Source organism: Prinia subflava, chromosome Z, assembly GCF_021018805.1.
Source record: "Prinia subflava isolate CZ2003 ecotype Zambia chromosome Z, Cam_Psub_1.2, whole genome shotgun sequence".
NCBI classification, from domain to species: Eukaryota; Metazoa; Chordata; class Aves; order Passeriformes; family Cisticolidae; genus Prinia; species Prinia subflava.
In genome coordinates, this window is record NC_086283.1 from 25,913,282 (window position 1) to 26,034,849 (window position 121,568).

The window sequence follows — 121,568 nt, forward strand, 5'->3', positions numbered from 1 at the left end:
GCTGCAAGGACCTGCTTTGTGGCTGATAAATTTATAATTACTTTGCTTTAGGAAATACTGCTTTGTCTCTTAGGCAAAGCACTTTGTATGGGGGGGCGGGGGGGAGCGGGAAAAGGACAGTGGCAGGTCTGGCCAGTGGTGCTGGGTGGTGAGGGGGACTGGAAGGGACAGGAACACCTGGGCAGGGTGGTCCTTTGCAAACCTGGGTTTCAGCAGGAGGAATCTAACACTGAGAGCTGACCTGGTCTGAGGTGAGAATGGGGGAAAGCTCACCCAGGACACCTACAACAGGCAGCACAGAACGATTTTGCCAGAGGTGAACCCCAGATTTGCTTCTCAAACTGTCACAGCAGGCAGAGGCTCAGGACTCAGTGTCACAGTATATCCTGCCATGGCTCTGCCTTCTCCCTTCCCCACTGCACTCCTGTCCCAGCTCCTGCCACTCCTTCTTCCCCTTGTCCAAGTACAAGGGACTATTCCAAGACCATCTCTGTCCTGGGCTGCAAAGATCAATCACCTGTACTTCATTCCAGACTTGACCTAGTTCTGTAGCTGAGAGACATCTGCCAGTGACTTGGTACTGGGATCATCCCATCCTGCCCAGCTGCCCCACAGAGACCCATGAGGAGAGCTTGGGACTTCCTCAGCCTTTCTGGGCTGCTATGGAGCCCTCGTGGCCTTTTCCAGCCAGTAGGACAGGACTCTTCACCAAGTGAAGGGTCACACAGTGTAGTATCAGCTAGGAGAGCTGGAAAATTCCCTCCTTGCAAAAGCCTCCTTCAGTTTGCAGGGTAAGGTCCCATGATGGGGTAGGCTGTCCCCATATCCCTAACAGCTCTAAGCATTTGGAGCAGTTTCTGAGTGTGGGCTCTTACTGCCTCCAGTAGAAGTTCGTTTGAAATTCAAAGGGATTTCCCCAATGCAGCACTAAGCATCAGTGTGGAGTTCATCCGAGCAGTCCCCTCTCCTCTGGCAGTCTGAAGAAATGTTTCCAAAACATCTGCTGGTAGCGCATTTATTTGATGGGGAGAGTGGGCAGAAGAATGCCTCCTCTTCCCCCTCTTTGTTGGTCACTTGCTCCTTGCGGGTATCCTGGCAGGGTACAGCCCCCACACCTCCTGTCCCACGTCCCTGCTGGTGACTTGTGCTGGGGCTGCTGCTTCTTGGCTCCAAAATCTGCTGCTTTCATCAGCCCTATGCCCTGTGTACCCTGCACCTCAGGCCATTGCAGGAGCTGGCTCAGGAAGGGCTCCAGCCTGGGGTATGGGACCTGTACCCAAAACTGCTTTGGCCATACAGGCTGTGGGCATTTTCTGGCAGCAGCACTCTAATGCAGGAGTGCGGCCACAATAGCCCCACCGGGGCCTTATTCAGAGCCCATCAGGGCAGTCAGTGAGATTGGGACGGCTTACAACTCTGGCTCTGCCCAGGCTCCCCAAGGGACATGTGGCTTTGGAGTCAGTATTCTCCTCCCATTCTCATTGTTGTGCAGTATTTGTGTGTCTGAGCAGAGTTTAATTTATCACCCTCAGTTCAAAGGAGTTTCCAAGCAATGCTTTTGCCACGCTCTCAGCCACATCCTGGCTCGCCCAGGGCAACCTACGGCTTGCAGATATCTTATCTGTGGGTCCTGGCTCCAACAGGTGCCTGTGGCCGGCAGGTTTCCATCACCCTGAGCGCAGACACACAGGGGCGATCCTGCAGTGCAGCTGCTGTGGATCCACGCCTGGAGCAGGCACAGCAGCCTCGGGGAGCCGTGGCAAGTTCAGGAGAGCATGGCTCTGACCCAGCCCGGAGCGGCTGAACCCCGCACCAGCATTTGCATTCAAATACGGGGGTGTGATGAACCCATCCAGATCACAGCACCGCCCTTCTCCCCGGCGGTGCCTGGCCTAGTCCTGCCCCGAGCTGAAAGCAAGGTCAGCACCTTCTCCCACCAGCCTGCTTTTGGAGACCTGCCCGGATTCAAGGGGAATGAAGGACAGCTTCCGTGTCTCAAGTGACTCTTGCCCAGGCACAGGTACAGAGAGATTTGTGTTCCTGGGTTCTGGACAAACAAGTTTTCACCTCTTAGGCAAAACACAAACTCTTGCAACCTGGGGAGATGCTTTTCCCTGGAACTCAGTGAAATCAAAAAAGTAACAACACAGGAATTTCTTCAAAGACTGAACGCTTGCTCACATGCCAAGAAAAACAACTGGTTGATCTCTTAAAATACTGCTGCTTTCTATCATCTGTGGCAGCACAGAGAATGTGCATGTGAACTCAGAGATGTTGCAGATGTGTGGGAACGGTCCCAGCATTCCAAGATCACAGGTTTTCTTTGGTCATGTTCACGCAGGTGGAAAAAGATGAGTTTCTGTGAATGCCAGCACAAGGAGACAGTACCCAGTGTGACCTGAGTGACGTACATGTCATGGAAAAATGGATGCTGGGTTCTAAGTGATCTTAAGTTGGAACAGCCAAAACTGCCTCTCTTTAACTCAAGAGCGATGATGGGAAAATGGAAATTTGAAACATTTCCAGATATTAAGTGCTTTTGCATTTATTTTTGGCCAATGAGAAGTTCAGCTTGCCTGTGGGGGTTGTGTTCTGCAACTCTTCCAGGAAAAAAAGCATGAGGAGAAGGTCTGGGATCCTGACAGAGAGAAGGACGAGCCTAAGGCAGACATGGGGAGCAAAACCTGGGCAGACCTGGCTGGGGAGATGAAGATATTCTTGTGGAACCCGGAGGAGAGGACATGCTTGGGGAGAACAGCCAAGAGCTGGGGTAGGTCCTTGCTCAAGACCCATTTTTGGGGATTGCTGCCTTTTCTGCTTCACAACGGATTCACTTGCCTGTGAAAGTCCTTGATAGCTTGGACTGACCACTCCTGCCCATTTCTTTAGTGTTAATGTTTCTAACTGGTACAATAACTACTAGTGAGGAAGACAAGCAGAAAACCATATAAAAATTACCCTTGGTCTGGTGGTTAATGCTGACGGAGAATGTGAAAGCAAAGATTTCAGGCTGCCCAGACCGAGTCCCAGAAAGAAGATTAGAGCCTGAGCAAGCACAGGAGCTGCAGATCAGTCTGCTGCAGCTGTGCACCCTGCTGTCACCAGCACTCCTGCCCCTGCCTGTCTAAGTCAGGGACCCGTGGGACAGTGGCTTTGGGGTCACCAGGTTGGTGGGGAAAGAGTGCTTGGGCTGTGGGGAAGGTGCTTTGTGGAGGGTGCACACCATGGGGCAGAGCAGCCCTCCCTGCCTGAATGAGCCCTGGCTCTTGACAGGGAAGGGAAGGGCTGGTCAGCACTGTCACCCCACGTCTTCCCAGGTAATAACAGGGTGCCCACAGCAGGACCCACAGTGCTGTCAGAGCTGGTGGACTGGGATGTGCCAGCTCTGTTGGTTCTGAGCTTTATCCACATCCATATGGCCTTCAAAAATTATTGCTGAGTCTGGAGGTGCCCCGGGTGGCTAAGAGCAGCCTGTGGGGTGAGCACTGCTGTGGGCTTGGTCCAAAACCAAGGTGCCACAAGCACACACAGTGCCACCCACCTTTGCAGCTCTGTTCTGCCGGCACACAGCCCCCTTGGCAGAGTGAAAATCCCAGCCTGACCCAGAGCCACCTGCACGTCCATCAGCGTAAGGCTGTGAACTACCAGAGGCTTCTGCTTGGTGTTTGCAGTCCTTGGCTGGCACTGGCAATGCACCACAAGCCCCACAGCCCTCCCATGCCCCTGCCAAGAGCTCTGGGTCTCCTGCAAAGCCTGTGGTGACAGCTGGGAGAAACAGAAGTTGCCTACCAGCACCAGCAGAGGAGTCTGAAAACCTGCAAGTATGAGTCTTGGACAGACTCTGATGTTCATGTTTGTGCTCCTGTGCCCTTTGCTGGCTTCAAAGGCAGACCAGTTTTCCTGCTTCTTTGCTGGATGGGAAGGCATAGACCAAAGTGTGGGAGCAATAGGGTGACAGTCCTTAGCAATGTGGGTTTGGTTTTCTGGAGGCTCTTCCAGGTCCTGATAAGATCCTTTTGAGAGGATTTGCTCAGTCTAATGTGGATGTGACCCTGGCAGGCTACTGCTGGCAGTACTAGCAGCACTGGGGTGAGTGCAGCACCCTTCTGTCCTCCCTGGGATCACTGTGCTCTGCTCTATGACCCTGCTGCCCATGAACATACGTGCCCTTGGTGCACACACAAGAGCTCATATGTCTCTACACAGGGCAGGAGAAGCTACTACAAAAATCAAAATTTATTTTTAAGTGAGAGAATCTGGAGGTGAGTGGAGCTGACCTTTTCCACTCTCTTCTCATGGGTGGAGAGGAGGGGATTTTTCCAGCCTAGGGCTGCTCCACTGTGCTGTCTTTGAAGGTGTCCCCTGGGATGGGGGCTTCAGGGGACTCGCACTCACCAAATACAGGGAGGCAACTGGCCACAAGGTTATCACTGGAGGCCACAGCCCCTGGGAAAGGCTGCACCCCCTCTCTGCTGGTGACACACTCCCTGCTGCACTGCAGGAAGCATAAAAATGGGAGCAGTAGTGGGAAGAGGTCCCAACAAGCATCAGTTTGGTGCTCCAGCAGCAGCTCCAGCGCTGCCAGGCTGGTGCAGAGGCACCACCCAGCATTACTGGGCTGTACATTGTCCCTTCTGTGCCACCAGCACTAGTGATGGTCCCATCTGCCCTGGCTTAGCCCTCAGCAGGACACAGCTCCACAGTGGTTCCCAGCACGGTGGCCCTGGCAGAAGCACGGCAGGAGCGCACATCTGTGTTCCCAGGGCTCCCTCCAAGCTGCCGGAACGTTTCTCCTGGGAAATATTTGGGTTAGGGCTTCACTTTGCTTTCTGAGCTGCTGGGTTTTATTCATAGGCTGTGGCCTCTTGAGACATCATCAGCCATCAGCCTGGTCCAGAGGAAAAACAAACCCATTCCCTGAATGTCTGGGCTATGAAACAGTCAGGGGTGCTGCAGCCCTGAGTGATGCTGCTTGTCCATCCCAGCATCAGGGTCCCTCCCATGCATGGACAGGAATCAGGGCAGGAGCATCACCCCACGGCCCCACCAGGAGTTTGGCTGGAGCCACTGGGTACTTTTGCATGTTACCATGCCAGGAGGGGGTGGGAAGGGCAAGAGGGAATGTTGGATCCATCTGTCGGAGAGAGCCGAGGCAGGTGGACACACAGATCTCATCCTGACCCAGCTCTGGGAAGGGCCATGCAGCAAAAGGGATACAAAACCAAACAGCAGCTACCCTGGCCCCGGAGCAGCTGACAGTCCAGCACCCAGAAACACCAGAGTGTGTGTGCAGGGCTGGGGGTGCAAGCTCCCACCTCCACCATGGCCTCAGAGCTGCAGAGGACGCTGTGCTGAGCACGTCTGTGCATCCCTGTGGGACACATCCCCCGGGATGTGCTCTGGTTGCCTTAACAGTGACGTGCCTGTGTCTTTTGCAGGCTTGATCTTACTGTTTTACTTCATTTTCTACACGTGCCTGGCGGGAATGTTTGCCTTTTGCCTGTATGTGATGCTACTCACGCTGAGCCCCTACACGCCCAGGTTCCGGGACAGAGTGTCTCCGCCAGGTACGTACCCCAGCCAGCCTGGCCTTGGGCACCTCTGCCCAACAGTGTCCTACCAAAATGGCATGGCTAGGACCTCAGGCAAAGCCCTGCTGGAGCTGTGCACTCCCACAGTCACCCAGCCCTCCCTAACACAGGGGGTTTTCATCTCAAGGCACTGGTAGAGCTGCAGGTTCTCTGCAGAGGATCAGACATCTTAAAAAGCCCCATGAGAAGCATTCACCCTGAGGATACTAATTGTTATTCTAATTGCACTGTTTATTGTTATCATAATTCTCAAGGCAAAAACCAAGTTTAGGTATTTCATAGGTGATGCTGATGCATTTCAGCTGCTGGCCATTTATACCTCATGCCTTCAAAATAAAATGCAGCTCCAGAGTATCTTTTACGTATTATTATTTTGGGGAGTTCTGGCAAGAGACTGTTCAGAAAATCCTTTCCCTATGTCAGACACAGCACTTTCCCTGTGTTTTTGTGTTGGTGGGGAACAGAAGGACCCCTTGCCCTGCTCCTTGTCTGGAACTGCCCCACACAGCTGGGAACACAGGGGACCTGCTGCCACTCTGTGCCACCCCAAGCCCATCACTAACCCACAACACTACTGAGGCTGTCTATATCTCCCATGTTTCCTGGGATATTTTGATGTGTATGGGGTGAAATGAAGGTGAGAAGTCAGTAGGTGGAGGAGAGAGTGGATTTCTGAGCTGGTGCTGCCTCTCTCATGCCTGTGCCCAGCCCAAGCCCAGTCGCAATGCACCAGCCCCTGCAACACACAGCCCAAGCCCGTGGCTGGTCCACCTATGCTTGCTTGTCTGTCTCCTTCAGGGGTGATGATCAGACCGTACTTGAATGGGTTCACCATCGCCTTCAACGTCTCCCAGCCCAACACGTGGCAGCCCTACGTGGACAGCATGCACCACTTCCTAGCAGGTGAGCTCCTTGTCACCCTGGGAGTCACGGTGAGGTTGTTTTTATCCATGGATACATGCATGTGGTGCAGGGGTCTCCTCCTGGGCACCTCACAAGCCACATCTGGAAAGGGAGGTTCACAAGGATATGGGAGCTTCTGTGGGAGGGAGTTTTGTCTTTCCAGGTGTGAATTCCTAACTCCCTTGATATGTGGGTGTTCTCTCAGAGTTTGGGTCTGTGCAGGTCTCAGCGGATTTTAACAAGTCTCTTGGTCCCCAACAGCTTATGATGACAAAGTTCAGGAGGAGAAGAATATTGAGTGTGTCCCAGGACAGTACTTCATCCAAGGGGGAAATGACAATGAGGAGAAGAAGGCCTGCCAGTTCAAGCGCTCACTGCTGCAGAACTGCTCTGGCATTGAGGACCCAACATTTGGCTACTCGAAAGGCCAGCCCTGCATCCTGCTGAAGATGAACCGGGTACAGAGAAAGCTGCCTGTTTCAATTTCTTCCTTTGGGGCATCCCAGTGTGATGAAGACCACACAGGGACTTAAACTCCTTCACTTCTCAGGCCCAGGGAAAAGGAAACTAGAATTCCCAAACCTGGTGGACATATCTGCTAGAAAACATAAAAAAGACCCACTATAAAACTTGCTCCATTTGACTTGCTGAGGCCTTAGTGCTTGGAGGGTCTTCTGCCAGGCCCTTCTTTGTGAGAAACTGAGCTTTAGGGGAACTACCCCAGATGCCAGATACTTTAAAATGAGAGTTTTCCTAGAATTTAATTTAATTCAATTGAAGCCTAATAGCATGGTGGTTCAATGCTCACTGCTGGGAAAATAAGCAGGGGGAGATTTGAACTGTGTAGGGAAGAGGCTGTGTTACTCCAGGGGTTCTGGACCTTCTCTGTGTTCTCTGCTTTGCCCCTGCTCTCAGGCAGCAATCTGGCACTCAGCCATGGGCAGGTTGCACAGTGTGGGGTGGCAGACCCTGCTGCAGGGACACACAGCTCCTGTCTTGAGCGATGTGTCTGGCACCCAGAAAGGTTTAAGCCCTGCAGAAGGGAGGCAGCACGTGCTTGGCACTGCATTTCATACAAGCACAGATGTTTTCTTGCTTTTGCAGATCATAGGCTACCGCCCTGGTGCTGGGGTCCCTGTGAGTGTGGACTGCAAGGTGCAGGTACTGCTTTCCTCTGTGCTCAGCAGTGTGGTGGGTACAAGGCCAGATGTCTCTTCCTGATGGACTTCAGCACAATTTGTCCTCATTTTAGCCCCCAAAACCCACAAGACCCAGTGCTCTCCATGTGTCTGGGCACAACTAGAGGCCAGTCTGCTGAAAGAGGTCACCTGCAGTCTCCTGCTTCCCATGTTGCTCCTGCAACCTCATGAGCACCACCATACTCAGCCCCTGGGGCAGCCTGTGTGCCTGGGTGCCAGGTCCCACCTAGAGCCTGGAGCTCCCTGGGAAGATGTAGGAACTGCTGATATCCATCTCCAGCTGCCCTGCAGCATCCTCAGTCCTGGGACCACCCTGCAAACCAACAGGAATGGGGTAAAGGAAGGGCTCCCACTGCCCAGGCAGCTGCTGGATCACACATTTAGAAAGCAAAGGTACAGCAGGGAATCAACAGGCAGCAAACTGTTACCCTGCCCTTGCCTCCATAGCTCCACTCTTCCCTGGCTAGAAGCAGCACAGTTACTGGGTTCACAGCAGACACAGCACAGCTGAGCTCAGCCGGGTGCTGGCAAGGGACATTTGCTCTGAGACAAGCTCTGAAGAGAGCTGTATTTTGTGTCCCATGTCCCGTGTGTGTGCATGTGCCTCTGTTTTTTTTCTGATCACAGAAAGGCAATGAGAGTCACCTCAGGTCAGTGGACTTCTACCCTGGGAACGGGACATTTGACCTCATGTATTATCCCTACTATGGCAAGTTCACCCATGTGAGTAAGAGTGTGGCATCTCTGTTATGCTTCCCTGGGAATGGGAGGGCAGGAGCTGCTGCACAGGGTCCAGATGTGCTTTGAGGCTATTTTGGGCAGATGTGGGTAGGACAAAGTCCACGGGCACTGGGATTACAGTGCTCTGTTTCTGTGTCTGACAAACTGTGTGTGTGCGCAAGTAACTGTGTGTGAATGTAACTGTGTGTAAGTATGTGTAACTCTGTGTGTGTGTGAGTGTGTAAGTGTGTGTGAGAGTGGGTGTGGTTTTTAGGACAGCAGAAATTATTTGAAGATCCCATGGTCTGGTGTTGTCCTGGGCAATGATCCCAAGAGGCAATGTGTAGTGATCCCATCTTGCTAAGGCACAGGCAAAAAGGCTCAGCATGCTGAGGGGTCCTGATGGACATCAGGCAGACACTCTCAGATGCCTGGAACCATGAACCATTTACAAATTATTTTATTGAACATAAAAGCCCTGCCTGCTTTTCTGCTCCCTCAAAAATTACACTTAAATCTCCCTTCTTTCCAGGTCAACTACACCTCCCCACTGGTGGCTATGCACTTTACAGATGTGCAGAAGAATCACTTGGTGCCCATTCAGTGCCGTCTGAATGGGAAAGGAATTATCAATGACCTGAACACTGACCGCTTCCTGGGCCGAATCATCTTCACACTCAATATTGGGAAGTAGCTCCTACCCACACCAGGCACTTAGATTAAGTCAATCAGAGGCTTTTTCCTTTGCAAAGCATCAAGCCAGCATTTTCTTTTCTGCTAGGAGAAACGGGCACATGGAGATTATTGTTAATTTATTTTTATTCAGAGTTAGGAAACCAATGAGATATAATGGAGCGTGGATCCACATTTTTCATCCTCTGATGTAAATCATTATTAGCAAAAATTAAAAGTTTTCCCCTGGGGAGAGAACCTGCAAAAGATTCCACTTCTAATTGAAAAAAACTTCTGGTATACAATTGCTATTGTCATAAGGTCTTTTATGAGTGATCCCTGTGGAATCCATATTTTCTGGCTTTAAATTTTATTTTTAGTGTAGTTTTATGTGCATTTCTCAGGCAAAAGCTAGAAAGGAGGTAGTTTTATCAGCACTATTCTTGTTAAAATAATAAACAGCAAAAGTTCTGGATTATGCCTGCAATAACAGTTGGAAGGTGAAAATGGCAGCTCTCAAAATACTTTCTAGGATCTCCAGCCCCAGAAGCATCTTAACTGCAGCATTTTACACAGCTTGTTCAGCACACCCAAGGTGCTGAGCGAGGGCCACAGAAAATCATTTGCCCTTGAATCCTTCCAGCTGTTCCTTTCTAAAATGGGAAGATTAATGCATTTCTCCATCTCTCTTCCCCACTCCAGAACTTCTCTCTGCCTCAGGAATCTCACCCAGTCTCTTGGACAGGGATGAGTGAGAGGAGCTCTTCTCTCCTGTCACGGCTCACAGGTTGGCAGTGCCTCCTGAAGTGCCCAAAGCTTTCAGACCTGTCCTTCCCCGTTCCAGAGAGGTCACAGCTATAATGCTGCAGCAAAATGCAGGGAAATGCTCAGTCCTTTCATGGCTAAGGGGTCAGAGTTGGGGTGAGTGAAGGCACCAGTTTATCACCCCCAAAGGGTGATGAAACACAGAGTGTGCTGCCCTGAGCAGCCCAAGCCTCCCTGGGACGTGACAGAGACCAGCTGCACTCTGCTTGTTGGGAGCTGTGAGAACACAGCAGGACAGGACACCTTGGGGATAATGTACTACTTGGAAAGCACACTTACTAAAATTACTGACTGAACAGGGGCATTATGGTATGTTTGTCCTACATCCATAGCCAAGGAACTTTATCTGCTGTCATTTCCTGATCTGTATCAGTCTCTATGAAGTGATTTTTTGTATTTAAAATAAAGTGACTACAGTAAAATTAACTCTATGGTGGCATTCCTGAAACATCAATGTTAAGAGATGCAGTTTTTGCTGCCAGTTAGGGACCGAATTTCCAAGCAGCATGTAACATCCTGGAATTCTGAGTACTTTACAAACTTCCCCGGACCAAAGAGTTCAGGAGCCCAGTACTCACTCTTCACCAATCATCACAACCAACCATCTGGTAAAAATTATTTATTAAGAACTGTTAAATACCTGAACCAGAGGTAGTTTAGGAACTAATTCTGATCAGTCATTATCCGGAGGGCAGAGATAGACCCAGGGCAACATATTCATTCTGCCTGCACAAATTATCTGCAAGGGCATCTTCTGACCAACAGCAACTGGCTTCTGCCAAGGAGGATGCTGTTGGGGAAGTAGCTCTTATTTTGACATCAGAACTAAGTTAAACCCACAAGCATTTCCCATTTGCCAACTGCTTTATCTCTTTAAAAGCATTTGAATTTGTGGGGTCTTGAAAGGAAACCAAACTCATGTTTCATGCTATCAAATTAACAGCCTTCACACTAGCAACAAGATAAAACTTTACTATCTACTCCCTACTGGAAAGATTCTGTTGGAAGAGCAGGTCCTTTAGCAGATGTTGGACCCATGCTTTGACCAAATCAACACAAAAATAATTGATTTGGATGTAAATCATTGAATAGCTTAGAAGTAAAAGCTTCTGTTTCCCCACAGATAGTGAGATCCAAGCACATTGACAATCCCACTGGAAAAGCTCTCAGAAATGGCATTCGTGTCTACTTAGACAGAAACAAAGCTTTATAAACATGATAATTAACTTTATTTTCCATATACATATTCTGCTGTCAGCATATTTGTACAGTCATTTTAAGATCTGGAAAATTGTACACACCACTCCTCATGCTGCAACAACCTTAAAGTGCTGGATCAATTTTTTGACTTCTGTTGAAGCTCAAAATAATACTTTCTATGTATATACAAAGTATGTGTATGTGTTTGCATCTAGGAAATGACCACATTTCACTAAGATAGCCTAGCAAAAGTGATATTAAAACCTTCCGTATGCAATCTCAGCATGAAAGCATAGCTGTCATCCATCTGCTGGCAGCAGAGAAGCACCACACTGACTAAGTGGGTGTACTCATAAAATGCCACCTAAAATAATTCCATTTAACACTGGCAGGGAAATCAAGTATTGCAAGAGCAAAGGTACAATACAAGAGACCAAGACAACCAAACCTAAAGCACACAGTCCACCTCAGCAGCATTTAATTACATTCCTAAAAAAAAAAAAAAAAATAAGACAACTTGGTCCAAGAGCCCATTCGTACTACGGAATCACTTTTGTCAGAATCAGGCAGAGTGTACCTTTGATCACTGTGAGGACAAGAACAATTGAATGTACAAGTATTTCTCAAACATTAAAACTAAGTCTTTGGAAAACTCCCTTCCTTAATACACAGCTATTGAGAGTTGCCTGAACACCAGTGTTGACTGTCACCTTTGTGTATGTGAATTACTGAAGGTGCTTTCCCCACAACAAGAATACAGGGTCAATGCACAAAGCGATTAAATATTGAAGCAGCTTTAGTAAACACTTGCTGCAGAGGACAGAACTTTGTGTACCCTTTTTGCAGGGTTTATTGGCTGCAAAAGGCTTTTGCCAAGATGGACAAAAAAGGTTTAAAGAGCAAGAGGCTTCTTTCATTCCATCAACATGACCCTGATGGGAGTGAAGCAGAACACTACCACAAACTACTAAATTTGATTTTGGTGCAGTTTAGATATGGAACATAGAATTGCAAAGGTATGGCACCAACAACAAAGCATCGTCAAACAGGTAAGATGTCTTATTCCTTTGGAAGTCACTTTCTTCACTATACATATATTCATTTCTGCTTTATAATCAGCATTCCTTATGCTAGAAATTTTGTGCTCTTACACGGAGACAGCAATAACGAGGAGGTTAAAAGCAGATTAATTCTATCAAACCGGAAAGGTTTTGTATCTCCACTTGCATTCAGAGATCACAGCTTTTCAGTGATGCCCTGTTAACCTATGAAAGCTGTGCAAGGCAACTGCAGGAATCTCTGAGCAATCTGTGTTCTTAGTTAGCCTGAGTGCTCTCAAAATACTTTTGAGCCTCACATGGACAAACGCTGTGTAATTTACGTTCAGAATCAAAGCTGAGAGGAACTGCAGCCAGTGAAATTCCAGCCTCTCACCCTCATTTCACAATTGAGCTCAGAACAAAAGGAAAAATGCAGTTCAACAGGAGACATTTCCTTCAGGAGACTGTTGCCTTTTCGGAGTAGCCAAAGTTCTCCAGACCTGAGCCTTATCTCAGCAAATCAGACACCATGGTAGTGCAAAGCTATTCCACTTACATTAGCAGTCAGCTTCTCTATATGATGTTAAACAAATCAATTTACTAGAAGAAACAGATGTTTTTCTCATACTATGCCAAGGCATTAGTGAGATCAGGTACTACTTTTACACTCAGAAGGAACAGCAAATTCAGGCTGATTCACAAGAACTTGATATGTCAAGTTCCCAACAGAAATCTGTTGAGAGCTGGGTATTTATTTCCCCACTGCATGTACTGTCCCTTTTGACACAACATTCACACTTTTAATTATAGTTTTATCTGTAGCATTAACCAAGACAAGCTGTAGGCATCTAGAAATTTTCTTGTATAAAAGGATTAAACAACACATAGTTTTGTAGATGTCTTCTTTACTAAAAATAATCACATTTCCCACAGGGACACTCCAACTCTGCTCAATTCTCTAGTCTTCAGAACACTTACATTCTCCAGAGTCATACAGTAGCTTCTACAACTCATCTTGAGGCTCATGGCATGTTATTCTGTCATAAAATGATTGTTATTCTGTCATGAAGTGATTTTAACTTTTTAAAATAAAGAAATCTTGAATTAATTTGTTTTCCTCTTTTTCCCTAAGGAGCAGGTCAGGAAGTGTGGGAAAGGCAAAAGAACAGGGGAAGTGGGCAAGAGAGGTGGAATTAAGAGATTATACAGACTGATAGCCAGTACGACTTTTTCTTCTTCCAATGATGTAAGATACAAAGACAAGAATGATAAGGAATCCCAGTGCCATGCCCACTGCGATGGGAATAAGAAAGTTCAGGTCAGAATCAGCAATGCATTCTTCAGCTGCAGAAAGAAGAAAAACAAAAAACAAAAGCAAGGGAGAATAAATTAGTAAGGGAAATCAAGCCTTAGAGACCAAAGAAAGCAAGGAGAAAACAGGCATTTTTGAGAAAATATACATTGTATTAGATACAATAACACATGTCAAGTAAAATCAATGTTGAGTAAAGAATTGATGGAAAGATTGATTTTTTTAAACCCATTTACTACACACATCCTTTATATTGGTAATATACTTCCTCTGATTTGTACATTTAAGTTGCACATTTAATTTCAGCTTCCTCTAGCAAGCAGAGGATAGATTAGAAAAGTTAGGAGAAACCAGCAGTCTGAGCATGCATTAGCTGATCACACCTCAGAGTTAGCGGCAATAGAGCACAAAACCCCCACACTGGTGTTTTACTGCCTTGTCCAAGGGTCTTCCCAGCCCTCGAGCCACCAGTACTCCTCTGGGTTCTAGACATGAAGACATAAGGGACAATCCAAGCAACAAAGCAGAAACTTCCTAAGACCTACAAGAGACAGCCAAGATAAATGCACCTCCAAGCACTGCATGGAAAACACTGACAGACTCTGTTAGGGTGGGTAACTTTATTGTAATTGCTAATAACCCATGCAAAACGGTTATTAGCTTCAGCTGAGAACTACACAGACCTGAGATCCACATCAGAGGGAAAAAAGAGAAGAGACATCTATAACGCTACAGTGGTTTTCAATATACAGGTTGTAAAACGTGCAAGGAGCTCGTTGCTGGTAAAAACACTCATCAGTGATTAGCAAACCATGCTGGGAACTGGTTTCAAATTTGGGGGCAGGGCTTGGCATCACAATCTGTTTGTAAGGAGAGCAGAACTGCACCTGCCTGTGCCAGGAGAGGTTTGGTAAGGCAGGAGGCCGTGCCTGGGTTCTCCAGCACTGGAACAGTGCCTGACTTACATGTGTTTCATAAAGCAGCACTCCTTGTAAAACTGTTTTGAGATTTTAATTAGGATAGAGCATCATACAGAGTCAATGCTTCCTCAAAAGTTGGCTGCTGTTTTCCATCGAATCAACATTAATTATGGGGAAAGTATTGTCTTGCTTTAGCTTATTACTGCTCAGCACACCCTTGCCATGGCCCCTTCTCGAAATACCATACAAAGTGAAGAGCAAGGACAACACGTGGAGGCTCAACAGCCAAGAACACTGAACTCAGAGAATCTGAAGGCACCTACTGCCAAGACAAGTAACACTTGGAAAGAAAAAAAACAAAAGGAAAGGAACTATGCACCTTATACAGCTATTTCAAAATATTCTGAGAAAATATTTCAACATCTTCAAGAAAGAAAGACATGCATCTGATGTTTAGTCATCTTTGTTCACTAAATACCAACACAGACAATTTGCTAGATGCAGGGTAATGGGTCACTAAACACTAACGATGAATGGATTTGCTAAGGATGAAAGTTCCCAGCAGGCAGTGACAGAAATTCCCTCTTCTTCAAAGGAAGGAGACGGCTGCAGTTCACATCACACTATGGCACCGTTATAGGGAATTCCCAGGGTGAAAAAGGGGTTAAGGTTTCATACCAGAATATTCCATCCTTGCTGGCACACATCTATCCAGGTATGGCTACTGTACAGTGGTTAGAAGCTTCAGAGGTATCTTCAAGTGCAGAATTGGCAGCTACAGCCCAACACACAGCAGGGCCAGCAGGAATACCTTTTTCGACTGATGTGGCTGAATGTGTCTCCATTCAAGAAAGTCAGAAATTTTTGGCCCAAAACTTTTTTAGCCCAGTATAAAAGCTGCCTTCTCTTTTTTAATTCCAATAATGAGATTCAACTAATAGCCCCAAAGTTTGTGTTTTATTAACATATGCTAAGGAATAGAGAACACTGTGGTAAATAAAGATTTAAAAACCGGCCAAAATAAGGAACAAATGAACAAATAAAATGCTCTTCCAAAACCCAAATCCCATCATTCACTGGATAGAAATGCTTCTTTTGAGGACTATTAACATAACATTTTTAACTTCAAATACCAGAAATGTTGACATTTTAGAATAAAATATTTAGTAAACTGGGTATAAGGTACTAAACCAGCCACACTCTATAATAGGTTATGCACATTAATATTCCACATCCCCAGGTGTTGAATACATCCACAATTTAAATGCTGTTTCCATAGACCAGAACAAAACCAGCTACGTAACAGAATCTCAGATACAGACTGATTAGAGTTCACCTTACTCATTGAGTTTATTTTTGCTAAAAAAAGACAATACAAGACGTCTGTTTTCAAACCAGTTAAAAAATGTGAACAAGTTTCCTTAAGAAATAGAACAATCTTTATTTTTTAGAGCACAGGTTAAACAGATTGACAGTTCCCTATGGAGCAATACATACAGGAAAACTAGTGGTTTTATAACAACAGGAAGTCAGGTGAAACTGATGTATTTTGAACCAGTTACCTGCACATCAGTCCAGGAGTACTTAACTCTGAGCCAATATACTTACCAGTTTTTGCAAAGGCATTTCTAGTGTTGATTTTAGGAAGCAGTTTGAATGAATCTTCTATATTATCACTTGGAAACTGTCTACAAATTTGCAAGGTCAGAAGAACAGTGTGATGATTACTCCTTAATGGAAATGCACGTTTAACTGGTGCCACTGAACATCACTCACAAAACAAAAAGCACTAAAAAATCTCTATGAACTTCTGCATTTGAGGATATATTAATGGAAGTAATTAGATCCATTTTTAAAAATTAAAATGGTAAGTCTTGAAGCTTGTTTCATGATTAAACTTATAACAGTTCCCCACTTTCATTAAAATGCATTTCAGTAACTGATGCAAAATTCAACCTGTAGACTACAAGCTATAGTAAGCATTATCCACCCATACATGCTTCCTTGGCTAGTGTCAAGACTAAACTGTCTTGACAAAAAGAAACCAACCCAAACCATTACTGAAAGAAGTATTTTTTTATGATTTGTATACAAACATGCCACAGACATCTCTACAACCCTAGAGAACACTAATAAAACACTAGAGCAGCTTTGATGCAGGCTAAACTCATTCTAAAGGGGGAGACAATGTTATGTTCATTAAATAACTAGTTTAGGCAGCTCGTGTTATGACATATGCAAAAAAGCCACAATTATCTAGAAGTCTAAAAGACTTCTTTTTTTTCCATGCAGTAAGAATATGTATTACAGCACAAGGAGCCCAGAGAAGAGTTGTGCATCAAGGGTTAGTCTCTACAGAGCTGCAGTTGAAGAACAGTCCAGTTGCACTGCACTTTTTAAACTTAGTTATTCTTTCCATACAGCAAGGAAAAACAGGTGTTGTGTGTCCATCTCAGACTGGTTTGGCTTTTGCATTCTTAACATTAATAAAAGCTACACTGCAAACAATCCAACACAAAGTACGTTAAACATTCAGAGTGCCAATGGCGGGCAGTTATAATGTGAACTTTGACTGGCAGAGAACCATTCAAGATGAAGATTTCAAAACAGCTCAAGCTGCAACAACAGATACTGGCTCATTAAATGAAAGCATCTTTAAACAATGGTCATTCAAAGCAACAAGACAGACCAGTTCTGTGCAGAGTATGGTATGAAGTTAAGTGCACTTTAAAGTTCTGGAATATTTAGAAAGGTTATTCCCTTTAAACTGATGCCAGCAAAAAAAAGATTGCATTAATTTAGCAGAAGTCTGCCTTAGGTGAGTATTTTATATGACTGCCAAGGTGTAATAAAGAATTCAGTGCCTAACAGGTTCTTTTTTGAAAGCATCTGGAAGAAGCACTGAAGTCTCCCCATATATTCACCATTTGGCAAATTACTCATTTTGTTTGTACAGGCATGGCATAGGAATGATTCCTGAAATTACACCAAAGCAGGAGTAAATTACTCAAATCCTAACAAAGGCAAGTAAGTTACTGCTGCCACTTCAAGAGATCGCTTAATCACCAGCCTAAAATTCGATCCCATGGAAAACGAAGTTGGCTATTGGGCATTAGACAATCCTTGTTAAATACTATACAAGTCAACATAGTGACTAATGCTGCCAGCTTAACCCACAATTATGACAACTAAGGAACGCAGAGGAGAGAAGCAAGTACAAATTCTATGCTATTCTGGGAGATGCCCAATGCATATCAGTTCACAACATGTTCTTGTTTCAGGCTAGTATTTGTAAAAAGCAGAAATAAATCCTAATGCTTTAGGATTTTTGCAAGATAAAATCCTTCGCCTAATAATTCATCCAGCATTTGACATCTTCAAAACAGCTACGAAACCCACATCGTCTTCTTAGGGCAGGAAAACAAGGGTAGTTCTGCTTCATCTGAGATAAACACTCTCCCTTTGTTTTTCAACTCCAGTTAGCTGTGGCTAGTAATAACTCCTAAGTTTTGTGTCTTGTTTGGATTTCAGAACTTGCACTTGCTTTATTTAGAGTGAAATCATAACAGGAATCACACTTAGATTCACAAAGTTTGATATCCAGCATAGCTTTTTCTTCTGCCAATTATGTAAGCAACCACTATAATGGCAATCAAGACAGCAAGTGCAGCACCAACTACAATTGGGATTAGAATGCTGTCATCATCCAGCGAACACTCCTGGGCTGTAGGTGAGAAAAAGGTTGCAATAAGGAACAAATAAAGACAGAATACTTGCCAAGTGTGGTATAAAAATCTGTTTTCCTTAATAACAAGGTGTTAAAAAATCAAGCATTATTTAAACTAATAGAGAAAGAACTGCAGAGGTTTCATTGATACATTTAGCATATTTAAGCATTATAATTAATCTAAGCATTGATAACCTACAGCAAGTTAAGGGTGTATGAGTTTTCCCGTGTACAAGATCCACAGTAGGCAAGGGAGCAGCCACTCTTCTACATTCAAGAAGATTCAGGCTTATCTATTTCATACTTAAGGCAAGTCTGGTTGGTGCCTTCACTCATTAAGGATAAAAAGTGACCTGGATTTGGTATCAAGAATCTATCCAGATCGAAGACACGTTACACAGATAAAATAACTATAAGAAAGCTAGCTGCAACTTTAACTACAGAGTGAAATGGGTCCCTAAGTCTTTAGAAAGACTGTTTACCCTACACATACCAAGAGTTATCTTACTTCTGTCTAAAACCAGAACTTTTCAATCTATGTCTACAGATAAGTCTAGTCCAATAAGACTGTGCTGCAAATATTAGCATTAAGCACAAAGTAAGTTTGCACTAAATATTAAGAGGTAATTTAAGACATTTCAGTTTTCTCCAGACAAGATCAAGATAATGCAGCAAACAAACATTTCAGAATCTCTCTTTAGTTCTGGATATTCAAAACTGCCTCTGAAGGAAGCTCTGACAGTTCATTCTTCCCTAACACTCCTGTTCCTCAGACTGACAGGTAAAAAGAAACAAAACACCTAAGAGTGTCCCCAAAGTCCACTTCTTCAAAATTTATGTCCAATTTCCTTACATACCTGAGCTACAAAAAGCTGTCAAGATGTTGTCAGGTAACTTCTAACATATTCTGCACAACAATGCTTAAGTCACCCTTCAGTGTCTCTAGTTCATTCAAGTTTTGTGAAGGAGAACTGCACATTTTTTAAGTAAGAACAAAGTTTTGCTTGAACCTGAATGTCAGTCTCAGAGCTTCTCTTCATTCCACGTATATCTAAACATATATAAAAAATTGGAACAAGAGCTTCCAAGATAAAGTGCTCGTACCTAATGCTGGTGCTTTTTCCTTTTTAGCAAGTAAGCATTTTGCAAGCATCACTAAAAACAAAAACGTAACTCTTACCTGTAGCAAACTTATTTGCCTCCACAAGGAATGGTTGAATCCATAGATTAAAAGTATGTACTTGAACATCTTCATTAATCTGAAGGGTTTGCTCTTTTCGGCACATGTAAGAGCTACCAAGGAAAGTATCCCAGTTGCTGAAATTGCTGTTATCTGCGCTTGAAATGACTAAAAAAAGAAAGAAAAAAAAGCAAGAGAATTTGCATGTTCACTTAAAATGCAAGACAGTCGCTAATACAAGAGGACTGAGTAGCCAAATCTAAAGGAGTCAACACTTCAACGCTGACTAGTCTGAAAAACAAAGCAGTGCAAAAGGATTGATCTGCTTAACCAGAAATTGGAGACTAAAGTCATTACAGTAGTCTGCTGTAACCTTTCTTTCATCTGTACGTGACATCAGGCCTTCCTGGTACCTCCACCTGTCCCAGTGCTGCAGAGTTAGATATGTTTTAGCTTTAATGCTCTTCCATTGCTGTAGCTACGACAAGCAATTAAAGAAAAAAAAAAAGAGATAATATATGTTTGTTGGGAAAAAGTACACTTTAGTTTTTGAAGGACTGGCCTTATTTAGTGAGAGTTAAGTACAAGTGGTTGGCAGATACAGCACCACCTTCAACCAAAGAAGACAACAACTGTTTTAGGAAAAAAGGCTTAAAAGTTGATGCAATTATATTTCACACCACAAAAGATTACATTACTGAAAAAAGTTACAAAGAAGCCCTCTTAATTTACAGTGACTCCATCAGCAGAAGTTTCAGAAATCACAGAGTGGTCCCATGCTGCTGTTTAAAGTAACTCTTACAGCCATTTCTACTTACTATTTTTTTCAGACCAACTTCTAGCCATAAAGTAGGAGCTAACAGTAAGCATGAACAACACTGAAAAAAGCCAGAAGTATTTGATGCAGACATTGAATAAAATTTTGCACTTGTTTAAGGCAGATACTGTTTCTTACCAGAACCATTCTGACGGTTGAGCAGCGTAACATTCACCTCCCTCAGATAAAATTTTTGTACATTTGCACTTGTATTTTTCTGTTCAAGAAGCAAGAAACAAGTGTCAGTGTGCAGTTCTGCATTTGTAACTTCTAACAACACGTGCTTTACAAAAGCCAACACATTTTCCAGTCCTACATTTTCTGCAACTTTAACCCAGTTCTCCATTTGTCTTGAGGCTCTCAGTGGGCCAGTTCCACTTCCCATAACAGGACAACCTACCACCAGCAAGCAACAGGAGGATTTTACTCTAAGTGATCACCATGCGCACCGTTGAATGAAAAATTAGTTTTAAATGAAAGAAGTTACTTACAACAGCAAATGTGAAACCAATCAGTGTGCTATTTCCATCATTCAATTTCAGAGTGGCTGTCGTGTTACCACAGGCACCATCTGCGACAGTTGTCTTTGGATTGATGTTGATCAGAAGAGGCTGAAATACAGACAAAGCACATCAAAGACATTCAGCTGCCTTTGGAATGCATTGTCTCAGTCAGGAACAGTCTTGGGTTAGAAGAGCTTGTCATAAATATGACAGCAGGAAGAGTTGAGCTTGGCTGCTATGGAACCAAGGCTGTTTGAGTTAAATGTACATGCTGGCACTACTGAAACAAACAAAATGCTTGAGAAATGTTACTTTGTTCCTTAAGACAACAGGCTACCCTCTGAGGCAAAAGACAATATCTGCAGGGAACAACAGCCATAACAGCTAAAAAGTTCCAGCCTTTTAATCACGTTAGAAATATTCCCAATAACAAATTCTGTTGACTCCAGGTAAGGTTTTTGAAGACAGGTCTTATGCAACAAAACTACTCCAATGTCAAAGAGGTGCTACATACAATACTTAGAAGCAGTTCTGGACAGCCAGCAGTGCTTAAAGCAAACACCCTGCATTCAGATTTCACCAAATAACTACAGCAACTTTTACTCTTCAAAAGAAAAAAGAAGCACCTTGTCCTGGGAAACATTCAGCTGCAGCCCCACAGTTGCCAGGAAACAAGTTTTATTTCCAGTTTTAAGAGAATAGTTCCCTGTGTCTGGATTCTCCACAGGTTTGGGAGCAGTTGTTGGAGCAGGAGACAAAGTAGTGGTAGATGCAGTAGTTACATTGCCAGTAGTAGGTGGAACAGTAGGTGCAGAAGTAGGTGTATCAGCAGAACATCTAGACTCTGAAAAGACATTTTCATCACCATTTAATAGCTGACAATTTATTGAAGTCTTATTACTCAGACTAAGTAAAGCTGCTGTTTATTCTCAGAAATCCTGTAACACTCAGTTGTAAATCCTCACTCCGTACCACTTGCCTCTGACACATGGAAGCAAAACACACAAAGACAGTTAAGCTGTTATAACAGTGTGACATGTATTTGCCATAGTAAGTGATCCTATCCAGCTATGTGCAGCAGGATGATGCGCTTGTCTCTTTTCCCAGTTGAGATGAGACAAAAGGCTCTGGACTATTCAAATGCAACAGCAGAGGCCACCACTGGAAGTGGAAGGCAGTCAGCTAAAAACCCTCAAACCCAAATGATTTACTCAACAACAGTAATTCTGAAGTGCTTATTCTTAATACCCCAATTACTGGAATACACGCTTGAGAAGAATCCCACCTTGGCACGTAAACAATCGACATTACAGCACTACTAAATCTGTTCTTCTAATCCATTTTTCCAAGAACAAGGGAAGAAATACTAGTGGATATTTACATGAATATTATTAAACACAGCATATCTTAGAATTGGTGGATTTTTTTATTATGGGACTTTGCTCCCTGCACTAAGGCGCAACACAAAGAACCTCTTTCACAAACTGAAACGCTCACCTTTTTTACTGAGTGTGCCATTCTGTACAAAAGCCTGCATAGTAACATTCCAGAAAATCTGTGTTGTATTTTCTGCTTCAATAAGGTAGGAATTATGACACACGAAGACAGTATTCAGTTGAACTGGATGCAAAGGATCCTTCACAAGAACAGTAACTGGTCCTACAAAGAAGTAAAAACATTTTAATGCCTTATGAACTACAGGAACTTACAGGTAGCATTACGTTTTGTATAATTTCATAAGACAAAGAGATAACTAAGTTTAACAATCTTACGCTCTCTTGAATGTTTTCCAATGTGTCTTGACCTGAAGTGCCAGGTACTGCAGGAGTAACCAAGCTTACAGAACTAGACAAGCCATTAGAAAGGTGAACCCTTTTACTTAAGTTTTTAAGGAGAAAAAATTCTGTTATTAGTAGGCATTAGTACACAGAGAGCCTAATACTGTATTGCTTGGCAAGGCAGAAGGTCAAGCAGTGCACACTGAAATTAATCTTCCGTGTGCCTGCAGTCTATCATCATGCCAGTGATCAAAGCTGTTTATCCTTCTCCTTCCCTTCCACTTACAGGAATTACACATTCAGAGAAGCCATTTGGCCTGCACTGTTACCCAGCAGGCAGGTACAAGGAACAGCAGTCGACAGCACGTAGTACAGAACTCATTACACTCATTACTAACTCCTGTATTCCTCCTCAGTTGGAAAAAGCCAATCCAGGTCAGGCACACAAGGTCTTACACTTCTGGCTGAGACTGCTTTGCAAGTCAGATTCTGCTAAAAAGAACATTACCTTTCCTTTTAGCATCAGGAAATACAGCCGTGTCATTGGTGTTGTAGGTCAGCGTGATGAAGTCTCCCTGGTAAGTTTCATTGGTTTTTGTGATGTTAATGCTCCAAGAATGACCTTCTCCAAACTGCACTGCCACAAGGGCAGCTTGTGTGTCATTGCCACAGACGCTTCCATTGTGTGTCACACTTGATGACAAATTCAGGGTTGTGGTATTCTAGGAGGAAAGGGTAATTTTAAAGGCATTCACTTGCAGCTCTTCCCCATGACAACACTATAAACTTGCTGGAGTTAGCTGAAACTTTGCACAAGATAAGTAAGATTATTTTAAGTTGCTCTGGAAAATTATGATAAAGGCTTCCTGACACCTCCCTGAGAAAGGAGCCATATCAGATTCAAGTACAAAAGTACAACTCTAACTTGGCTGTAAATCTTGATCATGGTGAGCTGCAACTACATTTACTGCTTGGGCTAAGAACACAACTACAGTGATATTCGTTAGACTTGGTGAGTTTCATGTACATCATTTAAGAAAGAGCAACAGGCTACTTTAAGTCATTTGTATGACCAAGAACTTATTCTTTATTTTATAAGGACTACATAGGAATATTCCTCTCAATTGACCTAGTGAAAAAAAGAAGTAAGAAATCAAACAACCTAGGTAAAAGAGCTTAAACTTTTATCCAGGTCAAAATTGAACTCTCAGCAAGTGTTACTCCCAAATACTTACATAATCACCATTGTTTAATTCATATGTTATCAAGAACCTCATCATCCAATCTGCATACAGGCATGTTGCATTGGAAGCATCCTTTATATCTACTTCGACTGCATAGGACTGGAAAAAACCTGTAAGATATGATTATTAGCGATTAAGACATTGTTTTAACTTAATTTTCTAGAACCACTTAAGAGGACAGCTCATCATAAAGCAGTAAATTATGTCAGGACCATATTCAATTTACCACACTGAAAGAATACCTAGATTTCTAAAAAGGATCACTGATAGGAAGCACACCACAAAACCATCAAAGCTGGCAGAAATTGAGAGACTGTTTTATAGTCTGTTCACCTGACATAAACTAATAATCTCAAAGCGTTGACTGTTCAACACTGAACACTTTTAAGACTTGGCTGGACAGGGTGTTGGGCCATCTTGTCTAGACCGCGCCTTTGCCAAGAAAGGCTGGACCGGCTGATCCTTGAGGTCCCTTCCAACCCACAATTCTGAATCTCCGAAATACACATCAGCTTTCTGGTGACACACTGGATAAACCAAAGAGCACGAACACAGCACTTGAACGACGTGCTGCTTGACACGGGCGCTAAATCCCCTTTGCGTTTTACGATAACTTTTCCCCGCCGCTGTATTCCCGGCCCGGTGAATCCCGGCACAGCCGCTGCCGTGCCCGCGGCCCCACGCCGCGGAGCGCTGACAGAACGGCCTGCCCGGGCGCCTGCCCGGGCCGCGCGGGCGCTCCCGGCTGCCGGGCCACGGCCCTCGGCGGAAGCACCCGAGGTGCTCCCGGCCTCCCCCGGCACGGCGCCTCGGCCCCGCCGCTGTCCCCTCCCCTCCCGTGAGGGGCAGAGCGGGGGGGGCGGCAGCGGCGGCGCCTCCGCCCGGGGCCGCCCCCTGAAGGCGCCGCGGGGCCGAGGCGGCCCCGGCCCCCCCCCATCCCCGGGCCCCCCGGTGCCCGCGCGCCGCGTCACGTGCGTGACGGGGCGAGGGCGGGGAGCGGCGCGAGCCCGCCGGAACACCCGACACCCACTCCCCTCCCCCGGGCCCCGGCGCTGCCCCGCTCACCGGAGACGCCGAGCAGCAGCAGCGGCACGAGGAGGCGGCGGCAGGAGGAGGCGGCGGAGGGACGAGCGCCCATGGCGGCGGTGGTGCTGCTGCTGCCGCTGCCGGCGGCGGGGACAGCGGGGCACAGCGAGTGGCTGCGGCGAGCGGGCGCGACAGAAAGCTCGCCAGCGGTCATGTGAGGGGCGGGGCGGGGCCGCCCGCGCGCCGCCAATCGCCGCTCAGCGCCGCCGCTCGATTCCGTGGATCGCCGACGGGTCGCTCGTACCGCGCTGCCTCGGGCGGGCGGGTCTGGTCTGCTCCCGTCCCCGTCCGGCGGCGGCGACAGCAGCGGCGACAGCAGCGGCCGCCGGACAGGGGCTGTGCCGCCCTGGCTTGTGCAGGGACAGGGCAGCGGAGGCTTGTTCTGGCCCTCGGCAGTGTTTGCCGTTTGCACTGGGGCTCCTCTAGTCTGGGAAGTGGTAGCTTACAAGAGATGCCCATTCGGAGAAATTTAATATAAAGCCTTTCACTGAGAAAAAAAAAAAGAAAAAAAAAATATTGCCCACGTTTGCAACAAATACAAAGGGTTAGTGGGCTCTGAGTGCACGTCTCCTGACATGGCTGTCGGTTTCCCTGAGCCAGCTGTCGGTGCTGTCCATTCGTCCATCCATCCATCCATCCTCTCACGCGGACGGTCCCGGGCTCCCCGGGGCTCGGTGCCTCCTGTGACTGGGCAGAAACTCCTTCCAGGCACGGCCCCTGCGGCGGGGAGGGTACCGGCACCAGCACCCGGGGAGTTAATATGTCTTTTGCTGGTGCTGACAGACAGAAAGAGGGGCAGAAAACGATGGGAGAAGACAGGAGTTTGGTGCAAATGAGGGAGAAAAGAGCCTGCGGTGTGAAGCGGGGAGAAGACTGCTGGACAAAAGCCTTGGTGGATTTGGGTCTGAAAGGTGTTACGAAATATTATGAATACTGGATTGCACCCCGACACTATTGATTAGGGGGAAAAAAACCCCAAACCCCACACCCAAACAAAACAAGTCCGAAAGGCTGGCTTGGCAGAAAACGGGGAAATGGCAGAAGACATTGAGGCTGGGAGACAGCAAGGAAGATGGCCTGAGGAGACAGGAGCTCTGTGCTCAGCAAGGAAGGGCCTTCTGGAGTGGCACGTTCCTGTTTCTGGTGCTGTCGATGAACTGAGGATTTTGAATGATCGGGCTCTAAGAGACATCCCCAGCCACTGGGGAAGAAAATGAAGTGTGAAGAAAACAATGAAACACATTGACCTGATAATGGAACAGTTGGAGTGTGGATGGCGTTGATAGGAAAGCAGTTATGCAGTCTTGAGGAAGTGGAAATAATGCAATTTGCTATCAAAGCGCAGTTAATTTCTCCCAGTTGTGTCTTTGCAATCCTTTACTTTCCCACAGAGTGTCACAAAACCAAAGCTGGCATGTCAGGGCCACCACGGAAACCAGGGCATGAACAAATGAGGGTCCCACACACAAGGGCTTTTGTGTCAGACAAATTCACTGCTTCTTTGCATTTCTTTCTGTACTTAATAACTTAACACCTGGAGCCCACTCACCAGGCATGTTACATACCTGCACATGCACTTGTCTAAGCATGGTTGCGTGTGATTCTCAAATTCACATAATTTCAAAACACTTAGAGTAAATTTATATTTATCCTTTGGGCTTAATTACCAAAAAATTATTTGAAGAAATAAACTTTAATAGCTGACTTGCTGTGGGCTGTAGGGAAATGTCAGTAACAGCAGCACAGATGAAACCGCAAATTCTGAAAGCAGCAAGTCTTTCTCAGCTGCACCACAAAGAATGGGGCATTTCAGAGGCTAGGGAGAGTCCAGCCCTGGGGATTTTGTATTTCCTCAGGCTCATTCCTTTAGTACAAAGTTCTGTTTTCAAAAAGTGATCTCACAAGGAGTTAGGAGCAATGAAATAAGGAGGATTTGACCAACAGGAGACAGACATTGAGTTAGGTTTTAATTAATTGGAAGAGGAGAAAATGATTGGTCTGTTCAGGTAGTTCATACGGTGGAATTGCACCTTTTGTATCTGCTGGAATATTTATTTCAGGACTTATGTATATATATTGATATGTTCTAACACTCCCTTCTTCTGCGTGAAGAATTCTGAATATTTGGGTCTCTTGCTTGCACATAGGAAATGGGCTCTGAACCAAGTGGATATTCTGCAGACATAACGGGAAGGCTGATTAACTTGTTTCCTTTATACCAATTTAGCGAGGCTTGAAATGAAATCTAATGGCAGCAATCATAACAAGCTTTTCTGTTTAATAACACAAGAAAAATAGCAACCGGTGTGAGATTAAAAGAACAGTACAGTTTATTTAATTTAGCAGAATGGAAAAAGTCTTGCTTTGCACCAGAAATATCATCATTAATACCAGAAAACAGATTATTTCTCTGTTTGCATCTGGCTACTTCACCCTCCCTGTACTCCACTCCACCCCTGCCCTCCATCCCTGCCATGTAACAGCCTGCCACAGGCATGTGGTGGTGTGATGTCATTTTACACGATCTTGGCGGTCTGAGCTGGTGGTTTATTGTCATTGTCACACAGTCACAGAGAGACTGATGCACCTGCAGGTGCAGGAAGCAATGGGACAACCACAAAGTCTTCCCAAGGGGATTCCGCCCTTGCATGGAATCCTTGGGGAGATCAAAGGATCAATTTCCACCTCCAAGGAGATGGTGCAAACACCTCACGTTCATGTACAGGAAGAGGTTTGTCTAACAAAGCTCGCGTGCTCCAGCCATCTGGATGCGATAAAAGGTTGTTAAAAGCAATGTACTCTTGCGTTTTCACAATGATATTCTCCTCTTGCCCAGCCAACTGACAGAAGCTTGATTTTGGCACTGTTCTCCCTAAATGGAGAATTTTTTTTGGCAGTTCCCAAGGCCTATCTCCTCTTTGTAGCTCTGACGGGAGAAAAATGAAGCTTTGTTCCTCTCATGTTTAACAAATTCTTCAGCTGTCCTTAGAAAAAAGTTTAGTAGTTAGCATCAGATATTGTCTGATTCCTCTTTAATTCCATAAGTTATTATATTCAGTGCTTGTAGGATTCAACCTCTAACAAATATCCACTGCATATTATTTATCATAAGTAATTTCTTTATTGATTGTGGCAGTCTTAAAAATAAAATTTATGTGATAGTTGAATTTCAGTAACATAAGCCCAAACTCACATTCTCAGCTGTTTTCCTTTAATGAGAGAAGAGTGAATGATTGTTACCATAATGGAGAGAAAATGCCTTACTCTCTTGCTTAGTAGAGAGAAATGATTTTGCAGCTGGCGTGATTTTGGGAGCCATTGATGGATGGCAAGCTGATCCTGGTTTTCTAAGACATTCACATTCCTTATGTTTATTGCTGGATGTAAGAAGGAGGACTGTAATGTTTCTGTACAGCATTACAGTTTTACTGCCTCTTATTCTGCCTGACATCAGTTGTTCTAAGAAGGTATTGACATATACTGAGAGCACATATGCAAAGCCTTATAATTTCTTTATAAAGCTTTAGTTCATTAAGAAATATAATTTCATGCCTAATTTAATTTGCATCATATGCTTAATCCATCGTGAATCCCTTAGCAGGTTCAGCAGTTTAGATACTATATCTGTAATCAAACTTTTCTTAGTCCTAAGACTTGCCAAAATTGATGGATGTGTGTGGTCAGAAACAGTGTCCACTGTTTAATGACACAGTGAGTAACTTAATGTTTCTGATTCCTAGTGCAAAAGAGTAGAAGTTGTGATAAGAAGAAGAAAGAGATAACCCCTGGGACATGCAGTAATCATGACTTTATTCCAATGTATTTTTATTTATTCTTGTAGATATCTCTAAACAAAAGGGCAATTCCTGTATTTTTTTCCAGGGAGAAGATTATGGCAGAACCAATTATTCCTTCCCAGGAAGCAGAGAAAGGATTTTGTTCTATTTCACGTGGAATGGGTGGAAAGAGGAATGTATTAATGCTGACCAGAGAGGTCCCAGATTCACTTGGCAGGGGGGGGGGGGGGGATGAACCACAGGGATCTTCTTGGGACAGTGCCAATAACTGGGAGTTATAGCTTTTCACGAATTTTCCTTCTCACACAGCCCCAGATTGTAGCCTCTGGACTCAGGATTTGGGGTCCAGACACCGCAATGGAGACCACGGCCTGTGCAGGGTGACATCTGCAGTGCCTCAGCTCGAGTGTGAGCCTGCTCGGTGGCAGGGCAGGGACGGCTCCCGGCAGCTCCGCGCGGATAGCTCCGAAAAAACACTTCTTATCTAATCCCTGCGCAGGTCCCGAGCAGACGGCAGCGTTTCGGAGCTGCCGGGATTCTGGCGGAGGTGGTGGTAGGAAACCAAACCAATAAACGCCGCTGCGAGAAACTGCTGAGTCAAGACTGGGGAAATCACGTGAAAAGCCAAAAAAAGAAAGCTTAGTGGGGAGGTGAAGGGATCAGAGAGCAGGTTGCAGCAGAGAGCTGCGAAACTTCCTGTGAAACCGCTGGAGTCGCGACGCAGCTGGAAAAACACATTCCCAGCGCAGGCTGGGAGCAGAGCACAGGCGTTTCGTCACGGGCCTTACACAAACACAGCTCGCACACAGCTTGGGTTAATCGTGTGCTGGAGGCTCAGGGGTGAAGGCAAGGCAGGAGCTGGGCCTTGGCACGCTGCTGGGGCAGCAGCTGCCCCTTTGCTGTCCCACTGCTGCGCCTCGGTGCTGCGGGGTGCCAGCGGTGTTGGGATGCCCTGTGGTGCTCAAAAGCATTTCCAGCTGCTGCTGGATGTGATGTGGGCTGCAGCACTCAGCAGCTGGATTAACATGTGGCAGCAGATGAGATTTATGCATTTTATGAGTCAGACCAATCTGCTTCTAGATGTAGCTCTGTTGAATGTGAAAAAGAAAGAACCTGTTTGACTGACAACATGTTCTTTGGGCTTGTTACAGCAAAGTAGAGCTGTAGAGAGTCAATACTCTCACTTTTGTGGTTTGATCGACATACGGTGCTAACTTGCTGGAGATACACCTCTCAGCTTTAGCGCAGAAATGACTGTGTGAAAATGGCTCTGCACAGGAGGCTCCTCCCACTTCCAGCTCTTATGAAAGATGCGTTGGTTATAACATTTTCTGAGAGATTTCAGCAGGAAGTTTCATCTAAAATACAAGGCGGGGAAGGAAACTGGATATTTTCATAACTGGATATTTTAACGGCAGGACTTCAGTGTTACAGGATCCCTTGTCACCTAGAACAACTTTACATGCCTTTTACAGAGAACATAATGATATTTGTACTTAGTCTAGTTTCCAGCTCTGACAGAGATCAGAAAGCAGGTCTGGCAAACGCCAGCCTGTTCATTGCATTGTCCTGAAACAGAGCTCTTTGGGGGAATGCTCTCTCTCCAGTTTGAGATTGTTTGCTTTGTGCTTTTGGAGCTAGGATTTGAAGCAGCAACAGCTGCTGTAGGAATAAAAAGGGAGAAACTGAAAGGATACACACAGAGTGCCAGTTCTGCAAGAGACAGAATCACAGCCCTGTGGTTGTAGAACCAGTTCTGACCTACTTCCCAGCCACATACTACAAACAAGCTCTACCTGTGCAGTGACAAGGTTTCAGCTCACCTCTGCAGAGGCTTGTAATTTTTGTTCCCATCTCATGCTTGAAAGCTGCACCTTCTCCCCTGAATGCACATGGCAGAACTTTGTCTGTGCAGTGCCCTGCCCAGCCTTCACTGAAAATTAATGGAGCAGTTTTGCCTTTGGCCTCACACTAGCACCAGCTGAAAGACTTTGTGGACGTAATTAAGTGCCTGCTTTTGACAAAGGTATCTGGTTTTGGCCATGATAATGAATTTTTTTCAGCTATACCTCGAGCTTCAGAGACTACACAGTGGTAAAACAGAACAGGCACTGTGATAATTTCATGGGAAGATCAGTGCAGAAGGGGAAAATAAAGCTATGTATTAAGTGAACATATTGCTAATAGTCCAGCACTGATATTTCACACTGAATTTAAACCACTTACTGCTCTAAATAGTACCAAGCAATCTATTCCATACCATTTCAGATGCAATTTACTTGCATGCTAGCCCCTCTCTGCAAAGTCATGGTGACTAAGCCTTGCAAAGAAGCATAGGAGACCTTGAGTCCTGCAAAGGCTGGGGCAGTGACCCGCTGCATTCTTTAATTGCATAGCACATCTAAATGTTTGATCTACAGGAAAGCAGTTACTGCAACTTCCTTGTTACTGCAAATATCATGAGATGGAACAGAATCTGTAGGCTTTATTGAAAAGACAAAAGTTCATAACAAGTTATGATTACTCAGGCATTTTAACACAGAAGTGACATCCCTGTTTTCCTTCAGCTCCAAAATACAGGTGTTGCAAGCAGACAAACAACTGATTGTTTTAAGGAGTAAGATAAAGAAATGTCAACAGTTATCAAGAAAATTAGGTTACTTGTATTCTCCTGTCTGAATAATCTCCTTTGGCTGCAAGAGCTGACTGAACTTTTAATCTAACAAATGTAACGATGCTGGTAAAAAAAGAACTCTCGGAATTCAACAGATACAAGCTGAAGGGACATGATAAGGATCAAGGAGACCATTCCAAGAGAAAAAGCTACATAAGAAGGTGGCCAGCCCAGCACCAGTGGAACCCAGCAAGAAATCAGGACTCCACCGACCAGAATTTTGTTTGACTTGGATTGGGTGATGAGTGTCGGGGTATAACTGAGAGGTCTGAATTGGGGTAGGGGTCCCTCTCCAAAGCCACCAGTTCGAGCTGTAACCAAAGAATTAACAGAACACTGATTGGAAACATTCACCTGGGCTTGGCATTCTTAGTGGGGTCCTAGGGTCAGACACAGCTACTGTGGCTGGTCTGTGTAAATCTTGAGCAACTGATAAAAATTCAGTATTTCCTGTATGTGAACTACTTTTCCTCAGCTTAAGAGCTTTATTTACAGTGCTGCAATGTCCTACTGATTTTATAAAATTAACTTTCAAAGTTACTTTTGTTTAATTTATATCCTAATGCTTATTTTCTATAAGCAGCAGCAAGACAACTGTGAATCATTTGAAAGGTGACCTTGTACCAGGAAACAATTACTTAACCAGGAGAAAAACCTGCTCCTTTGTAGGCTAACCAACGTCCATTGTTTCTCTTCCCAGTTAACTCCATGTATTACAAGATATCCTTTGCACAAAGTCCAATGTCTCTCAACCACTCCAGTAAGGTTTGAGGTGTTCATTGTTTAAAGGCCACAGTATGTCCATAGGCCCTGGCCTCTTTAAGGAGGAACAAAAAATGCAAATTCAAAGCTACCATCTTAAATTAGTCATCAGTTTTTCTCAGGAGAAAGTACACAGTACAGTGGCATATCCACTTCACATAGGAAAAGGAATGAAAGAACTTACTGGTATTTTTTTTCCAGAGTAGACAGATAATCAGTCTCCAAACAGTAATCTGTTTCTGTACTTTTTCTTTCTTTCTTTTTTTTTTTTTTTTTGTAAAGAATGTAGGAAATATTCTCTTTAAGGAGAAGTGTTGGTGGAAAAACCACACCATGCATTTAGATGCCTCCAAGCTGTGTAAGACAGGAATGAAAGCACCTGAGCAGGATTAGTGGCAGATGCTTCCCAGGCCTGTCTAAGCCCATCTGCCCCAGGACTGTTGTGTGTGGTTCCAGCAGGGCAGTGTCAGCCCCACTGCAGCCCATGCCAGCCTTCCACAGAACAGCTCACAGGATCAGCTCCTGCTCTGCTACAGCTATCCCAGCTTCCAGAACTCAAAAAGGAAATGCAAAACACTCCATTCCCCCCTCCACCAAGTCCTCAGTGCTCCTCAACTGGGAAGGGCCAGGCTGGACACAGTCCTTCTGCTCAGATTTAACCGACCTGTTCAGGGTGAAGAAAAAAAATCAAGAAACAGCCAATTGGCCATTCTTAATACGAGAAGCAAATTCCCTACACAGCTCTGTTCTTCATACTTCAATAGTCACTCCAGAGTCATTAAAATAGTGATAAAGTGGGAGACAAACAATATTCACACAGCAGGGGAAGTGCCTCCTTCAGGAGCAACAAGCCACCACATCTGGTATTTTTGTATTTCTGCCACTTGTACAAATTCTAATCCCATTTCAGAGTCTATGAGGATGCTTAATTCCTTCCCCTTCTATGGTTCCATAGAAAACTTAGCAAAAAACCCCAAATAATAAAAATTCAGGAATGGAAGCCACTTAGAAAACTCAAGGGATTTTAATGACTGAATGAATAAGGAACTACTTATTATATTTAAGTAGCAAACAAGTATTTTGCTATCAAAGCACAAGCTAAAGAATTTAAAGAAGCCATAAACATTAGTAAGCCCAACATACAGAACTTGGAGTAAGAAGGCATTTTACACACAAGAGTTTATCAACACAAAACTGTTTAATATTTATTAAATGACACAAAATACCTAGATAACAGACTCACTCTCTGAAAGGACATGTATTTACATTATTTACCAACTTAAGAAAGACTCTCTGTACCCATATCAGACTTATGAAACATAAAAAAGGTTTTGCTGCTTTTTGCATCGAAGGATGCAATGGTGATACATGCCCTGTTTGCAAGTCTGCATAAACTATAAGTTTTTGATGCTGTGAAAAAGCACACTTTCATATTCTGGTAGCTGAGGGAAGAGGCTTCTGAAAAGTAACAGGGTTAGTTTCCCACCCCCCCACCACTCCAGACACACTCTCAAGACTGTTATACAAAAAGTATATTACATTTTTGAATGCTGCTGTACTCTTACAATTTTAGTGTAACATTTCAAAGAAAATATTCTTCCTACTACATGAGAGCACTAAAAAAAAGTGGTATTAAAACATTTCTTAGATGTACTTTTTTTTTGTTTTAAAAGAAAGCATAAGGGAAAATGATATGTTTAGGAAAAAATGAAAGGCTGACAAAAAAAAGAAAAAAAAAGAAGCAGAGATCAAAATATGAAGAATAGCTAAAAGCAACTTAACAATTTGCTAGGGTTTTTTTTTTTTAAATTAACTATTTACTTTGGCACCTTTGTGTAAACTATAGAACAAAACGTTTACAACACATTTGCAATTACAGCATTTAAACAAAATGGTCACTTTTGAAACCAGCCAAGACAAAAAAATAGTCCATTTATGGGTATAAAGATTAAAAAACCTAAAATATATATTTCTAAGAATAAACTGCAATTTCTTATGAACAAGGTGCTATAAACTGCATGCAAGAGTCAAGATTAAAAATGTGTGGCCAAAAAGACAAGCTGTGTTCTAGCCAGATGAACTGTGGTCCAAGCCCATTTCATTTTTTTCTTAGAGAGATATATATGGCTCAATAAGCAGGCACATGATCCCAGCAAGAATTCGCGGAGTTGTATGATGACAAATCTTGGCTGCAGCTTTGTCATTAACCAGGAATGAGCAAGACCTTAGCAGAGGAGATGAAAAAGTTCTTGGGGAAAACCCATGAAGCTACAAGGAGAAGCCTTCTCCCCTCCCCTCCCCTCGCTCATCCCCTCCTGGTTAAGCCAGGGTTCTCAAAGTCCATTCTTTGGGTTGCTTTAACTGGATTGCGCTTAGGGTCTGCCTCAGATTGTGAGTTCTGATGAGATTTGAGGACATTTTCTGTATAATATTTTCTGCATTAAAATTGCTGAAATAGGATAAAAATGAAATAAACCTACAGTCCTTTGCGGTTTGTTTGACTGAATGTGACACTTGTGTAAGGAGGAAGGGTTTTACCACAACAGGTGTTCACACATGTAGTGGTGTCAATTTATATACTACAACAGACTGAATGGAACCAGCTCAACACATCAGCCCCTGTCTCCCAAAGAGTCTCATGCTTCTTCTCCAACTCTCTTTAAAAGGAATCTCTTATTGGCTGAAGACACAAAACACATACAAGAGAAGGAACACTGAATGTGAAACACAGAAGGGGTTTTTTTATGGTGGGGGACATTCTTTCCTCTCCAGTGGATCTCTATTTGAACTAATACTTGAAGATTTGCAGGAGTCTTCGAGGTTCTTACCATATAACTCCACTGTCAGTATTTGTCTCACAGAGGCAGGGGTGGCGCTGGATGTCTACCAGTGGTTATGCTGCAATAACCACTGTGTCAAGGGCAAGGCAGATGTTCTGCAGATCACAAAGAGCTGTATGTCGGCTAGTTGAGGGTGACTGCAAATAGTTTAGTAGGAAAAACCCCACATTTGTTTCATCTGTAAGCTGAGGACTGCATACAAAAGAGCCTGAGAGAAAGCATGGCTGGAGAATATATGGAATTAAACTAGATTAAAAAAACCACTAAGGATGGGATGTGTCAGATAGAAAACACACACACACTCTCACACATGCGCACCCCTGAATGTGGGATCACAGTGATAGAAGTTATAGGTCATAGAGAGCTAAGTTACACTGCCATTAAACAAAAGTAACATCTTGCTTTCAAGAGATATCTGGTATTCTTCAGGACTATCAGTGCCTGAAAGAGGATGAGGTTTTTCATTGTGCTCTGCAACACAGTTGATCATAGGTCTAAAGCCTGGCTGGGTAAGGAAGAACTGGTATGTGGAGGAGTTCCTTTTCTGCTGACACCTTTTTTTTTTTCATATATTCCTGGCACATGCTGCTATAAGCAATAAAAAGTGTATTTTGTTGAAACAAAGCTCTACATTCAAGTGACTTACTCTCCCATGTCTTATAAAGATGCAAAGAATGCTCTCTGGTCATCTAAGAAAATATATTTTAGATGCCTTGTAGCAATACTTAACTTACTATATGAGAGGTAGGCTTCTGGGTTCTAGGAGGCCTGCTAGGCTCTAGGGCTGAGTTCTTAAAGCTTTAAGTTAAAGCAATCCAAAGCAGGGCAGTCATAGAAGAGCTGCCCTGTCTAAACCTTGAGGTCAGTTCAAGTTTAGAATGTTGCAAAGCAAAACAAGTATTAAAATCCATTTGCAATTTTTGTTCTTACAGCTTTACCACAGTAACAGTGTGGCTTTTCATCTGTTAAAAGATTCTCTTTATTCTAGAGTATTGCTGCCAAGAGGTGAAGGCCTCCTACCCATAACTAGTAAAAACTGTCACTTCTTCCCTTATGGCTGTTTTATGCTTAAAAGTCCCAAAGGTGAACATCAATTCTCACAGGCAAGCCATATAAATCTAATCTGAACTTGTTTTGTTGTAGCAGTTATTTAAGAATGGTGTTTGTATATACAGAATATATGCCCACACTGCAAACTTTATACATCGTTTTATATTGGCACCATTTTGTCTTAACTGCAACCAAGAATATTTTCCATTAGGTCAGCAATAAGCATAGCTTGGCTTACTCCCCATTTTACCTCCTTAAGAGAAAAAAATCCAAGTGTGGGCATCAACCAAACCAATGGTATGTATAGCTGAAATGCACTCTGTACAGTAAATGAAAAGTTTGCATGCAGTTTAAGCATTTTAAAGGCTATTTTCTTATATTAAACTCTTCTGTTTCCATTTAAAAATGTGAAAGATACCTGTCATATATCAAGGGACTTCTCTTCAGACCCAGAGACAAATGGAATCAGAAAGACCAGGTACTTTCTTTCAGCTTTCTGCACATCTTACTAAATAACATGCAAAGAGTTCAACAGCATTCTTCTTAAAATGTAAATAGTACTCTTTAAATGGGCATGTTAACCACTGAAAGAAGTCCACTCTACTATACTTTCCCATTACACTGCTTTAATTCAATCATCGGTAGTATAAAAAGTCAATTAACGGGATCAACAGGCTAGTTTATCCACTGGCAACTGTGTAGGACACCAAGTGTGCAGTAAAACAAAGGCCAACATATGTTTATGCAATATAGTTGTACTGATTCGGGTTTTCTTTATCTCTTTCCATGTAGTCCCTGTCAATCAAGGATTCTATTCTCTTCTTAAGGTCAGCAGGCTGTAAAATAAAGCATATGTCAGCATTATTACTTTGCAGTCAATGCTTCTTAGTTCTTTTTTTCCACTTGAGCCAAATATCTGGATTGTTCGAGATGGCTGAGGAAACAGAAATCCCAGTTTAAAAAAAAATCCTTTAAAGTATCAGAGCTTCTAAAGTCTGCAGTGTGTAACTGACAGAAGAGAAAGTTACAAAGTTAGCTCATCACCTGCAGCTAAACAGATTTTTACAGAAAGGAAAGATATGTGCTGCTGTTTGAACTGAACTCTAAAGAAGTGCAGTTTGTGCACCATTTGGTACTTTGTGTACCAAAGTGTTTCTATTTCTGACTTTTAGCCAGTAAAAGATGATACAAGTTTCATTTCCTCTTAAAGCAAATGAGTTTTGCAATAGTTTGGGTGCCCCATGATTTTGTTGGGTGAGGAACTTTATAAAAATGTGCCACGATGACAAGTGAGGGAGATTATTTAAATAATCTGCTATAATCTTACGAAGCCCAACTGCAGTTTACACAATACTGACAGACGTGCAGGCACTCAAGACGGTAATACAGTGGAATGAAATAGCAGGATTTCTTATTTTACATTTCCATTGATAGAAAGCACCACATATTTGAATTCCAACAATACCTCACTGTCTGTTTGAAAACACATTTCCATTTGTAAACAATAAGCCAGTCATTTTATATTGCAACTGTGGGCTTCTGCAGCTTTGAGACATTCACCAATATTTTATTATTATATATGTATATATACATTAGCCAGTATAATCCATCTAGGAAAAACACTGTACTTCAAAAGTATCCACCAAGTTAAGGTTGTAATACAGAATTGGTTTTGAGATCTGAAGCATTTTCTCCTTTGCCCAAGAATGCCTTGAAAGAACACGGCAAACAGTGGAACAGCAGCATACAAAGAGAGCCAGCTGCTCCCTTACTGCTAACAAACTCCAGGGCTGAAATCCTTTGGAAATACGTTTTAGGAACAAGTGGCACTTTAAAGATTCCTGAAAGGGAGTATTTGCCCTTTCCAATACTAAAAAGATGCATACTTTAGACAGAAACACTAGGAAAGAGGGGGGCAGGCCAGGAAAGATAAAAACTACTAATAAGATTTTAGAAGTAGAAAGAACAGTACACCACCTTGACTGGGAATTTCAGCTGGTTGTAGACCTCTGACACGAGCAGGTTATGACTCAGTGTCTTGCGCATCTTCATGATCCGCACAATGGCGGCGTCGATCTGGTACTGCCGGTCCTGGAACACTCTCTCTGTAGTGCTTGCCTGTTCCTCCACCTGAAGGACCCATTTAGAAAAGTTTTAATGAGAATACTAGCACTGTCAAAACAATTCTTTCTGTCTCCAAGACAATTCTCAGTGTAAGACAGTTGTCAAATATCTGACACAAAGCCTTTACAAATATGAAGACTGATTGTCTATTGAAGTACACATGTGTACAAAGAATTAAAACCTTTGCACAGATTTTATATTGGATGGCTGTCAGAGAAACAAGTCCACAGTGAATTTGCCATGTTCACAAACAGTCAGTAAAGCCGCATGGAATGATAAAGGACAAAAAGAGCATTTCATAATTGGAAGGTCTCTTAACCTTACTTAGAGACATCCAGCATCACTGGTGTCTTAGTACAGAGGCACACATTTAAATCACCACTGTTCGGTACGTGCTGTCATCTGAACTTCATGTGTAACTCTGACAGAGATAGCAGTATGTGCATGACAACAGGAGGAAAGAAGTTTATAAAGGGCAGGCAACAAGGTTCTTAACCCAAAGATCTAAACCCCAGAGGACTAAAAAAAAATATATACCGTTTCTTTCATCTGAATTTGGTTGATTTTTATCCTGAAGAGCTTATGTCTGAAATCATCATTACATGTGAATTTATCACCATCTTCGACATCTTTGCCTTTGGGGCTTTTAGTCAGTACTCTGGCTTTGCCACAAGCCAGAGATTGAAGTGTCCTTCTCAGCTCTCCATCCTCTAAAGCAGAAACAAGTTGTTTAGGTTTTTTTAGTAAGAACGCTTGGAAGTACTCAGTTGTTTTCAATACCAACCTATCCCAGTGGCTTGCTTTATCTCCTCTAAACTGAACTCCTCTCCTTCATTAAACATGAGCAGCACCAGTGTCTGGAACAAGGAGACCTGAAGTTCTTTTTTTCCCTGTCACAAGGGAAATAAACAGACATCACCAGGCTGTTTTTTCTGGGCGGTGGTGGGAAAGGAATGAGGGAAACGTGAGAAACAAGTAACTCTTGCATGTTAGTTATTTCACTAAGTGTTATTTTATTCACTTGAGAATATGGAAGAATAGACGTTACTAGTCACTTGTTTATATTATGAATGCAGCACAAGCTTGAGGCCACAAGCCTGGACTATTCCACTCAGTGACAAAACTCACCCAAGATATGCATCAGATGAGTCCAGACAAGTCTCAAAGCACTGAGTGCTTAAAATTACAATCTGGAAAACCTTTAAGTCAAAATCTAACACAAACATTAATTTAAGGAACACAGTATAAGGAACCATAGAATCTCTGAAACAATCAAGTTTCACAATACCTATTTTAACATTAAATTTTTCTGAAAATGAAAGTGGTAAGGATTCCTAATTCATGAGAAAATTTTGTGTCAATGAAGAAATGCTGAAGGGGAATAACCCTTTTAAAACAGTTGTATTCTTGTACAATCCAGAATTTTTCTTTATTTCAGTAGTGAGAAGCATATTGTGAAGATACTTAGTGTTACCAGATGAAATAAGGCCATTGAAGGAACATGGCCCCCTTCTTTTTTTCCTCCCCATTATAAAAATGAGGGCCACTTTTAATCTGGAACTAAAGTCAATGGATATTTTCCCCAACAGGCTTTTCTTTCCCCACCAACACAGAAATTGAGTGTATGTTTTTAGACATCAACACATCTGTTTCAGAAACTACCAACTCTGGAAAAGATAGCAGGAGGTTAAAAGTAATTTTAAGAAAGGGGAAAAACAGTGTTAAGTTTTCCCCATATATCCCTGAGGTACAGCCTTGGAATCAACAGAAGAACAGGAGTAATAGAAACAATAGACTCACCTCTTTGAATTCTGCTTTTAGTACACAGTGTCCTAGTGTTGACTGCCACTGAAGTTTCCTACCACTGTGTTTTCCTAAATAAAAGGTCTTGAAAATCTCCTGCAGTTTTACCATCTAAAGAAAGAAAAATCCCAAAACACTAAAACACAATTTCTACTTTAAAAGCATCCTTCCCTCCTCCACAACCAATTAAGCCTTAGATCAAGGCTTAGAACGATAAAGGGAATTGAAGGAAAACAAATTTCATTTTAAAAGGATAGGTCTGCATTTCCTTCTCCATGCATATTGAAAACCAAGTGTCAGTGGATCCCAAGATACATTTCTGACAGGCCAATACTTGTATAACCCATGATGTTCATTACCTCTGGGGGCAGGTGGACCTCCATAGGCACATAGGTTGGCCAATAACCCATAGTCAGAATATTCACTGTTAGCTCAATGTTGCCAGGGACATTCTGATTTTGCATATACTGCAAAGAGAAACAAAATAAATTGAAACAAATCTATGTTTATTACACATATTTCAGTAGAACTGCAGTTAGAACAGGCATTGCAAGACCAGAGAAGACAAGTACGCACATGATGTGTTTGTTGTATAAACTGCAAGTCACACAACAAGAAAATTAAGATAAGAACAAGCACTTTTCTAAAGTTCAAAAGGCACTTCCACACAGGACGCAAACAACAAATGTAGTGTTTTAGCAGGCTGAGGTGAAGATCTATCTAATTAAGTGTGAATGGAGGAAAGAATATTAAAAATTGTTTGTAATCAAAACACTACAAAATCACCAGAACTAAATGTGCAAAAACTTCAAAGCCAGGCATCAGAATACAGTGGTGTTAAAATGTTTTGTAGGTTTACAATTCTCTTATTGCCATGAGTGATGATTTGTTTGTTTGAAGAAGCTTGTCTCAGTTTTTTTTTTTTTGCTGTGTTGCTCAGGAAAAACCTTTAATAAATTCAGTAAATTCAGTAAAATTTTCAAAAGTACAGACAGGACAGACAGCAGGCTTTCCTTCAGTACCTGTTTGAATTGTATCATTATGTCTTTTGAAAGCTCCATATCTTTAAACATTCCTTCAAGTTTGCTGGTGAAAGCAGCTCCACATTCTATAAAAGAGAAAAGGTAAATATTAGAAATTAATCTGTTTATTTTCAACACCTCAGAGTCGTTATTCTAAGTGTCAGAGTGTACTTTTAAGCAAGATGACTGTTTCCAGCATATTTTCTTACATAAAGACCTGGATTCTAATTAAGGCACAGAATAAGGTTACAAACAAGAAAGAGGAAAATGTTTTAATGTGGTAGCTATTTTGCAACCCAGTTGTTCTTCCACATGGACCTGACTGTTCATCCTTTGACTACGGTGGCGACCCATCACTCAGATGACAATTCTAATCTCTATTAGCTGCCCTTCAAACTGTCTCCTGATGGAAGAACAAGATCAAGCTCAAAATCTTACCCTTACTACCCAAAGGCTCCATCCAATGAAACAATGAAGACCACACTAGAGAACAATTAGATGGTGAATAATGATTTCAAGTCATCTTTAAGTTCTCTGAGCACATCACTGATTTGCTCAGCAGGGAACCTCAACTCTATCCCACAGGCCAAGATATACCGTGCCCTTTAGGTTCCTGGGTTTTGACTTTTCCTGTTATAATTACAAAACTGAAAGCAAATGAATCTCCTCAAAACCCACCAGTCATTCAGGACCTGCACAGAGGCTTCTGCCCTCATGGAAAGGGGAAATACCAACAGTGCTTCTGTGAAGGCCTGTTAAAACAATTACTTTTACAAGAAAGCTGATGGATAGAAATGATAGGTAGAAATGACAGGTAGAAAGATAAGATTAGATAGACAGATTAGGTATTTACCGTGTTTGAGTTTGGAAAGCATAGATTTTTCAGCATCTACTGATGCACTCTTCCCAACTAATAGTCTCTTTGCTAGATCTTTTTTATAGAAGGCCTCAAAGACATCTTTTCCTGTAAGAGATGAGATTTGAAAGTGATCACAAAGCACTGCTGGTTTTAAACAAACATCACCTACAAGAGACCAAATTCAAAGCTCAGAAAAGCAAAAAGGGTCTTCATATGAAGCTTTCCATAGGTTTTTGCAATTTGATAGACAAAGTAGTTAAACAGCACTACACCAACAAACCACATCCACAGAGAAAAACCACCCGAAATTGTAACAAGACCGCAAAAATCATTTTGAAGTACCTTTATGTTACTTTAAACAACTGTATCCCCACAAAAAAAATCCCCCAATACTTACCATATATGAATCTAAATATGATCATAATTTTATCCAGCATTTTTTCAAGTTCTTCATCAGTAGCCTCCTTGTTGCCTGCACGAAGCTTTGAATCTACATATTTAGCTAAAAGAGTGTTGAAGAACAGAGTTTAGCACATGCTTAATATCACAGTGAAACAACAATCTCTAAATCTAATATTATGAAACATTGAAAATGTAAAGGATCCTGGAATCACTTTCTATCAGCCTCATGACATCTACCCTGATATATTTTCATAGAGGCTATGCAGTTATAAAAAAATTATAGCCTAGTATCGTTTTTCAGATAAGCAATGACTGCATCTTAACTTTATTATCATACACAATGTTAAAACATTTTGCCTTTGAAAAAAAATCTTGCTTTATGTTATGATCTCGAAGTAAAGTCATTGCTGTTGCAGACTGACATGGCTGTAATAGAAGCAAAAAGATCAGAAGAAAAATATGTAAATCAGTTATTTAAATGTGTTGATTATACTGCTGAATTGCTTTAGCATATCATTATGTTTTAATTTCCAGTTTCAATCAAAGTAGATTGTTTAATTTCAAATGGGCTGATAAGCACATTACAGTTAGGGAACTAATGCAAGGAAAGGAGGGGAGAAGGTACCACTCCACAAGCCTAACAGCATAACCAGTCACAAAGCAGGGGTTATTCACTGTGGGGAAACGATTCAAAAGTGCAGAGTACCAGGCACATAATGCACATATCTGTAAATAATGTTCTTTGCAAACCAGAGACTGTCCCCACAGGATGAGAGGTTCAGTGCATCCTCAGCTCTCTTCCCTTTCTCATATTAAACCCCTAACAGCTCTGTGCTGCTGGCACAGTTATGTAAGATTCTAGATTAGAAAAAATCTAATTATTAGCAGTACTCTCAGATCTGGACACCAGCCAATTGCTGGAATGCCCAAATTCTGATGTTCTGCACTTTTCTATAGCCTAGCCAGTGAAATGATGAACAGCTTGCTTTTAATGTTTGATGCTACCCTCCCAAACAATTCCCTTGCACCAGGTGGTATGGCAGATCCCCAGTCTGATGTGCACTGAGCATGTATTAACACGCAATTCCAGCATATCCCATCTGTAAGTGCATCAGCAACTCAGCACCCAAATTCTCACATGAAAGAAATTGAAGAAAAATACCTATGAGTTCAGCTGGCTTATTTGGTCTTTTGTTAATGAATGTTTCAAAGGCTTCTTTCATGGCATTTACAAACTTCTCATTCTTGAGAAAGCAAACATCAATAATATGGTCAACTTTGTCTTTAAAATCAAGAAGTTCTTGGACCATGGTTTTGTCTTTTTCAGGATTAATTACTATGGTGCTACCAAATGCCTGCAAAATAAAACACATCTTTCAATGAGTCTGAATAAATAATTTAAATTACAAATTACTAACTTCTAAAATCTTAAGTTAGCTTTGTAATGTGCTGTTTCTGGTACTCGTATTAGCTCCAGTAACACCGAAAGTATTACTTTATGATGTATTACTGTATTACGAAGTATCTACTATATAATCATCCCTAGGCCTTGCATATTGGTTCAAAAACAACAAATGAAAAAGTGAATGGATTCAGAACTTCTGTCTAAAGAAATAAAATTTTGCATGACAAAATCAACACACCCATTTTGATCATCTATATCCTCAGGTCTTACACAGCTAATGCTCCCACTAAATTCAGTTTTATTTAATAGTACTCCTCTGCCATTCCAAAGCCTTCCTTCACGACAACCATATTTTCTGTGACATTTTCCCTGAGAAATAAAATGAATCATCCTAAGTGATATTCAAGTGCTTTTTGAACTTCAACTGGTTGGTAACTTAAACTACCACTCATTCTCACATGAAATTTTATTAGGAAGAAGACAAACATTCTGCCATTACCAAAATAACTACTGATGAAATACCACAAACAAGATTATAAAATCCCAATTTATTTGGAATTCAGTAACTCAACTGAATGTTCAATGTTTTCTTCAATACAGCTAGAACAGTCACTGTACCTTTCCCGGGATGTTTCAAAAGCTGTCTATTAAATACACATTTATAAGCAAATACCTTCAATTTTTAGAAAAATACAATAGTTTACAGGGATTACTCAAGTACTTATGTATACTAGGAACAATACCTTTATGTATTCAATCCAGTGCTGCAAGAGAACCTGTACTCCACCTCTCACACGACTGAATAACTGATACAGAAGAGACAGGTCTTGAATTCGGTTTTCATCAAGAAGGTGATTTAGACCTGCAAATGCGGAAATTTCAATAGAAATTAAAACCACAGAAAGCCCAGCTTATAACTACAATGAGGCCTCTTCAAAACGAGTATTTTTTAATCAAACCATTAGATAAAAACGATTTATCAAACCAATGGTTTGATAAACCCTTTTATCAAACACCATTAGGTGTTTGTTGGGTTTGTACTTTATTTTAAAGTACCTATTTTAACAATGAAACACAGTATCTGGCTGAAACTTTAAAAACCTTATTATTGCAAATGATTTTATTGCACTTAGGCTACATGTACTTCACACAACAACCTTATCACAAGATCTTCGCTTACTTTTGCTTTACTATTCCCTAAAGATTTGAAAAGTTTACACTGCACTGATCTGTAAGAAAAGTTCCTTGGCAAAACAGCTCTGAGTCTCAACTCCAGCTGTAAAATAAATTTTAGAGATGCTTGAAGGCAAGCAGATTCAAGAAATATTTTCACCATTCACTTCTTAACTTTCCGGAGAAGCCCTGATGCTCTACACCAAGGTTCTGAGAAAGCAGATGGGTAAAGGTGAATACTCCCCTCAATGAAGAATTGGTTACAGATGTGCAGGAAGATGCCCACATACCTGTTTCATTAAGGATCTGGCTACTAAAGACTTGATTGTTTTATTATTCAACTCTTGCTGCACCCTTCACTTCTATTTCCAGATTATCTCTGAGATCAACAGAGGGTCACTTTACTCCACAGAGACTATTGTAGAACTGAGGCAATGTATTCCATAGCTCAAATTATACTACATTTTTAAAATAAGTTGTTTTTTGTCAGCAGCAAGTATTCAGTATCTCTCTTTTCTGTTACATCAGCTATAATTCAAAGTGTACTCCTTTCTTTACCTCCAAGTCTTCAAAATGCCACTTAACGCACTGAACTTGAGTCTTCTGTGCCAATTTTCCTTTTGCTTTGCTTTGTATCAGAAGACAGCTTAGTGTCCCCTTATCTCCAACAAGGAGAACAGTCAGTGCTGTTTTGAGAATTGAGGAGCAAAGGGAGCTAAAGAATGGTGTAGCTTGTCCTCCCCCAGCACCTGAATCCATAGTTTTCTTTCAGCACAGGAACTGAAAGCCCCGAAGCAGTAATTAGAAACATTTCTATAAAGAAGAAAGATTACCTTTCTGAAGAATGGCTGTTAAATGTTCACCTAGAAGTTGCTTTTCTACAGTAGCAATTAGTGGCTTCCTGCAGAAGAAATGTTTAGAATTACTTTTCCTTCTTCCATAACTGACAGTTTTAAATCCTTCTTTTGAGATTATGTTCATTACATTGTCATTGGGAGTGCTCTAATTATCTGTGGCCAAACACCTAAAATGATTATACACATATTTATCCTTTTTCTCCCCAGTAAACAATCTTTTTTTCTGTTTGCTGACTGATGATTTTAATTTATACAATAAGCCCATTGTACATGACCTGTAGGCAGCTGGACAATGATTCCATCAGTGAAGAAGTTGGGGAGAATTCCTCAAATAATATGCCTAACACTGTGTTTGGAAGGCCATTCAGTCTTGGGAGATAAACCACGGGAAAACAAAAACAGAGCTTAAGTCAAGAGGTATCGAAACAATACAGGGAATCAGCCACTAATACTGGCATGGAACAAGGAAGCCACTAAACAAGCTAAATGCTTTTAATGCTAAAAGGAAGAAAATCAAAAAGTGTGAAAATAGCAATAAAACACTGCTCTCTCAGAAAGGTCTTGGTATCAGTGACCTACATTTTCTCCCAGATACAACTGCTGTAAGCTTTATGTTAGAAGACCTCCCCCTGACTGTGTTGGAGGAAATCCTGCCACTAAGTAGAAAAGATTGAAGAATGACATTATTCAATAATTTCCCACTCTCCATATGCAAATATTTTTTGCAAATATTCAGATGCTTTAGCTTTAGAATTTTCTATGCTGAGTCTTATCTTTTTTAGGTAGGAGAACAGTTGACTAATTACATTGCAGCAGGAAAGAGACATCTGGGCTGGGAGTGGCAGCCTATTTTTCTTCAAGCAAATACTTAACAACATTTATGCCAAAATAACAGTGACTTAGAAGAAAAGGCTACTAGCTGTGTGAGCCAAGACAGTGTTTCATTGTAAACATGGAACTGTGGGAAGTAAAAAGCATTTGATGGTCAGTCAGCAACAGAAATAAACTGCAGCTGCTTAAATGGCCATCAGCAGAGGAGGAGCCAAAGAGCTCATACCACCAGGCAAAGAGAGATTGCACTTACTGTGTGCTCTGGTCTAAGTAAGTGATTATTCTGTCTGCTTCTTCTTCCAAGCGCTTATTGACATGGTGAAGATATTCTGGAACCTGAAAATGCCAGAGTAGTTTTTCGTGTTTAAAAAACAAACAACAAGAAGGGAAGAAGATGGATAGTACTGGTCTGACAGAACTAGCAGCTCCAGTTTTAAGTAAAAATCATTAGCACTGTGACTGAAGGCAACTGCATGTGCATTTCCTTTTTCAGAATACCATAAAACAAAGGTCACATTACTGCCTTGTACACTGTCTAAGGCAGAAGAGTGTTTCTACTCCCTGGCACATGCTTTGACACTAGGCACAACAAACATTGTTAAACATGCAAAATACCTCTCGTTCCTGCATAAGCCTCTGTCCCTCTGCGGCATACAGGCGATTAGTCTCTTCCAAGAATCTATGTTCGAAAGAGTCCTGATAAATCTGGGGAAACAACATGACAGCAATTCAGGGTAAAGCTTACTGAGCACTAAGTAAGAATTCGAGTTGTTTAGTGGTTTAAAGGTGCAAGTTTACTCACCTGCAAGTCAGAAAGCATGCTCAGAAGGCTGCGCAGCAAACTCCTGTCAATAGCCTCACCATTTCTTTCCCTCTCGATCAGCAGAAGAATGCCATCAATAGTTTTATTCTGAACCTTCTGATCACTAATTATATGAGTTCTGAACAATTCTAGTCCCATATCCCTAAACAGAAAGCAAAGACTACTCAATAAATTGTTTAAGAATAAATCCCAGATATCTCTTATTAAAACATGATCTAGATCTAATAAAGATGCCAAAACCAGCATTCTTCCAATTCCTCATACCTCTGCCTCCAAATCACTCAAGATAAACAAATACACAAGCACTAAAATAAACCATAACACTAAACTAACATGAAGCTACACATTTTAAACATCAATGCAGATATTTTTTCCTAAACAACCATGTAACTTTTGCAGTATCTTTATTTTTCAGTTAGTTGACAGGATGTTGGAACACCAGCCTTCACAAGAAAAGAAAAATATCATCCTGGATTCCAATTCCATGGTTATGGTGATGGACAATATTCCTTTTTTGTCTATCACTTACTAATCTTTAATTCTTAGGCACAGCTTAGAAGAACTCAGTGATGTGACAGACAAGGATCTCTGCAATGACCGTCCCAGTTAAAACCTTTCATGAATTTGAAACCATGGGTATGGTCACTCTTAAGAAAAGTCAGGACCCTCCATCAGTCTCTTCCAAAGTAATTCAGGTCCCAAAGAACAATAGGGCACATACTAATTATTAATAATACAAGGAGCAGAAGCTGAAGTCCAAAAAAGCGTATTTTGCTTTTAAGTAACCCTTTCCTTCAAGAATTACAGAACTTGAAATACTGTGCCTGCTAAGGCTGTTACTAGGCACTCTAAACTCTTGTACTTCAGTTGTTGACCAGACCCCTTCCTTTAACTGTGCAGACTGGAGGCTGATAGCTACTTCACTGAAATTTGGGATCATAGCTATTCCAGAACAAGCCTATAATTTATGGCAAATAAATTAAAAATCTTCCTTTGAAACAAGCGCTTGTACATTCACCATGTAATTTACAGGTCACTAGGAGGTTATATTAAAAGAATCCATCTTAAAATCAGCAAGATATATGCAACAGGTAAAATACACCTCCAAGAAATTTTATTTCTGCACCCCCCCAAAAATTTAATTCTTTGTGCCCTTACCAAATGGATGGCAACATTGAATTCTGAAGTACGTAAGTTCGATCCAAGAACAGAAAGATACTTCTAATCATAATCTGTCACGGGAAGGAATAAAAAAGACACAATCATTTCAGTCTTAAAACTGAAGAGCAACACAAATTGTGCTCTACAACAACAAGAAATCCCACCCATCGGTTTCAGGCAGTGCTTTCTTGGACACTGCTGATTTATTTAACATCTTCTGCCAATCCCTGCAAGGTGATCAATGTGACACTTTGCATATTTCTGTGTAATAGAACAACTCCTTTAAAAATAGGTATGAACAGAAAGGTTTGCTTAAAACTGACAATGAGGAGTTAGGCGTGTGTGTGCTCAAGATCAGACCCATATGCCAAGAAACACACTATAGTAAAGTATTTTCAAGACTTGATTTCTAACAAATTAGATACAGCTGTATATCACAAAGAAACCTTACATAAATTTAAGACATTTCAGAAGCTTGAAAAGGAACAAAGTTAAGCAAAACAGGCTGACAAAGCAAATGGTTTTCCTTAAAAAGATAAACTTACCATTTGTCTGCAGTGATCTTGCCAACATTTGTCTATTTTCTTTAGAAAAAGGACACTATCCAATGAATCCATGAAGAAATCATTAAGAAAATCATGATTAATAGATGGTGTAAGCAATGAAATGAACTAACTTTATTATTTTTCAGAGACACTTAATAGACAGCATAACAAAATCACCTACTCTCAGAAAGAACCAGTTAATTTCTTACAACAATTTTTTAATGAGGGTCTTTTTGTTAGTAATGAGAAATCAAAATTATCTGAACAAATTTAAAAAAATATCTAAATAGTTTTGAATATTTTGTTTAATCCCCCATCCCTGGAGAATGGAACATACATATCCCTATACCTCAAAAACCAACAATACCCAATACATGTAAAAGCTCACTACTACACTCTAATTTCAGCTCATGCTAAGAATTAACCTTAAGAAATAAATTCTATCCTTCCAATTTATCTTTTATTCTGCTCACTGTGTAGTTCTGGCACTAATTAGCATCCACTTAACAAGACGTCAACCTGATGCAACTCCAAACTTCTGAAAATAAAACATTTTGATCCTCAGAAGCTGAAATGCTGCCAGACCACTATTACTTTTCAAAAAAACCACCCAACAGCTACTTGTTGGAAGACTTTTCACTTTATCTAAGCTTGGCAAGTTCAATATAAAAAGCCTGACATGATACAGCCAATAAAGGCTTCTCTTAGGCCTTGCTGCAAATCCAACACAAGCTTCTGTGAGATGTCAAAGTGCTTCACAAATACCAGTGAAACTTTCTCAGAAACTTTTCAATAGTTACAGAAATAAAGGAACAAGTAGTGTTCTCCTAGGTCCCACAAAAAATAAAAGCAAAACCAATTACACAAAACCTAGTAATTCAGATTACCACAGCCTAATGTCATGAACTAGTCAAAGAAATCCATTGCAATATACTTGCAGGTAAAACAATTTTGGCTTATAACAGCTAAGAAAAGGATATTCTCTGAATTGGTGAATTTGTGCTTTAATGTGGTCTTCACAGATCTGCCTCAATTGTTTGTACAAATTTGCAGAGATCTTGTAGGAGCAGAGATTTTCAACAGCCTGAAGTAAAGAGAAAGAGAAACAAAACAACTTGCTATATTCTTACATGTGATTTTACAAGAGAGTAGGACATCCCTCCCAGACAAGAATTCTGCTTCTCACAGTTTTTAAAACAGTTAACTGCTGCGTGCAAAACAGCAGAGACAAACACGGCACTGCAATGGTAACAGGAGATAAAGGCAGGCTGTGCCCTGAACAGCTCATGGACTACTGATTTAGCTGGAGCGTCAGTCTCTCACAAGGAACTGCAGGACTGGCATCTCTACAACCAAGGATGGCACTTTAATATCTTCCAATAGCTTGCTGGGCATCACACCTCAAAGCAGTCACTTAAGGTATTAATTTTATTACACTGCTGTGCTCTGTAAGTCACACTGATATTAGTGGAAAAGCACTGCCAGATTAATTTCCTTCTGCAGTCCTTTCCTTGATTAAGCTTCCCTCATCCCCCAAAGTACCTATATATACATATGTTATCTGTCTTATCTATCCATTCACCAACTCTGTGCCTGAGCAAGTTTAATTATAATCCTGAATATTAGTAGCATGACTACATTTACAGTGACAATCTCAGATTTCTAAATCTCATCAAGTATTAGAAGAATTATCACTGTGCTCACAGTAAGAAGTAAAAAGAAGTTTAATGGGGCCATGTCTTGGAGACTGATCAAGCAAACAATCATCCTTAAGTCCATTAGTGTATCTCAAGACTTCTAAAATTCATACCCGTTGTCTACAATTTGAAAGCAACTAGACAACTTTAACTCTTTACAAGCTGGTGAAAGACACAGTAAGAGATTATTCTGTAAAACACCTGTGGAAGCTAGAAAAGAAGCATATTTGATTTTCAATTAATGGTTTATACTATTATTTACTTATTGGAAAAGACTTCAGTTGCTAGTACGACCAGCTACTTGGGGAAAAAAAAAAGGACTGGAAGGTAAAGTTTGCTCCCCAACACCTGCAACCAACCATGGAAGGATTGCTCAGCAGTGCACAGAGCAGATCTATGTCATTACACTGAAATTCCCCCAGAATATTTCCCAACAGTCCAAATGGACACAGACAGTGAGCAGTGACCACTAAAAGCATAGCATAAATAATCAAAACAGCTAAACAAGAGTTCTTTGGTTCATCTCAGGATATCAACAGGAATCATTCTGAGTGCACTACATCTAATACTGGCTCCAGCACACAGAGGAGTTCAAAAAACCCAAACCAAACCCAAACCAAACCTCCATGAAAACCAAAACCCCACAACAAAACCATCCCATACAACAATAACAACCCCCCCAAACCTGCATGAGCTAAAGTGTCAGAAGTAAACAGGCATAGCAAGACAGCGAATGTGCCAGTTAACCAAAACAAGTCTGAATGAAGACTGTAAGGAAAGCCAAAATTATTACCCAAGTATACATATCTTAACATTTGGAAATAGCAACAGGTTTAACTCTCAGCCTCAACACTTAAGAAGCACCAAACAAACAGAATAAAGTGACAGGAAAATGCATTCCATAGTTCACTGCTCAGAGCAGGTTATGGGCACTGCTCAGCTGTACTCTGCTATTGTACAAACAGGTTCAGGTAGCAAACCAGGATATAACCTGATACTTGATTCGGCAGAACAAGGGGATGGAAAACACTGAGCTTGAACAGCTTAATTAAAACCTCAGCAAGTGTAATCTTCCTAGGTTTCTTAATTTCTTCCACTTTGGAGAAACCATCTGAGAGCTGGGAAGGTGAATGTTTTGTACGGAACCTGCCTGTCACCTGCAGAATCACCATTACTCTGGCTTCAAACCATCAACTCAGGACACCACCAGCTTCTTTCCTGGACTTCTGGTCACCTCATCCCAACACCGTTAAAACTGCTGCCTATCAAACAAGTACTCTTTAACCATGCTGCTCTAAATGCCTAAAATAATTAGATTCTGCACTGTATATGGACAAATCCATACAATTAACTTTTAGTGAAATACACATGTATTAATATACACCTAATTTTATGGAATGTTCATATAAAGCTGAGCTTTTACATTTGTCTATCAGAAATTCCAAAGTGTTAAACATGTCTGCTAGGATTGTTTGAACATAAAGTACAAAACTTCTGCACCTTCGTTGATGACATGCACAGAAATGCTTTAATTTTTACGAGATTAACCCCCTGATTATTAATTTGAGATTAACTGCAATATTATAGTTTGCTTAATAACTAGTGCTAGACAATACTGATTGTATCTCAAATGTATCAACATTGACACATGTAAAAACTTTTGGGCCTCTAGTTCACAAAATTATCTTGTTCTGAATTAGTGGAAGAAATGTTTCTGGTCAGGGAATCCGTGCCCTAATGACAGTCAGGAAATCTGTAAAAGAACCCTATCTCCTTTGTGTCACATATATGTTGGATGTGGTTTTCTGTTTGGTGGGAGGTTTTTTTGTGTGGTTCTTTTTTTCTTTTTAACTGCAGCATCCACGCCTGGGTTTGTGTTGTAAGGAAAAAGAACTGAACATAACTGTGATCAGAGAAAATCAGAACTTTCCTGAAGTACTTAACTCTGATTGATTTAAAAAATAGCTATGTATCAGGTACCAAAGATCTAGACCTCTACTTTCAGGCACTAATGTAAGGAAAATTATTCTATGAAAGAACCATTAAATTCTGTAGCACTTCAGCTGCTCAAGAATGGGAATCATTTTGTTTGCTGAGGAGGAACAAAGCAAGTAATAAGCTTGGGTTCTGCAAAGAAATTTTTGCTCAGTGGGATTTTTCCAGAACAGACAAGAGTTAAACCAAATGCAAGAAGTTTAGCTCATTAAAAAAATAATTATCTTCTTTGGAGGTTTGCAGCAGAACTTTTGCAGACTCTTTTGTAATTCCCCTCTATGTTGGATAATGGTGTCTGCCAAGGCATATTTGAGATCAGATCCTTTTACCAAGCAGCTGTTCAGAAATGACATTAGTTTAGTTAGCATCTAAAAACACTAGTGATTCCTATTACTATTTTTAAATCAAGTCATTTATTTTTAGATTTATATTAAAAAGTCATACTTGATTGCACTCTATTTCACTGAGAAGTATCTAAGTAATACCAATGTTGAATCACTGAGATTTAAAACAAAAAAGCTAATTTTTTGTTTTCTGACCACAAGTGACATTCAATTAAACTTGTGGTAAGACTGAGCAGAAATTTATGCAACACTCTTCAACAGAAGCAAGTATTTCAACAGAACTCTGTATTTTTTAACAATTTTGGATAGCCTTCAAGCACTTAATTAACAGCTATTTGCACCGTTATTCAGTCTAGAGTAGGTAATTCACAGTATCACCCGTAGTAGTTTGCTATCACTTCCACCAATTTTGCAAAAATAACAATACTATCAATTATTCTGACAAACTGTTAAAAAGGCAGTATTTTTAATTAATTAGCTGAACATTACAAAGGACTATAGTGATCTTAAGAATGCCGAGGACTGAGGAACAGCAATTAATTCTTCCTTAAATCTGTCCCCAAGCCTTGTACAAACAGGATTTTTTCCCCCATATTCAAATGCAGCTTTTGTTGACAAGGATAGGGCAGGCGGAGACATTAAAAAGAGATGATAAGAAGGAACAAATTAAATAACTAACCAGGTAATAAAGGCCTTAAAAGTAGAATAAAAAGTTCAAGGGCTTCTTAGTACCCAGCTAAAGCAGCACAGTTGCTATGCTGCTAAAACCGCAAGTGACGTTAGTAGGGAAAAGGTAAGCAGGGGAAATCTCCCCAACACATTCAGCTGAGAAAGCAGAAGTGGAGCTTATAAAAAAATCACTAGGAAATGTAGTTCAATCTGATCACTTCCTAAAGTATTTACGAAAACACAACCGGAGCTGTTGATGGCAATACAGTTTGATTCTCAGTTGTTAGAATAGAAAGAAAGCTGCAATGCCCAAAAATCACAATCAAACCAAAATAACACAATTCACGAAGGAAAAATGGAGTTCTATTTACCTACTAGAAGTCAACAGAAAATTTCAGTTTTTAAGTGATTTGTGATACTTGGTCGTGGACAGATACCTTCTTCAGAAAACAAACAATATTTAAATCACGTTATTCTTCAACACCAATATTTGAGGATTTCGTATTTCTCCTTTAGCAGATAAACACTACAACCCCCTAAAAAGAAAAGGGAATACAGCTCCTCACCTTAGTTAATTCTCTCAACTGCCACAAGGGAAACCATACCTTGGGTTTTGTTGTGACAAGTTTATAAAAAAAATTAGTTCAATGCTAGGTCTTGTGAAATTTTTGAAATTAAAAAACTATTTGGTGACAAGCTTTTCAATGACAAAAGTGGCCAGCAAGCAAAATGCCATATTCTTACCACCATATCACGTGTTTTAAGCAAAGAAATCTGAAAACAAAACAAAAAAGCCCTAACCTGTTGCTTTTACTTAATGCACTTACCTGATAGAGCTCTTCTAAATTGTACTTAATTGAAGTACTGTTCTGGATAGCTTCTACAGCTTCTTTCAGTTTTTGCCAGGTTTCATCTGTGTAGTTTTCAGGCAATTTGGGTTTATCTTTAAAAGAAATTACATAAAGTTTGAGAATGTATTTAGATAAAGCAGAACATTCTACAGAAACGAAAAGTATGTAGCTTTGAGGGGAAAGAGCTATGGGCTGACAGCCCAGCTTTTAATTTATACTTACATGAAAAGAAAGGATTTGTTTAAAAGCAGTATCTTATACACATCTGAAAGAGTAACATACTGAAGAAATTCAGCATTACTCTTCACATCCACACCACAGCACCTGTAGCCCAAACAGTACCTGTGGTTTACAAAAATCACAATCCTGTGCCTAAGCACCTCAAGAAGGGCTAAAACCAGCATCTAGACCTTCGTTACACTCTCATTACCAGGACAGCAGAGCCACAAGAAAAGGACATAAAATGCAAAAATGATGCATTAGAAGATACACAGCTGTGTGTATCTTAGTTTTTAATTTACTACTCATTAGTTCTACTCTGTATGAAGAGTTGGAAAGAACTCTTCAAGAAACACTCATGGAAACACTGTAATTATTGTACAAGCTTTATGGTCCCAAGGAAAACCTTCCAATTTTAAAGGAATCCTTTTATGTCTCTCGGGTTTGGCCAGTGGATATTTTTTAGTTAAGCCTCTTTTAATGTTCGAACAGCTGCAATTCTGACACTCTCCATCATTTCTTCTGGCTCTTTTCTAGATATGTCCCTGCTCTGCAGCACCTTCAGCAAGACTAAAGCATTTTCAACACGCTAAGATATTCCCCAAGTCACATCCTCAGAATATAAGAACTATTTTAAAATTTTATATTCTTGTAACTACCCAAAGTGACCATTTTTGTTCTATTAAGCACATTCCCAAATGGAGAAGACAGAAGAAGAAAATCTGAAGAGGAAGATGACACACACACATTCATGCTACCAACAGGTGAAGCTGGCCCGGAGTTTATACTCTATTAAAATTGACTTTTACACACCTAAAAGTAAAAAAAAATTTTAGAACTTTATGATTTCCTTAGAAACAACTGTCAGAGAGAAGTAATTATTTTGTTCTTCCAAGCATTTCCCTACAATATTGGCAATATCCCAACATTAGCTGCATCATCCAGATCTAGAGACAACTGACTGTGGACTTGCCTATTTTCACTAGCAACTCCTGAGTATGCTGCTCAGCAATCAACTGATCTTGAGAAGCCATTTAAGTTGTAAAGGATGCTATTGCTATCACACTGAGATAAAGACAAAAACCTTGAGATTATTATTCAGTTTAGCATCCAAGAGTAAATAAAAAGCAAGGTTGTCAAAATACTGAGGTGTCCTTTTTAAGCAAGTGCTTCAAATACCAATTAATAAGCAGTGATGATCACAGCACCATGCAATCCATGACATTTAACAGGTATTTTAAATTTCAGAAGTTAATTTCCCTTAAAGATAACAGTGCACAAGCAACTGAAGAGCAGCCTATAATGCATTATAGGCTTATATTTTAAAATAATCAGTCAAATTAAATGATGATGCTGTGATGGACAGAGAACATTTGTGAGAATTGGAACCTTAAAGCGAAGAGTTACAGTATGATCATGAATTCTTGCAAAATATTACAGTGGGTCAAATAATCCTAATCCTTACCTAATGCGATATGTCTACAGAAGACTTGTGTCAATTGTGTATTTAGAAATTTATTTTAATTTCTGTAATATCTTTTACCCCTCCACAAACCCAAACACATGAGGAGAAGGAAACAACTGAAGAAAACAATGTAGTGGACTATTTTGGAAGACAGCAAGAGGCAGAAAACAAAAAAAAGCCCGTGATATTCTCATCTTTATAGGGAAAAATGGCAGTGTTTTAGCTAAACTTTCTGTCTAGCTATTTGTATTTTTGTTTACTAGAAAATGAAGCAGCATCACATCAGAAAAGCTTAATTTCTCTACTTCATCTTAGTCTCTAATAACACTACTCAAGAATCTCAAACACACGTTTGGAGAGAATTTATAAAATAATGTAAACTTGGTAAGTAAGAGTAAATCAAGACAGAGAAAATATACTACAATTAAAAATTACAGCAAGGACATCACAGGGAAATAGCTCTGCAAAAATCTGAACTACCTACTTTAAAGGGAAGTGGGGAAACCAGAAAGGAAATCCACCATAATAGCCCGATAATCACCTTAGCTTCAACATTTAAAACTAAGCACAGGCAGATTATCCTATAAACAGACAACACAGATATAGACAAGACATGCAGATTCAAGGCCAATTTAAAAAAAAAACCACACATTCTATGCAAAGACTTATCATAAACTGGGCTAAAATATACACTAAGCTCTGAATGAGGATTACTAGAAAAGAGGTATCAAATGTCAGAAGTTTAAACTTTTAACATTTGATATTCACACACTTTGCTGTAAAACCTAAGTGTGTAAACACCTAATGTACAAATTAAGACCTTCTCAAGAGAAAGAGTGCAGGGAGTCTGAACAATAATTCCAAGCAGCAAAGTGTAGCTCAGGATGTGTACATGACCAGGCAAGCACACATCAGAAATCATTATTCCCCTTTACATAAGTATAGAAATGTTCACCACAGAAAAGCAATTCCCACAAAACCTGGAGCTATTTGAAAGGAACCGGTTTTCAGGCTGAAAACAAAACACAAAGCCGAGTGTCGGCTCCCCACAGGTTGCGACAAACTATGGCCTGTTACCTTTAAAGTTCTTGATCACTAATTTCTTGGCAGAGCCAGGTTTACTGTTGGCGAAACTGGAAACAGTAGAGGAGGCAGCTTTGGTCAGGCCATTTGCATGGTGCCCCACAGCCACTGACGAAATTAAAAGGCTTTTATTTTTAAGCTGTTGCTGGTGCTGCTGCTGAGAAGAGGCAGCAGGAGAGGAGGAGGAAGAAGACTCTTCAGCCATCTTCACATCGAGTCCAATAAAATCCACGGAGTCCTCAAAACGCAGCTTCTTCTGGAGGTGATGGTTGGAGGAAGCAACCCCTGAGGAGGAGCACGAGGAAGTGGTGATGACAGAGGAAGATGACGAGGAGGTGTTTTTGGAAGGAGAAGAGGTGCAGGAGGAAATGGAATCAAATTCTTCTTTTTCAGAATTGCTGTTGCTGCTGTTATTTAACTTTCTCTTCTTGCAGGAGGAGCTGCTGCTAGTGTTACCATCAGTTGCAGGTCTGACCTCCTGGGCTGCAGCTGGGGGGTTGGGGGAAGAGAAACCTGTGGGAAACATGAACACACAGAAGTGAACAGGCTGAGGGGCATCAAATCTTTGTGGTGTGACAAAGAGAGGGAGAGTTTTAGAGTCAGTCTCTGCTGCCTCTCGGTGGGGGGGGTCTTTCAACTCCTCCTTCTCATCAGCGGAGTCCTTCTGGATTCCTTCTCCTTCGCTTCCTCCTTTATCCGTGAAAACACTTTATCTCCTCTTCTCCTTTTCTTTATTACTTTGGTTCTTCTCGTAGTTTGTCTCTGCCTCTCTGCTTTTTTACTCCTTTCCCAGCGGAGCGTTTCCGTTCCTGCCTCTCGCGGTACACCAGTTCCTTTCAATTCTCCTCTCCAGCAGCAGAATTCCCCACGGCTGCCCGCTTCCCTGGCTTCTCCTTGCGCTCCCCTCCTGCTCCGGCCGCCTCGTCTGCGCCGAGCAGCAGCGGGGAGGGCTGAGCGCGGCTCTCTCTCACCTCGGCTCCAGCCCCTCGCCCCGCACGCCTCCCGCTCTGCCCCGCGGCCGCTCCGCTCGGGCCCCGCTCCCCCCTCTCCGCCTGTGCCCGCGCTCCCTGAGGGGGGACGGCCCGGCCGGGTTGTTATTGTCACTGCACGGCAGAGGGAGCGCAAAAATGGCGGCGCATCCGCCCGCCGTGCATGACGGGGCGCGGCGCACGGAAGCGCGGCCGGGAAGCGCTGGGACCGCCCCGGCACCGCCCCGGGACCCGCCCCCGGCCTCACCAGAGCCCTCGGCCCCCCCGGAACTGATCGTGGCTGGGTGTCCCCCGCGCCGGCGTGGGGCCGCCCCCTGGGGCCCCGCCCCGCCTCCCCCGGCCCGTCCCCGCGCAGGCTCGCCGCACTCCGTGCGGCTCACGGCGGGGTTCGCGGGGAGCTCGGTCCCCCGGAGCCTGCGGCCTAGCCCGAGGCCTGTTGGCTTGGTTTGGAAATGATTTTTCTTACCCTTATTTCTAAACAGTCATTTAGCGTCAGCTTTTTGATTTTATTTTAATATATACGGACTTGCACTGAGCTACAGTCTGTGGTTTGCTTTCGTTCTGTTTATTTGTTTTATAACTTTTGGAAGCAAGAACAGAAGTTGTAGGCCTCTCCTCTGATGTTGGTGGATCTGTTACCAAAGGGACTGTAAAGTCTCCAGGAACGTTGTTAGGATTCAAATAGTGTTGAGAAATGGCTGTAGAAAAAGTAACAAAACAAGTGATGAGGTTTTGTTCCAGGAGATTCTCCACGGACTTCAGCTGAGAGCGCACGTCTGCCTGCCTGACAGCGGAGCTCCTCAGGGGAAGTCTAGTGGCACTTGTATGTTGGACAGGAAAAGATGGGCTAACTTGTCTTGACAAAAACTGGTACATAGAGATAGGAGTGTAATGGTACTGGGGCTCTTCTGGAGAATGTTTTATGACTAGTCACTGTCAGACAACTCCTGAGGCCCGGAACATCATGCTTGTGGTGTGTAGAAAAGTACTTTTTCCAGTTAAAAAAACCCAACAAAACAGCAAAGCAAAGCTTCAGTCTGGTTTTGACTGGCTTTAGAATGGGTTGTTCCCAAGGCTACTACATTACATTCCAAGTCAATGTAATAAATAAACAGGTTTGCTGAGTAAATAAAACTTACGTGAGTATGCTGTAAAGTTTTTCTCTGTTCCCCACTAACTGTCATGTTCACTTAAGCCAAATTACATAAGAGATGTAGAGATGTAAGAGATGCTGAATTTCTACACATTCTTGGTTCATTGAAAGGATTTGGTTTATGAAAAAGACATGAGTAAGAGCCCCTTTTCTGTCTGTGCAATCACTGAGGGGCAGATCAGGCAGTGACTTTGTCCTATCAGTTAGAATATTCAGCTTTTGGATATGAGAAAGCAGGTAGAGACACAATAAAGTTCTGGGGATCCAGGAAGAAGCCAGGTGTGATGGATGTTCCTCTTTTTCTATCAAAACATATGGGGGGGGAAGTGTTTGTGAAATCCTAAGTCTTTTCTATTTAGCATGTGATCCTGAGGGGAGGTTTCTGTCAGGGCAGTTGCTGGATGTTCCACTTGCTTTATCAGTCTTGTCCAGGTACTATGCTTTTAAAATTTTGGTACTTAGAAGTGACCTTGCAACCAGAGCAAATGTCTCCAGCTTTTTGGTGTTGAGGCTGAACAGTAACAATGAGAGCTGTGTCAACGAAGTCCAGCCTAGGTCCTTGGAGCCTTTTTCAAAAATCCTCTGTACAAGCATGGTTACATTGGCTGAGCAGTTACCTGGCCCTGAACACTGCAGCTACCCCAGCAAAAAAACATTTGGAAGAGAGGATGGAGAAGTTGAGACCAGACTCAAGGTTAGCTCAGCCCTGAAGGGAACCAGTGGTCTAACTGCTTTAAGGTAGTAGAAATACAGAGGTAAGACCTTCCTCTAGACAAAGGCAATGTTTGAAAGTTTGAGCCTGATCTTGCTGTTTTAGGCAGGCATGAAACCAGTGGCTAAGGTGATTCAGTGAGATGTGCTTTCTCAAGAAGTGTAGAAATTTACCTTGTGTTTCTATCATCTAAGGTGGAATATGATGACTTTGTCATTACAGTTTTTAAAAATGTGGTTGTTTGCGTGTCGAGGTATTATTTGGTGAAAGTTTTTTTGAGGATTACCAGAATGTATGGAATAGTTTGTCCGTGTGATAAACTCCCATTCTCACTTTCTGTTCCTGGAGATGAGCAGTGTCGCTGTGTTTCAGTTAAAATCTAATTCTGTATTATAACTCAGTATTTTTAGTGATGCGACAAAGTAGGTGAAGGTGGCATTCGTGAGTGACATGCTCGACTATTTATGTATTGCCATAGTTCATTCCTATCCTTTAAAAAAGTTATTAGTGTTTTTGTTCCCGAGTATTGTACTCAGGAACAAACTTGTGCTGTACTTGGCTGCACTGCACTGTTTGAATTATACCATGTATAAAGCTTGATTTTACTTTGGCTGATGTAACTTTTAAGTTTTAGGTTTTAATTACTTGTAGTATCAAAAGTGATTGTTTTGTATGGAGAAAAGAACTTGCTTGTTAGCATAATGGAAATCTGGTCTTTTGTGTCCTCTCCTCCCTTCCCTTTATGCCAGTGGTAGCATTTCCATGACTCTAAAAAGAAACTGGGTGATCACCTGAATGTCTGTTTATATAGCAGCCACCTGCCTAAAGAACAAACACAGGTCTGCTTCTCTTAGAGTGAAAAAGCAGCATGGTAAATTCTGTCTGTCTACAGTTTTCTATTCACAATTGCTGCAGCCATCACCAAAGCAAAACTAATTTGATTCTAATAAATACTATGGATGGTCCTCTCCACCAGAATCCAACTCTGCCTGGCAGTCGAGATCTTCTCTGCAAGCCAGGATTCTGCTCCCTCCCCACCTTGAAGACGTGGCACTGTCACCTGGGATTGATTCCCTGGCCGGCTCCAGTATCTGCTGTTTGAGAAGAATTCAAGTTTTTTCCCCCCAGAATGCTGTTGGCAGGATTTTGTGTCCTGCTGTGAAGCTGGCGTAAGGATAACTTCTGCTCTGGTAATTTGAAAATGGCTGGTACTTCTTCCAGTTAAACGTATTTTGTGTTTAAGTGATGCCAGTAGCTATTAGCGCTTTGCTCTTCTTATTTTAGCGAAAAGCGACATATTACCTGGGAAAACAGCGCCGTGCCTGTGAGTAGCAAGCACACGGTTGTTGTTAAAGCCTACCAACGCCGCTGTACGCACGGGGCAGAAGCTGCCGAAGATGCCGGCACAGGCACCGCCCCGGCGCTGGCGGTGCTGCCGGCTGGCCCCGCCCGTTCCGCGGGGATGGAGCGGCGCTTCCGGCGGGCGCCGAGGGAGGGACGGCTCGGCTGGAGCCGCGTGTGAGCAGCGCCGAGGCTGTGGGTGCCCGCCCGCCCGCCGGCCCCGGCCTGCCCGCCCGGCGGCCCCCGCCCGCAGGATGTTCAAGAAGTGAGTGTGGCCGGGCTGGGGGCGTGGGAGGCGCGGGCGAGGCAAAGGGGCCCGGCGGCGCCCCCTCAGCCCCGGGCCGGGCGCTGCGCTGGGGGAGCGGCCCCGCGGCCTCCTCGGGCAGCGCCGCCCGCAGCCCTCGGCTTTGCCTTCGGCACCCGCTCGTTACATGGAGCTGAATCATTAACTTGTTCCAGCTCCGGGCGGTAGAAAGCGCCGCTCGTGTTTCCGTGGTGGACGTGAAGGATTCTCATCGGGACAGGGCTGTGGGTATTTGTGTTACCAGCAGAGTACTCTTGGAGTCGAATAAAATAGCAATATATGCCAAGGTTTATCTGTGAGATTAAACACGTGTTTTGCGGCCGTACAAAAAGTTTAGAGATGAAGACAAGCTACTGAGGGGGGATCCCCTGCTCTCCCCCAGCCCAGTGTTCCCAGGGGACAGATTTAAGCCTCATGAAATACTGCGTTTGAAAGCTGGACAGTCAGTCTGCTATTACAGTGAATTTACTGCTATTTTACAGTGAATTTATAAACATTTCTGAAGACAGATGCTGAAAAATGCATCTTTTGTGCAGTAAATTGTGCATTTCTAAAATACTTTCACTCACCTGACAGATTTGATGAAAAGGAAAATGTATCAAACTGTATCCAGCTGAAGACTTCAGTTATTAAAGGCATCAAGAATCAGCTGATAGACCAATTTCCTGTTATTGAACCATGGCTAAACCAAATCATGCCAAAGAAAGATCCAGTCAAAATAGTAAGATGGTAAGTATATTTTCTCTAAAACTTTGCTTTTAAGGTGCTAGGATTGCTTCCTTTGTACGTTTACTTTGTACAGTAGATAAACCTAGAGCTTTTGATAGGCATCCATTGTCTCTTAAAAGCCAGTAGTCCATGTTATGGCCAAACTAGAAAGTTGGCATGTGCTTATTGTGCTTTAAAGCCAGATGCTAGTAGGATGCTTGAGGAACTTAAAAATGCTGCCTGGTAGTTAATGTGCAGTGTATTCAGAGTCTCTGCAAGGATCAGCCTGTTGTTGAAGGGAAGCATTTATGGACATGGAAGCTCAAAATTGTTTGGATTCCTGTCAGTAACATTTTGTACCGTTTTTGGGCTTCCATGTATTATCTTGGTTATTTTCTCTTTTTCTAAATAGAGGGTAGTACATTTTTGCTGAGTTCTTCTTATTCACTCTTTGTATTGCATTCAAAAAGCAACGCCCAAAGAAATGCAGTTTGTGTATTTCGTCAGTAGGTTTCTTTTTTCTCAGAGGGTTGAGAAGTGAACAGGAGACCACTGCTGAAGAACAAGTCATGCAAAAGTATAATATTTTTAGTTTTAAATGTTGCTAATTGACTGTTTTTATTCTCAGGTGTTAAGATAGACCAGACTCCATAAAGTAAAATATTGTATTTTATTGTTCTTGGAATTCTTTTTTTTTAATCTTGCAGTCATGAACATATAGAAATCCTCACTGTGAACGGAGAGTTGCTGTTCTTCAGGCAAAGAGAAGGGGTTTTTTACCCGACGCTAAGGTTGCTTCACAAATGTAAGTTTCCTGAGGGTGGTTGTGCTGGGAAGAGAAAGGTGACAGTGTGATTCCACAGGACATCTGTAGAACCACATTAAAAAGAGCTTCCATTCCATATATTCCATGCATATGCACATTCCGGCATAGATCTTAAAAATATGTTACAATTTCTTAACTGGAATTTTAAAATCTTCCATTTCACATGTCTATGTGAATTGCTTCCATGCTATATGTTAAGCAATCTGAACTTTGGTAAGTAAGAGTTAAATTGTGCAAAGGTCTGTAAAAAAAATCTTGAGAGGCTTCCCTAGGACAGGAATATAGATTTGCTATTGTTGGTCCCTTTCTTCTTTCAAGTCTTGTTGTTATGCAAATACTTGTAAGTTCTTACTAGAAAAATATTCTTTGTGAGTCTAATGATGTAGTGTATAGCTGTCTCCTGTAGGAACTTATGCTGCATGCTTTCTACTTTTCACAATTTACTCTTGCAATTTTTGTCTTGCCGTTCTACTTGGTTGTGTTACTCTGTTTTGGATCGCAAAAAAACACACACTCAGATCTCAGTGTTGGAAATACTTCAAGAGGGTGCCTGCACTTGCAGGATGGCTTGGAGAACTGACAGCTTTCATGAATTTTGTCCATGTTTGCCTTTTTTGTTCTGTTAAAATGTTAAACTGTTTTCTTTCACGTTGGAGTAATTTGTAAGAGTACGTGGAGTTTGGAGGATTTAAGACGCCTTCATTTTAAGATCTCTTAGGATGGGCACTTGGGTGGTTGTTTTTCCTAGGGGAAAATTGTTGCTCAGTGTGTGGGTCTGTGAGTGTGGAGGAGCCATAGCCTGAACTGCTGGATTACTGTTTGGTTCTTAGATAAAAGATGTGGTCTGGGAGGGCAGTTCCTGTGTCCTTCTGGGTCAGTATTTGTGTCTTTCTGGGGTGGTGCCGCCCAGCAGGAGCTCTGGGAATTGTTTCTCAAACTTGCTACTCTTGCAGGACACTCTATATCTAATTGTCCCATTTAGACTGACTTGATAATGAGCTCTTCATGTTGTCATGGTGCTGTATTAATTGCAATGCTGTATCTTTCCCCTCCTAGACCCATTTATTCTCCCGCATCAGCAGGTTGACAAAGGTGCCATTAAATTTGTCCTGAGTGGAGCTAATATAATGTGCCCTGGCCTGACGTCTCCTGGAGCAAAGCTTTACCCTGCTGCTGTTGACACTGTCGTTGTATCCTTCTTAACTATGAATTATTGCTCACTCTGAGATGAGTTAAATTTTTGTTCTTATGTTCTCAGTCGATCATTATTTTCTTACTTAGGATTTTAATTGGATTTCATGAAATAAGTAGTAATCAGAAAGGAGCTGCAGAGGTTTAGCTATTGCTTGGCAAGTTTAAAATTGTTCATATTTTTTCACTTACTGTATGTTCCAAACCACATAACTATTCCTGCTGTACTGTTTGGTGGGCTGCTGTTCCATTAATCTCATTGGTAAGTGGAGCTCCTTAGTGATTTTATACAGAACAGTAGAAGTAGATGAGGTGCAGTGTAATTTGCCCCTCCCTCCTTAGTCAGTCCTGTGTTCCCTTCAGAAGAATTCTTTCCTATTCCTAGGGAATTAGGAAAGATGTTTAGAGTCAGCTTTATTGCAGTCAGGATTTGCTCTATGTGTCTGATGAAGTCAGAATATATGAGGAAAGTGTGCTAATTCACTTACTATGTTACTGAGAAAAGAACCCTGAACAAATACAGCATTTATAACACCAAGCTGTGCTGCTTTTGTTGTTAGTTAGATGTGATAAGAGAAGATCAGTAGTTAACATCATGTGTTGCTAAACTCCAAAAAGGACACGTGATTTCAGTACTTGTGGTTTTTAAATTGGTGTCTCAGTTCTTCTGTGCCTTGGAATCTAAAATGGCCCCACAAACATGAGCTGTTTGTTCTCCAGACAGGCAGAGACTGTCATCTCTGTGTTGGGCACAAAGGAAGAAATGTAGCACTGGGAGATTTTTTTCTGTAATTGCTATTCCAAGTTCATAAATACATGCTTTGTTCTACACACTGATTCAATTGTTAAATTCAGTACATTGTTTTGCTTATCTTTAAGAGCTGGAGTTCTAGAATTACTAAAACGTTGAAAGTTCAACATGGGCTTTTGAAAGTGTTTTTGGAAGTAATTTCTTCATATTGCTTTTACTTTTCTGAGATAGTTTAAAAACTGTTTTCCTTAGCAATAACTTGTAGGCAATAATGGCAGAGGGAAAACAACACGCATTATGTGTGGGAGTAATGAAGATGTCAGCTGAGGACATGTAAGTGTTTTATAACATGTAAGCTGAAATATCACCTGTCCCATGTTATTATTCTTAAGTTAGTTTGGATTATAAGCACCATTGTCAAGGTTACTGCATTGCTGTTGCAGCATGTGTTGTTCAAGCACAGCATTTATAAGATTTAATTTTGTTGACCGGTATTCACGGAAAGAAAAGGAAGAAAGAATGTCTTCTCTCCTTATTGGGAATCAAAATAGTTCTTTTCATGTGAATATGGATTTTAAGACACAAAACATCAGTACTTCTACTGAATGTTAGTATTTCTTAGTGCTCTGATCATACTTTCTCAAAGACCTTGTTGAACCAAAACATACTTTTATCAAGTATTTGCTACCTGGGCTAGGGAAGAGATGTAAATTGGATTTGACAGTATTGAAAACATTGAAGACATTTTTGTCTGCAGGGACAGCAGAGACTCAAGTCCTACTGGAGCTTGGTTGCCTGTCTAGGCTTGTTTTTCTCTGTGGCCTGCTCTTTTTCTTGAGGGTGTACCCACATGCAACAGTCCTGCTTGCTGTGCTGACTCATTTAGCTGAGCCTCTTGTGAAATTTAGAGGTCTGCTCAGGGGATAAACTGAAAACTATTTGAGAAGGAAAAGAGATAGAGAAAATGGAAATGCATGTTAGTTGTTCTTGGCTTTCAGATAGTGCTAAATTATAAGTAATTTTAAGGTCTACTTTGTCATTTTAAGGTCTATTAACATGTTGCAGGATGTGAGGTACACCCAGCAGGTTTGGTCTGTGTTGGTTTCCAGACCCATCTGTCACCTGTGGCAGTGAGGAAGCTTTTTTGGTGAAAACAAGTCACTCTTTTTTGTGTGGTTAATTCTCAGCAGAAGCCTGTCCTAAGCGGTAATAGTAGCACGAGGCAGAGAGCTGGTAATGTCTTAGAGGACAGGGATAGAGTGGGACTGCAGAAACCTGGATTTGGACCTGCTGTAGCTGTTAAGGAATTGTGTTCTTCAGGATTCTTTGTGGTGCTTCAAAAGACTCCAAGAGTAAGTGGAAAGAAAAGCTACTTGTGCCCCAGTCCTAAGAGTGCAGTGATTCACTGTGATAATTGCAAACCAACTTCAAATTGCAAACTAACTTCAAATCCACCAGCCTTGCAGCTGAATATCCTGTTCCTTTAAGAAACAACATGAACTGGAGAGGAAAATGAAATGATACTCTTCTCTGTAGCCTGTTAGCTGCTTTTTTATGTGACATCGTTCCACATTTTTCTGGTTTATACAGTGGGATTTTAATCTCTTGGTATGATTACTACATATAATGTGTTAATATTGTGTTAGCAGCATTTTCCTTCTGATTACTTTTGGACAGCTTGTGTAAGTAATAGAACACTTGGTGTAAATAGAGTAAATTATATTCTCCAAGGAAATGAAACTTGTTCTCACTCCCAGAAAGAGATTTGCCTTTTTTATTGTGGCAAAACTAGTTGTGGTTTTTTTTTTTTAATCTGGAAAAATAAACACATTCAACGCAGACGCAAACCAGCAATTTTTAATAGATGATGTGACTCAAAAGATGTAATACTATAGAGGATAGCATGTCTGTAACAAGCTGCAAGTCCTTGGCACATAAATTTAGCATTTTTGATTCTTTATTAAGTGGGTAGATGACCTGCAGCTAGAAGTGAGGCAGCTCATCTGTATTTGATTGTGTCAGTGGCCCATTTGGAACCAGAACCTGTTAGATTCCACATTCCAGTTGTCTTGCACCACTGCTGGAAGGAGAAGGCTCACAACTGCTGTGCTACTTTGATAGAGAAATTGTACAATTAAGAAAAGAGCAGAAGTCTTGTCTGAAGAACTGTGTCCCACAAAGGAGTAATAAAAATACTGTGGAAAGCTGTTTAAAAATGTGGAAGGCAAATATTGTCCTCTTACCAGTCAGCAATGTGGGCACATGTAATAACAAATATTGTTTCTTGCTCATGTGCTGTGGAAGATAATGACTTTGTTAGCTTTCCCCTTCCAGTGGACAAATATTGCAGTTTTTGCTTGAAATGATGTATTTTGTAGTGCTCTCATATTTAACCTAGCTAATACTTCCTATACATTTTTTCTTCTACAGTGAGAAGGTCAACAAAGGGATTGGTATTGAAAATATCCACTATTTAAATGATGGCCTTTGGCATATGAAGACATACAAGTGAAACAACAGGAACTGTTACTCCAAAGGAATGCACTTAGATTAAATGTGGACTGCTTTGTAATTCCTTGTTTCTAATGTGACTGAATGTACAAATTATTTTGTTCTGTGGCTATGCTAAATAAATCAGTTGAATGCAAAAGTACTGTTAGGCTACAATAGTTTTCTAGATTTCTTTTTATTACAGTTATTTTGTTTTGTCCTAAACCTGAGTCTTCAGTGACTGAAGATATTTGATGAAATATTCTGCATGGACTGTGAGTAGACTGTTTCAAATGGAAAGGAGGAAAAAGCCAAGAAATGTTTACATTTTTGTGCTCTTCTGAAAGAATAATATAAAGTATGTGTGAAATACAGATATGGTTTATAAAACCTCTGAAGCATTTCAGATTTTTTCTTCTGACTGACATCTTGTTAGTCTACCTAGTTTCTTGAACGTGGAGAAATCAGGTTTTCTGACATTTTTTAACTTATTAAGAGCATTAACTTCATTTTACCTAAAGATTTTCTGTTTTTAATATGCATTTATCTGTATAGGATTTATGAACTCAGACTGATGTGTGGATTACAAATTCTTTCATGGTGGCTCATATCTGAAGACTGTATGTCTGTTGAGTTTCTACCTGCCAACACTTTGATACTGCTCTTCTTCTAGTGGAGTCTGTAGTAAAGGTGGGCACACTCCCAGTGAAGTCTGTGCCACCCTGGTGCCTGACGCTCTCTACTCCCTGTGTGCCGCCTTATTTTAGGAGCAGACACAAAATCACTGTTAAATAAAGGCAGGACCATGAGAACATGTTTTTCAGTGTAGTCAGGAGCAACTTTTTCAGGCGGAACTTGAAGAGCTCTCAGCTTGTGCACACTGCCACATGTCCCCATACAGCTGCAGAATGGGTTCAGGAGCACGGTGTCTGTGTCTGGATAACCCAGTCCTTTGTTTGGCATACCCAAAGTTATGCCTATGGAAAAATGGAATACTGTAATGAATTAAGGAAACTTTTAAGGTCTACCACTCATAATAGTCTCTGGAAGCATTTATTAATACCTTTATTCTAACACATGCATTTTACAACAGCAGAATGTAGCTTCGTGTGCCAGTGCTTTGTCTTGTTGGTGTTCTGCAGGCTTGGCTTGCCCACCCTGGGACCTTTACAGACAGTAATAGCCAAGCTGTTCTCCATCTGATTCTAAAGCCAAGTTAAGACATGGCAGAAGGAATGTATTGCCTAATACATGCTGCTTTTAAAATTCTGTAAAATTATTTACAAGACTGTACTTCTGAAAATGACAGGGCTAATCTGAAACTATTTCTCAATGTAGGAAGACAAAATTTAAGCAGTATTGCAGAAAAAGTTCTGATTAAACCTTAGGCCTTGGGAATGCTGATGTTTCTGTGCATCTTGAAGATTTCATTGTAAATGTACTGATTTCTGGTTAGTACTATGGGAAATCAGTTTATGCTTCAGGGTTTGTTGGTTTTTTTTGTGTGTAAAATGGGCTAACGTTGCCTTTTGTGGTTTACTTTTTACGTTTCTATCTTATCTCTTGCTGTTGATCCTACAGCACCTCAAATCTGTGGCAAATGAGATTTTTTTTCTCGTTGGAATTATTCACTCTTACTCTCCTATAAATGCTGTTGCTGCAGAGGGCTCAGAACTGTTTGTAATCATCAGAAACTGAAATGAAAGTTGTCCTTTTTTATCTGGTTTTGTCAAAGTTCTTGCAGCTTGTATTATTCTGTAAGAAGACACAAATCAAATCAGACTTAATTTATATAGCAGTGTAGTAAAACATCAAAGGTACAAGTTTTGCCTAGGTTTTGGCAGCAATTGTATATGTTTGTGTTGCTGTCAGCTGAGCTCTGACTGACAGGGAGGACAAGAAGGTGCATCTGGTCTCACTTTTCAACAAGCAGCTGAGCTGTGGGAGCTTGTATGGGGGTCTGAGCAGTTGTCTTAGCTTTCCTGTCAAAAACCTGATGCTTAAAACAAAAAAACCCCAAGATGTGGATAGTCTCGTCAGCTCTGAAGCAGCTGTTTCACTTCCCCACCTGCCCACCTGCAGCTCAGGGTGTTACAACTGGTTGGTTAAAGGTGAGATAACACAGTCTGCTCCAAAGCTTTATGATTATTGTAGTAGCAACAAAGCCTGTGATAGTCCTAGATGTAACAGATGGATGTACTACCTTCCTCAAGTCTTGAAACACCCATGTCAGGTCAGTGAATTCTACATGGAGTAAGTACTGAAGTGCTGTTTGTCTGCACATGCTGTGAGTGGAGAGGAGTCTGACCCAGGAACTTGTGTAAAACTGAGCGCACTCCATTGTAAAAAAAAAAAAAAGGCATCAAAAAACCCCAAACCAAGCACCAAACTGTAATGACAATTGAGCAACTTCTTCCTTGTAAACACTGTTAGCACCCACTAACAAGAGTAAAAAGAATACTGAACCTTTATTCTAACCTGCTTAGAGACAGAGTGAAATTTTACATGAGCAATTAATCTTGTGCTAACAGATTCCCTGACCATGTTAATACCTATTCAAATACAGTTTATCTTTTTCTTTTGTCTGCTTAGAAACAGTAGTCCAAAGGGCACTTGATATTACTCTGCTGCAAGATTTCTTGTCACCTTGCTTCCTGCTGTTGGAGGCTGTGCATGAGGCGGCAGGTGCTGTATAAGCTCAAGCTATTGTGTAGTTCAGTGTAAAAGAAATAGACTAAGGTTACAGTCTTTGAGACGCAATCTGTAGTCAGTTTTATTGGTACATCTTAGAAAGATATAAAGACATTCTAGAAATGCCTGGAAGAACTGAAATAATCAAAGTCTTGCAAAAATATATTTGTAAGAGTAGACTAAAGTTCATTTGAGTTTTCAGTAATAAATATTTACATGTACAAACCCCCCCTATAAACTTAATTTCCTTTCATAATAAACATTAACAGTTTCTTTTTATCATTTCATTCCAGCACTGTCAAAAGCCAGAAGCATTTCTCTATAAAAGACTTAGAAAAAAAAAAATCTCCTTCCACTTTTAAAATTAAGAGCTTTACCAACCCTCCATGTGCAAAAAAAAACCTGTACACCAGTACCAGAATGTGTCAGTACAACCGTGTGTTGTGAGAAGAGCCGACTCCACGGTCCAGGCCTTCCCTGAGGACACATCAGTCATTGTCCGAGCCCGGCGGGGGCAGGAAGACCAGGGCATCACTGTACGAATGGCCGTAGGGCCTGAGCCTGTACACCCCATACATCATCACGTGCATGTGGTTGGGGGCCAGCCCGCTGAAGGTGATGGCCATGTCGGAGCAGCAGCCGTCCACCACCTGCTGCGGGTGCGTGGACATGGCCTCCTTGATGAGGGCCCCAACTGATTTAGTGTTAAAGACGTCTTTCCCTTCTGAATCTTCGGCGTTTTCAGCAAACACGCCAGTGTACTTCAGGCAGATTGCCAGCTGTTTGTCCTCTGCGAGTTTCCAAATCATACCTCCCTGCTCTGGACACTTGTCAGGGTCTCCAAGAACATGGGAGAGTCGTCTCAGTGACTCAATGCTTAAGACGATTCCTCCCTCGCCATCTACATACTCAAGGTCACCAGATTTCAGAGTGTGGCCTATGTAAAAAGGCTGCAAGGGGTCTTTTTTCAGCAAGAAGTACTTGAGATTTTCAATTATAGCAAATGTTGTTGGGTATGCAAGGAAGAACCAGCTGAATTCATCCTTATAGCGTTCATACGTTATCTTGTAAGCTTTCCGCATCATCACCCACATATCATTTGAATTGACGGCTACAGAATCGAACACTTTGACATTTTCCGAGCTGTAGAATTCTGCCTTGTCACAGTGCTTGCTCCAGGTCTCCCTTGCTGCAGCCCAGTGCCCCAGATCTTTTGGTTTGACAAGGATGATACAGTAAACACGGATGCTTTTACTAAGCTCTACACGTTCACCTTCTGAAAGGTTTAAGACATCTTCCTTGTTGGGAGCCTGGATGTGATGATGTTCATGGTGATGTGCTTTGGTCCCATGGCCCACCTTAATGTGTCCGAGGAGCGTAACCAACATGCAGAAGGCTCCTCCAAGCAGCACACCCTTGATGAAGGAGCTGCTTTCAGAAATCATTTTTCCTAGAAAAGAGACGCACTGTAAGAACTACAAAGAAACAAGTGCACTAGCGCGGGTTCCATATGGTTATAAAGCAGTCCTCAGTTTCTAAACCCAGCTGCAGTTCCCTCATCTCCCGCACCAGGTGAAAGCTGGTGAAAGCGGTGGCGACATCCGGGTTCCCGGTCGCGGCTCTCGGTACCGGTACAAAACGAGCCCCGTGCACCGGCCCCTGCCCGCTGCCGGCCCCCCTGACTGCACGGCTCCGGCCCCGCCCCTCTTCGCCCGCAGCACCGAGAGGCCACGGGACGGGCTCGGGCGCCGACGCCGCCACATCGCGACCCGGGAGCAGCGGCGTTTCCCGTGGAGCCCCCCCGAAGCCCGGCCCCCGCCTGGCCCGCTCCATGGCGCTCGGTGCCGGACCGCCGCAGCTCCCCGCGTTCCCCGACCCGCAGCCCCGGCGGTACCGCCGCTCCCGCCGCAGCTCCCCGCGTTCCCCGACCCGCAGCCCCGGCGTTACCGCCGCTCCCGCCGCAGCTCCCCGCGTTCCCCGACCCGCAGCCCCGGCGGTACCGCCGCTCCCGCCGCAGCTCCCCGCGTTTCCCGGCCCCAGCGGCCCCAGTGCTCACCGGAGCCGCGCGCGCCGCCCCTTCCTGCGCCGCCGGAAGCGCCGCGCGACCGCCGCGGGCTCCGCGCGCTCGGCGGGGCGGGGGCGCCGCCTGGCGGTGCGCGCGCGGCCCTGCCTCCCGCCCGGCCCCGCCCGCCGCGCGCGCTCCCCTCAGGAGTCTCCGCGCCGCTCCCGGGGCGCTGGCAGAGCGCTGCGGGACACCCTCGGGCCCTGCTGTGCCAGCGCAGTTGTTAAAGAAGCTTCCCGGTCTGACTGGTCACGAGAGCCTTGGCAGTCGCGCTCCCAGCGCCGGAGACAGTCGCCGCTGGGACAGAAGCCTCTTCACGGCGGCTGCAGTGACACGACGTGTCACTGGGCTCCCCACACACCCCACTCACAGAGTCAGACCGGGTTTCCCATAGCTGAGTCTTAGATGTCTCGTCCCATAAAGGGATTTATTCCCGGCACATCAGCACGTAAAGAGCTCTAGCTAGTGCCTCCGAGGTGGATCCCAATAAAGCAACCCCTGGGCTTTTATCCCGTCTCAGTGTCCCCTCCCACAAGTCTCGCTCTCCCTCCTCAGTCCTCTGCTCCTGGCCCCGTCTCTCTTTCCATCCACCTCGCTGGCACCGGTCTTGGTCTTCTTTGTTATCCAAAAGATCGGCAGTTCCCGGCTCCTGCTACGTTTCCATTCACTTGGCTGGCATCACCCATCTTTATGGCCTTTGTTATCCCAAAGGTTTGTTATCCTAAAGGTTGGCCCTTCAGAACTCGCCATGGGCCCCCACCCAGAGCTCAATCTATATCTCAACCCGTATCTTGCAAGAAAAGTTCAATTTTTCAGCACAAACTGCTTTTAAATGAGAAGGTATACGAAGGGGGACTAATAGTAAAGGAAAGGCAGAACTGGCATTAAACTGTATCCAGGTTCAAATCAAATTTATCCAAGTATATCTAGGATCAAGTATATATCAAATACATCAGTATCTCAGGTATATCCAGGGTCAAATCCTGGAGATACTGCCATAAATTTCCTAACCAATACAATAAACTGTGCTTAAAGCATATGGTACCTTTCACTTGTTTTTCTGCCTCCCCAGCAGAATGCACAACACACCCAAAGTTAGTTAATATTTAGAATAAACCAAAACCCTTATTTTCAATTAATATAACCTTTTCTTTCCTTCAGTGATAATTGTTCTGATCTCCAGATTGCCAGAATCTCTTTCTACACATCAGCTCTCAAGAACTTGGGAGTTGATACCTGATTTGAATGAGCATCATGGAACAACAGTTTGCTCCCTTTTTCCACCTGCCTCTTGGAAAAAAAGAAAAAAGGAGGTTTTACATGTTTTGTCTCTTTGTTAGCTGATCAAACTGTACCCTTAGGCCAACACAGTGATCAGGAGAAAGTCCTATATAGGTTTTCCCTGTATTGTAAGGAATATCCAGGTTGTATGGATTTAGCAGATTTTATATTAGTCAATTTACAGCGGAGGTGCTCTGGATTTTATGGCATCTGTCTGGGTGCCTCAGATGCTTCAGTTATTTGGTAAGGGTGTTTTTTTTTAGGCTCCTGGATGTACTGTAGAATTCAAGGCTTAACAATGTTATATTTGGCAAAAAGACCTGTAACATGATTGATTGCTTTGGTCTTCTGGGCCTGGGGAACAATTGGTTGAGGTTCAGGTACAAATGTCACAAAATAATTCCTTTGTTTGGGTCAGTGCATGCCCAAAATGGCTCAGTTCAGTGGAACTAAGTGCCAATTACACACAGTGATAGGAGAGTACTCTCAGCGTATGGGTAGTTCTGTTGCTGCACTAGGGGAACATCACTCATCCTGTATTTTCCCACCTGACTGCTTTAAAGGAATAAATATGTGAAGTCAGGTTTTTGTCACATACCAGAGACTGGAGATGAGTTCAAAGGTTTTTTTAGTATCTCCTGTTTGCATACTCAGTTGTGGCTTTCAGGGCTTCTGCAGTTGCTTGATCATATGCTTTAGAGAGATTTGAATGAGTTGCGACTCACTGCTTCAGGAGATGCTTCAACAAATTGTTTTCCCGATTAACTTCAGTGAGGTTCTTCCTAGATCTCTGACAGAATGACTAATGTAGCTACAGATCTTGACTGTTGCTTTAATGTCTTTTCAACATTACGTTTATCCAGCAGTAGATCAGTGAAGGGAAAGCACGTGTGGCAAGCACGCTATGAACCCAGAAAGACTTTCTGGCTTCAGAAATTGTTACTTGGTATTAGAAAGACTAAAATGGCATCGTAATGCATAAGGTCTCACAACAGCAATTGTTAAGTATTTTGGCGCTCATTTAGACATGCATGTACTCCTGTTAACTATCCATATCAAATTACTACAAGAAATTGTTCTTAAGATCTTCAGGGGATAAGTATTTGAAGTCAATCCGCCGTTGGCTGGGAACCAACCAAATCTTGTAACTGAGAAAGGGCCAGCCCTAAGATGGAAGTTAAGCGAGGAAAGTCAAGGGAAATGCTCAGTCACATCTAGGAATGAAACAGGTGAACTGAATCCGCAAAGATCACTGCAAATGACCTTGCATTACTTTTGTATTAAAATATACACTCCTGTATTCATAGACAGTATTGCCAGATTTCAGCTTTGAGTTCTGACTCGCTGTCCGTGGAGATGTTTGTTAGCTGCAACTTCATCCTTTACTTCCTACTGATCCTTCATAGTGTCTCTACCATCCTTTGGAACAATAGCAGCCTCCAGAACCTACAGACCTGTGTCAGGATCTACACAGCTGACAGAGCTGATAAGCTCCATGGTTTGTTGCTTATTGTAGCAGGATGGTGAAATGCCGCTACCTTCCCGAAATGTCTCCTTCAGAAGCTGCTTGAGTAGGCCACGGGAACAATGACTTCAACTCCATGCACACACACAGCAGAGGTAGCTTAGCGAAGGAAAGGCAGGAAGGGCCTTCTGTATGATGAATTCCAGCAAAGGTTTATTATGTCCACCACCATCCGAAGGGATCAGGAACAGAGGACTCAGATCAAAGGAATGCTAAGGGTTAAGTATGGGGTCAGGAACCAATGGTCTGAGGGCGAAGAGCGGTACAAGGGCAGGGCAAAGGGCTATGACGTACAGGGGATACAGGGGCAGGCCACAAGGGATACCATAACCAAAGGGGAAACTGGGAAAGGACAAACCACATGAACTAGAGACATATATAAGCAATAGAGGTGGGCAAAACCCACGGATCAATGGGAACAGCATAACTGAGGTAGATTGGCAATAGTTCTGCAAGGCACCATGGGGGAGACTCTTTCCTTTCAGAACCTTTTCTTTCAGGTGGGGAAACTCTATGGTAGATTCTTCCAGGGTAAAGCCCTGGAGGTTTCCCTGAGGGGCTCAAGGGTTTCCACAGATTATCTCCACAGACTGAACTGTTTCTTTATTTTCTGTTTGTCTTTCTTCACTGACTGTAGCTGCATTTGTCTTCTGGTTTCTTTCTTGTCTCCAAAGAAAGACGTCAAACGTTGTTGCTGTGTGGTGCAAAATATTCTTGAGAGATTTGCTATTATCAAAATAGATCTGATAGGAACTTTGTTCCAATTAATGTGAAATGTATCAGCTGACACATAAGTTGTCATCTTTTACGGGCACTGCTTGTTAATGATCACAAATGAGTGTCCAGACCCATCTGTCTTGCTGTTATGTATGTGTGCAGCAGGGAGGCTGGGCTGGAGCCTGCGGTTGCACTCAGAACAGGTAACTGGAGCCAGGGTAGAGCTATTGCAGGTGTTTCTGAGCAGTTAAAACACCAGCTGAGCTACATGTCATACAGAAAGAACACCTAATTAGGATATACTGTTGGAATCAAGAGAAATGCAAAGGTGAGGTTGAACTAGGACAGCTGACCTTTTTGTCACATCATCTATATATTTATAATGATGAATATACTGGAAAATGCACAAATTCTACCTGTCCATTTGGCTGCATGAGAAAAGGGAGGTTGTTACGAATGAAAGGAGAGAGCTTAGACAAGTCCCTGCCTTTGCTGAGGTCTCTGGCAGTAGGTAGTAGCTTTATTGAGGCAGCCAGTACCCCAAAACCCCAAAACCCACTCTCACTCACAAGTCCTTAATAGTGACCAATCAGGCCTATTACAACATGAATTATTTATTGAATAGACTTAAGGAATACAGACATAAGACTTTAACAGGGTTAGTTACATTACAGGATAAACAAAAGAACTACAAGTAGATAAAAACATAGTCCACGATAATAAAGGTACCTGTGTTATAACTAGTGAAGAAATAGTATAGATTGTCACTTACCAACGAAGGAAGGTGGTGCAAAGACTCTTCCAATTTCTCTGTCTCAGTGCAGTATCTAGATGTGAATGTCTCCACATCAAGGAGAACTCTCTACACTCTCAGAGAGTGTATAGAAGATTTCTGATTTCATAAAAATTGTAGTGGTCTTTTATAGTTGTAAAAAGTGCTTGTCTGTCAGTCACTTATTTCTGGCTTATCCTTTCTCACTATTCAAGGAAGGAAGTTTATTGCTGGCTAAGGGTATTTTCACCTGAGATGATTCATCCCAAGACAAACCACTCTGGCATAGCTTAGCCATGGGGGAAGTAGAGGTAAGCTTTTGATGTATCAGGGAATGAAAGGTCCTGTCACAGGGGTCAAGTAGGGTTATGGTCTGAAGGCTGCAAACTCACCTTGAGTAGCTGAACACCCATTGGAGCCAACAGAGATGGTGCAGGAAAAGGGCTTTTAAGAAGAGGGAACTATGTTCTGTTATGGTATGGTCCTTCCTATCATTTCATGCAGCCCATAGAGTGTATAATTGAACAAACACACCTGCTGAGGTCTTCAGTCCTATTGTTGAAAGTTTGGGAATCCCTGTTTTGAAATCATAAAATAATGATGAGGAGATTCTAGTTTGCAGGAAAATAAAGACTTATTTCTTCCTTCAGTTCACAGGCACCTGCTCAGCTCCGCATTTTTTTTTGGAGGCAGATGGATTCTTGAGCAAAACTTTAGCCACCTCTTCTAAAAATTTTGCCCTGCATTCTCTTCTTCACTTTAATTTTACGTTCAAGAATCTGGAATCTGAAAAGACACAAACTCTTTGTAGTTCATGCGTGTCTTGAGTCACATACAACACCAAAACCTTGTCATAAGGGTAGGCACTGAACAAGGGAAGAAAGTTTTAAAATTATCAAGTGTTATATTTTTAAGGCTTATTTCAGGACTCAGATTGAAGTATTTACCTTTGAAAAAGTGTTCTCTCCAATTGTTGAACAAAATGCAGAAATTACATTTGAAATTCTTCTATACTTATAGGCTGTAATGCATAATATGATCTTTTAGCCTTGAAATCTGTTTAATTTATGAACTATGTTAAACAATAGTTTTATATCGTTTTTCTCTCATCTTTCTTTCATGAGAACTATCAAGGAAGATCTTGGCATTGAAATGGCCATTATTTAGGTGGTGCTCTCAAGCACAGGAAGGTATGTGAGAAGGAAAAATATGTGACTCCAAAAGAACTTTGTACTGCTTTATAATTTCTTCAGTTTTTCATGTGTGTCACTGAATACAAAACCCACCTTATTCTCTAAGTATGCTAAATCAATCAAATGAATGCTAATGTCCTGCTAGCTCCAGCAATTCAGCTGGAATTGAACTGTCAGAGACCATGCCTAGAGCTGAGCTGACATCATTGTGAATAGCTCCAACGAACAAGTACAACAGAAAGAGAATAGAAACTAGACATTTGAATGTCAACTCTCTTAGAAGCACAGGAAAAAAATGAATCCTTGTTGATCAAATAGAAATAGACAAAAAAAAAGTGGCAAAGATAGGGAAATCTTATTTTCAAGATCCCAAAGGAAAAGAAAAGCTGAGATGAAAATAGTGTTCTACTAGAAAGAATGGGTTCTTAATAGGTTTTTAAAATAAAATGCATGAAACAGCGATGAAGTGATTTTGCAGCATCTTTAGGCAGCTTAGTTTTGTCCATCTGGGATTATTTGAAAAAGGCCCTCTGCAGAAAATTATGGTCCCAAATTATGATTTTGCAGGCTCAGATTGTGTAGGTAAGAAGTATCACTAAGATACTTACCTACACACTAAGAAGTGTGTAGGTAAGAAGTATCACTATGAGCAGCCGTGACAAAGTCTGAGAAGCCAGAAGAGGAACTTTGCTCTTCTGGAACTCCCTTGATGTCATTTATGGACAGTTTATGGAACCTGAGCACAGGACTAGGGTTGTGTTCTGGTTAACATGGATTCCAGTGTCTGAGAAAATATATTTAGACATTGCCTGGGTTTGGCTACCTCCAGCCTGGAGAGACACAAAAGCTTCTGGCATGATATTTTTTGTAAAAGGGCTTATGGTGAGTGTTATTGGCTATTGTTGGCTATTGTTACTAGATGGAAAGACCTGTGAATTGATGTTGACATTAACCCACTAAGGGAAGAGAAGAATGAGGAAGGACGGAAATACAGCATACCTCAGGCCTGCATGTCAGTAGCTTCTACAAAATGTTTTCTTGCACAAAATGTTGACATCTCTTCATTTTGCTAAGGAAATCAAGGTTTTGAAGTATCTGATTCTCCATGACATTTGCTTTCTTATAGCAATGTTGAAATAGGATACTCCTGAGCTGTATGTATAGAGGCAGAAATGTCTGTTAGATACGTGTTTGCAACAAACTGGAATTACTAATGATGTTAGAGCAGAACTCAGAGCCCTGTACTGCAACTGTGGATCTGTGATGGAGAGGAGATGGACCATGGATATTAAATGCCTGGTCCTGGGATGTGGGAAGAACTGTTTCATCTTTCCCTGCCAGCTGAGGACCTGTGAAAGAGAGATCTTGTTCTATGTAGGAGGGGATGCTGTCACTTCGGCACTCTGCTCAGGTGTAGAAGCTGTTTATTTTCTGGGGAAGCAGTGATGTAAGCAGTGCCAATGGCAGACACATGGGAGCAGGGAGTGGCATAGACTGCAGGCAAGAGAGAAGAGCGGACAAGGTCTGAGTTTGCTGTGTCTGAGATCAGTGATGTGTTAGATTTCAGCCTATTTATCTTTAAAACAGAGGTTGACAGTGCTGTGTTGCCTCCCAAGGGTTCAGTCCTGCCAGTCCAAGCCTGCTGCCTGGTTTCTTTCTGTTTGGTTTGGAAATAGTGGGCTGTATTTAGACTTGTCACTTGCACAGCTGCTGTGCTGCAGCTTTTTTCAGAAGGTGTACTGTTGACAAGAGCACTCCTGTGCTCTGTGTTTTACTGGCCTTTATGGAGCCCTTTAACAAATATATAAAAATGCAAAGGTGCCACTGCTCCTTAGCTTGATGGTAGCACCCACAGTGTGACAGAGGGATAGTTGTATGGAAGGGGGCACCAAGAGAAAGGCCCCTGGAGATCCCTGAGCCTACAATACTCAGTACTACTCCTGGCTTTCTGCAGGACTGGCATTGAGGATGGCAGTGATGGGGAGTGAATTTTGGTTTGTTTGCACCAGCAACACCTCCCAGCAGTCTCATGAGAGCAGGGAGTAAGCCATTGCCACTTCTGGATGGAGCTGTAGGTACAAATATGTCACACTTCCTAAGTCCCAAGAAGAGGCGGTCCCTTTAAAATAAATAGATGGTTTTTCTGAGAGTAAGAGAGGGAGGTTATGTGCTGCATAGTCTTCTCCCCTACTTTCTACAGAGCTTCCATATACTTTATACTCTCTATGTGGGACTTTTGTTTTCAATATGTGCAATATGTAGCATATTCATGATTTGGAGAGTATGCTCATGCTTTAAGATGCTGATACATGGGTAATTGTGCCCCCGTTCCTGCTCATACCTAAATATCAATCTCAAGGTAAATAAAGCAGTAGCTGATTGCTACACCTCTGGGTTTAAATTTGCCATCTCATTAATATGATTATTTTTTTCTTGAGGAAAAAATTATGCATGCTTGGATCAGTTATATCAGTACAAGAGGAGATGAAGCTGCTATGATGGAATAGAAAAAAATCTCTTTAGGAATGTGAATTGTCAGTGACGTACAGTGTCTATTCACATGCTAAAAGATTGAATTAAAAGTGATAATTATGTGTTGGTTTTGCTGCTTAACTAGGTTAATGCCATTATGACTGTGCTACTTAATGGAAAAGTGTAGAATCAGACTAGCATGGGAATACTAAAAATTTTAATGGATTTCTGCTCGAGCCATTCTTTCTATTATTAAAAAAACCCCACCACCAAATATATATAACTAAGACTTTGGATTCAATTACTAACCCTGTCTTCTAATCTGAAGAGCAAAATTATCACTTAACAGCAGTTCTTTGAAAGAGAATTTTAATGATCTTAGTCATCTCATAGTTGAACATGTTTTTTTCCTGATCAGTACAAAGTTAGAAGATTCTCAGTGCTGAATCAGTTTTAATTATTAATCTCAACCAGATAAAAAATACAGTGTCAACAACATGTCTTGAGCATCAGTCAAAGAAGCTGTCAGAAATGTTCTCTGTGGGTTGTCATGTGGTACCTGGCTTCTCTGCATGAGGAAAAGGCTTTGGTACACGGTATTGGAATGAGACTGTACATATAATACATAGGAAGAGAAATATGCCATATGCCTGGAGGGATTCTTTTGGTCTGATCCCAGCATTTTATAGTTCTAAAACAAATTTGATGGGCTTCACCATAATGTGATCTTGTCTCTCCAAGGAAATTTGCAGCAGTTCAGGTGAAATGCTTGCTTTATCTTGGAAGGAAGAAAAGGAAGCAAATAGAAGCCTGAACAGCTGTGCATCATCCTTTTATGGGTTGGTGCTAAAACAAATGGATTGAGGTATCGTGATGGTATAAACTTGTGCTCCTTGAATGTGTATTCATGGTTTATTGAGAGATGCTATTGGAGATAACTGCTGTTGAAAATTCAGAATCAGAAATAATCTCTTGCAGAAGCTCTGCAAAACCTTTCTAGGATGAACACAGTTAAAGGTAGGAAGACCAAGTTCAAAAAACTCTTCTGTTTTTATTCTTAACAGCGTATTTTCATCTGTTCATGCATCTGGTTATTCCTTGAGATTTTTTTCACTTCCCCTCTGAAGACTCTGTAATTCAGGGGAGAATCTCCTCCTTGGTGTTAACTACCAAAGCTGCTTTATTCCCAGTGTCTCATGGCAACTATCTGTGCTTTTTGATTCTGTTGCTAGAGAACTAAAGTTATTTATTTTAAGTGTTTATTCTACAGAGTGCATGTTATTTGACACACAGTAATTTACCATCAGCAACTTCCTGGCACATCTAAAAATTGAGTCACCTCTTTAGGCCAGCAAGATATCAGGCCTTCCTCACAGCTGGTGCTTTGGTATTTTATATAACATAACTCAAATTGTGACTGGCCAAGATATTTGTTTGGCCTGTTAGTAAGTAGTAAAATTCTGGGCATTCTACAGAGAATACCCAGTGTTGCAGCTTGCCAATCTGTTTAGATTATTACATACTTTACCTTTTCCATGTATTTGTATTTTGTTTTGGCTCTTTCCATACTTTTGGACAAAAAAGGTGTAATAGATTAATATTGTATGTTTCCAAGGTCTTTCTGATGGAAGTGTTGGGATTTCTTTACAGTTGTACTCAATTTGGTGACTTACAGCAGGAAAACAGAGCAGTCCCACAGCAATAGACAGATATTGTGAGGTTAAATTTATTTCCCTTTGAAAATGTGAACTTGATACAAGTTGGCAGAAACACTCTAATGCAAACAAGAGTCTTGGAAGGCTGACTGAGGTCCTCTGATGCTTCTGGGATCAATGGAAATATTGCTGCTTCATTTTCTGCTATGCTCCAAAATTGTCTGTCTGCAGTAGCTAGGCTAATTGTGGGAGTTTTATTTTCTGGGATTTTTCTGGATGGATGTCTGTCAGGAATGACACCATGATCAACAATAATATAGGTCTTAATGCCATTCTCCCTCCTCAGCTCAAAGTGAAAGGGAACTGGGAGTGTAGGATCAAGCCCTTCATTTGTTACTTACAGTTAATTTGAGGCTTATTGTCCAAGGTCAAGCTAAAAGGGTAACAGAATAACTCAGGCCTATGAACAACTTATGTTAGACAGAAAGCAATTGGGTCCAAAGCACAGGATGTTCTCAGTCCTGTAAACAATCTCTTCATCCCTTGCTATGGATAACTGGGCTTCCTTCCTGAAACCTTCCCAAATTCAAACTGCATTTGGCAGTAATTTTGTATTTGTGCTTGATACAAAAGTTTTCAAAGGAGCTTCACAGACACTAATCAGGGTAAAAATGCAAATCTAAAATCTGTCTTATTCTAAAGTTTCCTTTGGAAACCATTTAATTTCTTACAAGCACACTTTGGCAAATTATGTGGCCCCTATAGTAATAAATTGCAGGAACATGAGACACTTCACTGCAGCTGTGACATGGCTAGTTAGGATCCTATTCAAGAAAAAGGCTTAGGCAATGTATTTTCTTTTCCATACTTTGCTATATCATTTCTCCCCCATATAGTTCAAGTGAAAAGACTCTCAGAATGCTCTTATAACTCCTTAGAGTTATAATCTGAAAATGCTTTTTTTCTAAAAGATAAAAATACCCAAATCTTAATGAAGCCTTTTTAAATGGCGCATCATCAGTAACTATCCAATCTCCTTCATGGTTTTGTAAATCTCTTTACTAAGGGTGAGAAGCAGCTTACAGAGGTCTCTGTGATTTAAGGTTTGACCTGGAATTACTTTGAATTTGTATTATGGAGTAAGCAGGTTTACTGTGGTAAGTCTTAACAGAGAATCTTTTGAAGTGCTTTGCAAGTAGAGCTGTAAAGACAGTAAGTATTCTATAAAACTTGGTAAAACCACAACAGAATTAGTTAAGCATCAGGACACTATGTTGAAAAGCCATATCCACAGAGCACAGGGAACAGGATGCCTTACTAGTTTAAAACCTGGGTTGGCAAATCTTGTGAGCGGGATTATATGGCACTATTTCAAGAAAAGGAGGCTGGATTCAGTCATCCATTACGTCCCTTCCACCCTAGAGCCAGAATCACTAAAAGAATAACAGTTCTAAGAAATTACTCAAATCAGTAAGAAATACAGTCAGGACCGTGAGTTTCATGGAAATTAATATGCTCAGTGTTTCATTTCCATGCATGACTTCACTCAAAGGAAGTAATAAAGGACACAAAAGCCTGTGAGGCCTTTTAACCCCACTGATTTTGAGTTTTATATTTGTACGTTTCTTAGAAGGTGATGTTCTCCTGAAGGTCACCTAACTCTGCTAACAATTTGTTTTATTTGTCTGTGGTGGTCCTGTAAATCTGCTGAATGGAAATGCTTCTCTAGAGGATGGGTGGCCTCCAAGGCTTGGGCAAAATTTTCAGTATGGGGCAGTGTTATTGCCCCATACATAACCAATATTTAATGGTTGACTACAGGTGTATTTAGGAGCAGAGCCATCCAATATCTACAGTACTCATCAGTCTCAGGACAGATTTTCATTGGCAATGTCCTTTTTCTTTAATTTTTTGCTTTTGTGGTTGGACTTTTTGACATGAATATACTGACAGCATTCCTGTAACTGCCAGCTAAGGACAGAAAATTGCAGCTTACAGAAGTCAGCTTGCAATATGGGTGATGTTTGCTTTGGAGTGTCTGTTTGCTAGGTCTATATGTCAAATATCAGCACAAAGGCAGCACCATCTCACTAACAGTAATGATATTTTTCACCCTTTTAGACAGTGTGTCAGGACCTTCCCTCCTTGCTGCACCCAGCTCCTGCTGCTCTGCTTTGTGCAAGGTGTCAGGATGTGCCCTTGGAGACCTGCCTTGTACTGGAGGCAAGAGTGTGAAGCAGCTCAAGGGAGCCTGGTTCTCCTGTTGTCTGTCTCATCTGCCCAAGGCCCAGGTTGTGCCACCCAGAGCAGCTTCTTCCCCAACACACAGGATCACTCCATACTGGCAGTTTCCTGGGCAGAGAGGGGAGCACTGCTGATCGGGAAGAGGCAGAGATGAGATGAGACGAATGTATTTTTTCCTGTCCCAACTGCTTAAACAGAAAGGCTGTTCAAAGGGGACCCAGATGTGGAGATGGGAATCAGGGAGAACCCTCAGATGGATTGGGCAGAACACAGATGCTGGAAAACAGGACATGAAAGTGGCACAGCAGAAAGCTTTTTTAACTTTAAAGAAAAGAGAAAAGTTTTGCAGCTCATGAAGGAAAGCCTTTTCAGAGGCTGTGAGTAGGGCTTTTTGCCAGTTTTCAGGCAATGTTAAAACCCCAGACTTCTGTTGCTCTGATTTTTTTTTTTTCAATAATAGCATTAAAGACATAGTGAGTGAATTATTAGGCTCTTGTGTATGACACATACATATCCTACCTTGGGACTTGGCTGAACATAGACAGAATTTTCTGCAAGATGATCAATGGTTTTAATCCAGTTTATCAGAAGCCCCTAGCATTCTCTTAGAATAAGCCCCATTTCTATACACTCATGGGAAACTGAATGCTGATCTTTTTAGTAGGTGGTAGCAGGGCTGAAATACTGTTGAGGAAGGTATTGTTGCTGCAGAGTTGCCTGAACAAGAAAAGTATCTAAGGTGATCCCAGAAGTAACTGGTGTTGACAGTACAGCTCAGGTGAGTACACGCAACACATCTGATGAGACAGGGTAGAAGGTAGACAAAAAGCACTAACACTGCTGCACTGAGAGAGCAGTGCCAGGTGCACTGTAGGCTTCCTGAATGGCTTAGAGCTTTTAGATATTTAGGTTTTCTTACTGGTTTTTTTGAAGAAAAAAATGTAAATATAAATTTCTTAAAGAGCAGTACTACAGTACCTGCCTCCCTATGTGGCCAAATAGGGCAGTTCAACATCAAGCTGACCAAAATAAAACATTTTACTCATTTTGCTGTTCTGGGATGCATTTCCTTTATGACTCCTCAACAATCTGCATACATCTTCCTGGAGAGAAAGAGAAGTGATCATTCCTGCCTGTGACAGCCTAGGCTTTTTTGGAAATGATACTGCAGTATTTGTTTACTTAAATGCAGGATAACAGGAGCCAGGACAAAACCTCAGTCTCTGTTTAGTTCTGATATAATTGGTGGGCTAGTCTGAGGGTAGTAAGATGAAAGGGCTCCAGGTCACTCTTGCCTTTTATGTCAGTAGAGAATACTGTCTTTCATCCTGGGTTTGATCCAGCTCCAATTAATAAGATGCAAAAACACCCACAAACTTTTCTATTATATTAATTTCAAAACAGTAGCAGATGATGAGGCAAGTCCAGCAGCCTTTCAGGTGAAGGGGTGTCTTGGTTTGAAAGACAGATATCTGCTAGGAAGGGGCAGGACCTCCCTAGAGATGGAGAATTCAAATCCCCTCCCTCCAAATTATTCCAATTAAAAGGAAAATTAAAGGAGCTTTCAGGCAGAGGTATGGGGGTAGGAATAACAGTTCTTTACTAGTATATATGACAAAACGACAAACAAACAACAACTACAGCATCAATAATAAACAGAACCAAGAACCTTGAGGGCTTTCTTTTACAAAAGCCCAGAGCAGTTTGATCTGGGTGCCCCTGCAGGACTCCGAGAGGCCGAACTGGAAGGAAGGAAAAGTCCCGGGCTGGTGAGTGAGATGAGGAGCTCTGCGCTGGCAGCTGGAACAGCAGGGGTGTTCCGGCAGGGCTGGGCAGTGCAGGGCTACAGAGTAGCAGGAGAGCCTCAAAGGTCCGAAGAAGCAGCGGCGGTGGTGGGAGAGGCTGGAGAAAGCGAGTTCAGGATTCCCGGGTACACAGCAGATGACGATAGATTTCCCAGGACGAGGCAGAGGGCAGCCTGACCGTCCTCCTCGGCGCTGAGAGCAAGAGTGCCTCCCCCTCCCCCTCTGAGGGACACTCCCAGGGACTCAAAAACAATAGGTGTAGCTTCGTGCTGCTATATCCCTCAAGCACTCTTTTTGTTCTGACTAAGTAGTCATTAAGGCTTCTTGGGAACTTATGGGAAAAAATTCTGTGAGAAGAGGGAAAAAAAAAACAAAACCAAATCTAACCCCCAACATCATCCACCCCGAATTTTTTTCCATACCAACCTATTACATTGAATTTAAACCTTCAAAATACATATATATATACACATGCATGACCTAAATTATATACATCTATACATACAGATATGGGTACAGACACATGATGTGGGTAGTTCATCCTAAAACAAGGTCTCCTTGAGGTATGCATCGGGTCTCTCCATCCCTTTGCATCACCCACCAGGTGCATCCTGGTCCCTGAGCGAAGACAACCCCACGGATGGGATTGTCTTTGCTGGAGGCAGAATTAATCCAAACAGTTTTTCCCAGCATACCTCTCATGTGTACTACTGGAACCTTATCTCCATCTGTTGTTCTCAGGGGCTCAGATTGGGCAGGGCCTGCTCGGTTGGTGGAACCTCGAGTGTTCACTAACCATGTGGCCTTTGCTAAATTAATCTCCCAGTTCTTGAAAGTCTCCCCACCCAATGCCTTCAAGGTGGTTTTAAGCAGGCCATTGCACCGTTCAACTTTCCCGGCTGCTGGTGCGTGATAAGGAATATGGTACACCCACTCAACGCCATGTTCCCTAGCCCAGGTTGCTATAAGGCTGTTCTTGAAATGGGTCCCATTGTCTGACTCGATTCTCTCAGGGGTGCCATGTCTCCACAGGACTTGCTTTTCCAGGCCCAGGATGGTGTTCCTGGCAGTAGCGTGAGGCACAGGGTAGGTTTCCAGCCATCCAGTGGTGGCTTCCACCATGGTCAGCACGTAGCGCTTGCCTTGGCGGGTTTGGGGAAGGGTGATGTAGTCAATTTGCTAGGCTTCTCTATACTTGTATTTGGACTACCGCCCGCCATACCATAGGGGCTTCACTCGCTTAGCCTGCTTGATTGCAGCACACGTCTCACAGTCATGGATAACCTGAGAAATGCTGTCCATGGTTAGATCCACTCCTCGGTCTCGTGCCCACTTATAGGTGGCATCTCTGCCCTGATGACCTGAGGCGTCGTGGGCCCATCGAGCTAGGAACAACTCTCCCTTGTGTTGCCAATCTAGGTCTATCTTTGACACTTCTATCTTGGCGGCTTGATCTACTTGCTCGTTGTTTCGGTGCTCCTCATTAGCCCGACTCTTGGGGATGTGGGCATCTACATGGCGGACTCTTACAGGTATCTTGACTACCCGAGCAGCAATGTCTTTCCACTCATCAGCAGCCCAGATTGGTTTTCCCCCACGCTGCCAGTTGGCCTTTTTCCACCTTTCCAGCCAACCCCACAGAGCATTGGCTACCATCCATGAATCAGTGTAGAGGTAGAGCTTTGGCCACTTCTCTCTTTCAGCAATGTCCAGGGCCAACTGAACAGCCTTGAGTTCTGCAAGTTGACTTGATCCACCTTCTCCTTCAGTGGCTTGTGCAACTTGTCGTGTGGGGCTCCATACGGCTGCTTTCCACTTGCGGTTCATCCCTACGATGCGACAGGAACCGTCAGTGAAAAGAGCGTAGCACGTTTCTTCTGCTGGCAGCTGATTATACGGTGGAGCTTCTTCGGCACGTGTCACTTGCTCTTGTTCCTCTCCATCTGTGAGATCAAAGTTTTCACTTTCTGGCCAGTTTGTGATTATCTCCAAAATCCCAGGGCGATTTGGGTTTCCGATACGGGCGCGCTGAGTGATGAGGGCAGTCCATTTGCTCCATGTGGCATCGGTGGCGTGGTGGGTAGAGGGAACCTTTCCTTTGAACATCCACCCCAACACTGGTAGTCGGGGTGCCAGGAGGAGTTGGGCTTCTGTGCCAATCACTTCTGAGGCAGCCTGGACTCCTTCATAGGCAGCCAGGATTTCTTTCTCTGTTGGGGTGTAGTTGGCTTCAGACCCTCTGTAGCTCCGACTCCAGAATCCCAGTGGTCGACCCCGAGTCTCACCAGGCACCTTCTGCCAAAGGCTCCAGGACAGGCCATGGTTCCCGGCTGCAGAGTAGAGCACGTTCTTCACTTCTGGTCCTGTCCTGACTGGGCCAAGGGCTACTGCAGGAGCGATCTCCTGCTTGATCTGGGCAAAGGCTTGTTGCTGTTCAGGGCCCCAGTGGAAATCGTTCTTCTTGCGGGTTACCCAGTAGAGAGGGCTCACAATCTGGCTGTACTCGGGAATGTGCATTCTCCAAAAGCCTATGGCGCCTAGGAAAGCTTGCGTTTCCTTCTTGCTGGTCGGTGGAGACATCGCAGTGATCTTATTGATGACCTCAATGGGAATCTGACGCCGCCCATCTTCCCACTTTACTCCCAGGAACTGGATCTCCTTGGCAGGTCCCTTGACTTTGCTCTTTTTGATGGCAAAACCAGCTTCCAGGAGAATCTGGATGATCTTCACTCCTTTCTCAAATACTTCCCTTGCTGTGTTCCCCCACACAATGATGTCATCAATGTACTGTAGGTGTTCTGGAGCTTCACCCTTTTCCAGTGCAGCCTGGATCAGTCCATGGCAGATGGTGGGACTGTGCTTCCACCCCTGGGGCAGTCGGTTCCAGGTGTACTGCACGCCCCTCCAGGTGAAAGCAAACTGAGGCCTACATTCTGCAGCCAGAGGAATGGAGAAAAACGCATTAGCAATGTCGATTGTGGCGTACCACTTCGCTGCTTTGGACTCCAGCTCGTACTGGAGTTCCAGCATGTCTGGCACAGCGGCGCTCAGCGGTGGAGTCACTTCATTCAAGCCACGATAGTCCACAGTCAGTCTCCATTCTCCGTCAGACTTGCGCACAGGCCAAATGGGGCTGTTGAAGGATGAGTGGGTTTTACTGACCACCCCTTGGCTCTCCAACTCTCGGATCATCTTGTGAATGGGGATCACAGCATCTCGATTCGTCCGATACTGCCGGCGATGCACTGTCGAGGTGGCAACAGGTACTCGTTGCTCTTCTACCTTCAGGAGTCCTACTGCAGATGGGTTCTCTGATAATCCAGGCAAGGTGTTCAATTTCTTAATGCCCTCTGCCTCCACAGCAGCTATTCCAAAAGCCCATCTGAACCCCTTAGGGTCTTTGTAATAGCCATTCCTGAGAAAGTCTATGCCCAGAATACTCGGAGCCTCTGGGCCAGTCACAACTGGATGTTTCTGCCATTCCTTCCCGGTCAGGCTCACCTTGGCTTCTAACTGAGTCAATTCTTGTGATCCCCCTGTCACCCCGGCAATGGAAATAGGTTCTGCTCCCTCATGTTCTGACGGCATTAGGGTACACTGAGAACCGGTGTCAACCAAAGCTTTACATTTCTGTGGCTCTGATGTGCCAGGCCATAGAACCCACACAGTCCAAAAGACTCTGTTTTCCCGTGCCTCTTCCTGGCTAGAGGCAGGGCCCCTCTAGCACCGGTTACTACTCTCTTCCTGTGTATACATAGTAGAGGTTCCTTCAAGGGGGTCTGACAGAGCATCCTCATTTCTGTAATACCTGACAGCCTGGTCATGAGAGGCTGAGGCTACCTTCATTCTAGTGGAACCCCCTCGGTTAGTGTTTCTCTCTTTGAGCTCACGCACCCGTGCTGCTAGGGCAGAAGTGGGTTTCCCATCCCACCTTCCCATGTCTTCCCCATGGTCACGCAGGAAGGACCACAGGTCAGCTCTTGAGATGTACTCTCTCTCTCTAGCTGAGGGACGTTGGGTTCTGACTCTGGGGCCTGTGACTCGCACCGGTGCCACATGGGAACTGTTCCTCCTCATCTCCTCCCTCACCTCCCTTATCTCCTCTTGGAGTTCTTTAACCACGGCAGAGACCTGAGTTTGTATTGGGCTACTGATCATACTGTCAAAATTTCTAAGCTTGCTGGCTACAGAACCTACAGTCACTCGGCTGGTATCAGCATTAATCATTGACATGAATGTTTTATATTCAGATGGCCCTTTAGTTGCTAGATTCCACAACATTTGCCCTGTGCACCTGACGTTGTCGGGGTCATTGTTATGCTGTCCATCCCTCCCAAAAACCACCTCCAGTATTGCCACTTCTCTCAGCTGTTGGATCCCTTCCTCAACAGTCTTCCAGCGCATGCTAAGGTGGTGCTCCTGCATTCTGTCTCTGTGGACAAACCTCTCCCTTACACTCATTAAAAGCCGGTCCCAAAGGTGAAGGGGTCCTTGCTCTTTTACAAATACCTGATTCACACCTGAGTCTTGGGTCAAGGGTCCCATATTCCTTGCCTCACCACCATCCAGTTGCACACCTCTACCCATAAGGTCCCAGACCCTAAGTAACCAGGCTGTATAAGGCTCACGTCCCCGTCGTGCAACATCTTTTTGCAGAGTACGGAGATTTTCATATGACAGGGACTCGGTGATGATCTCAACTTCTGGCTCCCCTGTGGGTTGTGAGGGCCTTCCTTTTTTATCCTTATCACTTGGGTGCTCTGATTTCACCTTATATTTCTTCCTTTCCACAGGGGCAACTGCTGCTGGCTGTGACTGCCCCTGTGGTTCAGCTGGAACCTGGACAGTTGTAACATCTGTGGGTTCCACTGCTGCACCTTCAGACTCTTCCTCTTCAGGGCAGGGGGAGGGTTTGCCAGCAGCTGGGGCTAATGAGGCCACCACTAGGGAAGTGTGCTCCTTCAGCATCTTGCCCATCTCCTTCACCAGAACTCCCACCCAATCTGGGTGGTTCATTCCTGAGGTGGGCTTTATGTCAGGGTCAGGTGGTGGGGCAGCATCCCCAGTCTCTAGGGCAGTGTCAGGCTCCATGGCAGCACTCTCAGTCTCTAGGGCAGTATCTTTATTCTCTGGGGTAGGTATCAGGGTGGTTATCCAGGCCAATCTCCCCTTATCTCGGAATATTAAATAGAATAGGCCTGTGAGCAATACTAGCCATTGTATGATATCATTAGCATTCAGAGAAGATTTAAACCCTTCAAAAACTGGTGGAATAGACCCAAAGAGCTGAGTAAAGGGTTGGGAAAAAATTTCCCCTGGTGTCATTTCCTCACAATAGGTACCATTGTTAAAGTAACCCCACAAACAAACACTTAGAGTGTGATAGCCATGTATCCATGTGCCTGCCTTCCAGAGGAAGTTAAAAATCCATGAATTCCTCACCTTATTAACCCATAGTGCAAACTGGATAACAGCCACAGTAGCCTTAGTTATAGGGCCCATGTTTAAATAAGGGCCTGCAAATGGGAGAAACACAGCCACAACCACATGCCACCCAAACCAAGGTAAGCTAGACCACATGATGCTATTTAGGGAGGTTTCTATACCCAGTGCACAAGGTCACTTAAGAACTGTTATTCCTTTTCCTCTCAATGCCCTCAAGCCCCACAGTGGGCGGCAATAATCTGTCTTGGTTTGAAAGACAGATATCTGCTAGGAAGGGGCAGGACCTCCCTAGAGATGGAGAATTCAAATCCCCTCCCTCCAAATTATTCCAATTAAAAGGAAAATTAAAGGAGCTTTCAGGCGGAGGTATGGGGGTAGGAATAACAGTTCTTTACTAGTATATAGGACAAAACGACAAACAAACAACAACTACAGCATCAATAATAAACAGAACCAAGAACCTTGAGGGCTTTCTTTTACAAAAGCCCGGGGCAGTTTGATCTGGGTGCCCCTGCAGGACTCCGAGAGGCCGAACTGGAAGGAAGGAAAAGTCCCGGGCTGGTGGATGAGATGAGGAGCTCTGCGCTGGCAGCTGGAGCAGCAGGGGTGTCCCGGCAGGGCTGGGCAGTGCAGGGCTACAGAGTAGCAGGAGAGCCTCAAAGGTCCGAAGAAGCAGCAGCCGTGGGGGGGGAGGCTGGAGAAAGCGAGTTCAGGATTCCTGGGTACACAGCAGATGACGATAGATTTCCCAGGACGAGGCAGAGGCAGAGGGCAGCCTGACCGTCCTCCTCGGCGCTGAGAGCAAGAGTGCCTCCCCCTTCCCCAGATCTGTCTTTTTGCCTTTCCCAAAGCTCATCCTCTCTCCCCTCTGAGGGACACTCCCAGGGACTCAGAAACAATAGGTGTAGCCTCGTGCTGCCATATCCCTCAAGTACCCCTTTTTGTTCTGACTAAGTAGTCATTAATGCTTCTTGGAAACTTATGGGAAGAAATTCTGTGAGAAGAAAAAAAACCAAATCTAACCCCCAACACTCCTAATTACAAAAGATGATACTAAAATGACAGTTTTTGACTTTAATTTTTCATTTTGCTGTTCTTGAATTTTTGAATTTCTGTTGTGCCTTTTAAGGATTTTTATATCTAAGAATTTGTGTCAAAGGAGAAAAATGTATTACTGTTGTATGCTGTATGCTGCTGGTTTTTTATCAGGGAGATGTGAAATATTTCTGGCAGTGCATTACAAACAACTGGAGAGTTTCTCTGTGTTCAGTAGTGGTGACTTGTACTATTTGTTCTTAGAAGAATTTAATACTTAATTTCTCTTTTCTTCAGTGGTAGTTGAGTATTTGTTTTTAAAGTTGGAAGAGGAGTGTATTTTATACCAAGCAGCCATGGAGATCCTCGTGGGAGTTCTTGCTGTTTAGCAGAGCAGGGATAAGATTTTAGAATGAACTTGAAAAAGTCAAGTTGTGTCAGGATTTATTTTAAGAGTGGAGTAGTTCAACATGGAATTTGTTATAAAGATTTTGTATTATAAGAGTTCCCTTATTCTCATTACTGTTCCTGCCTGAGTTTGAACATGCTGAACCATATCCTCATGCTGTCTGATGTGCAATGCTCATATTTGTTCTGATCTGCCCAAGGAAGAGTCATAACACAGAGATACATTTTTGGGTGTTGACTCTATTGATAGATCTGCTTTTAAAAGGCAGGATAGTCACTATTTTAGTGCCTTTACTATTCTGCTACTCCTATGGCTCAAAATGAGCTTTAAAAATGGGTTTGTTATAAAGAGAATAGTGAGTAGAGGTGATTCGCTTGTGCAAGAATGTTTCTTGTGCATGTTTTTAGATTATGATATTTGCACTTGAACTAATGTGGGGATGTAAGGAGGGTGTTTTGTTCCTGCACAGTTGATGTGTATGTGCAAAGGCAAGTGTACACTTGTGTACATTTCCCTTTCAGGAATCTGTGAGCTGCCTCTGAGGCTTCTATAGTTTTGAAAAATGTGTGTGTTTGTTGTTTGTTTGTTCCCCCCACCCCCTGAGTTGTACAGAAGTTTGGATGGTGGTTTCAAATGCCTTTTAAAATTTTTTATTTGAGATCTCCTTGGTGGCTTTGGAACCAAGATCTTGCACAAAAGGGAAGGAAATGTCAATCAAACTTTTCATTTAAGTGAAGTTACTTGAATGAGGGTTTCCTTAATCAAATTGTGTAAATGAAAGAGGCCCAAAGGGAAAGACTGTGTCTAGAAGCAGAAGAAAAGCATTAACCTGACTGCAGAAGAGAGGAAATAACTATAATATTTATTTCTACTATGTTGGAGAACAACATGTTAAGCAGGCCTGACTTTTTTAACCATGAACTTCACTGTGACATGCTCTGCTACATGCAGCCACAAACACTCCCTAAACAGAACATCAGGCAGAACATTCCATGAGCACAGGGTGGTGGATACACGATGGTGTTTATTTCAAAAGAAGTTGGCATTTCCAAAAACCATGGCAAATATGCCATTATTTTTATTTTCTACACAACCTGTGAGATATCAGACATGTTCTAATGAGATTCAGAAATACCAACCCTATAAATCTTGATAGGGAAACTTTGTTCTCATCCATGGAGAGAGATTGCATTTTGCAATTATACAGCTTTACTCATGTGAACTGCATTGCAATTTGTTCTTCTGTCTCCTTCACAGGAGAAGCTGTTGAGAGTTACAGTTCAATCTCTGTTCTCAATCAACCCTCTTTTGCCACCTGCATTTCCTAGTTGATGAGATATTTAAAACTGCCTGACATTCAGAGGATGGCAACAGGTGGATTTCAAAGGCTTATGTGCAAAGCTTAGGAGAAGGCAGGAGTTGCTTTTGTACTAGAAGAATGTCAAAAGTCATCAGTTTGTAATTTTAAGGAAAATTATGTATTTTTAACCAAACTTGCTAAAAATATCGATTTATTAAAATTTACTTTTTTCCAAGGTTTTTATTTTTTTACATTTACTTCAGGGTTTTATAAATAAATTCTGTGGAATATCCTCTAGGACAGGTCACAGCACATTCCAGATACCACATGTTACAGTACAGCAAAAGTGTGCTGTAACCCAGTAGTGTGCTATGATTATTGTATAAGTAGCAGTGAAACCATACAAGATTTTGTGTGTCTTCAGTTTATCACAGTAAAACCCATCAGAAATTTCCAGGCCTTATTTAACTTCAGACTTAAAACTAAAATAAAACAAACTCCCAAATCTCATCAAACCCAAAGGAAGCAACACAATACTTGGTTTTCTTTGTTGATTGCCCTCCTGCTGATATTTTATCAGGTGGACTGAATTGTGAAGTCTGTGAATGACGCAGTGCTGGAGTTACCCCTTCAGCCTGATGAGCTCCCAGGCACTAGCACCGAGAGTGGCTGCCCCTAGTCAGAAATGCCCTGGGTGGCAGCAGAGCAGGGTCTGCTCTCTACAGTACTTGGACGCCACAACGCTGAGGAACAGAGGCAAGGAAGCGAGAGGGATCCTTCGTATGACTTCCAAGGTGGTTTGTACCTTGAAAGGGTCAGGGACGAAAGACTAAGAATACAGCTGTGCACTAACTTATAAACAGGGGAGGTACTGGGGGAGGGTACAAACATTCATTCAATAGGGTATAACCAGGGGAGAATCACAGGGAGTGACTTACAGAATAACAACCAGTGGGGAAACATAAGGGGAAGATACAACTTTAATCACCAATGGTGCATCAAGGAATGCAGAACCTTCCAGAACTAAGAGCAGGGACAGACAAGGATTGACATCCAGGTAGGTGGGACAAAGGACAGGTTTGGGGAGTTATAGACAACTGGAGGAGGGGTGGGTTAACTTGGGTTAAACCAACAACATAGGAGAGAACAATCGCAATTCACTAAAGGAACACACTACAACATGTGAAAATTAAAATTTGACCTCCTTTCATAACCCTAACCCTTTTATTATGGAGATGTCTCTCCTTAAGTTTGACTAGTGCACTGATTTGCAAGTGACATGTGAGTGCAGAGATGGCTTTTCATTCTTTCAACCTTCACTTAGATATATTACTTTAGATGCATTAGAGAGAATCTGCTGTGAAAGATGGCTGACAGGTACATAGTCTCTTGTAAGCTAAGTCCTATATGTAATCTTGTAAACCTGCTGTTTGTCTAGTATCTTTGAAGCAGAAGACAAAGCTTTAGAATTTGATTTGAAATAAAAGATATATCAAGAAAGTGCTTTCTGGGAAAAATTACTCATCTCTGCTGCTTACATATAACCCTAGTGAGAGAAACTGTCTTGAAGTACTTTTGAAACGTAGGCAGTAAAACTGCAATAGCAAAGTGGATTGCAACACACCTCACATCCAAATGGGTGTTTGTAAGGGCATGGAAGGCTGTTCAAGCTGGCTGCTGCTTGTGTGTCTGCAGTGCTGTCCCTGGGTTTTGTCTTGCAGAGCTATTGGGCAGCAAGGTATGTGTGCTCCAGCTTCAGACCCTGAGCACTGTTCAGGATCCTGCTTTTCTTTGCTCTTGCTTGACTGCTCTTTTTCCTCTCTGCTGCATGGAAATGCTATGGCTCTTCAAATAGTGGGCCCCTTTCAAGGGCTCTTGCTGTGATTGATATAAGAGGTCAAAACCATCATGGGGACTGGCTACCACATGAAGATAAAATAGAAGGGTAAGAATCCAGTGGCACTTTGTTTCCTGCACCAGTCACTGGCTGCTTGCTTGCTATCCCACAGTTCCTTTTATTTTTCAATCTGCTGGCTCTTATTTTCTATGATTCTGACTTGGTTCTCTAAGTAGCAAACAAGAATAGGTTGTACAGTGAATAGATCAAAGGTGCTTGAATAGTAGAGTTTTTGTCAAATCTACATACCCATAGGAGAACTATATTCAAACTGAATGCTGTTAAGCTTTTATTGGTATCCAGTGAGAGCATGTAAATACATAAGATATTGAAGTAAAATTACATCTTGAAGCTTTTGCCCTCAGAATTATGCAGGCATTGATTTTCAGTATATATTGCAGTTTCTTCATGCAGAACTGTAATGTGTTTACCATCGTGTAAAAGGGCTTATAAAATTACTTGCTTCTGGGAGCATGAACCTGTGTCAGAAATGAGGCAAAAATCAAACACAAGCAAAACCCCCCATCTCTCCAAGCACCTGAAACTATACAGTCCTAGGCTGTGATTTGGCAAAAGAAACAGGGGCATCCCAGTTAAGCACTTGTACTTGAGTCATTTCAGAAATCCATACCCTGCTGCAGAAGGGGATGGCTCTTTAGGTACAACTTATTCCTTAGATGAGACTATTGGGACTGACACACTCTTCTATCAATCTGCCTGGAGACTTTTTCCTCGACAAAATAAGCACCTTCAATGTGATGGCCAGGGGTGAATATCACAGTCAAGATGCAGAGAGAAAAATCTTTGTGGAAGGAACATGACAGAGGAAGATGAGGCTCACCTATATAACTTAGCAGAGCATGTCTGCTGAGTCAATGAAATATGAGGTGAAGTTAAAACAACATGAACTTAGAAATTGTTTTTTAATGCAAACTGTTCTGATAAATGTATGTGAGGCAGAAACCTGCGGTGGCTGGGAGCTCGTCTGGGCTCCATGCCAACAAAAAATGATATGGCATGTACCATGATGGAGCTGCACAATCAGATTCTAAGAAGTGGGTGAACAAATGTTTATTGGCAAAAGGTTAGAGAATTTGGACTCAACATTGCATGAATATTAGCCTGGGCTCTAGCATATCAATTTGGGAGAACATTCCCCTGCAATAATACTACGAAGGGCAGCCCAGGATACTGGAACAGCCATGTGGTAAGACGCTTTGTCTACTTGTGCTTAATTTAATTGGCACAGAAAATGTAAAAAAAAAAAAGGTACCTTTTGTATATAATGAAATGATTTTTCTGTGCAATTAAACACAAATACAAAATTTTTCTTTCTAACCCTAAGGCCTAACCCTAACCTTAAGGCCTAACTCAACTCCAACCCTAAATCCTAACCCTAACTGTAAGTCTAAGCCTAACCCGAACCTGAACCCCAACACTAACCCGGTCCCTAAAACTCCTTCCACAGCACCACAAAAGAGATGGTGGCAGGAAGTGGCATCTGCCAACACACAAGATAGTGTCTAAGGAGAAAAGTCACATGATACTGGACAAATATGGGGTCCTCACTGGAAGTGATGTGATTCTTGCCCAAGCCTAATCCTAAAACTTCTTCCACAGTACCACAAAAAAATGGTGGCTTGGCAGGAAGCAGCATCTGCTAGCACACAAGATGGCCTCCAAAGGTGGAAGTTCCATGATACTGGACAAATATGGCATCCTCAATGGAAGTGATGTGATACTCACCTGAACAAAAACTCTGACCCTAACCCTAACCCCTACCCCAACTGATATGAACAAGTTAGATGAAGAATAGTATTAAAAGATGTTAAGAGTTAAATAAAGTATGTCAAGAGTTAAATGTGTTAAACTTACCTGTTCTGTAACTGACTTATTGTATTACAGTTCCAAGTTTTGTGACCCCCAGTTCCTGTCCCTCAATTCCTTCCCTCCTACTGTGTACCGCCTCCGCTGCTCCCCACCTGTCTGTCAAGCAACTGGACACTGCCTCTGCTGCTCCCCGCCTGCCCATCGAGTTGCCAAGCAATGCTTGTGCTACATTCTGTTTACCAGCCCCAATGCAAAACACCTCAGAGCTCCCAAGGTGCACCGCTCACCAGGAAGTCCAGTGGGAGTAAATAACTCCTTAAAGCGACTGACCAGCACCAGATTGGGGCCTGCAAGTGACACCGATGGGTCAGCAAGCCATCCAGCTGTCAGCCAGAGTCTTCTGCTTCCTCTCTCTCACCGCAAAAGTACCGAGAGACAGTGACACCCCTAGACTCTGCAAGCCACAGGGAGGCGTTCCTGCGCACTCCTGCGAGGACGGAAGCCCCGACTCTGTGGTGCGAGCAGCAGATTCGAAGACTCCTCCTCCTCTGCAGTGTCTCCGTGGGAGCAGCGGCGGTGTGCACAGCCCCCTGAGCCCCCACCCCTAAAAGAGCTGATTTAATAAAGGCATTTCTTTGGAGCAGAAGGTCTCCTGGCCCTATTCATAACACCAACCCTAATCCTAATCTAACCCTGACCTCTAACCTGACCCTCACCCAAACCCTAAGCCCTAAATCCAAACCTGAACCTCTATCTTAACCCCTCTCTTGACCATGGCCCTATTCATACTGGTCTCCAGGTGTCTCCAGGCTGGGCAGAGGAGGAGTATCTGAACTTTTCCTCCCAAGCCATGCAGGTTTTTGCTGCTTTCCATGCCCCTCCATGGATTGGGAAGCTCCTGCTGTGCTGTAGAGTCCCTCAGGTCAGGCTGTGGTGCAGCTGGGTGCCCCCCATACACAGAAGCTGTTGCCACAGGTTGTGGGCATCTGGTTGCCAGATTAATAGAAGTACTGATGCAGGTCTCATTCTGGGTTATAGACACGTCACATGGGAGCTGCATGGTGTGGCCTGCAGGGCCAGAGGAGAAGGATGAGACACAGCAAGTCAGAGCAGGAAAGACTTTGAGATTCAGATCTATCCCCAGGAGATCAGGAGACCGATAGCAGCTGGGACTGCACACAGTTGGAGCTCAGTCCCCCAGTTGCTACAACCATGGTTCCATGTATGTCTGTAACCCCAGCTTCCTTGATGTCCCCAGCATCCCCTTTTGCCCTTCTCATCTCCATGTCCACTCAGATCACAGTAAACAGGTAGATGGCACCATGGACCATGAGAGCCAGCGTCTTTAGGACTTGGCCAGGGTACTCAGGGTGGCAGGAGGTGTCACTCTCTCATGGACATCACAAACCCTATGGAAACCACGTTCACATCACAGTGCTGGTATGCATGGGGACCCCCAGGAACAGGGGGCATCCATGGGGACAGGACTTCCAGGGATAGATAGGGGACATCCATGTGTTGGGAATATTCAGGGACTCTGGGGACATGCAGGAGTGGGGGTCATCATGAATGATGTCCTCACCCCATGGTGGTCTCATCCTGAGCTCCATATCCTTCCACTCCCCCTTGTACTTGGCTGCAGGCTTCAGGGACTCTTGAAAGTATTGAAGAGGGTGTCATAGTGGGGGGTTCCTTGGAGAAAGATTACATAAGTTGGGGGGTAGGGAGGGGATCACACAGACTGGAGAGTCTATGGGCAGGAAAGTATTTGGGCTCACAGACCCCTGAGAGCACCCTGGATGATTCAGGGATGACAGGAGGTGGGGGATCTGTGGATGATCAGACAGCTACAGAAGCTGAGCTAGGTAGCGTTGCCGACCTCTTGGCCCTGGTACTGTGGAAGCTGGGGGAGAGGTAAACTCAGGGCAAGAACAGAAATGAAAAAATGATGTCTGGTCACTCTGATCGCTCTGACCAGAGAAGATGTAACAAGTACATTGCTAGCGCCAAAGAACGCAACAGGGGCTTGGTAACTGAAAAGACTGTGTTACTAAGGGAACAGGGGCAAAGGGGTCTGAGCGGAAAATTTTGTACGGAACTTAGAGAACTATAAGTAATGGTGACTAGTGTAATTTTTTTTGCATAGCATAGTCCATGACTCTCAATTCCCATACACCCTAAACCTAACCCTCCTCACTCTCTTAAGCTGATTTTATGCAGGGTGGAATCACACGTTAAAGGTTTAAACACGAGCATGGCTTTCACAGTGGAATTATGAGATGAAGAGAGTCAAGCTCTGGGATCCAGTGAAGAGATACGACAAGATCGTGGCTGGTTTCTTACCCCTGTGGAGAGCTATTCTAGAAATTCTTAAAGCTCAGGAGGGTGCCAGGTAAGAATTGTCTCCTGCTGTCCCCTCAGCAACAGACAAAGACTCTGCAGAAGAGTTTTTAACATCCCCACACTCCCCCTTCTGCAAAAGCACATGTTTCTAACATGCCAGTATGAGTCCCTGAAATCCAATTTACTTCCCCTGATGGGGACTCGGAATTTGAGGACAATCCCTTTGATCCTGGATCAGTTAACACTAGGAATGAGCCTGATACATTTCCCCCTAATTTGCATAACAACTGGTGGTGGCTCCAGCAGCAGGCAGTAGAAGCAGGTCATTTAGAAATCATGCAAGAGATTGTTGCACTGTTTATACACCGAAGGGGCAAAGACCCCCTGCGTGGGAAGGTCTGTCTTTCTCAGTCATCAAAGAATTACAATGCACCATGATGGAATACAGTATTAATTCTCCATATTTTACTAATATGCTCTCCAATCTGTTCTGTTCTGTATCTGTTCTCAATTCCTATCCTATGACACGTCATGATTTAAAGTTACTTTCCCAACTACTGCTTCCAGCAATGCAATATACACTGTGGGAGGCAGAATGGGAAAAGCTTTTAGAAGCAACCATTTTTAACCTATGCTGGAAATACAAATCATCAAGCTACTGCCTTATCACTTGATCACCTCATGGAGACAGGGCAGCATTCATAGCCAGATGCTTAGGCAAAGGGGATTCATCAGGAAGTTTTAGACCATGTTAAGAGATATGCTTTTATGAAAGTCCCTGATGCCAACAAATCGCAAAAAGCTTTCACATCCGTAACTCAAGGAGCAAAAGTGACTTATACGCAATTTAATGATTGTCTTTGAGAGGCATTAGACAAACAAGTTGCTCATCAAGAAGCTCGTGATATTATTTTTTAAGATCAGTAATACAGAATGCAAACAGTGATTGTCAAAAAGTCCTTACGCCACTTAAAAAATCCCACAATTATAGAAATGATTGAAGTTTGTAATTGTACTGGAACTGTCGAATGCAAATTTGAAACTACGGCTGCTGCTGCGTTTGCTGCACTTAAGGTGGCCCCTGGTCCCACACAACAGACTTGTTTTGGCTGTGGAAAACCAGGTCACCTTAAAAGAGACTGCCATGCCTCAAAGGAGCAAAGCAAAAAAACCCACTTGGACTTTGTTAGAGATGCTGCAAAGGCAGCACTACGTTAATCAGTGTTGCTCCAAATATGATATTGACAAACATCATGTTTAGATATGCAAACTGATTTCGGGAAACTTGAATCAGAGTGCAGGTCGGTGATGTGCTCAGACACAAATGCTGGGTTTCACCACACATTCCCCCATTTAGTTTTTCAAGGATACATTATAAAGTGCCTTGGGCACGCTCAGCAATGGCTTACCCTGTAGGGGAATGAGGAATACCAGTGTGGTGCCATAAACTCCAGAGCTGCAGAAACTGTTGAGTGTTTTTTAATTTGTATGCAGGAGCATTATCAGTTTTTATACTATGGGGAAGGCCTAGCACAGCAAAAGCTGATCGTCAATGTGCAATGGCATCACAGCTTCTTTCCCCTAAGTGGACTGAGGCCCATACGATAAATGAGAAGTTGTCTAGTGAAACATGTACATATTTTAGGCAATCAAATATCGAAATGTGTGTAACATCAGTCTGGCAAGTTGTAAGGTTTGCAGACCCTGGGGTCCCCACCTGCAGTGGTGCAGTGTGGCCTTGACAGTCAGTACAAGTGTTAACAAAATTGCGTGCCTCTGTATTTCCTAGCAAGAATAGTCATTGTAGGCCTCGAAAACCTTGAAGGAAAAAGGCATATAATTCTCTTGTTTGTGCCAGCATATCTGGTTGTAGCACTGTCCAGGCAGGGCTAGCTAGCCAATCAGTTCAAGCATTCCCTTCTGCTATAAAGCCTGGCAAATTTGTATGACTCTGAAAATGCAATATATAATAGGGACATACAATAAGTTCTAGCTTGGATAGTATGCCACAAGTTTTTAACAATTCAAATAGCACAGCACTATCAATTTCCTTTAGCAATGCTTGGTCCAATCTTTGTGTAATGTCTGCAACATCACACTACTTTAAGCACTTGTTAGAGGCAACCTTCGCCGTGCACATGTTCACCCCTCATGACATCTAGAACATCATGGGATGTCTCCTCTCCCCAGCAGAATATATACTGTGGGAGCGCAATTTGAAAAAGCAATTAGGAACATTGGCCATGATCCACCAAAATGACCCAAACAAACCAAATTTGATACTAGAGCAAATTGCCGGTGAAGGAAACTATCTCAAACCCCAAGATCAGACTGGTATTCCTGAAGCTGTTCTCCTTGAAATTATTACTCCAGCAAAAACATCCCTACTCCTGACACCAGATGACACAGTGCCCACACAGAGCTTCACAAATATAGAACAAGGGGTGGATGAGACATGTATGAAATTTGTCAGTCACCTCAAAGTGGCATTAGAGAAGCAGAAAGCAGTTAGAAAGCAAAGAGATGCAAAAAGAGATGTTAATAAAAATGGCAATGATAAATGCCAATTCAGAAGCAAGATCAATACCTAGGTCACTTCCCCTTGACAAAGAATCAACGATAGATCAGATGATAGAAGCCTCTGTCAAACACAATTCTACCGAGAACACTGTGGCCCCAAGCAGTGGCCCAAGGAATTGCGCAGGGGGTGTCAGGAGCATTTGATGTTGTAGCAGCAAAAGAGAACCAAAGGTGCTTTAACTGTGGAGACTATGGACAATTCATGGTGGAGTGTCCACAAAAACAAGCTATTCAGGACAGCTGTAGAGACCATGACTGGTTGCGCGACAACCCAAGAAAATTGTGGCGGTCAGGAAACTCCCAGCTGTGTGCAGATCGATGCTGTGTGAAGACATCAAGTCCCCATCTGCCTCACCTCTGGCACCACTCATGCCTCTGGAGAGGACACGAAAGATCAGTTCCTGCATGGACCGAAGACACCAGCAGCGAAATTGCCGCTAGAGATGAAGACGACCCAGTTTACTCCACAGTACAGGTGGGAACCCCTCGCGAGTTGGTAAGTGACCTGTCTGTACAATTTGAAAATGACTCTATTTATAGAATAGCCACAGGGAAATGCATGCCTTTGAATGGGCCTTTTGACATTCTAATCATTGGAGATCCTATTTACAAACCAAGCAAAGCAGCAATAATTCCCAAAGTTCAGACACTTGAACCTAGTGAAGAAATTTTTATTTCTATTACGTGTCTAGACTACCCATACTTCCTGCCTGCAGGAGTCCGTCTAGCACAAGCTAGAAGCTTACCAAGAAGCTTTTCAGAAATTGTTCCCCCTAACCCTACTGCTTTTTGGGTGCAGTGGATGGGACATAACAAGCCCATCATCAAGTGCCCCCTGTTCTCCAAAGGTGAAAAGATCAGAAGGTTAGCGATATTAGACACTCGGGCTGACATCACGCTGATCGCTAGATCAGAATGGCCCTCTGTCTGGGAACTGGAGCTGGCTGCAGGACTCATCTCAGGAATTGGTGGTGTTGCCACTTCATGGCGATCAAAGTGGAATATAGTCATCAGTGGGCCTGAGGGGAAAGTAGCAACCTGAGACCCTTTGTTGTTTAAGCACCTATCACCTTATGGGGACAATACGCACTATTGCAGTGGAGTGTCTCCCTTCAAATTAACGCTAGGGATTTTTAGTCTGGGCCACTGATAAGTGCGCTCTTGACATTTCTCAACTCAGCTGGAAACAAGATCATCCAGTCTGGCTTGATCAGTGGCCCCTCCTGGAAGAAAAGTTGCACACTTTAGAATCCCTAGTAGCAGAACAGCTTTCCAAGGGCCACATTACACCCATGAATAGCCCTTGGAACACCCCTGGTATTTGTCATCAGAAAGCCAGGGAAAGATAAGTGGAGACTCCTACAGGATCTCCTCAAGGTAAACGCGGTGATCAAAGACTTTGGTTCCCTCCAACCCAGGATGCCATCCCCGATGATGCTCCCAAGAAATTGGCCCCTTGCCGTAATTGACATCAAAGATTGCTTTTTTAATATTCCACTCCACCCAAGAGATGCTCCGCACTTTGCCTTTTCTGTCCCATCACTCAACTGCCAGGCTCCCTTGCGATGGTAACACTGGCTGGTTTCTCCTCAAAGAATGAAAGCCAGTCCCTCTATCTGCCAATGGTATGTTGCCAGAATCCTATCACCTATTAGAGAAAAGTTTCCAGACTGCGTCCTTTTACACTACATGGATGATCTCTTGCTTTGCGCCAAAAATGCACAAGACCTAGACTGTCTACTGAAAGCCACAGTTGCTGCGATCGAAGAAGTGGGCTTCAAAATACAGCAAGACAAGACCGAGCTTACCAGCCCGTGGAACTACCTGGGACTGCGAGTCAAAGAACGAACTATAGTGCCTCAGTCAATTGTCATCAAAAACAATCCCAAGATGCTGCACAAACTACAGCAGTTCTGCGGCTCCATCAGCTGGGTTTGACCCCTCCTTGGGATTTCCTTGGAAGACCTCGCCCTGCTTTTTAACCTGCTGCAAGGAAGTGGCAAACTCAATTCATCTAGGAGCTTGACCCCTAAGGCAAGAAAGGCAATTACCTGTGTCCAAGAGGCCTTGTCAGCTCGACAAGTCCACAGATATGGGGACAAGATGTACTATTGCAGTGGAGTGTTTCCCTTCAAATTAACGCTAGGGATTTTTAGTCTGGGCGCTCTTGATGTTTCTCAACTCAGCTGGAAACAAGATCATCCAGTCTGGGTTGATCAGTGACCCCTCCTGGAAGAAAAGTTGCACACTTTAAAATCTGAAGTAGCAGAACAGCTTTCCAAGGGCCACATTACACCCACGATGGTTTCTGCTTGCAGTGCTAGGTAGAGTCCCACATTGTAGTGGACCTATTTTTCAATGGGACCCTGAGTTAAAAGACCAATTGCTTATCCTTGAATGGGTTTTCAAGCCCAGCCAACTAAGATGGTAACTACACCACAAGAAACCACAGCAGCAGTCATCTGTAAAGGTAGGGCTCGCCTCTGCTCTCTTGCAGGGTGTGACTTTGTATGCATCGACATGCCATTGGCAACTACAGAGGAGCTAGAGCTTCTGCTCCAAAACAGTGACAACCTTCAGTTCACCCTAGATAGCTATCCAGGGAAAATTTCCATCCACTACTCTGGCCACAAATTATTCAAAGCAGAACTTCATTTAGTTCCCAAATTTATCCAAAGCAAAATCTGTCTCGAAGCCGTGACAGTCTTTAGAGAAGGCTCAGGGCCTTCTCATAAATCAGTCATGACTTGGAAAAACCCTAGGATGCAGAAGTGGGAATCTGACATCAGAGTAGTGGAAGGATCTCTCCACACACTGCTGAGCTAGCAGCCATTGTCAGGGCATCGGAAAGTTCGAAAATCAACCATTTAACCTAATCACAGATTCGACGTATGTAGCTGGTATAGCTATGAGGGCTGAACATGCCTTTTTAAAGAAGGTGTCAAATAGAAATCTTTATAACTTGCTTTCTAAATTGATCTATCTTATCTCCCACAGAAAGCAACCATACCATGTCATGCATGTGAGGTAGCACACAAACCTTCCTGGTGCTATTGTGGATGGCAACAAGAGAGCTGACACACTGGCAATGGCAGCACAAACACCAACCCTCCTTGACACGTTCCAGCAAGCCAAGCTCTCCCATCAGTTTTATCATCAGAATGTCCCCGTGTTAGTGAGGATGTTTCACCTCACCAGGGAGCAAGTGAAAGTTGTGGTAGGATTGTGTCCACAGTACCAATCCTATCAAGTACCCTTTTTAGACAAATGTATCAACCCAAGAGGACTCAATAGTAATGAACTGTGGCAGACAGACATGACACATGTTCCATCTTTTGGTAAACAGAAATATGTTCACGTGTCAGTAGATACATTCTCAGGCGCAGTTTAGCCTCAGCACATGCGAGTGAAAGCATCCACTTTGTTACAAGATACTTCTTATTAGCCTTTGTTACTCTGGGGGTACCCCAGAAAATCAAAACGGACAATGGTCCTGCCTATGCCTCAAAACAACTGAAAGCATTCTTCCAAGATTGGGGCATCAAACATAATAAAGAGATACCGTACTCTCCAACAGGTCACTCAGTTTTTGAGAGGACACATCAGACTCTTAGGAGAGTCCTTCATCAAAAGCGGGGAGGTACAGAGACATTCCTCCTACTGAGAGGCTCTGCAAGGCGCTTTATGTGATTAACCTTTTAAATTGTTCAAGTACTGAGCCTAATGCCCCTGTTATCAGGCACTTCTCGAATTCAGCCTGAGCTAAGCTCGATGAGAAGCCGCCTGTGTTGATCAAGGACCCAGAAACACATCAAGTGTCAGGCTGTCATTGGTTGATTACATGGGGTAGAGGGTACACATGCTATCCATGCCTACAGGCCCCAAGTAGCTCCCCACAAAGAACATTAAACCTTACTCAGGACCCACAGAAGCTAATGAAATCAATTCTGCGCAAAACACAGGGCCGTCAAAAGTGCAGAGGACAGCCTCCTGGAAGAGGAGGTGAAGACGGCTGGCTCCACAGAAGAAGGCTCACCATCCCGTGACCAGACAGCAGACAAGACAAGCAAAGCTCACTGGATGTAACAAAGACCAGAGACAATTTCTTCCCCTACCCCTTATTCCTTACCTTTATTCCTTTACCCTCTCCCACAGAATTCTTTTATCCAAACTCTGTTGTTCACCTTAGTTTAAAATGTCCATTCTGTTTATTAAGTTAATAAATTGGTTTTTTAAATTGATATAAAACACTAAACTATCCTCCTGCAAAAGGAGCCAGAGTATGGAAACAAGACATACGCTTCTGCTGATTATTTTTGTCATCACCACCCAAGCTGCAATCAGGACAACAAACCATCCAGAAACATGCCACAGTGCAGAAGATGCTGTGATATGCTATCACCCAGCAGGACAGAAGTAATCATCATCTGTTCCCAAGTCAAATTGTAAAGGTCGTAAAGGTAGAGAAGCAAGTTACAGGAGGACTCAAATAGACCATGGTAGTAGAATTGAAAAGAGATAATAAATACGAAGTGTGTAGTTTTGTAGAACTCAATACACCATGGAAGAACTCAACACAGATGCTAAAGGACCAGTGACAAAAGAGTGGGCCCCCAGCTAACACTCCTGACCTGAAAAAGACTGAAAGAACCACTCCAAAACCTCTAACAACTGACTTTAAACAAAAAAGTGAAAACGAAGTCACAGAACAGATAGCTGCTGTGAAAATTTCTGAAACTCCTTATTTTTTTGTTATCATTACAACTTTTATCTTGTTGCCTTTGGTCATTTATCAATTCTATCACCACAGGCATGCTATTAACGCTGTCATTTCAGTCTTTCAACAGGGAGGGGAAAAAGAGCTAGAGAAAGACAGTGAAGGATCAGATGAAGATCCAGATAACTCGCCAAACACCCCCCGTTGGAGAGACAGCGAAATTTAAATTTCCTTGTATATCACCTACCTCAAAAAATTTCCCTAGATACCTGTTTTCCTTACCCCTTTTCCTTCTGAAGTCCCCTAGCTCATAAATGTTAGGCTCATAGTTTAAATCAATTTTTTCTTTTTAGAAGTAAACCCCAAAGGACCACTCCAGAATGAGAGACAGTCACAGTGCTATTGTGATGTGGATGCTTCTCAACATCGAAGCACAGAAAGTCTGATAACCACCAGAAAATGTGTGGGTAACACTTGCCAAGTGCCTCTGGCAAGACAATCTGTGCCCGTCCATGGGCATCCGTCAGCAGTCCTCTGTCGCTGTGCCTGATAGGAATTCCATTCAAGATCAACAAGCTGTCACCACTGCATCCTTTTGCAGGGAAGTGGCTTGACCCACCCACTGCAGAAAAGGGACCAGCCCAGGAAGCCTGGGAAAAGTGAATCAAACTCATATCCAAAGCTGCACCAGATGCCCACGAAGAAAGGCCAGTAGCAGATTCCGAGCCCAAATAGCTTGACCTGCTTGGCTTGGCGAAAGCCAGTTATTGTTCAACTTTTACTTTCAAAATATGGCCTCTAGTTATAAAATTAATGTAAACCCCTTGAACAAAATTTACAATTCAGTCAATTGGTGCAACTACACAGCTGAAATCCCATTTGACTTCTGGCTTCCTTATTCCCAGGGCACTTCCCAAGGGCATGCTCCTAATTTGTGGGGACAGGGCATGAGCAGGGATCCCTTCCCGCATCCAAGGAAGTCCTTGTACTTTTGGCCGGCTTACAACGCTCACCCTAAATATCACTCTCTTGCAAGAATGGAAGCAATACAATAAATTGGCCCATTCAGAAAGATCTTATACCCAATTCAAAGAAAATTGTGATGCCACCCTTTTTGATTGGCCAAAGAGTAAGAGAATGGCGGTTTCAATATTCTTACCATGGGTGGCGGCCGCAAAAAGCTTAGGTGAAATTCCCCATTTGGGGTGTTGGCTGAGTAAGTAGGCCAACAGGACATCAAAGGCACTAAGTGATCTCCTAAAGGATGAAGAAACCATTAGGCATGCGACACTTCAGAACAGAGCAGCAATTGACTTTCTGCTTCTAGTCCTTGGGTACGGCTGCCAAGACTTTCGGGCTTGTGTTGCTTTAATTTGTCCGACCACAGTGAGTCCATCTCGAAAAGCATCTGACTGCTGAAAGAAGTTAAGAACTTGAAAACAAAAAAAGATCTGGAGTGGTTTGAGAATTTGTTTGGACATTTTGGGTTGAAGGGTTGGGTTGCTTCGTTGTTAAATCGGTTGGTTTGGATAGCTTTTGTTATTATGAGAGCTTTGTTGGTATTTTCATGTTTGATGAAAGATTCCAAGAACGCTGTTGCAGAAATATTCATAATAAATAAAACAGGGGGAGTTGTGGGAACCTCGAAGGCCCCTACAGGGAGCTGCGCCTTCCCATGGAGGGAAAGTGAGGTATGAAACAGCAGGACTTCTCTTAGGGAGTCTCTGTGGGACATATACTCTGTGGTTAGGGCGAGTGAACTGTGGTAAAAACCCATGAGCCCTTGCCTGCATGTAGATCCCTTGAGACCCATTGGTTTATGCTGTACTTCCTGGTTTTCCTGTTCCCCCATTGGTCCAGTTTGGATCCTTCCCCCAATTGGCTGATCCCCCATTCTTTGCTCCCACTGGTCCGAGTGGTAAGCCATTCCCCTGAGTTCCCAGTGGTAAGCCCTGCCCCCTCAGTTCCCCATATAATCAGGGCAGTAAGGACCCTCGGGGTTCTTTGGTCGCCGGTTCCTGGAAATAAAGAAGGCTCTGGAGAATCACCTAGACTCCTGCCTCCTCTTTCCCATGCTGCCTAGAAGAAGCTGCCTCAGAAGAAGCAGCCCGGCTGAGCTGATCCAACTGCTCTGTCTCGGAGAGCACCAAGAGCCTTTGAGCTCAGTTGCCCCGGTGTTACAAGTAAGAAAATGTTTCTGATGTTTCTGAAAAGTGTAAGTTAAATTTGTTATAAGTAGCTGAATCTTTCAAATTATGAGAAGTCAATGAATGTTTCAGACCATATGAGTTCAGTGTAAATTGTAGAGGACAAAACGTTAAGAAGCTGCTGTTAGCCAGGTTTGGTTTTATAGATATGCCATTACTGTTAACACTTACCTTGTACCTCTGCTGTACTCCTACCCTTTTGTTGTTGTAGTATTTGTGTCTTGCAGTGTTCCTGGTTCCTTGTTTCTGTTCCCTGTTAGGCCTTTGTGCCTTTGCTGTATCCCTACCTTGTTGTTGTGTTCCCAGCCATGTTTCCTGTTCCTGGTTCCTATGCCCTGTTGGGCTCCACCTCCACTGCTCCCCAATGTTTCCCATGGCAACCAGCAGCAGGGCCCTGTCGGGCTCTGCCTCCACTGCTCCGCAGTGTTTCCCATAGCAATCAGCAGCCCGCCCAATAAAGTAATGAAGCTGACTCCCATAAGTCCGAGCAACAACCGGAAGTGGGACCACCAAATGAAAACCCCTAAAGCCAGCGAGCCAGCGCCCAAACAGCTAAGCAGACCACACAAATGTACTAACAAGACATCGAGCTACCCATTGAGCCAACAGAGTCACCTCGCCACAACAAAAATAAAACTTGCTCAGAGTCACCCCCTAGACTTTCAGTGAGCCAAACTGGAGTAGTCTCCTGCAGAACTCTCGTGCAGTCAGAGACCCCAGATCTGCCTTTGGACAAAGCTGCTTGAACTTTCTCCTCTGCGTTGTCTCCAGGGAGCAGTGGAGGTGAGCGCGACCCCTTAGGCCCCCCACCCAGGTTGATCAATAAAGGCATTTTAAAAGGAGAAGAAGGTCTCCTCGCCCTTTCTTATCATAAATGTTTCCAAATGTATGAGTTCAAGTGTGTAATAAACAAAATGTTTTCAATTGCATAAGTTTAGGTAGACTAATGTTTCTGGGGGTTGTGGGCCCAGTGTTACAAATATGTAAGTATTCTAAAGCTTATATGCTTGGGGTTGTAAGTTAATCTTTCTGTAACCGCTGGGAGTGTGAAGGTAGAAAACACCTCAACAGATGCAGGCAGCATCCAAACCACGAGCCTCGACTAGTGGAAACAACAGACCAATCACCCTGGCAGAATGATTGGCTCAGGATGGCTCTTGTTATGAACCAATCAACCCCTAGATAACTAGCCAGTCAGAGAGAGGATCCTGGGCTTCCCAATCAGAGAAGAGCACAAACAGTTAAAAGGGGGCTTTGGTACTCTGCCAGGGTTCTCCTGTGGAACAAGGTATCCAAAGGAGCACCCAGTGTACTGAGTTGTTACACTGTAGGTTTTTTTCTGGCTTGTCGCCTGGAGTCTGGGCTTTTCCTGGTCTCCTGTCTTTGGCAGTTGTTAATGTAAATGATGAAGGTTTTTTTTTTCTATATATCTGAGTCCTGGCCTCATTCGCAACACTGGCAACCATCACAAAAGAGCTTACTGTCACCTAGGTGTGCCTGTGCCTCTGAGGCAGAGAGCATCTTTTTAAAGACAATTCACCGTGGAAGGTCGCAGCACCCTGAAGAGCCTCTGTGGCTGGCCTTCAGTGGTCTGTGACCACTTAGGTCTCTCCTGTTAGCTGCTAATCTGTTAGTGGAAGATGCCCCTCAGGGTTCTTGAGCCCTGGCTGTGTATGCAGCAGGATGTGGCATTCCACAGCTCCAGGTGCTAGTAGGTTCTTGCTGGTGTTTTTGGTGCTGGCAGCCGCTAGGCTTCTGGCTTCCGCTTGCATGTTCAAGCTGTAAGTGGGCGTGCCAGGAGTGGCTGTGCTGTCCAATGAGCTGCGGGCAGGGGTGGGCCAAGCAGGTCAATGGCGATACTGGGTATGAAAAAAGCGATGGCTCCGGTAGCCACAGCATGGGTGAGCCCATGGACAGCACAGGTGCACCCAGTGGCAGGGGAGCTCAGGCAGCATGGCGGGGCAGTGCCACAGGGATAGGGAGCTCCGATAACAGCCGCTTTCCCCCTGGCTTCTCGTCCATCCTCTCCGCCCACATGCCTGAGCTATTGCCTCTCCGCCCACATGTCACACGCCCACATCCACTCCCCTTGCCACTTACCCTGCTCTTCATCCTTGCTGGATGTCGCGGCAGGCAGTGCCCACAGCACTTCAGGCGCAGCTTTTGTGCTCCACTCAGCTTCTATCTATTTTAAAGTGTCCAACATGAGCCGCCAGGTTGTCAAAATGCCTTTAGTTGTTTGTTGCCTTGTGGGGCCAATTCAAATATCAGTTCGCCAGCCCACTCCCATGTCTGAACATTAAAAGCAGCTTCTACAGTTGTGTTTAGTTCACGACTCTTACACCACGACAAAGTTTTGCAGAACCTGTTCATCATACTTCACTGTGGAGGCCATTGAGCCCATTAAACCAGAATCCATGATTGTCCCGTTTAGGGACATGCCTTAATTCAGAGAAGTCTGTCATCGTCTAACTCGGGGTGGCTGAAAACAATGACACAGACTCTCCAGTCTCAGAGACAAAAGAGAGCTATCTTTATTTTTTTCTTTTTTATAGACAGTTCTGATCAAAAGAAATATGACTGGATACTCAATAAACACACTTGCAAGTAAACAGCAAGTTGGGCAAACAACACCTGCAAGGACCAAAACAACATGTGTGGAAACTGTTTTTCACCTTCAAGGACTGTTATGAGTCCTCCTCACAATTTCTCAGGCCAGTGTGAGAAAGTTATCTGACTTGATTTCACACAGACTCTGCTGCTGCTGCCTAATCTCTTGCGTTCAGCATCCACAGAAGTCTCTTTAGATCATGGTGAGATAAAGGAGCCTTCTCCTAGGATGCTTTGTTTGAAATGCAGATGTACCCCAGTTCTATTTTCTCCGTTAGCCTGTTGGCCTCCCCACCCCTTTTTTTCCTTATATGTCCCTTCCCTAGAATGTTCTCCCTTCCCTGAGTCCCCACTGGTCCCCTTTGGTGCAATCCTCCGCCCCTGTCCCACCACTGGTCTTCCTAGCCCCTTAACCCGCCTCTGCACCACTTTCTCCCTTACCCATTGGACCCTGTTCTTTACTCCATCCCTGTCGCAGTGCCCACTTGAGAGACCCCTGTCTCTGTCACTGGCAAGCCCAGGCACTGGAGACAGTGCTGTGAGGGTCAGCCTGCAAGCATGCTAGCAGGGCTGTCTCCTGTGGGTCCTTGTTTCCTGAAAGGATCAAACAGGTGATGTAGAAGGACGACAAAGATGGAGGAGTAGAAAGGAGTAGACAGTTGTGTGACACAGGAGGGGTTTATTGAGCAAACCACCTCAGCCCACAACCGGCCAAGGAATGACTTGTGACACTGAGTTTTGTTTAGGACGAGAGGAGAGGAGTAAGAGGAGTGGTTAGCTATTTACAGCCAACCAGGGCCAGTATCCAAGCAGTCTCAGGCATGGGGAGTTATAACATGGACCAATCAAGGAGGAATAGGAAGGGATTTACAAAGGCGGGAAGGATAACGGACAGTTAACTGAAAGTTACATAACAGAACAGGTGCACACATAAATTAAATCTCCTGAGGGAGACAAAGGAATATTAATTAGGGGGTAGGATACATAAAACCTAAACCAATACAGAGAACATAAGAAATACAAAGGATTAAACTAACACACCACCACACATCCCCATGGATGCTATGCCATATATAAACCCTGGTCCCTCACATGTGCCTGTCTTCATCCCTGGACCCCTTCACATGTGGCTGGAATAAACCTCCTCTGTAGAACCCTATATGAAGACCCTTCCTAGTTCGCTAGTGAGGATCTACAAAGCTATCTGGTGTGTGTCTGTGTCCGTGACAGTGTGTGCCTGTGATGCAGAGTGACTACTTCACTGGGGATGCTTCCAGAAGGTTGTGGCACCCTACCAACTTCACCTGTCAGAACACTTTATCCCCTGTTTATATAAAAAGAGGGTTGATACCTGCACTATGGCTTTTTCTTCTGTAGAGACATCTGTCCCCACATTCCCAGCAGATTCTTCTACTTACATGGTCTGGACTGTTGCAGCACTCCCCGCTTCCAGCAGCTCTCCTGGCTGCTCTCCTGGCTGCTCTCCTCCGCTGGGATTCCATATCCTGCCACTCTCCCCGGGGCCTGGCTATTACCAGTCATGTTGGGGTTACCACTTGTCACAGCTGAGACAGACACAACACTCTGAAGTTCATATGGCAACAGTGAATTTTGAGTACAGCTCCTTTTTATAAGGTTTGCAAAAACCATACCGTTGATCCCATTTGGCTAAAATTTGGTTACTACTCAGCTCCCTGGCCAATAGCTGCCTGCTTTCATGCTAGTCAGGGATTGGCCAGTGTGGGAACCCCTAAGACCCCCACAGGGAAATGTGCTCTCCCATGGAGGGAAAGTAAGGTGCAAAGCAGCAAACATCATTCTCAGGAGTCTCTGTGAGACATACACCTTGTGGTTAGGGTGAGCAAGATGCGGTAAAAACCCATGACCACTTGCCTGCACGTAAACCCTTCAGCCCCCATTGGTTAAGTCCTTACTTCCTGGTTTTCTTGTTTCCCCATTGGTTCAACTTGGATCCCACATGGAATTGGATGTCTTCCCAATCCCTTCTCCCATTGGCCCACACGGCAAACCCCACCCTCCTAGTTCTCCACATAATCAGGGCACCTGAGGGCCTTGGAGTCCTTCAGTTGCTGGTTCCCAACAATAAAGGAAGGTTCAGGAGGATCTGCTGGATTCCTGTCATTTTCCCCACGCTGCCTGAAAGAGGCTGCCTAGCTGAGCTAACCCAGCTGCTCTGCCCACTGAAATCACTGAGGTCTTCTATGCCCAGTTGCCTAGGCAACCCTCACAGGAGAGCTGACAATCACTTGGGAGTGCCTGTGCCCCTGAGACAAAGAGCATCTTTCTAAGGGCACTCGTCAAGGAAGGTCGTGGCACCCTGAAGAGTCTTCAGCCTTCAGCAGCTTGTGACAGGCCAGCATTCATTCTTTGAATTTGAATCTCTCACGATGTTTACTTCTTTTCCTTAATGGTGGCATAGGCTAGTCAAGTTATGGTCAGGATTACTTATGACTGTGAGGCTTCCAGGCCAGCTGTTAGCCATCACAGACATTGCCTGCGTGAAAGAATATAACCAGGACTTGAAAATTTGATAACACAAAAATATTGTGTTAACAAGGGGACAGAAGCAAAGTGTGAAAAATTTCTACAGAACTTAGAGAACTGTAAGTACTAGTGACTAGTGTCAATAAGCTGGCTTTGCTTGCATAGCATGGTCCATGTCTCTCAATCTCCACAGGGATCCAGGACTGGGTGACTGGAACTGGTCAGGTCCAGGTCTAGTTCTGGGCTCTTACGACATCTGGGGCTGGGTGGTGGATGCAGTCTGGGCCTAGGTGACAAGAGCTGATCAGCTCTAGGTCAAGATGACAGCACCTGAAAAAGGACATCACTTCACGTTTCCTGCCCTTTTCCTCCTCATGTTTCCAGCACTTCTCCCTTAATGATTCTCAGATGAACAGCCTGGTGCTCAGTGTGTCACTGTACTGTCTGTACCAGGAGGACACAGCCCATCTGCCAGCAATACACGCAGCGGCACTCCTGCACACACAAGAGGCCAATGTACCTGGAGGCTGCCGCCTCTGCCAGCAGCTGCCAGCAGCTGACTGCTTCTGCCAGGGGCAACAGAATCATCACCACGGCCAACAACAGCCACCTACTGCTTGTCCCCACTGCTCAAGGCACTCACAGTAAGCAGGGCACAGGCACAGATGTTCAGAGCTTGAGGGCTGCACCACACACCATGAAGCCCATGCTGCAGGTGTGAAGGGCGAGAACCAGATCTCAGTGCATGACATCCCCCACAAGAACTACATGTGGAGCCAGAGACATGACCAGAAGCCAGCAGAATGTTGGGACTGGGCACACAGCATGGCTACATCAGCTTCCCTGGGCAGAGATGCAGGAATATAGCACTGGACAGAGCAGCATCATTAAATGCAACCTCAGCAGCTGGTCTCTGCTGGTGCATCACAAGACTGCAAAGGATCTGAGCGTTGTGTCCAAGATAGAGCCTGCACAGGAGATGAAAATACTCTATATCTGTGAACCCATGTCCTGATAGCGTGGAAACAGTTTCAAAAAGAGCCTGGTTTTGTTACCTAATAACTGAGTGGGTTTGAACAGAGTCTTTGTAGGAATCATAGGGAAACTTGGCTGTAACAGTGGATTGGCCAGAAACTGTTTTCCTTCTGTTTTAAGTGGCACCCTCAAGAATTTTCTGGAGAGTGTTCAGGGGTCTGTATTCATTTATTATTCATTATTTGATTTGTTTATTTAATTTCATTTTTTCTTTTTTCATTCACAATTCTTTTCCCTGACATTTCCTGCCCATTTTCTGCCCTCACATTTTTCACACTTTCCCCTTCACATTTCTTGCACTCCACCCCTCATTTTTCTCACACTTTCCCCTTAGTGTTTCTCATGCTTTCCTCCTGGGGTCAAAGAAAACCTTGGTTTAATGCCATGGAAAGCAATACCCTAGCTTTGGGGACACTGTTTCTAGTCATGGTGAGCAAAAACTCACCCACATTGCCCCTTGGGAAGTTCTGATGTAAATGTTACTATAAGTTTCTCTTTACGTCCTTTAGTTTTAGACTATGAGGAGCCCTTGCTTGGATAAGACCTCATGGCCCAGTGGCGGGTCACAATGGACATTCCGGACCCCTCACAGGATTTTTAGGCGGCAGTCACTGAGAAGCGCCCCACCCAAAAACTGAATTGGAAAACAGACGCACCAGTCTGGGTAGAGGGGTGGCCGCTCACTAAAGAAAAATTAGAGGTGCTTCATAAGCTCGTGGAAGAGCAGCTGAAGAAAGGTAACATTAAGGAGACCACGTCACCATGGAATTCTCCTGTTTTTGTCATCCGCAAGGCTGACAAGAACCGATGACGGCTCCTCCATGACCTCAGACAAATTAACTATGTCATTGAAGACATGGGGTCACTGCAGCCAGGGATGCCTTCCCTGACCATGCTCCCCCGAGAGTGGATATTGGTGGTCATCGATATCCAAGATTGCTTTCTTCAAATTCCCCTACATCCTGACAATGCCCCACGGTTTGCGTTCTTGGTTCCCTCCATCATCTGAGAGGCCCCAAGGAAACACTACCATTGGCGAGTCCTCCCGCAAGGGATGAAAAACAGTCCAGTCATCTGCCAATGGTATGTGGCTTCCTTGCTGTCCCCAGTCCGCGCAGCTGTGGACAGCGCCATCATCCATCATTACATGGATGATGTCCTCATTTGCGCCCCAGTGACCTGCTGACACACACACTTGATCTCACAATCAATGCATTGAGTGCTGCTGGGTTCGAGGAGAAAAAGGTTCAGCAGATGCCGCCTTGGAGATACCTAGGGCTGGAGATTGGCAAGTGGACCACTGTTCTGCAAAAATTGGAAATCAAGACCAAAATTAGGACCCTCACAGATGTCCACCAACTGTGTGGGGCATTGAACTAGGTAAGGCCTTGGTTGGGTCACACCACTGAAGACCTAGCCCCTCTTTTCAATTTATTGAAAGGGGAGAGGAGATTGGTTCTCCTAGGACACTTACCCTGGAGGCAAGGAAAGCCCTGGAAAAGGTGCCAAGAGGCCATGTTCACCAGGCCAACAGGTATGACCCAGACCTGCCTTTCAAATTCATGATCATGGGAAGACTGCCACACCTCCATGGTGTCATCTTCCAGTGGGACACTTCCTTGAAAACATCTAGAACACACAAGAAGGACCAAGGCAGGGGAGATCCTCTCCTGATAATAGTGGGTCTTTCTCAGCCATCAGCAGTCCAAAAGAATGATGAGGTCACAGGAGTTGATGGCCGAACTGATCCGGAAGGCGAGGACCCCGATCAGAGAGATGGCCGGATGTGACTTCGAGTGCATCCACATTCCAATTAGTTTACAAACGGGCCAAATTACAAAGCCCATGTTAGAACACCTGATTCAAGAAAATGAAGCTTTACAATTCGCTCTAGATTCCTTCACACGCCAAGTTTCAATTCACTAACCTGCCCACAAAATTTTCAGTTCAGAAGCCCAATTCACATTGGCATTGAGCACCGTCCGGAGCAGGAGACCCATGGAAGCCCTGACTTTTTTTACTGATGCATCCAGAAGGTCTCACAAGTCAGTGCTGACTTGGAGAGACCCTCAGACTCAGCAGTGGGAGGTGGACATCGCTGAGGTAGAAGGATCCCCTCAAGTCACTGAGTTGGCCGCATTTATCAGGGCCTTCGAAAGGTTTCCCGGACCTTTCAATTTAGTAACTGACTTCGCCTACGTAGCGGGGGTGGTATCCAGAGCTGAGCAAGCTGTCCTGCAAGAGGTGTCTAACGCAGCACTTTCTGAGTTGCTCTCAAAACTCACAAAATTAGTCTCCCACCAAGAGCAACCTTTCTATGTGATGCACATGAGGTCCCATACTGATTTTCCAGGGTTCATTGCTGAGGGGAACAGGAGAGCTGACACCGCCACTGCCCCTGCGACAGGGGCCCCTTTGCTGAATATTTTTGAGCAGGTGAGAATCAGTCATCAACTCTTCCATCAGAATGCGCCAGGCCTGGTCTGTTGGTTTCACATCTCCCGGCAACAAGCCAAAGCCATCCTGGCTTCGTGTCCCTCCTGTCAGTCGCACGCCCTTCCGACAGTGCATGCAGGTGTGAATCCTTGTGGTTTACACAGCTGTGAGCTGTGGCAGATGGACATCACTCACCTCCCATCATTTGGAAAGCAAAAATACCTGCATGTATTGGTGGACACCTTTTCTGGCACCGTCTTTGCCTCTGCCCACACAGGGGAGAAATCCTGGGAAGTTATAAAACACCTTATACAGGCTTTCTCCTTCATGGGCATCCCAAAGGCTCTTAAGACTGACAACGGCCCTGTGTATTGCTCTGAGGGACTCCGCAACTTCCTGCAGCAATGGGGAGTGGAGCACAAGACAGGCATCCCCCATGCCCCCACATTTCAAGCTGTAGTGGAGAGGACCCATTGAGAAATCAAACGGGTTCTTGCTCAGCAGCAGCAGGTTTTAAAGGTAGAGCCACCCTCGATCTGGTTGGCCAGGGCTCTTTTCACCATCAATTTCTTAAACTGTTTGTTTGAGGTTTTAAACCCGCCAATCGTCTGGCATTTTGGGTCAAACGCTCAGCTCGAGATCAAGGAAAGGCTGCTGGTTTTAGCAAGGTCCCCTGAAACTGGTCAGATGGAGGGCCTGCATGAGTTAGTCACGTGGGGACATGGGTACGCTTGTGTATCCACCCCCACTGGCCTGAAATGCGTTCCAGCTAAGTGGCTGAGGCCTTAATGTCCTATGGTGTCCAGAAAAGAGTCATGAAGTACCTCAAGCTGCAGAAGCTGCTTGGCGCAGAAAGTGTAAGGAAGAGGCTCTGTGGGAGGAACTCCCTTTTCCCCCGATCCCCTCACAGAAAACTAATTATGTTCTGGTTTCAAGTCTCTTTCAGTTGCTCTGAATCAAGCCCAGCTCCGAGCCCCATTTCCAATGGCCATCAACTTTGTGTCACTGTTTTTTGTCGCCAGCCTTGTCTCCCAGACCCACGGTTGGATTGCCCCACAGCCCCACGCAAATGTATGGGCGACCCTGGCAAAAGCCATGGGTCAAGACCACATTTGCCTCTCCTCCACCTCAGCCAATGACCCGATCTCGTCCTGTCTTGTAGAAATCCTGGCAAAGGGTGATGAGCTACCCCAATGGCTCATCAGAGTTTGGCAGGATAACAACATAGCCAGGATTCCTGATGACAAAGGCCCAAAGAAGCTCGGTCACCACAGGCCCTTTTGTTTCCCGAGATCTTGAGTTCCCCATTCATAATCCCTTCATTCTATGGGACAAATACATAATCCTTGACCTATGTGGAGATGGAGCTAACAGAACTGCAGCTCCTTGGTTCATCCTCTGCTCACTTTTGTGTTCAGTTTGTGTTTGTTCCCCCAGAAGAACATGATAAATTATTCATCAAGGTCTCTCAAACGAAAGATCAATTCCTTGCAGGGGTGTGGTGCGACAGGGTCGCCCACGTGAACATGGCCTCCACAAAGCAGAATAAGCCCTTAGCCCGGGTCCATGGTTTCTTCTTTATTTCTGGTGACCGAGCTTGGATGGGTGTTCCTTCCCATCTCACAGGAGGTCCATGTACTCTTGGCTGGCTTAGGTTGTTTACTCCTAACAGAACCCAAATTGCGATCTGGAAAACAAAGAATTCGACCCAATTGGCTAGGCAAAAAAGAGACCTTGCTCTCACTAAATTAAAGGATGACTGCGACTCTGAAATTATTCACTGGAGCAAAGCCAAAGTTGTCACAGCCACCGTCTTCCTCCCATGGGTCTCAATTGCAAAGGCCCTCAGAGAATTGGAACGTTTGGAGTGTTGGGTGGCTAAACAAGCTAATTTAACCTCCAATGCCTTGGCCGACCTCCTTGCCGATGAAGAAGTAACAAGACAAGTGACTTTACAGAATTGGGCTGCCACCGACTATTTGTTGCCACTCCATGGCCACAGGTGTGAGGAGTTTGAGGGGTTGTGTTGTTTCAACCTAACCTCCAAAGCTCAAAACATTCATCAAGCAATTGACCGAATGCAAGGGATGATCAGTGACATCAGAAAAGAGACAGGAGACTGGTTCAGTGGACTTTTCCAGGGATGGGGACTCTCGAGCTGGACAAGCTCCATTTTAAGAACTTGTTTATTAGTCTTATTTGTTATAGTTGTTGTGTTAATCACCTTTGAACTTGTCAGACAAATGATTAGCAAGCTGATTGCAAGCACCACCTCTCCACCCTCTGTCAATCATGTCACCGCCCCCAGCGCTCTGGAAAAGTACGAGTTGGAGGACATGGGCAATGCAGAGGAGCATCACCATCTCCCGTATGAGGAGTGGCCAACAAACCAACACGGGTTTGCAGAGGTGTACCCCGATTCAGAATATCTGCCACCCCTGTTCCAGTTCTCCTCTTGCTAAAAACAAAAAGGTGGAGATGTAGTGGTGCAGCCTTTTGTTTGTTTACATTTACAGAGAGTTTATATGAGTTTGTTGTATGGTGGTTTGTTCCATGTACCCCCGGTTGTCATTCCTCAATAGTTTGTTCCTGGAATTCCCCTAACTTCAGTTATGTGTCAGTCCTTTCCCCCTCCTTCCCTGGAGCCTGCCTGCTCACTTCGGGGCCCTGCCTCAGGACTAGAAGGTTCTGTAGAGGGCGTTGTGTGATAGGTTAGATCCAGGGAAAGTTCCTCCCCCTTCCTTATGAATGGTTCCTGTTTCTGTCCCTCACCTCCTAATCCACACCCAGGCTGACTCCCATTGGTTCCTTCCTCACCACCCCTTGCACCTCCCATCAATAAAACAGGCTGTCACAGAGCCAGAACCGGCTCAGCCTGAGCAGTCCCTGGGTGGTGAGGAGGTGCCTCATTGATCTCCAATAAACTCCCTTGGATTTACTCTGCTGGCTCCTTCCTTCTTTCCTCTGCCATCGTCTGCAATCCTCCATCAGTGTCCTAGCTATTCATTGGAACCAAGATCCACGGGATAACCCCGGCATGCGTCGCTCACCCGCCGTACCCACTGCAAGCTGTTGTGCCTGAGCTAGCTCGGCAGGCAGGAACAAGGTTCCTAGTGGCACCGCGACAAGTGCCCTACCTAGAAACTAGATTGCCTGGTATGAGTAGATC

At 43.4% G+C, this 121,568-nt stretch overlaps 5 protein-coding genes across 11 annotated transcripts; 2 read left to right on the plus strand and 3 right to left on the minus strand.

Moving 5' to 3' along the window:
- The first annotated feature begins 1,663 nt into the window (after window positions 1-1,663).
- Window positions 1,664-15,529, plus strand: ATP1B4 (ATPase Na+/K+ transporting family member beta 4). The gene is given in 9 exon segments (XM_063423707.1): window positions 1,664-1,911; window positions 1,913-2,014; window positions 2,608-2,770; window positions 5,439-5,567; window positions 6,390-6,494; window positions 6,756-6,952; window positions 7,599-7,655; window positions 8,321-8,416; window positions 8,946-15,529. Coding segments are annotated over 9 exon segments (1,080 nt in total). The 5' UTR covers window positions 1,664-1,842; the 3' UTR covers window positions 9,108-15,529.
- On the minus strand, window positions 13,194-24,901 carry LOC134564681 (lysosome-associated membrane glycoprotein 2-like). 2 transcript variants are annotated; one of them, XM_063423706.1, is made up of 9 exons: window positions 24,697-24,901; window positions 23,623-23,741; window positions 22,896-23,109; window positions 22,107-22,268; window positions 21,236-21,453; window positions 20,598-20,717; window positions 20,245-20,323; window positions 19,290-19,457; window positions 13,194-13,494 (listed from the first exon to the last, which is right to left on the minus strand). In XM_063423706.1, exons 1-9 carry the CDS (start codon window positions 24,869-24,871, stop codon window positions 13,352-13,354), a joined length of 1,398 nt encoding a protein of 465 aa, XP_063279776.1. In that variant the 5' UTR covers window positions 24,872-24,901; the 3' UTR covers window positions 13,194-13,351. The 2 variants fall into 2 exon arrangements, with proteins under 2 accessions (XP_063279776.1, XP_063279775.1); XM_063423705.1 differs by lacking the exon at window positions 13,194-13,494 and adding an exon at window positions 15,799-18,106 and having other exon boundaries at window positions 24,697-24,891.
- An 8,228-nt stretch (window positions 24,902-33,129) lies between these two features.
- Window positions 33,130-58,325, minus strand: CUL4B (cullin 4B). The gene is made up of 20 exons (XM_063423704.1): window positions 57,163-58,325; window positions 54,378-54,493; window positions 49,826-49,929; window positions 48,846-48,915; window positions 48,298-48,371; window positions 47,119-47,281; window positions 46,932-47,021; window positions 46,570-46,652; window positions 45,462-45,529; window positions 44,199-44,317; window positions 43,213-43,405; window positions 42,046-42,150; window positions 41,643-41,753; window positions 40,790-40,875; window positions 40,127-40,234; window positions 39,765-39,878; window positions 38,749-38,854; window positions 38,502-38,674; window positions 37,818-37,970; window positions 33,130-36,676 (listed from the first exon to the last, which is right to left on the minus strand). Exons 1-20 carry the CDS (start codon window positions 57,692-57,694, stop codon window positions 36,581-36,583), a joined length of 2,664 nt encoding a protein of 887 aa, XP_063279774.1. The 5' UTR covers window positions 57,695-58,325; the 3' UTR covers window positions 33,130-36,580.
- Window positions 58,326-61,013: 2,688 nt separating this feature from the next.
- On the plus strand, window positions 61,014-67,796 carry LOC134564093 (malignant T-cell-amplified sequence 1-like). Its single transcript, XM_063422719.1, has 7 exons — window positions 61,014-61,212; window positions 61,307-61,628; window positions 62,244-62,396; window positions 63,083-63,180; window positions 64,258-64,391; window positions 65,409-65,476; window positions 67,574-67,796. Exons 2-7 carry the CDS (start codon window positions 61,420-61,422, stop codon window positions 67,653-67,655), a joined length of 744 nt encoding a protein of 247 aa, XP_063278789.1. The 5' UTR covers window positions 61,014-61,212; window positions 61,307-61,419; the 3' UTR covers window positions 67,656-67,796.
- Window positions 67,797-70,381: 2,585 nt separating this feature from the next.
- Window positions 70,382-72,526, minus strand: C1GALT1C1 (C1GALT1 specific chaperone 1). 6 transcript variants are annotated; one of them, XM_063422715.1, is made up of 2 exons: window positions 72,381-72,526; window positions 70,382-71,774 (listed from the first exon to the last, which is right to left on the minus strand). In XM_063422715.1, exon 2 carries the CDS (start codon window positions 71,767-71,769, stop codon window positions 70,813-70,815), a length of 957 nt encoding a protein of 318 aa, XP_063278785.1. In that variant the 5' UTR covers window positions 71,770-71,774; window positions 72,381-72,526; the 3' UTR covers window positions 70,382-70,812. The 6 variants fall into 6 exon arrangements, with proteins under 6 accessions (XP_063278785.1, XP_063278787.1, XP_063278788.1 ...); XM_063422717.1 differs by having other exon boundaries at window positions 72,307-72,414; XM_063422718.1 differs by having other exon boundaries at window positions 72,325-72,409.
- Between the last annotated feature and the right edge of the window lie 49,042 nt (window positions 72,527-121,568).

Coding starts and splice junctions, on each gene's coding strand:
- LOC134564681 (XM_063423706.1), bottom strand. CDS start 24,871: ATGACCGCTGGCGAGCTTTCTGTCGCGCCCGCTCGCCGCAGCCACTCG. Junction 22,269..22,895: donor TCCTGATGCTAAAAGGAAAG/GTAATGTTCTTT, acceptor ACTTCTTTGTAG/GACCAGTTACTGTTCTTGTG. Junction 21,454..22,106: donor TGGCACACTCAGTAAAAAAG/GTGAGCGTTTCA, acceptor ATGTCTTTTCAG/AGTCTAGATGTTCTGCTGAT.
- CUL4B (XM_063423704.1), bottom strand. CDS start 57,694: ATGTTTCCCACAGGTTTCTCTTCCCCCAACCCCCCAGCTGCAGCCCAG. Junction 47,282..48,297: donor TCAATGTTGCCATCCATTTG/GTAAGGGCACAA, acceptor CTTTCTGTTTAG/GGATATGGGACTAGAATTGT. Junction 38,855..39,764: donor TAAAAGCAGAATTCAAAGAG/GTGAGTCTATTG, acceptor CCCTTGTGACAG/GGAAAAAAAGAACTTCAGGT.
- C1GALT1C1 (XM_063422715.1), bottom strand. CDS start 71,769: ATGATTTCTGAAAGCAGCTCCTTCATCAAGGGTGTGCTGCTTGGAGGA.
- LOC134564093 (XM_063422719.1), top strand. CDS start 61,420: ATGCCGGCACAGGCACCGCCCCGGCGCTGGCGGTGCTGCCGGCTGGCC. Junction 63,181..64,257: donor GCTAAGGTTGCTTCACAAAT/GTAAGTTTCCTG, acceptor TTCCCCTCCTAG/ACCCATTTATTCTCCCGCAT. Junction 64,392..65,408: donor CTGCTGTTGACACTGTCGTT/GTATCCTTCTTA, acceptor AATAACTTGTAG/GCAATAATGGCAGAGGGAAA.